This window comes from Suncus etruscus, chromosome 2 (assembly GCF_024139225.1).
Source record: "Suncus etruscus isolate mSunEtr1 chromosome 2, mSunEtr1.pri.cur, whole genome shotgun sequence".
NCBI lineage: Eukaryota > Metazoa > Chordata > Mammalia > Eulipotyphla > Soricidae > Suncus > Suncus etruscus.
The window spans coordinates 98,978,204-99,122,382 of NC_064849.1; the positions used below are offsets into that span (position 1 = coordinate 98,978,204).

A 144,179-nucleotide genomic window follows, 5' to 3' on the forward strand; every position below is an offset into this window, starting at 1 on the left:
TACGTGCAGAGTATAAAGGGTTTTTCTAAGGTCTAATGAAAGCTGTCTAGAAGCCAGAAAAATCAGTTTTGTTCTGATCTTTGGTCTGTAGCAGGGGTTATCAATCTCAATATTATTGTATTTGGGGTTGGATAATTCTTTGTTGTGGTGTCTCTTCTGTGCACTATTGAATGATTAATAATACCCCTGGCACCTCTACTTACCGGATGTCATTGACACCAGTTTCCCTTGTTACACTAGACAGAAATGTTCTCATTAAAGTGCTCAGGGATGAAGGTAGAGATAAAATGCAGCAGGCAGGGTGGTTGTCTTACAAGGGACCAATCCAGGTTCAGTCTCCAGTACTACATATGGTCTTCCAAGCACTCCTAGTCATCTCTCAATGCAGAGCCAGGAGTAAGCCCTGAACAATGCTAGGTAGGGCTTAAAACAAAATAAAAAAAGTTCCTTAGAAAGAAACTGCCCACTAGTCATAGAAAGGCAGGGAAACAACCCAGGTATTCAGGATTTAGACTCACAACTTTATTCATTGCATTCAAACTGAAAAATATTGTACCTTAGAATTTTGCTATTTTACATTTACTTATACCCACTCACATAGTTTGATGAATTTGTTATTGAATAATTAACAATATACTACATGTGTCATATAAGAGTTATACTATCAATCTCTGGAGATCACACCTCCATTTATTTGGGCTCCCTCTGATACTTTAATAATTTTTTTACTTACTCAAGTTGTTATATAATTTTTAGAGAAATTAAAAAAAGAGTTACTATTTAATTTTAGTTTTAAAATTTCTTTAAAGTTATTATAATTCTATCTTGGTAAAGAGCTCACTATCAAGTGACCTAAGACATATTTTAAAAATTCAATAGGTATGCAGTTCTTTAGCCAATCTTAGAGTTTTCAGTGTTTTTATAACTTCAAGTCCAACAATGTATTCAGTACAAAAATGAATATTTAAATTATAAGAAATTTAAAAATCAAAGAAATTTAGATTACAAAGTATTTACTCATTTTTTAATGTTTGGTAAGACAATAAGGCTAATTTCAAAATTATTTATAGTCTATTGATCTTAAAATAAGTTCACTGATGTACCATGGCATAGTACTAACTCTGCTCATTAAGGAATGGGTTCAAAAATTTCCCCTTACATTTATTTATCTTCAAAAGTATGTTCCACTGGGTATCAATCCTCTCATTCCTTAGGGATTCCAAAGAAGTCCCAATCAGATAGGCTGCCAATCTTTGTCACCACAAATAATTAAGCATGTCGTGAAATATTTAAAATATGTAAAGGTTAAAAGATCATAAAAATGAGACCATATGTCCAAACATACCACGTGTGCTTTGGCAAGGGAAATGTACATGTTAAGACAAATCCTAACCAGCCTGCCAGGGAATTAGGTCAAAACACAAAACAAAGAGATTTTCTCATGTAAGTTAGATATTTCCCTAGCACTTACCCTAACAATAGCTAATGAAAGAACTCCTCCCATATATCTGTCTGTTAAAATGATCTTCCTTAGAGTTGAAGAAAGACGTAAATATTTTGAGCAGGGGAGATGAATGCCTTAAACCAAAACCTGACTTCAAACTGAATTATTTAAACATTTTGACATGTGGCAAGATATTGAAACATCTGTGAGTCTCAGCATCTTCATCTATAAAGTGGAAAATTATATCTTTCTTCTGGAATATTTTAAGAATTAAATAAAGTCAAAGTGTTTAGAGTTTTTCCTGACACACTATTAGACTGCTGTTCTTAAGAAGAAAATAAATGAGAATAGCTTCAACTATCCATTTGATGCTGTCAGTATAATAGGCTGTCCTCTATTTAGGTGGCATGAGTAGACTATAAAATTGTCAGTAAAACTAAAGAGAAATTACTTTTAGGTAGCTAATATTTGGTCATATTCATGTCATGATCCTTATCATTTAGAATGGATTGTCCAGGGTTTGTTACTATGTAGTAGTTTATGACTACCATGTCAAATTGTTAAAGTAAAAAATGTTAAAACTAAATCCCTCCTTTTTTTGTAAATGTAAATAAGCCATACATTCAAAATATTTCTCTCAGCACTCACTAGATGTTTATAATAAGAGACTATTTTTTCAGTACATTCAGCCTTTCATTTTAAAACCAAAATATCCTCCCCACTGTGAGCTCTGATCCCACTATTAAGCTAAGAAAGCAAATACAACCAAAACGACCATAAATATAATTGGGATGGCTAAGAAATTATTATAAGGGCACAGTGTTGGTCAGAAAGTACTTTTTGTAATTGAATAGAACATAGTTTTAATAGTTGCAACTAATACCTATTAGTCTTCTTCTTGTTGCTCAGTAAAAGTTAATTCAACACTCAAATTATCCTGTCTCTTTCAAAGATCTTCTATAAATTCTCTGGTCTAGTGGAAATTTTCTTCAGACTACATATCTACATCTAAAGTAAAGTATGTAGAGTTTATGAGAAAATTGACTCTGTCTCTATCAAGCCTTTGAGGATAATGTACATGCATGCAAGTTCTCCATCAGTAATTTTATCTAAACCAGTTGAGGTTCAAATGAGTCACAAGTGATCACACTGCTGGTTTTTTATTGGTAACTTTGCTCAGTAAGGTTACTAACTTGCACTCCTCTCTTCATACACTGGACAACCTAAGGCTGAAACTGCCTTCTCAATGTTCTCCTTGAAGCAGAGATCCGCAACCCGCTGCTCCAGAACTATATGCATTTTTTGAAGCTTTGCCATGGCTCCAAGAGCAGGGCTGGGGGGGAGGGGTGTCGAGGAGAGGTATCACTTAAATATTTTAATTGGCTATTGATTTGCACAAGTACATGTTTTACATTGTTAAGTGACAACGTTCTTTTTTTCTTCAGATCGACAGCTAACTGCAGGATCCTGTATAAAGCATTAAGATAAGAAACAATGTATGAAGTGCTATATTTGTTTTAAATGTCTGGATGGCTTTGAGGTTCCAGGGATTTTTTCCCCTTCAGAAGCAACTCAAAGTGGCTCTTTATGTCTTAAAGGTTGCCGACCCCTACCCTGGAAGATCTTAACTCTTAACACCATTCCTTAGTCATCCCATCCCAAGGACTATCCTTGACCCTTCTGCTTAAAAGCTGAAGAAGGGAAACTTACCCCAACAGAGAGGTTAATTTTTATACATCTATGTAGTAAACAGTGAAATAAAACTTACTCCAGAGTTAATATTTCACTACATCATACTGAACAAGAGAACAATAAAGAGCTGAAAGCCAGTGGTGTGGATAACGGACTTTAGGGATGTTTTAACTGATTGAGTTATGCTGACTGCTTGCAAAGCCTGACTTGTTTGTGGCTCAGTAACTGTTTCATAAGTGTTTGCCAGTGACTCTCCCCACAACCATAAACCCCAAACAGCTGAGGTGTCATAAGTACATCATAACTATCATGTTTACCACAATTTCCTGGATCCAGGCTTAAGAAGGAGACATCTACCCTAAAATGCAAGCAATTTTAAGCCAGTGAGAATACCTGCAAGCTGAAATGGAGCTTGCATGATGTTGCTTGAGGCCACAGCGTTAAGAGAGAAACTATTTAACCCCATCTGTACACAGCAAGGTTAGAACTTTGTAGTGGCCATTAACCTCACTGTTATCCTTGAGCTTAACTGGGTCTTCTTTTTCTCTGTCTCTGTAAATATATCAAATTGTAAGAAGTTTGTTTATTCAGATAGGCCTCTCATAAATCTTCAATATTTGGAGTAAAGACTTGAGAGAAACTTTCCTCTATAAAAGTTATTGAAAAGGAATTCTAAGAAAATAAGACAAATAAATAAGATAAACATGGTTAATATCCAAACTATTTAAGTTATATCTTAAAGCCATACATTTTAAATGCCATAGACTCTTCCAAAAACAATGTAAGTGACAACAGGTAATACTGAGTGCTATTTCTTAAGTCACGTCCATAAACAGTTTCTATGGAGAACTTATTTCTGTTAAACCAATTTTTTCTACCTTTTACCTAAAATTTACCTTTTACTTTCAATTTTTTAAATATTTTTCTATCCAACGTATTTTTTTTTCTTCAGTGTCATGAATTGTTCTCCCTACGTTTTTTCTATATATACCTTATGTTTCAGGTATATTATCATGGTTTATAATCCATTTTGATTTGTCCTTTGTGGAAAGCTTAAATAGCTGTCTGATGCAGTTAGTGCTTCGATACCAGGACAAGTAAGAATAAAGAATGCTGTGGGCTCTCCTAGGAAATCTTCCGCCCATCCCTTGCAAATTAACCTATTAGGTAGCAATATCAGGAATCCTTAGAAAAGGAAGTAGGTGGCATTGGAATCACTCAGTAAAAATCAAAACCACTGAGGAGGTCTCCTGGGGAAGTTGAAAGTACTAAGGAAACATTACTGTTAAAGGAAATACCCCTTGGGGCCAGAGCAGTGGCCAAGTGATAGGGTTTTGCCTTGCATGTACTAACCTAAGACGGATGGCAGTTCAATCCCACAGCATCCCATTTAGTCCCCCACGCCAGGAGCTATTTCTGAGCACATAGCCAGGAGTAACCCCTGAGCATCACCAGGTGTGGCCAAAAAAACCAAAAACAAACAAAAGGAAATACCCAAGGCTCTCTCTTTTTTCACATTGTTCAATCTCTCACCAGAGACAGTTGCCATGGAAGCCTGAAAATAGAAAGCTTTTTAGAATATTCCCTCCTTCCACTTTTTACCCCATTACAGAAAAGAAGAGGAAAAGTACATGTGGAAAAAAGGAACAGTACAATGACCAGCTATTGGTGACTTTAACCAAAACAATTGATTCCTTAACTAGGGTTACACATAGAAAAATTATTCTCTATGCAATATTATGTGGTTGAATTCTTTTATATCAGAGTATTTCATAGAACTCTCCATCTAAGAAATATGTGTTGAGAAATTATCCTCAGCTAGATGAATACACGAGAATGGAAATTTCTGAGTTGCCTGCAAGAGTAAATGGGTTTCTATTAGTTACCATCTACATTCTTATTTGGAAATACAATGAAGAAAATTCAAAATAGTAAGGGGAAACAAGAAGAATACTATGGTTCTTATTTCTACTTCCCAGAAAGATCATTGGAAAATTTGGTTTTTATTAATAATCCTTGAACCCAAGACCAAAGTCTATTCCTTAAAAATTCAAATTAAAAATTAAACAGTAAAGAAAGGGAGCCATCTTCAAGAGCACCATTTGGGAGAAATCAGTCTTCTTATGAACTTTTATATCTATTTTTCTGACTGATATAGTCCAAGATGTTTTGCCAAGACTGATCTACCTGCCAGGCATTCAGCAGGCTGGCAAAAGCCAAGAATTTTCACGTGGTGGAAGAGGTTAAAAAAAAAAAGGGACACACAAATTCTTGTAATTTTCTGCATGCTTCTCTTACCATAGATTCTTAAAAAACAAATTATTGAAAGCTATCACAGCATGGTTTACTTAATAACTAAAGCTGGTTTTTATTTTCTTTTTAACTGACACTGTTATTTCTAGATAAATGTTAATTTCCAATAGAAATGTTACTATTTAAATCTGATTAAAGATTGTTATTTTGGGGAGTCCATTTGTATACCCAAAGCTAAGAACCAATCAAAAAACAGTTAACTATTTCTCAGACACTAGAAAATTATAAAGACAAAATTTGAGAGAAAACACTTTTTTGAGACTATATTAACTAGAAAAGGAATAGTATATATTTTGTGGACTGCATAGTCTGAAAATTTTACAGAAAAAAGTGAAAAAATACCCAAAGCCACATTTATTGTCTTACTAATGTAATGACATTTCTTTGAAGATAAAGCACTTAAAGAACTTACCAGGGTCCTTTAGCTAAAGAAATTATGTACTTTTAACATTGAATTAAAGCAAACATCATCCTAATCCTCTACTTATTAGCCATGTGATCTAGGCTAATTTATTATTCACCACATACCTTTTTCTGGGAAATAGGAATAAAAATTCATATTTTTGTATTGTCACTGAGACTTAAAATGCCAGAATGATTTTTCTAAATGATCTATCGTTTTTATTTAGAAAAATGTGGGCAAAAAAGGAAGCAATATCATTGTCTATAAAAGTAAGGTGGAGGCCTTACCATGTTAAATTATCTAAACAAGTACTTTTATAAAACAATAGTAAAACCACTTCTCTGTCCTCAGAAACTTTAATTTTCTGCAAATAATGCATGAAATTAATATGTGCTAGAAATAAAGTGTGACTCAAGGAGGATCACCATTGAGAGGCCAGGGGTATTTTTTCTTTCATAGTACCCTGAAGAGATTTCAAATGACCTTGGAAATTAAACCCAGTAATTTCCATCTCAAGACTACAGAAACTCCCAGCTCAAGACTACAGAATTTTTTCATTCTGACTTTCTTATATCTGACATTTCTTTTCGCTACCTGTAATTTTTTCTTTTGCCAAATAATGGTCTTGATCATAACCCTAAGTCAACCGTTATGCTTCCAAACTCTATGAATGCCAGCATTTCATTAAACAGAGCTATTCATTTTCAAACTGCTATTCTCTTTTATTCATTCTGGTATGCAAGTGAATTTTAAGTAGTTTGTCAACACATATGTTTCTTTAACTTGATCATATATTTATTTTTATGAATTGCCAACAGTTATATATATATGTGCAACTTATGTTTCATACATAAAATTATACAAAAATACTTTTGATGTAAACATAAAGGTTATAATAGTAAGTTCATCTAAAGAAGAAATGTTAAGTAAAGAGCAGTATTATAGATTTGATGCCAAGGTCATCAGTGAGAACAAGTGAGAACCAGTGTTGTCATCCTAGACCATCCCTCTGGACTCTGATTATTTACCTCTATACTTATCTCTTTTGATGGCTTTTTAACAATGCTGAACATATGGAAAGAAAAATATTGTATCTTTATTACCATGAGATATTTACAAAATAGTTCATGATTAATTATCAGTTATACAATGTCCAGCACCAATCCTTTCCCCAATGCATATTTCTCATACCAATGTCCCAGTTTGCTTCCCACTCTCCCCTATCCTGTCTCTATAGAAGATCTTTTTCCTCTCTCTAATCTCTCTATATATCTTCTCTTTTTTCCCTCTTAAATACTGTTTGCAATATGGTTACTGAAGGGTTATCATTCATATCACTGTACCTCCTTTCAGCACCTTGTTCTTGTCCAGAGTAATCATTCCCAAATATCATTGTATAGTGGTCCCTTCTCTGCCCTAAGTGGCACTCCCCTGTTTTCATGCCAAGATTCTATGTACTACTCCTGGTCCTCATCTCTATTGTCTTTGGATATTATTACCAGACTATATTTTTATATCCCACAAATGAGTAGGATCATTCTATGCCTTTCCCTCTGATTCATTTCACTCGACATAATACTCTATATCCATCCATGTATAAGCAAATTTTGTAATTTTATTTTTCCTAACAGCTGTATAGTACTTCATTGTGTAGATGTACCACAGTTTATTTATCTATTTATGCTTTTGAATACTTGGGTTGTTTCCAGGTTCTGTCGATTATAACTAGTGCTATAATAAACATAGGAGTGAAGATGCCTTATTTGTATCGTGTTTTTGAGTCCCTAAGCTTTACTCCCAGGATGGTATTACTTAGTCATATTTTAGTTTAATTTCTAGTTTTTGAGGAATGTGCTTATAAACAGAGATATTTTTGTGTTAGTAACATGACAATGAGTAAAACCAAACATTGAATTTTGACATATGGCCTAAAATAATTTCAGGATTAGGTTAAAAAGTCGTTTTCCTAATAGTTTGTGAGTTTTATTAGCAACATTATGCCTTTTGTAAGTGAAATTTTGAGAACATCATATATAAAATTGAATTTATCATAAATTTCTCACTCTGCAGATGGAAATTGAGGGTATCATGTTGAGTACAGTCAGAAGATAAACAGCTACAGAATGATCTCTTTTATATGTGTAAAATAATGAAACATCATAGTAGAATAAGGGTCAAAGACAAGAGAACTTAAGAACTTATCTACAGAACTGGGCTTGCAAAGGGCAGATGGTTAGGGTTTAATGGAAGGGATCCCTGAAAAATGGTGGGAATTGAGCACTTTGGTGGAAGGTGTTATGTTACAATATTGTATGTATGAAATTCAGTTATTAACAATATTGTCAATCACAGTAATTTAAATGGAAAAAAAAACAAAATATTTTAAAAATAAAAGAACAAGGACTAGATGCAGTGGTCCTCAAACTTTTTAAACAGTAGGCCAGTTCGATGTCCCTCAGACCATGGAGACCCAACTACAGTAAAAACAAAAAATATGAACAAATATTTATGGACACTGCATAGATCTTATTTGGAAGTGAAGAAACAAAACAGGAACAAATACAATATGGGCCGTAGTTTGAGGATCATTAGTAGAGTGATAGTACAGTGGGAGAGTATATGCCTTGCATGTGGCCAACCCAGGCAGACTATATGGTCCCCAGAGCACCAGCAGAACTAATTTCTCAATGCAGAGCCAGAAGTAACCACTTAGCATTGCTAGTTGTGGCCTCCAAACAAAAAAATTTTTTTAAAAAATGTGCAAATAAAACATATGGTAGATTGATCTAGGAAAAATAGCTTTTATGAAAACTACTTTAGGTTAAAGAGAGAGGAGGAGGCTTAATACAAGTCTCCTTGCTCCTTTGCTTGATTTCACTTAACTATTTGAAAACCTTTCACATTATCAGCCAACTTTGTCTAGTCAGATTGCCCCCTTCTCGTAGCTTCTTTCCACCAGGTGGGTTTCCAGTGACATCCATTCTCCCAGAAAAAGGCATCTTTATTTGGAACACCATGCTTAGTTATTTAGAAAATTCCTTATATTTTATTGGTTTCCTTAATATTTCTTTCTGTTAAAGCTAGAATAAAACCAGATTGTGCTATATTCCACGTACTTAAGTCAATGATCACAATTTTCTGAAAATTTTCCTTTTTACAAATTAAACAGAATTATGCACCAGATATTTTCAGCTTTGCCATAATGTGAGTTTATGTGATCCTACTCTCTTTATTCAAACTGCTTTTGTTTGAGTTTGAGTTTCCTTGTTCATCAATGACAGTTTAATTTATGTGGCCAAAACTATGAACAGTAACTCCTATCTTAAGTATTAACTCCTATTTTGAATATAATACTTCTATTACTGTCACCTATAACTGCTTCTGATTTGCAGGAGTCTCTTGAAACCTATCCATGATCTTTTTTTTTTTTTTTTTTTTTGGTTTTTGGGCCACACCCGGCATTGCTCAGGGGTTATTCCTGGCTGTCTGCTCAGAAATCGCTCCTGGCAGGCACGGGGGACCATATGGGACACCGGGATTCGAACCAACCACCTTAGGTTCTGGATCGGCTGCTTGCAAGGCAAACACCGCTGTGCTATCTCTCCGGGCCCCCATGATCATTTTTAATATGCTGTTTAGTGCAATAACTATCTTACTTTAATTTTATTTTAATGTAACTATTATATTTTTATTTTAATTTGTAAAATTATTTTTATGGCTTCAGATGATCTTAACTTTTACTCTGGTTCATGAAGTCAGCCACATGGTTCTTATAGTTTTTAGCACCTAGTTTGTGAGTGTTGCTAAGTCAATGACAGTATAATCATTTTCAACTTTACTTTGTTAATCATATAAATAGCACCTTCCAAATAATTTTAGATACTTATTGATATAAATTTTATTAAAAATAATATTTTATATCTATGCATACATTTATAACTACTCATTTATTTCAAACAAACTATCTTCTACAATAGAATTTTTAAGATTTAAAGAGAGCACATTCTAAACATGAAAGAATAAGAAACCTAATTTATTTGGTTATAAATCAGAGGTCTTATTGTATTTTAAACTCATCAGTGCACAGGTCCTCTAACACTGCCAAGAGCATCCCTGAGGACCTCTGGATATAGTGTAATGCCCCTTGACCCAAAATCTTTCAAACTATGAGTTTTATCTGTGCTAAACAGATGAATTTTTATGTATCAGAAGATCAATCTGAATTTTTATTCTTCCTTAAATTTTTTTTCAAATCTGTGGATTTTAGCCAATTTCTTTGCCTTCTTTAAACATAGTTTCTTGTGGTTTTATAATATTTATTCAAAATTATTTTTTCATTAGTTCACTATTTTTAATTATTAGTAATAATTTCAGTGTGTAACTAGCACATGGTACAGAATTGATTTACCCATGTTAATGTCTGAGGAGACCATGACCCATTATATTTGTGCGTGGTCAGCCTGGAATTCGTGGCAGGTTTTCTGAATATTTCTGATGAAGGTTTTAAGCACATGTAATTCTGAAAACACATTCCCATTCAGTAAGACTTATCCAGGATGGCCAGGATGGCATAAAGTTTCTAAAAAGTTCCATAAACATTAAGCATATTTATGTCATAGCATTAAGATTGGTCAATTTGAAACTTACTGTATTGTAGTATAAGAGGCATTTTGTTTGCTTATGTTTACTTTCCCAGGAGTAAATGCGTTTTGGTTAACCACAATGGCAAACTTAGTCAAGACACTTATGTCAACAAATTCTACTGCTTAACAAAGTCACATTCTTAGTTTCTAGGACAGCAGACTGGATTCTAAGTAATAACGTGTTTATAAGGCTTGCTGTAAATCTGGGACTATAAACATGTCTACTTTTCTGTTAAACTTGCTGCTGTGCATGAGGTACAATAAACTCTCTTTTCAGTTTTATGGTGGCTAGAATGTTGGCTCGCCAGTCCTGATTGCTGTTGATTCTACTGTTCCCGAAGCCTCCTGCCAATTTCTTGACCCAAGCCAAGCTCCCTTGTGATGTCATAATGCCACTAAGAATTTGCTCATTCGCTGTACCTGCAGGGATGCCCCAGAGTCACATACCTTTCTTATTAGTCACACATTTGTTGGTTGGCTGGTTGGTTGGTTGATTGGAGAATAACATCTTGGGACAAAAAGCATGACCTCTTCTTTCCCTGTTTCAAAGGTATCACATTTTCAGAACTTTCATAATGAGTGTATAGATATAGTAAGATGACTAGTATAGAACTGAGGAGTGGGGCGATGAGTGCCCTGCCTGGTAGTACTTGGGAATTACTCCTGTCTCTATTCTCAGCAATCACTTCTTGCTGGGCTTGGGGAACCATATGGATATCAGGATTAAATCCAGGTCAGCTGACTGTAAGACAAATGCCCTACTGCCATCATACTAGACTCAGACTGGTTTTTAATGTGACTTTAAGATTTAGCATGACTAACTTTGTTGTATTGACAAATTATACAAAATATTTTCTCTGTATTTATAACAATAAATTATTTAAATTTACATATTAAGCAATGCTTGCAATTAGAGCTTCTCATTAAGATTTTAAATACCAAAAGTGTGGAAGAAGGGGGGAAATGGTTACATATTTGAATATTTAAATGCATATTGGCATATATAATTTGAAAAAGTTGATCAATTTTAAGTTAACTTTTCTTCAAATATTGAGCATGTACAAGATCTTACTAAACAAAATTTTAAATTTCCTCAACCAAAAGTGCTTATCAAATAGTATATCAGATGTCCTGTTAGCTAGGCAAAATATAAAAATAAAAAGCAAACCAACAACAAAACCTCAATGAAAATTCCTTCAAATCCACTAGCTTGGAATTCATTCCTAAAAAAATAGTTCGTGTATTTGTTCACTTGTGTTTATGAGATGAATACTACCAAGATAATTATGTTGTTTCACTAGGCATGGTACAAATACAAATGAATAAAAAACACAAGCTAATTTTTCATGTACTATGATAGAATTAGAATTTGTCATTTGCTTTTTCATGGGCCAGAGTTATTCATTGATATTTCATATTTATTAAAGAAGAATGTTTTGGTAGAAGAGTTTCCTCTGTTACCTTCAGGAAGAAACACTATCAGTAAGATTAGTTTTTAGACAAAAATTTAGAGCTGTAGATAATTCTGAATTATTCAATATGCATTTTCCACATAAATATTTGACACTAAATTTGCAACTGATGGGCATTAAGAAAAAAAGAAACTAGATCCAGGACATGGAAGTAAAATAAGTAAAAAAAAATAATACTGCATTATAATGAAGAGATGATATACCCTCTAGAACTTTAGAGGGTGAAAGGACAATGAAACTAACTTTGATCTGATTGGTTTGATTAGATCAACTTACATGTGAACAAAAACCAATATAAAAAAGGAAAAAAGAAACTCCCTTAAAATTTTTTTCAAACATCAGTGATTTTTATAGACATCTTTATTTTGAAGTTTAATTTTCAGTTTTATGTTGAAATATCTAAATATTTTCTGAAAAGACTTAACTAAACACAATTCCTAATTTTCACAACAGTGAATAAACTTCCTTTACAGCACATCAGCATACCCAACAGCATTATTTTATATATGTGCATTAATTTTTATTAATATCTTTATTTAAACATTATAATTACAAATATAATTGTAGTTGTGTTTCAGTCATGTAAAGAACACCCCCTTCACCAATGCAATATTCCTATCATAAATGTCTCAAATCTCCCTCCTCGACACCCCAAACCCACCTGTACTCTAGAAAGGCTAGCTACTTCTCTCTCCATTTATTTTGTTATGCTAATTCTCAATGTAGTTATTTCTCTAGCTGCAGTCATCACTCTGTGGTGAGCTTCATGTTGTGAGCTGGAACTTCCAGCCCTCCTCTCTTTTGTCTATGAGAATTATTGCAAAAAAAGTCTTTTAATTTTCTTAAAACTAATAGATGAGTGAGACTATTCTGCATCTATATCTCTGGCTCATTTCACTCAACATAATAGATTCTATGTACATCTATGTATAGGAAAATTTTATGACTTCATCTCTCCTGATGGCTGCATAATATTCCATTGTGTATATGTACCACTGTTTCTTTAGCCATTCATCTATTGAACGGCATCTTGGTTGTTTCCAGAGTCTGGCTATTGTAAATAGCATTGCAATGAATATAGGTGTGAGGAAGGGATTCTTGTGTATTTTGCCTAGGATATATACCTAGGAGTACTATACTGGATCATATGGGAGCTCAATTTCCAGTTTTTGGAGGAATCTCCATATCACTTTCCATAAAGGTTGGACTAGACGGCATTCTCACCAGCAGTGGATAAGAGTTCGTTTCTCTTCACATCCCTGCCAGCACTGCTTGTTCACATTCTTTGTGATATGTGCCAATCTCTGTAGTATGAGATGGTATCTAATAGTTGTTTTGATTTGCATCTCCCTGATGATTAGTGATGTGGAGCATTTTTTCTTGTGCCTTTTGGTCATTAGTATTTCTTCTTTGACAAAGTGTCTGTTCCTTTCTTCTCCCCATTTTTTAATGGGATTAGATATTTTATTCTAAAGTTCAATCAGGACATTTATATTTTGTATATTAGCCCCTTATCTGATGGGTATTAGGTGAATAGCTTCTCCCATGTAGTGGGTGGCTCTTGTATCCTGGGCACTATTTCTTTTGAGGTGCAGAAGCTTCTCAGCTTAATATATTCACATCTGTTTTTCTATGCTTCCACTTGTTTGAAGAGTGCAGTTTCCTCCTTCAAGTGTGTTTAGTCACAATGTCATGGAGTGCTTTACCTACGTGTTGTTCTATATACCTTATGATTTCAGGTCTGATATCAAGGTTCATTTGGATTTTTACCTTTGTACATGATGTTAGCTGGGGGTCTGAGTTTGCTTTTCTGCAATTGACTGACAAATTGTCCCAACACCACTTGTAGAAGAGGCTTTCCTTGCTCCATTTAGGATTTCTTGCTCCTTTATCAAAAATTAGGTAATTGTATGTCTGAGGAACATTCTTTAAGTACTCAAGACTATTACACTGATCTGAGTGTCTGTCCTTATACCAATACCATGTTGTTGTAATGCTTTGTAATACAGTTTAAAGTTGGGGCAAGTAATGCCTCCCATATTCCATTTTTCCATGGATTGCTTTAGCTATTCGAGAGTGTTTATTGTTCCAAATGAATTTTGGAAGTGTTTGATTCGCTTCTTTGAAGAATGTCATGGGAATCTTTAGAGGAATCACATTAAATCTATACAACGCTTTCAGAAGTATTGCCATTTTAATGATGTTAATCCTGCCAATCCATGAGTAGGGTATGTGTTTCCATTTCTGCATGTCCTTTATTTCTTTGAGCAGGGTTTTATAAATTTCTTTGTAAAAGTCCATCACGTCTTTAGTCAAGTTAACAAAGACACTTGAGTTTGTGTGGCACTAATATTAATGAGGTTGTTTTCTTAATGTCCATTTCTTCGTTATCATTCTTGGTGTATAAAAAGGCCATTGATTTTTATGTGTTAATTTTGTAGCCTGCCACATTGCTATATGAATCTATTGTTTCTAGAAGCTTTTTGGTAGAGTTTTAGGGTTTTCTAATTATAGTATCATGTCATCTGCAAACAAAGAGAGCTTAACTTCTTCCTTTCCTATCTGAATTCCATTGTTATATTTTCTTGATAATCACTATAGCAAGTTTTTCCAGTACTATGTTAAATAGAAGTGATGAGAGAGGACAGCCCTGTCTTGTACCAGAATTTAGAGGAAAGACTTACTTTTTCTCCATTGAGGATAATATTTGCTATTGGATTGAGATAGATAGCCTTAACTATATTGATAAAGGGTCCTTTCATTCCCATCTTGCTAAGAGTTTTTATCAAGATGGGATGTTGGACCTTATCAAATGCTTTCTCTTCATCTATTGATATGATCATGTGATTTTTTATTTTTCTATTTGTTGATGTTGTGTATTAGATTTACTGATGTTAAATCATCCTTGTATTCCAAGGATAAAACCTACTTGATTGTAGTATATGATCTTCTTGATGAGGCATTGAATCCTATTTGCCAGGATTTTGTTGAGGCTCTTTGCATGTGTGTTCATCAGGAATATTGGTCTGTAATTTTGGGGGGGGGCAGCATCTCTGTCTGATTTTGATATCAAGGCGATTTTGGCTTCATAAATGCTATTGGAAGTGTACTAATTTTTTTCAACTTCATCAAAGAGCCTTGTCAAGATTGGTAGTAGTTTTTATTGAAAGATTTGAAAGAATTCATTATTGAATTCATCTGGGCCTGAGCTTTTGTTTTTGAGCAAACATTTGATTACCATTTTAATATCTTCTATAATAGTGATGGGGGTGTCTAGATATGCTACATCCTCCTTATTCCACCATGGAAGGTTATGAGAGTCCAAGAATTTGTCCATTTCTTTCAGATTCTCATGTTTGGTGGCATAGAATTTCTCAACGTAGTCTCTGATTACCCTTTGAATCTCTGCAACATCTGTAGTGATCTCCCACTTTTTATTTTTTTATTTTTTTATTTTTTTTTGATTTTTGGGCCACATGCATTTGATGCTCAGGGGTACTCCTGGCTATGCGCTCAGAAATCGCCCCTGGCTTTGGGGGACCATATGGGATGCTGGGAGATCGAAACGCTATCTGTCCTATGCTAGGGCTTGCAAGGCAGACACCTTACCTCTAGCGCCACCTTCCCGCCCCCCCTTTTTATTTTTAATATGGTTCTTAAGTTTATCTCTTTCTTTGTGAGTTTTGCCAATAGTCTATCAATCTTGTTTATTTTATCAAAGAACCAACTTCTGCTTTCATTGATCTTTTGAATTGTTTTTTTTGGGTTTTCACTTCATTGATTTCTGCACTAAGCTTTGTTATTTCCTTCTGTCTCCTTATTTTTTGGTTCCTTTTGTGATCATTTTCTAATTCTATAAGCTGGGTCATTTAGCTATTCAGGTATGCCCCTTCTTCCTTACTGATGATTGCTTGCAAAGGTTAAATTTTCCTCTCAGTACTGCTTTTGCTGTCCCATAGATTCTGGTAGTTTGTGTCTTTATTGCCATTTGTTTGTAGGAAAGTTTTGATTTCCTCTTTAATGTCATCTTGAACCCCCGGTTGTTCAGTAGTAGACTGTTTAATCCAGGTGTTACAGTTCTTTTTCTATTTTTCTTTGTAGTTCACATCTAATTTCAGAGCCTTTGGTCAGCAAAGATATCCTGCAAAACTTCTGTCCTCTTGATTTTATGGAGCTATGTTTTATGTGCCCACACATGATCTATCCTGGAGAATAACTCATGTACATTGGAGAAGAATGTATATTCAGGTTTCTGTGGATAAAGTGTCATATATATAGATATATATAGATTATAGATATATATACTACCCTTGAAAAGAGAAATGGAAGAAGAGGCCTAGTACTAATGTATTTATACTATCCCTAGTGTATGTATATATATATATATATATATATATATATATATATATATATATATCCCTAGCACATATCCCTAGTATAAATACATATATAAATACATATATACTTGGCCTCTTTCTTCCATTTATCTTTTTAGGGGTATTATATTTTTTCTTTTGTTTTAGTTTTTTGGGTCACAACCGGCCGTGTTCAGTGAATACTCCTAGCTCTATGTTCAGAAATCGCTCCTGGAAGGTGCAGGGGACCACAAGGGGTGCTGGTATTTGAACCACCAACCTTCTGCATGCAAAGTAAACACCTCACCTCCATGCCATCTCTCCTGCCCCAACCTGTGTCTTTTTGTTGGGTTTCAGTCTGATTGACCTATCAAGTTTTGACAGGTATGTGTTGAGGTCTCCCACAATTGTTGTGTTATTATTGATGTCCTCTTTCAAATTTGTCAATAATTGTATGCGATATTTTGCTGGTCTCTCATTGGATGCATATCTATTTAGTAGTGTGATTTCTTTCTGTTATACCTATCCCTTGATCAGTATGAAGTGTCCATCTCTGTCCCACACAACAACTCTGAGTCTAAAGTTTGTGTCGTCTGATATTAATATGGCCACCCTAACTTTTTTAAGATGGTCGTTTGCTTGCATGATTTTCTTCCAGCCTTTGATTTTGTATCTGTTTGTTCTAACTATTCAGGTGTGTTTCTCGTAGGCAGCAGAAGGTTAGGTTCATCTTTTTGATCCATTTAGCCACTCTGTGACTCTTAATTGGTGCATTTAGTCCACTGACATTGAGGGAGATGACTGTCATGGTATTTAATATCATCTTGGTGTATAAGTTTGGTGTGTCTGTTGGTCTATCTTGTCTTAAAGTAGACCTTTCAGTTTTTCCTTTAAGGCTGGTTTTGCATCTGTAAAGTTTCTGAGCTGCTTCTTATCCATAAAACTATGTATCCTTCCTTTAAACCTGAACTTGACTTGGGCTGGGCACAGTATTCTAGGTGAAGCATCCTTTTCATTCAGTCTTGTCATTATCTCCCACCACTGTCTTCTGGCTTTGAGAGTTTCTTGTGACTATCTGCTATAAATCTCATTGATGCTCGTTTGAATGTAATTTCCCTTTTTGATCTTGCTGCTTTCAGTATTCTATCTCTATCTGTGGGATTCGTCATTGTAACTAGGATGTGTTTTGGGGTGTTTTTCTTCTGGTCTCTTTTAGCTGGTACTCACTCTTCAGGCATACAGGATTTGATTGCATGCAGTCTTTAGCTGTGGTAGAGTCTCTGTGATGATGTCTTTGGTGTTGATTCTTCCTGGGTATCTCCTTCCTAGGCCTCTGGGGCTTCAGTGATTTTTTGTTTGTTTGTTTTTTCGACCATACCTGTTTGATATGGGATGCTGGGGGATCAAACCTCGGTCCTTCCTTGGCTAGCACTTGCAAGGCAGACACCTTACCTTTAGCGCCACCTCACCGGCCCTGGCTTCAGTGATTCTTATATTGTTTCTGTTGAGTTTATCAAAGACTTCTATTTTCATCTGTGCACATTCTTTGAGTACTTTTTCCATTGTACGATCGTTTGTCTTAAGGTTCTTTTCCAGTCTCTTCTGCTGTATGGAGTTGTTCTGCATTTTATTTTCCAGTTCACCGATTCTGTCGTCTGCTTCTGTTACCTTGATAAAGAGGCTTTCTATTGAGTTTTTCAGTTCAGCAACCGAGTTTTTCAGATCTGTTATTTTAGTTTGGAGTTAACTGACTTCTATCTGTGTTCTGTTCAGCTAGAGCTATATTTTCTTTGATTTCCATCAGGATCCTCCAAATTTTTATTCTAAATTTCTTATTTGAGAGATTAATCAGATGGTTGTTATTTTATTTTTTGGGTCATCACAGCTATTATCTTTTTTTTTTTTTTTTTTGGTTTTTTGGGCCACACCTGTTTGATGCTCAGGGGTTACTCCTGGCTATGTGCTCAGATATTGCCCCTGGCTTAGGGGGACCATATGGGACAACGGGGAATCGAACCACAGTCCTTCCTTGGCTAGCTCTTGTGAGGCAGACACCTTACTTCTAGCGCCACCTCGCCGGCCCCAGCTATTATCTTTGTTCTCTGTGCATGGTGTTGCCTGTGATTTTTTCCCCATTGTCATGCTTGTAGGGTGGTTTTTATTCTGCATGTTATGATGTGGTTCATTAGATAGAAAGAGCAAAGAGGCCACGAAGCAAAGAGGAATGGCGTTGGTCTTCTGGAGCCTCCAGGAGACAGTTTTAGCTCTTCTCCTCCTGGTTTTCGAGACAGAAGAGAAGAGAAACAGGCAAAGCCAACAGGTCCCCTCAGTCTCTCCCAGTCGCCAATTTCACAGCAGGGGCAGACCCTCCCACCTGCCTTTCTAATGGCATCTTTCAAATCTTTCTCTGGGTATCTTTTTATGGGGACCCAGAAAAATGTTACACTGTGTAGGGCATTTGCCTTGTACGTGGTTGACTTGGTTTTAGTTCCTGGCATCAAATATTGTCCCCTAAGAGTAACCACTGAACATGAGCAATGTGGCTCAAATCTAAAATAGAGGTTTAATTGGTCCTCTAATATTAAAATATTTTATCATAATATTATTTAAGCTGTTGTTACACATAATAAAATTAAAATAAGTGTATAAAATATATTTATTAAATTCATAAAATTCTATGTTAATCTAATATATGTTAGCTTAGTGATATAAAATTGGTTGTAATGTGAAAACTATAAAATTTTTATATAACTATACTGCAATAATGACTGACCCATCTCTGCATTCTCTCATCATTGTTAAATTTAGAAAACATCAGATTTTAAAATGAGGTAGGGATTTTTTATTCTGAAAAAGTTTCAAAATATTTAGCCAAAGATATACTATGAATTTATATTAAAAGCCACAAAACGTTATCAGGGAAGTTAAGAAGAGTTAAGAACAGCACATAGGCAAAACACTCCAGGACATTACAGGCATCTTCAAGGAGGAAACTGCACTCTCCAAGCAAGTGAAAGCAGAGATTAACAGATGGGAATATATTAAACTGAGAAGCTTCTGCACCTCAAAGGAAATAGTGCCCAGGATACAAGAGCCACCCACTGAGTGGGAGAAACTATTCACCCAATCCCATCAGATAAGGGGCTAATCTCCAAAATATACAAGGCACTGACAGAACTTTACAAGAAAAAAACATCTAACCCCATCAAAAAATGGGGAGAAGAAATGAACAGACACTTTGACAAAGAAGAAATACACATGGCCAAAAGACACATGAAAAAATGTTACACATCACTAATCATCAGGGAGATGCAAATCAAAACAACGATGAGATACCACCTCACACCCCAGAGAATGGCACACATCACAAAGAATGAGAATAAACAGTGTTGGCGGGGATGTGGAAAGAAAGGAACTCTTATCCACTGCTGGTGGGAATGCCGTCTAGTTCAACCTTTATGGAAAGCAATATGGAGATTCCTCCAAAAACTGGAAATCGAGCTCCCATACGATCCAGCTATACCACTCCTAGGAATATACCCTAGGAACACAAAAATACAATACAAAAACCCCTTCCTTACACCTATATTCATTGCAGCACAATTTACCATAGCAAGACTCTGGAAACAACCAAGATGCCCTTCAACAGACGAATGGCTAAAGAAACTGTGGTACATATACACAATGGAATATTATGCAGCTGTCAGGAGAGATGAAGTCATGAAATTTTCCTATACATGGATGTACACGGAATCTATTATGTTGAGTGAAATAAGTCAGAGAGAGAGAGAAAAACGCAGAATGGTCTCACTCATCTATGGGTTTTAAGAAAAATGAAAGACACCCTTGTAATAATAATTTTCAGACACATAAGAGAAAAGAGCTGGAAGTTCCAGCTCACCTCAGGAAGCTCACCACAAAGAGTGATGAGTTTAGTTAGGGAAATAACTACATTTTGAACTGTCCTAATAACGAGAATGTATGAAGAAAATGGAGAGCCTGTCTAGAGTACAGGCGGGGGTCGGGTGGGGAGAAGGGAGACTTGGGACATTGGTGATGGGAATGTTGCACTGGTGATGGGTGGTGTTCTTTACATGACTGAAACCCAAACACAATCATGTATGTAATTAAGGTGTTTAAATAAATTAAAAAAAATAAAAAAAGAAGAGTTAAGAAACAATGCATGGGTATATCATATCCATGAATGGGAAGATTTCAAGTTTAAATGCACAGTCTACTCCCCAAATTAATAAAAACAGGACAGTATGCACAAGGGTGGAGAAACCATGTATCTTTTAAGCCAATCAAATTTCCCTTTTAATTTCCCCAATATTTATTGTACCTGTGCAAAACAAAAACAAAAACAAAAAACAAACAAAAAACCTTGCCACACCAGGCCCTCCTTCCTTTGTTCTTTTCTTTTCTTTTTTTTTTTTCTTTCAGTCTCATGGTTATTGTTGGTATTTGTTGCTGTGGTGCTTTTTTGTAGTTGCTGGTTTTGGTCTTTTGATTTTTTTTTTTGCTATGTTTATTTTTTTTTTTTTTGCTGTTTTGGTCTTTTGATTTTTGTTTCTTTTTTGTTATGTTTATTTTGTTGATTCTGGATTTTGTGGGTTTGGGTTTTTTATGTTTTTCTTCTTTTTTCCCTTACTTTTTATTTTTTAATCAAATACTTTCTTATTTAAACATCGTGATTACAAACATAATTGTAGTTGGGTTTTAGTCATAACAAGAACACCACCCTTCAACCATGCAACCTTCACATCACCAATGACCTATCTCTTTCCTCCCCCAACCCCACCCCTGTATTTGAGAGAGGCTGTCTACATATCTCACTCTCAGATATTGTTACGATAGTTCTTAGCGTAGTTATTTTTCTAACTGCATTCACCACTCTTTGTGCTGAGCTTCATGTATTGAGCCAGTCCTTCTGGCCCTCAACTCTGGAAATTACTTCAATGTCTTTACTTTTTCTTAAAATTCATAGATGAGTGAGTCTATCTGTGTGTGTCTGCTTTTCTCCCTCTCACTAATTTCACTCAGCATAATAGATTTTATATACATCCATCTATAGGAAAATTTCATGACCATCTCTTCTAACAGCTGCATCATATTCCATATGTATTTGAACCACAGTTTCTTTAGCCATTCATCTGTTGTTGAAGGGCATCTTAGTTATTTTCAGATTCTGGCTATTGTAAAAAGTGCTGCGATGAATATAGGTGTGAGGAAGGGATTTTTGTATTAGATTTTTGTGTTTCTAGGGTATATCCCTAGGAGTGGTATAGCTGGATCATAGGGGAGTTCAATTTACAGTTTTTTGAGGAATCACCATAAGGTTTTCTATAAGGACTGAATTAGACCATATTACCACCAGCAGTGAAAGAGAGTTCCTTTCTCTCCACATCCCCACCAGCACTGATTATTCTTGTTCTTTTTCATGTATGCCAGTCTCTGTAGTGTGAGATGTCACCTCATAGTTGCTTTGATTTACATCTCTCTAATGATTAGTGATGTGGAGCATTGTTTAATGTGCCTTTGGCCATTTGTATTTCTTCTTTGAGAAATTATCTATTCATTTCTTCTCCCCATTTTTTGATCGGGTTACATGTTTTTTTCTTGTTAAATTCCGTCAGTACTTTGTATATCTTTAGCCCCTTATCTGATGGGTATTGAGGTCTGAGTCCGTTTTTTGCAAGTGGCTGAGCAGTTGTGCCAACACCACTTGCTGAAGAGGCTTTTCTTGCTCCACTTTGCATTTCTTACCCCTTTATCAAAGATTAATTGATTGTATATCTGGGGTGCATTCTCTTAATATTCAAGTCTATTACACTGATCTGAGGATCTGTCTTATTCCAATACCATGCTGTTTTAATGACTATTGCTTTATTATAAAATTTAAAGTTGGGAAAAGTGATGCCTCCAATATTTCTTTTCCCAAGAGTTGCTCTACCTATTCTTGGGTGTTTATTGTTCCAGATGAATTTCAGGAGTGTTTGATCCACATCTTTGAAGAATGTTATGGGTATCCTTAGAGGGATTGCATTAAATTTGTACAATGCCTTTGGGAGTATTGCCATTTAATGATATCAATCTTCCCAATCCATGATCAGGGTATATGTTTCCATTTATGTGTGTCCTCTTGTATTTCTTTTTTTTCTCTTGATTTTTTATAATTAAAAAAAAACCTTCACTAGTGCAATATTCCCATCACCAATATCCCAAGTGTCCCTCCTCCCCACCCCACATTGGCCTGTCCTCTAGACAGGCTTTCTACTTCCCTCCTACCACTTCCTTCTACTTCCTTAAGTTGACTCCAAGATATTTGAGTTTGTGTGGCAGTAATGTAAATGGTATTAAATTTTGATATCCAGTTCTTCTCTATCATTATTGGTGTATAAGTAGGCCATTGATTTTTGTATTCAATTTTGTATCCTGCCACTCTGCTATATGAGTCTATTGTTTCTAGAAGTGTTTTGGTAGAGTCTTTAGGGATTTCTAAGTAGAGTATCATGTCATCTGCAAACAGTAAAAGCTTGACTTCTTCCTTCCCTATCTACATGCCCTTGATATATTTTTCTTGCCTAATTGCTATGGCAAGAACTTTCAGCACTATGATGAATAGTAGTGGTGAGAAAGGGCAGCCTTGTCTTGTACCAGATTTTAGAGGAAAGACTTTTAGTTGATCTCCATTTAGAATAATATTTGCCATTGGCTTGTGGTAGATTGCCTCTACTATATTTAAAAAAATTTTTTACCAAAGTGGATTACAAATCATTCACAGTAATATTTTAGGTACATAGTGACATTAAATAAGGGACTTTCTCACCAACAATGTTGTCCTCCCTCCACCCCTTTTCCCGGAATACATCTCATATCCCCCTCCTTTGCCTCCAGGCTGCTAGTGTAAGTGGTTCCCTCTGTGTCTAGCTTGCTGTAGATTGGGTATCCATTCTGTTGTTGTTGGCTTTGGATTTGGTGTTTAAATCTGATCATGTTTTATTTCTACTCAATGTCCATATGACTTTTTTGTCTTGGAATCCTCCATTATTTCCCCCTCAATTTCTGAGGGAGATGGTTTCAAGATGGTTCAAGTTATGGGGTTCTGTTTGAAGGACAGAAAAAAAGAAAAAGCGGGTCACAACTCAAATAGGCAAAAAATAGGAGGAGTCCTTCTAGAGGCTAAAAATATCCATTTAAGAGAAGAAAGGAAAAAAGGAAGAAAAACATAACAATACAAAAAATAAATAAAACAATCCCCCTAAAAAACACTACATCAGTAAAGACAGCAACCAAACAACAATAATGATCCTGAAATAAAAATGAATCAGAGCATAGAAACATAAACAAAACAATACAAACAAAAAAACAATAACAACTAAAAATTAATTTGTGCATCTTCTTTTTTTGCATAGGTACAGTAAATATTGGGGAGATTAGAAAGGGAATTCCTTTGGCCTAAAGATACATGGTTTCTCTGCTCTTGAAGTATACTATCATGGGCATAACACGGGGCTCCCTACATGTCTTTTACTCTCCCCTAAGTCCTTTTGTGGTGTCTGGAACCTTTCACTCAGTCATGGATACGATCAGGCCTCTGTGACAAGAGATCTTGGTATTTGTACAGGTCTTGGATAAAGCCTAGAATGGAGTCTTTCTTTACAGTTCTAGAAGTTCTGTTCCATCACTGTTGTTTTAGTCAGTCTTCTGTAGTTGGTGGTCTTGGTTTTCGTTTTTGCATCAATCCTAGAACGAAGCTTAGGATGGAGTTTTTCATTATGTTTCCAGAAGTTCTACTCAGTTGTTGTCTCAGTTGTCTCAGTCAGACCTCTGGAATTAAAAATTTTGGTTGCCATGCTCTCTACTTCCAGAGGTCTGTCTGAGACAATTGCAACGGAATGGGTCTTCTGGAAACATAATGAAAGATGCTATTCCAGGCCCCGTCCTAGGATCGGTGCAAAGACCAAGACCACCAACCACAAAAAATGGATTAAAAGGACACGGAGGAAACAGAACTTCTAGAACCACAAAGAAAGACTTCATCATAAATTACACTCCCTGACCTGTGCAGATACCGAGATCTCTAGATACAGAGGTCTGATTTTATCACCCAGGCGGAGCAGAAGTCTTCCATTCACCACAAAAGCACCAAAGGGAGAGTAAATGAACCTGAAAGGAGTCTATAGTTAATCCCATGACAATATACTTCAAGGGTGGAGAAACCCTGGTTTTCTTAGGCCAAGGGAATTCCTTTTCGAATGACCCCAATATTTACTGTGCCTGTGCAGGAGGGGAAAAAAGAGAAAAAAAAAAAAGCAAAAGCACATTTTTTTAATCTAGTTTTTGCCAATTTATTTGTTTTGGTGTGGTTATTGCAGTTGTTGTCTCCGTTCATATTTAGTTTTTTTTTCTTATTTTATTTTCTCCCTTTATGTGCTCTGCCATGTTTTTTATTTTAAGACCATGGCCTTTATGTGGTGCTTATCTTTATTGTTAGAGTTTCACTGGAAGTTTTATTTGACACTTCTTTTTGTACTGTTGTGGTGTTCCACCTTCTTTTTCCCCTTTGTCTTTCAAAACTAGGATGAGAGCTTCCAGAAGGACTCTGCCCATTTTTGGCATATTTGATTTTCCCCCCCAGTTTATTACTTTTCTCTTTTTTTTAAATTTTTATTGTGACCAAAGTGCATTACAAATTTTTCACTGCATCATTTATGGTACATAGTGGCAATGAATGAGGGGCATTCTCACCACCAGTGCTGTCCTCCCTCCACCCCTGTTCCCAGTGTGCATCCCATATCTCCCTCCTCTATGCCCCAGTATGCTAGTGCAACTGGTCTCCACTTCACAGCTTATTGTAGATTGAGCATTTAGCCACCGTCATTGGAGATAAAAAGGATAAGAAAAAGGGGAGAAAAAAATTTGTTGACAACTACCCAAAAAAAGAAAAAGAAAGAAGAGAGAGAGAAAAAAAGAAAAGAAAAATGGAAGAAAAAAGAAAAAATGGACCCAGCAAATAAAAATAAGAATAAAAATAAATATCTAAATAATAACCACAAGAGTGAAAAAGAATGAGAAAAGTGAAAGAAAAAAAGAGAAGGAAAATAAAGTCAAAAACTAAGAAATCTAAACAAAACAAGAAAAGTATGGTTGCTGGAGTGGTAGGGTTTGGCATTCCCCCCACTTTTTTTTTCTTTTTGCATAGGCACAGTAAGCATTGGGGAAGAAAGGGAATTCCCGTGGCCTAAAAGACTCAGGATTTCTCCATCCTTAAAGCATACCATCATGGGATCAACCCCTGGTTCCATATATACTCATTACCCCATCCCAAAGGCTTTGTGTATTCCTAAATATACAAGTAGCATCCTCCACCACTTGTTTTATTCGAATACCTTTTCTTTTTAACTCAGTTTTATTTATTTTTTCTATTTTAATATGTACATTTTTTCTCTATCCTTACCATTTTTGGTGCTGCTTGGTACAAAAAGCCTTGACTGGGATAAAAGCTCAGAACAAAACCAGACGACACAGACTGTGTGTGCAGCCTGTCCTCCTTACCCAGAATAGCACCAGCAACACAGTATTACACCATATGTTTTTGTATGGGCATAGTAAAAAAAGGGGAAACCATAGACACAGAAACAAGATCTTATCTTCTAGGGATAAGAACTCACTTTTTATAGCAGAAGGGTGCCTCCCATCCTGAACATGTGTCATGTGGATACAACCAGTCCCCAGGAGATTGGACAGTGTCAGTCCAATCTGAAACCCCAGATCCCCAACGTAGAAATGATACAGCTCTGGGCAACACCACCAGGAACTAAGCTCCATTGGGAGATTTATAACACTACTCTGGCACCAACTTGTGCAAGTTTTGATACGACAATGAGGAAAGGAAAACTTGACCTAAGACCAAGCTGTCCTATCACATCACCTAACACTAAATGGAAATCAGAAGAGATATCGTTCTTTGAACTGTGAAAAATAAGAGCACCAATAATAGAAAACTGACTTTGACAACTGTGACTGAACAGAACCTACCTTGGAACTAATAAGGAAAACCCTACCCTAGGCTGTAGCCCAGGACACATAAAAAACAACAACAACTACAACAAGATGTCTTATTGCAGAGGTCCAACTTGGACAACAGAGATTGAGCAGAACCTTTGGATCCATAATATTCTAGGCTTCGGCTTAGGGACTGAACGAAAACAGGGAACAAATGTTACATAAGACTGAACATCATAACAATGATGGATAGGAACCTCTAGAACCTAGAGACTCTATCCTAGACCCTGACCTATAACCTGTGCAAAAATCAAGATCGCTAGCTACAGTGGCTTGATTTTCTCACACACAACCAAGAGGAAACTTTCCTGGCATCACAAAAAAATTACTTTTCTCTTCTTCAAACAAAACCACATAACTTGAACTATCTAGTCCCACCTCCCAACTAGAGTGGGAAATAAGGGAGGTACCAAGACCAAGCTGGTGTAGGATCACTAGGTAGTCAGCTAGGCACAGAGAGGACCACTTATTCTGGCAGCCCTGGGGGTGAGGGAGGTGGATATGGGAGGTGGATATTGGAGGGAGGACAATTAGGTGATGGGAATTTCCCTGATTTTATGTTAATATGTACCTAAAATATTATTGTCAATGATATGTAGGCCACTATGATTAAAATAAAAAATATATTTAAAAAACTCTTGGTTGTACAGATCGCAGGCTAAAGCATAGAGTAGGGTTGTTTTTATTGGTCCCAGGCCTGCCCAGTCATTGTTGTCACAGTCAGTCTTCTATAGTTTGTAATCTTGGCTTTTGCAAAGATCAATGGATGACATGTCTTCTGATTTCATCTTATTGTTAGGTGATGACATAAGACAACCTGCTCTTAGATCAAGTTGTTGGCATTTCCTCATTGTCAGGATATCATATCAAAACTGGTGCGTGTTGGTGTCAGAACAGTATTAAGAATGTCCCAGGGACTTTGGTAACTGAAGCTATTGCGGAGAACTGTGTTGGTTCTATGTCTGAGATCTAAGGTTCAAGATTAGACAAGATTAGATTCAAGATTAGATTGCTGTCTAAGCACATGAAGTCTAAGTTGGTAGGACATAACATAAATTCAAAGTGGGAGGTGCCTCTGTATTGTAAAATATATAAGTTCTTATCCCTAGTAGATAAGTTTGTTTTTATACATAAATTTTCCCCCTTTTTAGCATGCCTTTGCAAAAAGAAATGGTGCTATATCATATTGCTGGTGCATTTGGGGGTGAGAGTGTTAGGCACCATCATCTTTGAGCCCTAGCTGTTGTACCAAGAAGAAACAAAATAGGTGAAGTTAAGGAAGAGAAGAAAACAAAAATAAGACAAACACACACATATAAAGGAAAATATAAATAAAAATGAGTTTAAAAAAGTAATTAAGGGAACAAAATAATGCAGAAAACTACCTAACATTTGGAGATAAACAGGTTAAGAGGTATTATTATAGAAGTATTAAACTTAAAAAGGAAATATAGGCTTCCCCATTGTCTTTTGGGATATTCTTGTGTAGGTGGAATCCAGGGCACATTTTCCTCACACACCCTGGTCTTGTTGAGTTGAGACATGCTTTGCGGCAGAAAGGGCTCAAGTAGATTTCTTGCACTGAGGATTTTTTTTGGAGCTGAGTCCGGTATCAAGCAACAGTCCACATTTTGGGGGAGGAGTGAGAAGGAGGTCCACAGAGCATGAGTCAACAGGAGTGTTGGTTGTAGTTTCTTGCCAGGGAAAGTAGATGTGGGGCTGAGTGGATGTCCCTTCGTTTGGGAGCTGAGTAATGGCTTATTGGGGCAGGAGGTCCGTATTGATACCTAATGGGTTAAGAATTGAGGATATGGGGCCGGGCGGTGGCGCTGGAGGTAAGGTGCCTGCCTTGCCTGCGCTAGCCTAGGACGGACCACGGTTCAATCCCCCGGTGTCCCATGTGGTCCCCCAAGAAGCCAGGAGCAACTTCTGAGCGCATAGCCAGGAGTAACCCCTGAGCGTCACAGGGTGTGGCCCAAAAAAACCAAAAAAAAAAAAAAAAAAAGAATTGAGGATAAAGAGCATTAATTAGGCTGGATATTGGATTGGGATTGGCGGGTGAAGGGATAATAGGATTTCTGAAGGGGGAGGAGGGATAGTTTATAGGAGGGGGCTACATACACTATTGGTACTGATTGTTTACAATTTAGGTTTAGCTCTCATAGAGGAGTCCTCTCTCTATGTATTCATGCCCACATAAAGATATATATTAGTGATCTATATGTAAGGTGCTGTTAGAAGTCTGACCTTAATAGGATCTGTCTGAGTTCTTAAGAACTGGTTTAATTAAGATAATTAGCTTAGGTATAGCTTAGGAAACAGAGGAAGGGAGAGCAAAAGATAAGAGAGAGAACAGAAAAATAGGTAAATATAGTAAAAATAAATAAATGAAAAGTTAATAAATCAAATAAAAGAGATTGGATCGGTGCGTCAGAGTTGGGAGGTTTTCTCAGTTTCTAGGCATTTCTTCAGTGAAGGGGTTGGGCCTTGCTAAATGAAGATTTCAGGATTAGATAATGGCTCTAGCAGTTTAGGATACAAATAGGTTTTGTGTCTCAAGTACTAAGCATGTGTTAATGAGGCTTACCTATGTAGGTGGCTACTCACTCTATGTAGTATTATCTGTTGCATCTTATGTATTAAAGTTCTTTTCCTAAAAAGAAACTATCAAATTAGTTTTATTTGACATAGGTTAAATTGATGAGGAGGAGGAAGGAGAAGAGGAAGAAGGGGAGAAGGAAAGAGGTAGAGAAAAGAGAGAGAGGAAGAGAGAGAAATGAAACATTAATTTGCCCAAACACATTCAATGAGAGGGTCCTGTAATATAATTCTGTGGTTCGCAGTTGACTGTTTCAGTGATTTGAATGATCATATGCTTCAGGTACTAATAAAAGACATAATCAAGAGAAAAAGGGTAGAGTTTTTTATCAAGAATTTTCAAGATGAAAACTGAATATGGTATCTGTTATGACTGAACACTGAGGTGTCAAATTAGGGTGGACAACTTTTATTTCCAAGAATCCCTGTGGACAGAGAAGGTGAGAGATTATTTTATACCTAGTATAATTAAGGCACTAAAACATGTTGTTAGGAAATGCTGCCACTGGAGTCTCTGGCTTCCAAACATATTCTTCACCTCTATCTGTGTATAAACTCGCAAGACAGAGGTTGGAAAGCTGTGGCTCACGAGACACATGAGGCTCTTTACACTTTTATTTAAAATTATTTTATTTAAACAACTTTATTACATACATGATTGTGTTTGGGTTTCAGTCATGTAAAGAACAGCACCCATCACCAGTGCAACATTCCCATCACCAATGTTCCAGAGGCTCTTTACACTTTTAATGGGGCTCTTCTGTGTGCCGGGCGGCTGCTCCAGGAGTCAGGGCTCTGCTCCTAGCCACTGTCAGTGTGCACCCTGTGTGCAGCCCTGGCAGCTGACTCCAAGAGCATAAGATAATACCCAGTATCAACTCTAAACAAAGGTGTTCCCCCACCCAAAGTCATCTTTTCTTAAACCTCCTTCTTGATATATAAAGCCCACTGAATATGTACTTTTGTCTCTCTTTCTTGACCTGAAGCCTCCTGGTATTGGAAATTGGTTTTAATAAAGAAAGAGGTGTTCTAACTTTTGGGACTGGAGGCAGAGGTACAAGGTAAAGGGCCATGGACTCCATGATAATCCTTTCCTGGCTAGCTTGGTTTATTATTTCTTTTCTGCTAGCATGCTTCTTCAGACCAGGTTGGGTGGGGGTTAGAAATACAGTGCCTGGAGTGATCTTAAAATACATATTTTATTTTGCACAAGAGTGGGTATCTTCCATGAAGGGATTCTCAACCCAGAGTTTTCTTTTCTGTGGATTTTCATATTCAGAGTACTCATGATTAAAGTTATGAGCTAATGCCCTTAAATACTGTTTTTCATATTGATTATGACTTTCTGCATAATATAAGTGACAATCGGAAATTTTTGCAAGAGTGGAAACATTTCAATATTTCCTTCTCAGACACAGCTATCCCAGAATCAGATTCTTTTTTGAACACATCCATCTTATGTCTCACTGTAAAAACCATTTGTGAAACTCTCCTGTAGAGAAATATTAAGTTCATAGAGAAAATGAACAATGTCTGCTAAATACACAAGCTCAGCTACCCATTCCTTGTCCAACAAGGGCTGTGCAATGTCAGAGTTCTCCTGTCACAGAAACTGCAATACTTCTTCCCTCTTGCCAAAAAGACGAGAGAGCACCCTTCCCCTAAACAGCCACTTCACTTCTTTATGAAGAAAATGTGAGTAGTGGGCATCCATACTCTCACCCAGAGTGGTGAATAGCTTGGATTTGATCACAATTGTGAATTTCACAAATTATCTTTACTGTGTCATCTGTCACAGAGTTTAGTTCAGCAGGGAGTTTTTTTGAATCCAGTCTACCATACAACGAGTGGATACAATGTATGGTGTGCAACTTCTATGTCTTGTGACTACACAAAAACACTGAGCCATGCACAGTGCATCATTTGTACATACATCAACACATCAGATTATTATTCTGAGTGAAATGAGTCAAAAGGAGAGGTGTAAACACAGAATAATCATTTGTGGCATATAAGAATAATAAATGGTAATATGGTAATAATATCTAGAGAAAATAGGGAATTGGGACAGGAGGACCAGTCCATGATAGGAAGCTTGCCATAAAAAGTGGTGAGTTCAGTTAGAATAGAGAAAGGTACATTATGACATTGATAGTTGGAACTTAACACTCTGGACAAGAACTGGACGCTAAAAATGGATAAGTGGCATGCATGATAACATTTAATTAACAATATTGCAAACCACAGTGTTATAAAGAAAATTTTGCAAACCACAGTGTTATAAGGGAAATGAGAGATAGAGAGAAAAAAAGCAAAATACCTGCCCCTGACATAGGAAGAGAAGGGTGAAGGGGAAGGAAAGAAGGGACATTGGAGGTAGGGAAAGTGCACTGGTGAAGGGTGGTGTTCATTCTATGTTTGAAACTGAACTTTGAATAATTTTGTAACAATGTTACAAATATGCTTAAATGAAAAATTTATTTTTAAGATAAATTAATATATATATATTTAAATTTTTTTATTTAAACAACTTTATTACATACATGACTGTGTTTGGGTTTCAGTCATCTAAAGAACAACACCCATCAACAGTGCAACATTCCCATCACCAATGTCCCAAATCTCCCTCCTCCCACCCAACACCCGCCTGTACTCTAGACAGGCTTTCTATTTCCCTTGTACATTCTCATTATTAGGATAGTTCAAAACGTAGTTATTTCTCTAACTAAACTCATCCCTGTTTGCGGTGAGCTTCATGAGGTGAGTTGTAACTTCCAGCTCTTTTCTCTTTTGTGTCTGAAAGTTATTATTGCAAGAATGGCTTTTATTTTTCTTAAAACCCATAGATGAGTGAGACCATTGTGCATCATGCTCTCAGCATAATATTTCCACTCAGCATAATAAATTCCATGTACATCCATGTATAGGAAAATTTCATGACTTCATCTCTCCTGACAGCTGCATAATATTCCATTGTGTATATGTACCACAGTTTCTTTAGCCATTCATCTGTTGATGGGTATCTTGACTGTTTCCAGAGTCTTGCTATGGTAAATAGTGCTGCAATTAATATAGATGTAAGGAAGGGATTTTTGTATTGTATTTTTGTGTTCCTAGGGTATATTCCTAGGAGTGGGATAGCTGGGTCATATGGGAGCTGGATTTCCAGTTTTTGGAGGAATCTTCATACTGCTTTCCATAAAGGTTGAAATAGACAGCATTCCCACCAGCAGTGGATAAGAGTACCTTTGTATCCACATCCCAACCAACACTGCTTTGTTCTCATTCTTTGTGATGTGTGCCAATCTCTGGGGTGTGAGGTGATACCTCATAGTTGTTTTGATTTGCATCTCCCCGATGATTAGTGATGTGGAGCATTTTTTCATATGTCTTTTGGCCATTTGTATTTCTTCTTTGTCAAAGTGTCTGTCCATTTCTTCTCCCCATTTTTTGTTGGGATTAGATGTTTTTTTCTTGTAAAGTTCTGTCAGTGCCTTGTATATTTTGGAGATTAGCCCCATGTCTGATGGGTATTGGGTGAATAGTTTCTCCCAGTCAGTGGGGGCCTCTTGTATCCTGGGCGCTATTTATTTTGAGGTGCAGAAGCTTCTCAGTTTAATATATTCCCATCTGTTAATCTCTGCTTTCACTTGCTTGGGGAGTGCAGTTTCCTCTTTCAAGATGCCTTAAGTCTCAATGTCCTGGATTGTTTTACCTATGTGTTGTTCTATATATCTTATGGTTTAGGATCTGATATTGAGGTCTTTCATCCATTTAGATTTAACCTTCATACATGATGTTAGCTGGGGGTCTAAGTTCAATTTTTTGCAGGTGTCTAGCCAGTTGTGCCAACACCACTTGTTGAAGAGGCTTTCTTTGCTCCATTTAGGATTTCTTGTTCCTTTATCAAAAATTAGGTGATTATATATATGGGGAACATTCTCTGAGTATTCAAGCCTATTCCACTGATCTGAGTGCCTGTCATTATTCCAATACCATGCTGTTTTGATAACTATTGCTTTGTAGTAAAGTTTAAAGTTGGGGAAAGTAATTCCTCCCATATTCTTGTTCCCAATTATTGCTTTAGCTATTCTAGGGTATTTATTATTCCAAACAAATTTCAAAAGTGCCTGATCCACTTCTTTGAAGAATGTCATGGGTATTTTTAGAGGGATCGCATTAAATCTGTACAATGCTTTGGACAGTATTGCCATTTTGATGATGTTAATCCTGCCAATCCATGAGCAGTGTATGTGCTTCCATTACCGCGTGTCCTCTCTTAATTTTGGAGCAGAGTTTTATAGTTTTCTTTGTATAGGTCCTTCACATTTTTAGTCAAGCTCATTCCAAGAAATTTGAGTTTGTGTGGCACTATTGTGAATGGGGTTGTTTGCTTAATGTCCATTTCTTCCGTATTATTATTGGTGTATAGAAAGGCTATTGATTTTTGTGTATTGATTTTTTAGCCTGCCACCTTGCTATATGAGTCTATTGATTCTAGAAACTTTTTTGTAGAGACTTTAGGGTTTTCTAAGTAGAGTATCATTTCATCTGCAAACAGCGAGAGCTTGACTTCTTCCTATCCTATCTTGATTCCCTTGATATCTTTTTCTTGCCTAATTGCTATAGCGAGTACTTCCAGTGCTATGTTGAATAGGAGTGGTGAGAGAGGATAGCCTTGTCTTGTGCCAGAATTTAGAGGAAAGGCTTTCAGTTTTTCTCCATTGAGGATAATATTTGCCACTGGCTTGTGGTAGATGGCCTTAACTATATTAAGAAAGATTCCTTCCATTCTCATCTTGCTGAGAGTTTTGATCAAGAATGGGTGTTGGACCTTATCAAATGCTTTCTTTGCATCTTTGATCAAGAATGGGTGTTGGACCTTATCAAATGCTTTCTCTGCATCTATTGATATGATCATGTGATTTATATTTTTCTTGTTGTTGATGTTGTGTAATATGTTGATAGAATTACGGATGTTAAACCAGCCTTGCATTTCTGGGATGAAACCTACTTGATTGCAGCAGATGATCTTCTTAATGAGGCATTGAATTCTATTTGCCAGGATTTTGTTGAGGATCTTTGCATCTGTATTCATCAGAGATATTGGTTTGTAATTTTCTTTTTTCATAGCATCTCTGTCTGGTTTAGGTATCAAGGTAATATTGGCTTCATAAAAGCTATTTGGAAGTGTTTCTGTTTTTTCAATTTCATGAAAGAGTCTTGCCAGAATCGGCAGTAGTTCCTCTTGAAAGGTTTGAAAGAATTCATTAGTAAATCCATCTGGGCCTGGACTTTTGTTTTTGGGCAGATATTTGATTATTGTCTTAATTTTCTCAATAGTGATGGGTGTGTTTAGATATGCTACATCCTCTTCATTCAACCATGGAAGATTATGAGTCCAAAAAATTTATCCATTTCTTCGAGGTTTTCGTTTTTAATGGCATAGAGTTTCTCAAAGTAGTTTCTGATTACCCTTTGGATCTCTATTGTATCAGTAGTGATCTCTCCTTTTTCATTCTAATATGAGTTATCAAGTTTCTTTCTTTCTTATTTTTGCCAGTGGTCTATCAATCTTGTTTATTTTTTCAAAGAACCAACTTCTGCTTTCGTTTATCTTTTGGATTGTTTTTCGGGTTTCCACTTCATTGATTTCTGCTCTTAGCTTTGTTATTTCCTTCTGTCTCCCTCTTTTTGGGTCCTTTTGTTGAGTACTTTCTAATTCTATGAGCTGCGTCATTAAGCTATTCAGGTATGTCCCTTCTTCTTTCTTGATGTGTGCTTGCAAAGCTATAAATTTTCCTCTCAGTACCACTTTTGCTGTGTCCCATAAGTTCTGATAGTTTGGTTCTCCATTGTCATTTGTTTCTAGGAAGGTTTTGATTTCCTGTTTGATTTCATCTCGGACCCACTGGTTATTCAGTATTAGGCTGTTTAACTTCCAGGTATTATAGTTTTTCTTCTGTGTTCCTTTGTAGTTCACATATAATTTCAGGGCCTTGTGGTCAGTGAAGGTAGCCTGCAAAATTTCTATCCTCTTGATATTATGGAGGTATGTTTTATGTGCTAGCATGTAGTATATCCTGGAGTACGTCCCATGTACATTAGAGAAAAATGTGTATTCGGGCTTCTGGGGGTGCAGTATCCTGTTTATATCTACTAGGCCTCTTTCTTCCATTTCTCTTTTCAGGTCTAGTATATTCTTGTTGGGTTTCAGTCTGGTTGACCTGTCAAGTGATGACAATGCCGTGTTGAGATCTCCCGCAATTATTGTGTTGTAATTGATATTATTTTTCAGATTTGTCAACAATTTTATTAAATATTTTGCTGGCCCCTCATTTGGTGCATATATGTTTAGGATAGTGATTTCTTCCTGCTGTACGTATCCCTTTATTAATACAAAATGCCCATTTTTGTCTCTTACAACTCTCCTAAGTATAAAGTTTGCATCTTCTGATATTAGTATGGCCACTCCAGCTTTTTTATGGGTGTTATTTGCTTGGATGATTTTCCTCCAGCCTTTTATTTTGAGTCTATGTATGTTATGACTATTCACGTACGTTTCTTGTAGGCAGCAGAAGGTTGGATTGAGTTTTCTTTTTTTTATCTATTTAGCCACTCTGTGTCTCTCTTAAGTGCTGCATTTAGTCCATTGACGTTGAGAGAAAGAATTGTTCTGGGAGTTAGTGCCATCTTTATATCGAAGTTTGATGTGTCTGTTGGTCAGTCTTGTCTTAAAGTAGGCCGTTCAGTTTTTCTTTTAAAAATGGTTTTGAGTCTGTAAAGTTTCTGAGCTGTTGTTTGTCTGTGAAATCATGTATTGTTTTTTCAAACCTGAAAGTGAGTTTTGCTGGGTGCAGTATTCCAGGCAAAGCATTTATTTCATTGAGTTATGTCACTATGTCCCAACACTGCCTTCTGGCCTTGAGTGTTTCCGGTGACAGGTCTGCTGTCAATCTCAAGGATGTTCCCTTGAATGTAATTTCTCTTTTCGATCTTGCTGCTTTCAGAATTCTGTCTCTATCTGTGGGATTCTTTACTGTGACTAGGATGTGTCTTGGGGTGTTTTTTCTGTGGTCTCTTTTAGTTGGTACTCTCCGGACATGCAGGATTTGAACGCATGTATTCTTTAGCTCTGGTAGTTTCTCTTTAATGATGTTCTTGACTGTTTATTCTTCCTGGAGATTTTCTTCCTGAGTCTCTGGGACTCCAATGATTCTTAAGTTGTTTCTGTTCAGCTTATCATAAACTTCTATTTTCATCTGTTCTCTTTCTTTGAGTAATTTTTACATTGTTTGATCATTTGTTTTAAGGCTTTTTTTCCAAATCTTCTGCTGTATGGAGTTGTTATTCATCTCATCTTCCAGTGTACTAATTCTATCCTCATCAGCTGTTAACTCATGGGAAAGCTCAACCATGTTTTTCTTCAATTCATCTACTGAGTTTTTCAGACCTGTTATTTGACCTGAAATTTCAGTTTGCAGTTTTCTGATTTCTATCTTCATATTCTCTTGATTCTTATTAGTTTTCTCTTCTATACTTCCTTTGAGTTCTTTGAACATCTTCCATATTGCGACTTTAAACTCCTTATCTGAGAGACTGACTAGTTGTTTGGTCATGTTCAAGCCATCATAGTTGCCATCGTCATTCTCTGTCTGGTGCTGGCCTGCATTGTTTCCCCATTCTCACATTTGTATTGTGCATTTTTCTACGTGTTGTGGTTGTATTCATTGGCTAAATAATGTGCACGGCCGAGAAGTGAAGCGAAGTGGCCGTTCTCCTCTGGCTCCACCCTTTCTGGGCTTGTAAACTCACCTCCAGGGAAGGCTCCAGGGAAGGCGAGCCATCCGCAGATGAACTACACACAGGATGAAATCAGGCCAAAAATGGAGCACAGCACAGAAGACAGGCAGATATGGGTGCTGGCATCTGAGTTCCAGCAGAGTTCCTCAATTTTCTCTCTTTCTCTGAAGCAGGCAGGATCACTGGCAGGAATGCTGATAAAATCCAGTCTCAGGGATCTGGAAACCGCATGGCCCAAGATGGCTTCTGCGCCCTTCTTACTCCCAGCAGAAACCAGAAGGTATCAGTGTGTGTACATCCCGACCCACCTCTGAAACAGGCAGGATCACCAGCAGGAACTCTTATAAAATCCAGTCTCAGGCAGCTGAAAACAGCATGACCCAAGATGGCTTCTGCACCCTTCTGACCTCCGGCAAAAACCAACAGGAATCAGTGTGCATATGACCCGAACCACCTCTGAAGCAGGCAGGATCACCGGCAGGAACACTGTTGAAATTCATTCTCAGGCATCTGGAAACTGCATGGCCCAAGATGGCTTCTGTGCCCTTCTGACTCCCAGCAGAAACCAGCAGGAATCAGTCTAAAAAATTATTTTTAAAATGTTTTAGGCACTCTACCATAATTCCTTTATGATATGATATCATATGCCTTTAACAATGTGCCATTTTTGTTTTTTGTGTATTTTAGTTTGGTTTCTTGCAGCACACACTAAAGTGTCAATAGATTTTTTTTCCTTTCAGTAAAATCACTACTTTTCCCTGGAACACTGTTTTTGCTTTTAATGATTGTTAAAAGGTTTTTCTCTTAACTTTTTCATTTCCATATTATAGGGTTTCAAATTTTCAGCACAGTTTGGTTATCAAGAGGAAACGTTTTGAAATGTTTTGCTTCCTTATTATCAGAAATCAAAGCATTTTTGCTCGAGAAGGGTGTTCACTATCCAGAATTAATAAACAATCAGTGGACTTAAAAAGTTTATTTCATAGTGGATGTTACTTCACATCTAAATCAGCTTAATCATAAACTACAGGGGAAAGGAAACACAATTTTTTCGATATTAAAAATTATTTTGTTTGAAAGTAAATGATCTGTTTTTGCTCAAGATTTTGACAGAGAAACTTTGATTCACTTTTCAAACCTGTTGAAACATCGCCAAGAAAATAATTCTGGTATTGACATTACCTATTTTAAAACAGCACTTTTAAATATGAGGGAAGCTTTTCTCAAGAGGTTTCAGTATTTCAGAAACAGCAAACTGATGTTGGCCTTTGTTAAAAAAACCTCTGGATGCCACTGTAACGGAATTAAAGTTTTCTCCCTTTAAAATTGACATTGGCAGCTTTGAAATGCAATTGCTAGGTATAAAAAACAAAGAACTGTGGAGCTCAAAATTTGAATGTCTTTGTGCTAATTTAGAAAGATTGGAGAAACACAAATGTGAACTTAGTTCACAACAGAAGTGGTCTGCTTTGAAAGACCAGGAGAATGAAGATATGTTGATTTTTAACATCTGGAATAGTATTCCTGACTCATATAATCAACTAAAAAGAGCCAGTGTTTGCTGTTCTTTCCTTGTTTGGGACTACATATTTATGAGAACAATCATTTTCAAGCATGAATCTTATCAAGAGTAAATTGAGAAATTGTCTGATTGAGGAGAATCTAGAATGATGCCTAAAATTAAAAACAACAACATACAAACCTGACTTACTAAAACTATCTAAGAAAATGAAAGGCCAGTATTCACATTAGTGTTTGTGACTTTGTCAGTCATTGTCAAGATGTAATTTTCTCTATATTTAAGGCAAATTTTATGGAATTTAACATTATCGATAAATAATATCGTTCTGAAGTTTTTGTTTTATTAGTTGTGTTATTTGTATCCTCCTGACCTTTGTGGATACTTGCATGCAGAATATTCTCAATAAAAAATTATTGAAACTAAAAACAATGTCCCATTCTATGTATTTTCGGTTTTAAAATGTAGCTCTCAAAATAAATTTCAACTGTGGTTTTGGCGAGATTTGGCTTAGTTGAAAAAAAGGTTGCCCACTACTGTCCTATAATAGGCCTTTGTAGTAATAGGCTGATTACATATCTGTTCACTCTAAATAGTTGTTTCTGTTGTTGCTGGTTTCTTTGTGGTATGAAGTATAGTCGAGGTTTTGTGTTGTTCATCTTCCACTTGTTTTCAGCACTTCTCCCTAGTAAATGCTGATAACTCTAGTGCTTGGAGTTTATACCCTATTAGAGCATTGTATTTGTTCTTGGAGTATTATGTGTATAGAAGGTGTATATTCTAAGTACCTCAGAAAAGTGCTGTCTTTCTGTATATATCCTTTCTTTTCTGGCTTACTTCATTTAACACAATATTTTGTAGATTCATCCATCTTGCTGCAAAATTCATGATTGTGTCATTTCTTTTTTAATATAATTTTTATTTTAATTATAGTGGCTTACATATCATTCACAGTAATATTCCAGGTACATATTTACATTAAATCAAGGGAATTCCCACCACCGAATTGTCTTCCCACATCAACTCCCATCCTGTCTCCCATATCCTCCATTCTCCCCCCAGGGGCTGCTAGAATGTGTGGTCCCTTCTGTGTCTAGTTTATTACTTAGTGGTCTTATAACTGCTTGGTCTTGGTGCCTCCATTACTGCCCCCTTTAATTGGGAGGAGAGACTAGAAAGTTCAAGTTATGTGGTTTTGTTTGAGGAAGAGAAAAGTAATATAATGGGGTAAAAATTAACTATGCCGACTATGAGTAGAGTCATTCTAGAGGCTCTCATCCTTGATTTGAGGGACGAAGGGGAAAAGAAGGTGAAACACCACAACAGTTCAGAAAGAGGAATCAAATAAAATATCCAGTGAGCATTGCAGCAATAAAAATATGCACCACATAGTTGCCATGGTCTTGAGATAGGAAATATAAGAAGGTGCAAAGAGGAAGAGAAAAGAAAATAAAAAGTAAATATATAAATAAAAAATGGACAACTACTTCAATATCTACCCCAAAACAAAGAAATCAACAAAAACTAGATAAAAAATAATAATAAATAAAAAAAGTATTATTTAGTGTTTTTGGTCTCTCCCCCCCTCATAGGCACAGTAAATATTGGGGTCATTCGAAACGAGAATTCCCTTGGCCTAAGAGATACAGGGTTTCTCTACCTTTGGAATATATTGTCATGAGATTGCCTATAGACTCCTTTCACGTTCATTTACTCTCCCTTTGGTGTTTTTGTGCCGTATGGAAGACTTCTGCTCTGATCTGGATGATAAAAACAGACCTCTAAATCTAGAGGTCTCAGTCTGTGCACAGGTCAAGGAGCAGAACTTATGATGAAGACTTTCTTTGTGATTTTGGAAGTTCTGTTTCCTCGGTGTCATTTTAATCTGTCTTCTGTGGTTAGTGGTCTTGGCCCTTACACAGAAACTCGGATGGACCCTGGGATATTGTCTTTTGTTATGTTTCCAGAAGACCCGTTCAGTTGCAATTGCCTCAGTCAGGACTCTAGAATTAGAGGTCATGATTGTTGTGCAGGACATAGACCAAATCCTAGACTAGGGCTTTCTTGTTGGTCTCAGAATATATACTGCCCGATCATGGTTCTATCAGCCGGTCATCTATAGATCATGTTCTTGGCTTTTGCATGGCCCATAGTGTGGTAAGTCTTCTGATTTTGTTTTATCATTAGTTGGTAAGGTAGAATAACCTGTTCTTATGTACATTTGTTCCCAATTTCCTCGTTGTCAGGATATCATATTAGAACTGGCACATGTTGGAGTTCGAGTAGTATTCAGGATGTCCCAGATGGGCTTTGGTTCCTGTAGCTGTTGTGAAGAACTGTGTCGATTCTATGTCTGGGGTTCAGGATTCAAGCCTGGAGGTCGATGTCTAATCTTCTGGTGTCTAAGATGGATCCACATGACATATTTTCAAGGTGGGAGATTCTCCCGTATTGTAAATAAGTATAAGTTCTTATTTCTAGTAGATAAGAGCTTGTTTATATATGTGGGATTTCCCCTTTTTAGTGTGCCTTTGCAGGAAGAAATGGTGTTTCATTATATTGCCGGTGCATTTGGGGGTGAAAAGAACAGAGAAACAAGTCACACACCTAAAAAAACATAAAAATAGAAATAAAAAATATATATTTGCTCACATATGTATAGTGGAAAATGATTTTAAGTAAAATAAAATAAAAATAAAGAGTTAGTGTTATACAGGTCTTACACTTATGATGGAAGTATAGGTTTCCCCATTGGCTTTTGAGAATTTCTTGTGGGGTGTGGGTTCCCAGGCGCCTTTTCATCGCACACCCTGCCCTTCCTGAGATTGATAAAAGATTTGGGGGGGGGTCTTGTGTAAAGTTCTTGCATTGGGAGTTCTTTTAGGGCTAAATATGGTATCCAGTAACAGTCCACGTTAGGATAAGTTGGTAGGGAGGGCCACACAGCATGAGTCAGTAGGGGTGTTGGTTCTCTTTTCCTGCCATGGACGAGGTGTGGGTTTGAGTAGATGTCCCTTCGCTTGGATGCTGGGTACTGGTTCGTTGGGGTAAGAGGTCAGTCTTGATGCCTAATAGATTAAGAACTGAGGGTGAAGAGTTTTAATAAATTGGAAAATCTGGATGGGATTGAGGGGTGAAGTGGTAGTCGGATTTTTGGAAGGGGGATAGGGGAGAGTATTTGGAAGGGGCAGAAAGGAAGAAAGGGGAAAATAAGATTAAATAGGGGGGAAAGGAAGAGGGAGTAGTGAGAAGAGAGGTAAAAAGAGCAGGGGCATGTCATTTTGCTTGAATATATTCGATGAGTAGGCCCCATAGTATAAGTCTGAGGTCACAGTTGCTGCTTCGGTGGTCTGGATGGTCACATGCTTCTGGTCCTAAAAGAAGGTACGCCCTAGAGATAAAGGGTGTGTTAAAAAGTTTTATTGAGACAATATTGTAATGCAACCTGGGTATGGTATCTCGTGTGGCTTAGCTCTGAGATGCCATCTTAGGTTGTCCATCCTTTGTATCCAAGAATGCCTGTGGACAGAAAAGCTGAGAGGTTACTTTAAATATATTAAGCTTAAGGCATTAACACCTATTATTTTGAAATACTTCGGTTGGAGTCAGTGATTACCCATGGTATTCTTTACCTGTAACCTTGTATAAGATCCCTAGGAGATTATTATGAGACTTTGCAGTAACAGGCCTGATTACATACCTATTCGCTCTATGCTGCTCTTTCTGCAGTTGCTGGTTTCTTTATGGTGTAATGTGTGCTCGAGAGTTTATGATGTTCCTCTTTTATGTGTTTTGGGCACTTCTGCCCAGTATAGGTGTGGTGTTACAGTGTTTGGAGTTTCTACCCTGTTAAGTCCTGTTATTTGATCTTTGAATATTAGTTGTATATATGGTGTTGTTTCTAGGTGCTTCAGAATAGTGCTATCATTCTGTTTTATCTTTCACCTTCTGGCTTACTTCATTTAACATAATATGTTCTAGGTTCATCCATGTTGCTGCAAAGTCTGTGATTGTATCATTTCTGACTGCCATGTAATATTCCATTGTGTATAGATACCACATATTAATGATCCACTCATCTGTTGTTAGGCATCGAGGTTGGTTCCAAGACTTGGCTATTATACTGAATGCTGCGATAAATAGTGGGGTGCATACATATTTTGGGATGAATGCCCTTCTGGCTTGGGGGGTAGATACCCAGAAGAGCAATTTCTGGGTCAAATGGCAGCTCAATTCTGAGTTTCTTGTGCACTCTCCAGACTGTTCTCCATAGGGGTTGGACTAGGGGGCATTCCCACCAGCAGTGTATGAGAGTGCCTTTCATACCACAACTTCGCCAACAGAGATTGTTTCCATTATTTTCGATGTGAGCCATCCTCACTGGTGTAAGGTGGTACCTCATTGTTGTCTTGATTTGGATTTCCTTAATGATGAGTGAAGGTGAATATGTTTTCATGTGTTTGTTGTCCATCTTTTGATCCTCTTCTATGAAATGTCTTTTCCTTTCATCTCCCCATTTTTCTATGGCTTTATTTGGTTTTGTGGAGCTCATCTTGCTGAGTGTTTTGTATATTCTGGATATCGGACATGTTGAGTGCAAAGATTTTTTTCCCATTCAGTTAACTGTCTTCTTGTGTTGAGTATGGTTTCTTTTGCCATACAGAAGCTTTTTAGTTTGGTGTAGTCCCATTTGTTTATGTTTGATGCTAAAGTTCTTGCCATTGGCATTCTATCATCAAAGACTTTTTTGATATATAGGTCTTTGAGTGTTCTGCCTATTTTTCTCAATAAACTTTATGGTTTCAGGTCTGATTTCGAGGTCTTTGATCCATTTTGAGTTCACTTTTGTATATGGGGTGAGGTATGGGTCAATTTTCACTTTCTTTGTTATTTTTCTGTCTGGTGGATCTGTCCAGTGGTGATAGTGGAGTATTAAGATCCCCTACTACTATCATATTTCCCTTCATGTGTTTCTCCAGGTGTGTGAGTAATTGCCTCACATATTTTTCTGAGTCTACATTAGGTGCACAAATATTGACCAGGGTTAGTACTTCTTGATCTATTGTTCCCCTGATCAGTATGTAGTGACCTTCCTTGTCTCTGATCACTTTCTTGAGGTTGAATGCAATTTGGTCTGATATTAGGATTGCAGTCCCTGCTCTTTTTTGTTTTCCATTGGCCTGTATAATTGATTTCCATCCTTTTATTCTAAGTCTGTGCCTGTCCTGCATTAGTAGATGTGTTTCTTGCAAGCAGCAGAAGTCCGGTTTATGTTTTCTAATATATGTATTTTAATGGGAGAGTTTAGACCATTAACATTTAGGGAGATTATTGACAGAGAGGGCTGTTGTGTAGTTGTGTTGTGTAGGGTTTTTGTTGCTGTTACAATTGGGGATTTAGATTGTTTAATTCATCTCTGAGTAGGTCATTTAAAATTGGTTTTGTTTGCGCAAATATTGCTAGATCGTTTTTATTTGAGAATGTTTTTAGTCTTCCTTCCCATATGAATGAGAGTTTTGCTGGGTATTGGACCCTAGGTTGGAAATTTCTTTCATTCAGTCGTTTAAATATGTCATTCCACTGTCTTCTTGCTTGAATTGTTTCAAATGGGAGATCTGGTTTAATTCTTATGTTCCTTCCCTTGTACTTCAGGTTTTTTCTCCCTTATGGCTTTTAAGAGTTCATCTTTCTCTTTGTTTTTTGCCATTTGGATTACTATATGTCTTGGTGTTGGCTTATTAGGGTCTATTTTATTAAGGACTCTTTTTACTTTCTGGAATTGCATCAAGGTCTCTTTCCAAAGGGTTGGAAAATTTTTTATTATTTCCCTGACCACTTGTTCTTCCACTTTCCCTGTTTCCTCCCCTTCTGGTATACCTACAATTCTTAGATTATTTCTTTTATTTTTGTTTATTAAGTACTGGACTTTCTCTTCCAGTGCTTTGCCTTTATTTCCTTGTTGGTTTCCTGGACAGTTTTTGATTGCAGTTTTTCTTCGAGTTGTTCTATACACTTTTCCAACTGTGGGATTCTGCTTGTATAGCTTTTTACATTATTTATTATTTTCTTAAATTCCATTTGTATGGTATTTCTCATATTCTGTAGCAGTTCTTCTCTTAGTTGGTTGATTTTTTTCATCTATGGTTTTCTTGTACTCACTGGCTAGTGCTTCTTTCATTTCATTTAGCATGATTTGCATTTCTTTTTTTATGACTGTTTTCAGATCTTCATCTCTTGGATCTGCTCGTTTTGGTGGACTTGGAAACTTGTTTGTGTTTCCTTCCATATCTCCAGATGTTAGGGTCTTCCTTGGTTTACCCATATTTCTTTGCAATTCTTGGTGTTGCCTTTTGATTAGAGCACGCTTTTGCCACCTGTCTTGTTTAATATAGGTATTTCTGCCTTGTTTGGTATTTTGCTACCAATTTTATGGGCTCTTAATTATTTAAGAAATTTGGGTGTTAGGTCTGAGCTGGCTAGATCTATGTGTTGTGTTAGGCTATAATCGCGCAAACATGACAGCAGTCGGCGTGGGTGGGCAGGGCTTCCCTACCTGGAGCATGTGGGGAAAACCAGGCAGGAGGGGGCTGGCAACATTCACCGATTGTGTTATTTCTAACTGCCATGTAGTATTCCATTGTGTATAAATACCACATCTTCATGATCCAATCATCTTTTGTTGGACATCAAGGTTGGTTTCAAATCTTGGCTATTGTGCTGAGTATTGTAATAAATAGTAGAGTACATACATATTTTGGTATCAATATTCTGCCTTCTTTGGGATAGATTGCCAGGAGTGCAATTGCTGGGTCATATGCAGCTCAATTCTGAGTTTTCTAAGCATCATCCATACTGTTTTCCATAGGGGTCGGACCAGGCAACATTCCGACCAGCAGTGGATGAGAGTTCCTTTTTTAGCACATCTACGTCAACAGAGATTGCTCCAGTTATTTTTGATGTGTGTCATCCTCACTTGTGTAAGGCGGTACCTCATTGTTTTTTTTATTTGAATTTTCCTAATGATGAATGATGGTAAACATGTTTTCATGTGTCTCATGGCCATTTGTCGGTCTTCCTTGAAAAAGTGTCTATTAATTTCCATTCCCCATTTTTATGGATTTATTAAGTTTTATGGAGATCATATTTCTGAGTGCTTTGAATATCCTAGATATCAGTATTTTATCAGATGTGTAGAGTATGAAAATCTTTTTCCATTCTGTTAGCTGTCTTCTAGTTTCATACATTGTTTCTCTTGCCATGCAAAAACTCTTTAGTTTGATATAATCCCATTTATTCAGGTTTGATGCTATTACTCTTGCCATTGGCATTCCATCATCAAAGACTTTTTTGAGGTATATGTGTTGGAGCATTCTTTCTATATTTTCCTCGATGAATTTTATAGATTTGGATCTGATTTCAAGGTCTTTAATTCATTTTGAGATGATTTTTGTGTAGGATGTGATGGATCAATCAATCCTTAGTTTCTTACAGGTTTTTATCCAGTTGTTCCAACACCATTTGTTGAAGATACTGTCTTTGTTCTATTTCAGGTTCTTGGATCCTTTGTCAAATATTAGTTGATCATTTATTTGAGGGTACATCTCTGGATATTCTGTTCTAAGCCACTGATCTGATACTCTGTAAATATAGAGAATCATCCAGTACCATGCTGTCTTGATGACCTATGGCTTTATAATAAAGCTTCAGGTTAGGTAAAGAAATGCTACCCAGTTTCTTGTTTTCAGTATGGATTTGGCTAGCCTAGGTCTTTTGTAGTTCCAGATGAACTCTATAATTGATTGTTTAAGTTCCTTGAAAATGATGTCTGAATTTGAATAGGGATTGCATTGAATCTATATAGTAATTTAGGTAAGACAGACATTTTGATTATGTTGATTCTTCCTACCATTGATCAGGGGACTTTCTTCCATTTCCTTAGGTCTATCTTCAATTTCTTTCTGAAGCAATTTGAAGTTTTCATGGTATAGGTTTTTCACTTGTCTTGTCAGGTTGATTACCAGGTACTTGATACTTTTAGATACTATTAAAAATGGGATCAACTCCTTAATGTCTTTCTCCTCTGCTTCATTATTTGTATAGAGGAATGATATTGTCTTTTGTGTATTGATTTTGTATCCAGCCACTTTGCTGTATTGGCTTATTGTTTCTAGGAGTTTTGCTGTGGGCTCTTTAGTGTTTTCTATTTATATCATATCATCTGCAAATATGGATAGTTTGAATACTTCTTTGTTTATTTGGATTCCTTGGATTCCCTTATCTTGTCTGATTGCTATTGCTAGTACTTCTAAAACTATGTTGAATAAGAGTGGAGAAAGTGGACAGCTTTGTCTTGTTCCTGATCTTAATGGGAAATTTTTCAGTTTTTCATAATTAAGGATAATGTTAGCAGTGGGATTTTTATAGATAGCTGTAACTATCTTAAAGAAAGTACCTTCCAACCCCTATTTTGCTGAGTGTTTTCAGCATGAATGGGTGTTGGATTTTGTCAAATGCCTTGTCTGCATCGATTGATATGATCATGTGGTTTTTGTCTTTCTTCATATTGATTTGATGTATAATGTTGATTGATTTGCATATGTTGAACCATCCTTGCATCTGTGGTATGAAACCCAGTTGGTCATAGTGTATAATCTTTTTGATGTACTGTTGAATTCGGTTTGCTAAGATTTTGTTGAGGATTTTTGCATCTATGTTCATTAGTGAGATTGTTCTGTAGTTTTCTTTCTTGGTGGGGTCCTTGCCATCTTTGGAAATGAGTGTGATGTTAGCCTTATAAAAGGAGTTAGAAACAATTCCTGTTTTTCAATATTTTGAAAGAGCCTGAAAATCAGTGGTTCTAAGTCTTTTCAGAATGTTTGATAGAATTCACCTGTAAAGACATCTAGACCTGGACTTTTGTTATTGGGGAGTATCTTGATACTTATTCAATTTCCTCAGATGTGATTGTCCTGTTTAGGTTTTCTACATCCTCCTTTTCCATTCTCAGAAGATGATATTTTTCCAGAAATCTGTCACTTTTTCTGGGTTCTCTAACCTAACTGAGTATGGTTCTTAATAAATTCTCACGATGTGTTGGGTTTCTTGGGGTTCTGTTGTAATCTCTCCCCTTTTATTTGTGATCCTGTTTATTTGGGTGTTTTTTTTTTCTCTTTTTTGGCAAGTCTTGCCAGCAGTTTATCTATCTTGTTTATTCTTTCAAAAAAACAACTCCTGGTCTCATTGATACTTTTTGTATTGTTTTCCTAGTTTCTATGTTGTTTATTTCTGCTCTGGTTTTTATTATTTCTTGTCTATGGTTGTGTTTGGGTTTCTTTGTTGCTGTTTTTCCAGCTTCTTAAGATGTCCCTATAAACTGTTGATTTTATCATTTTCCTCTTTCCTGACATAGGCCTGTATTGCTGAGTTTCCCCCTACTTACTGCTTTTGCTGTGTCCCAAAGATTTTTGACAGTTTGTCTCTTCATTATCATTTGTCTCAAGGAATCTTTTTATTTCTTCTTTGAGTTCCTCTTTGATCTAGCTGTTGTTGAGTAGCATGAAAATAGCTGGCATTTGGGAATCAGTTTGAAATGCTTTGCATAAAGGAGAGCTGCTCCAGGTATTGGATTTTCTCCACAGTTTCTTTTTATAGTCGATCATGATCTCTGTTGCAATATGATCTGATAGGGTGCTTCTGATAATCCTTATGTTTGTGACTTTGTGTAAGTTAGATTTATATCCTAAGGTATGGTCTATTCTAGAGAAGTTTTTATGTGCACTTGAGAAGAATGCATATTCTGCTTTCTTGGGGTGGAGAGCCCTGTATAAGTCTACTATGCCTATTTCCTCTAGTTTCTCATTTAAAGCTCTTATATGTTTTCTAGTTTTCTGCTGAGTGGATCTGTCTAGTAGTGTTAGGGGAGTATTAAAATCCCCCATTACTATCACATTTCCCTCCTTATGTTTCTCTATGTTTGTGAGCAAATGCCTTATATATTTTGCTGGCTCTACAGTTGGTGCATAGATATTGATCAGAGTTAGTATTTCTTGATCTAAGGTTCCCCTGATTAGTAAGTAGTGACCCTCTTGGTCTCTGAGCACTTTCTTGAAGTTGAATGCAATTTGATCTGATATGAGAATGGCTGTCCCAGCTTTTTTTGTTTTTCATTGGCTTGAATCGTTGATTTCCATCGTTTCATTCTAAGCCTGTGTCTATCCTTCTCTATTAGGTTTGTTTCTTGCATGCAGCAGAAATCTGGTTTTTGTTTTCTGATCCAACCCTCTATACCTTTTAATGGAGGGATTTAGCCCATTGACATTTAAGGAGATTATTGGCAAAGTGGGTTGTTGGGCTATTGTACTGAGTAGAGTGGTTGTTGTTAAAATCAGGGATTTGGATTGTGTAATTCTCTTTAAGTAGTTCACTTAGAGTTGGCTTGGTTAGTGCAAATAGCGTGAGATCTTTCTTGTCTAAAAATGTTTTTAGTCCTCCCTTTCATATGAGAGTTTTGCCAGGTAGTGGACTCTAAGTTGGAGGTTTCTTTCATTCAGTAGTTTTAATATGTTATTCCACTGTCTTCTTGCTTGAATTGTTTCAAATAGGAGATATGGTTTTATTTTTATGTTCTTTTCTTTGTACCTGAGGGGTTTTTCTGCCTTATTGATTTAAGGAATTCATCTTTCCCTTTGTTTTCTTGCCATTTGAATTACTATATGTCTTGGTGTTGGTTTATTCAGATCTATTTTATTAGGAGCTCTTTGTGCCTCTTGGATTTGAACTGGAACCTCTTTTTCAGAGGGTGGGAAAGTTTTCTGCTATTATTTCCCTCACCACTTGTTCTTTTCCTTTCCTTGTTTCCTCCCCTTCTGGTACTTCTACAATCCATATATTATTTCTTTTGTCTTTGTTTAACTACCTGACATTTTCTTTCAATGCCTTACCTCTTATTTCCTTATTGGCTACTTAGTTATTTTTGTTTTGTAGTTTTCTTCCAGTTTTTCTATGCAATTCTCCAACTGTGTAGTTCTTCTATTCTGGCTTGCTAAGACGTTTCTAATTTCCTTTAATTCCATTTGTATGGATTCTCTCATCTGCTTTAAAAGTTCATCTTTAAGATGGTTGACTTGTTCATCTATGGATTTCTTGAACTCATTGGCAACTGATTTTTTGATTTTTAATACCATGGCTTTCAATGACACATTTATGTTTTCATCTATTTGGGTTCATGCGTTTTGGTGGACTTGGAAACTTGTTAGGATTTCTTTTCATATCTTTGGCTGATAATGTCTTCCTTGGTTTCCCAATATTTCTTTGTTTTTGGTAGTTCAAAATGTTCTGCTTTTGTTTTCAGCCTTCCTCTGTCAGCTGTGGAGTGTGGCTTGGTCCCTACTTTGGAGTGTGGCCTTAGGTGGGGATAGTGAGGGAGGTTGCTGAAATTTGGCCCTGCCCTCAGTACGCCACATTGCTGATAAGTGTGAGATGGTGCAGTTCCCAAGCTCTGATAATGGCAACCTCTGATAGCCTCGCCTTGAATCTACCCCTGGTAGTTGTGAGAAGAACAAGTCACCACCCAACCAGTTCCCCAGGCAGTGCTAATGGCCACAGGCAGCCTTCCCTGAGCTCTACCCTTGGTACCTGAGAGAAAAGCAGGTCACCACCCATCTGGGTCCCCAGGAGACTGGCAGCCTTCCCTGTGATCAAGCCCCAGTACCTGTGAGAAAGGCAGATCACCACCTATCTGTCCCCAGCCATGCACCACAGCCTCCCAAGTTCAAGCCCCAGTACCTGCAGGAGAGCCAGGTTGGCGCCCATCCATCCTCAGGCCTGCTAATGGCAACCGCAGCCTCCCCTGCAATCAAGCCCTGGTTCCTGTGGTAGAGGCAGGTCAGCGCCCAACCTTCCCTAGGCATGCACGGCAGACTCCCAAGTTCCAGCCCCAGTACCTGCAGGAAAGTCAGGTCAGTGCTTGTCCATCCCCAGGTGTTCACCACAGCCTCCCACGTTCAAGCCCAAGTACCTGCCTGCCTCTACTATATTGAGAAAAGTTACTTTCATTCCCACCTTGATGAGAATTTTTGACAATAATGGGTGTTGGACCTTATCAAATGTTTTCTCTACATCTGTTGATATGATCACATGGTTTTTATTATTCTTTTTGTTAATATGGTGTATTATGTTGATTGATTTACAGATGTTAAACCATCCTTGCCTCCTGAGATGAAACCTACTTGGTGGTGGTGAATGACCTTCTTGATGAGACATTGGATCCTGTTTGGCAAAATTTTGTTGAGGATCTTTGCATCTATGTTCCTCAGGATATCAAATTTTGGCCACCTACTTACAAGGAAAGCACCGTAACCACTATACTATCAACTTGTCCCTCAGCTGACAATTTTTAAGACAAATATTTAAGATTTCTGCTAATAAGGTACAGTGTGATTCTTTATATTGAGCTTTCTGTTATTGTACCTTTGGAGAATAATATAACTACAATGATATGAGACCTAAAATGTGAGATTCTTTTTATCAACATGATCTTGTTTTTCTTTTTTTTAGACAAAAACACACTTATTATTTTTTATCTTTCTCCCTTCGTATATCTGTATTTGAACTTTTTGATTACAAATATGACTGTAGTTGGGTTTCATTCATATAAAGAATCTCACCTCCCTACCCCCCGCCAGTATTTGAGACAGACTTCTATTTCTCCCATTCATTCACATTGTTATGATAGTTGTCAGTGTAGTTATTTCTCTAACTGCACTCATCACTCTTTGTTGTGAGCTTCATATAGTGAGCTGGGCCTTCCAGCCCTCATCTCTATTGTCTCTGAGAATTATTACAAAAATGTCTTTTATTTTTTCTTAAAACCCATTGATGAGTGATACTACTATTCTGTGTCTATATCTCTCCCTCTGACTTATTTCACTCAGCATAATAGATACCATGTACATCCATGTATATGAAAATTTTATGACTTCATCTCTCCTGGTGGCTGCATAATATTCCATTGTGTATATGTACAACAGTTTCTTTTTTATTAATATTTTTATTTAAACATCCTGATTACAATTATGATTATAGTTCAGTTTCAGTCATGTAAAGACCTTCCCCCTTCACCAGTGCAACATTCACATCATCAGTGTCCCGAATCTCCCTTCTCCCCACCCTACCCTCGTTTGTATTTGAGATAGGCTTTCTACTTCCCTCATTCATTCACTTTGTTATGATAGTTCTCAATGTAGTTATTTCTCTAACTGCACTCATCACTCTGTGGTGAGCTTCATATCATGAGCTGGACCTTCCAGCCCTCCTCTCTTTTGTCTCTGAGAATTATGCAAAAATGTCTTTTATTTTTCTTGAAACTCATAGATGAGTGAGTCTATTCTGTGTCTATCTCTCTCCCTTGACTAATTTCACTCAGCAGTATGGTCTTCCAGGGACCCCGACCAGCGGGTAAAGCTGGAGACCATGTCAGTAATTCACGGTTCTCGAAGAAGAATCCGGCCTGGAATAGAAGAGGGGCTGGGAAAATGAGACTCGAGACGAGGGTCTGATCAGGAGTCCGTTTAATGAAGAAAAAATTAGACCTTTTATAGACAATGCAAAACAGAGAGAGAGTAGGGGCGGGGAACAGTAGGAATTGCTGCAATTTTCCACGGGAACATCTTGATTTTACAAGGTTAATAAGATTATCATCAGTCAAGAGATTTACATTATTTTTGAGCAACAAAGTACAAAATCTAATCTCAGCTTGGGCCTTTTGACCCCTGTCTTTACAAGGACATCTTGGAGCCTAGTAACTCCCTAGCTCTAGGCTATTTCTATTTCTTTGGATCCAAGGGCAAGGAAGGCCACATGCAGCTTGTAAAAAGCACTTTGGCCAAGATTTTCAGAAACTTCATCTTGATTAGTGAGAGGGCTTTTTAATTATTCCAAACAGTCTCCAACACAGCAGAATAGATTTTATCCATGTATAGGAAAATTTCATGACTTCATTTCTCCAGACGACTGCATAACAATCCATTGTGTATATGTACCACAGTTTCTTTAGCCATTCACCTGTTGAAGGGCATCTTGGTTGTTTCCAGAGTCTGGCTACTGTAAATAGGACTGCAATGAAAGATATTTTTCAAATTGTATTTTTGTGTTTCTAGGGTTTATCCCTAGGAGAAGTATAGCTGGATAATGTGGGAGCTCAATTTCCATTTTGGGGAGGGAAATCTCCACATTGTTTTCCATAAGGCCTTGACTAGATGGCATTCCCATCAGCAGTGAATTGGAGTTTCTCTTCAGTTCCCACCAGCACCAATTGTTCTTGTTCTTTATGATATTAGCCAGACTCTGTGGTGTGAAATCGTACCTCATAGTTGATTTGATTTGCATCTCCCCAATGATTAGTGATGTGCAGCATTTTTTCCATGTCCTTTTAGCCTTTGTGTTTCTTCTTTGAGAAATTATCTGTTTATTTACTCTTTATTTCTTAATGAGATTAGATGTTTTTTTCTTATTAAGTTCTTCAGTACCTTGTATATTTTCTATATTAGACCCTTATCTTATGGGTATTGGGTGAATCGTTTCTCCCATTATGTGGGTGGCTTTTGTATTTTAGGCACTATTTCTTTTGATGTGCAGAAGCTTCTCAGCTTAATATAGTCCCATTTGTTTATCTCTGCTTCTACTTGTTTGGAGAGTGCTGTTTCCTCCTTAAAGATGCCTCTAGTCTCAAAGTCAGAGTGTCATACCTACATGTTGTTCTATATACCTTATAGTTTCAGGTTTGATGTCAAGGTCTTTAATCCATTTGGAGTTGACTGGTGTGCATGTTAATAGATGGAGATCTGAGTTTGCTTTTTTCCAAGTGGCTGACCAGTTGTCCCAACACCACTTGTTGAAGAGGCTTTCCTTGCTCCATTTTGCATTTCTCGATTCTTTATCAAAGATTAATTGATTGTATGCTGAGGGGCATTCTCTGAATACTCAACTCTGATCTGAGGGTCTGTCTTCCAATACTATGCTGTTTTAATGGCTATTGCTTTGTAATACAATTTAAATTGGGAAAGTGTTTTTCCTAATTATTCCTCTAGCTATTTGAGGGTGTTTATTGTTTCAAATTAATTTTAAAAATGCTTGTTCAACTTTTTAAAATAATTTTATGGGTGTTCTTAGATGGATTGCATTAAATTTGTACAATGATTTGGGGAGTATTGCCATTTTAATGATTCTAATCCTCCCAGTCCATGAGCAGAGTATGTGTATCATTTTTCTGTGTCCTCTTTTATTTCTTGAAGCATAGTTTTGTAGTTTTCTTTGCATATGTCCTTTACCTCTTTTGTTAAGTTGACTCCAAGGTATTTGAGTTTGTGTGATACTAATGTAAATGGGGTTGTTTCTGTAATGTCCATTTCTTCTCTATCTTTATTGGTATATAAGAAGGCCATTGATTTTTTTGCATGTTAAGTTTGTAGCCTGCCATTTTGCTATATGAATCCATTGTTTCTAGAACTTTTTGTTAGAGTTTTAGGGTTTTCTAAATATAGTATCCTGTCATCTGCAAACAGCGAGGGCTTTATTTCTTCCTACCCTATCTGGATGCCCTTGATATCTTTTTCTTGTCTAATCACTATAGCAAAAACTTCCAGCACTATATTGAACAGTAGTGTTGATAGAGGCCAGCCTTTTTTGTAACTGATTTTAGGGGAAAGCCTTTTAGTTTATATCTGTTGAGAATATTTACATTGGCTGTGGTAAATGGTCTTGACTATATTGAGAAAAGTTCCTTTCATTTCCATCTTGATGAGAGTTTTTTCATGAATGGGTGTTGGACCTTGTCAAAGGCTTTCTCTGTATCTATTAAAATGATCTTGTGATTTTTATTATTCTTTTTGTTGATAATGGTGTATTATGTTGATTGATTTACATATGTTAAACCATTTTTGCATTCCTGGGATGAATCTTACTTGGTCTCAGTATATGACCTTTTTGATGAGGCATTGGATCCTATTTGCCAGATTTTTGTTGAGAATCTTTGCATCTGTTTTCATCAGGGATATTGGTCTGTAGTTTTCTTTTATTGTAGCATCTCTGTCTTGTTTTGGTATCAAGGTGATGTTAACTTCATAAAAATTTATTTGGGAGTGTTCTTGATTTTTCAATTTTATGAAAGAGCCTGAAATGGAATGGCAGTAATTTCTCTTGAAAGGTTTGAAAGAATTCGTTAGTGAATCTATCTGAACCTGGGCTTTTGTTTTTGGGGAGACTTTTGACTACTGTTTAATTTCATCACGAGTGATGGGTCTGTTTAGATATACTAGATCATCCAGATTTAACAGTGGAATATTGTAGGAGCCCCAGAATTTATCCATTTCTTTCAGGTTCTCATATTTTGTGGCATAGAATTTCTCAAAGTAGTCTCTGATTACCCTTTGAATCTCTTTGGAATCTGTAGTGATCTCCCCTTTTCATTTCTAATCTGGTTCATTAAGTTTCTCTCTCTCCATTTCTTTGTGAGTTTTGCTAGTGGTTTATCAATCTTGTTTATTTTTTTAAAGAACCAGTTTTTGCTTTCATTGATCTTTCAAATTGTTTTGTTGATTTCCACATCATTGATTTCTGCTCTAAGTTTTGTTATTTCCTTCTGCCTACCTATTTTTGGTTCGTTTTGTTGATCATTTTCTAATTTTAAAAGCTGGTTCATTAAGCTTTTTATATAGACTCCTTCCTTTCTGATATGTGCTTGAAAAGCTATAAATTTTCCTCTTAGTACTGCTTTTACTGTGTCCCACAAATTCTGATAATTTGTTTCTTCATTGTCATTTGTTTCCAGGAATGTTTGAATTCCTTTTTGATTTTATTTCTGAGCCACTGGTTTTTTAGTAGTGATCTGTTTAATTTTCAGGTGTTAACATTTTTCTTCTGTGTCCCTTTGTGGTTCACTTCTATTTTCAGTGCTTTGTGATTTGAGCAGGTAGTTTGTACAATTTCTATCTTCTTGACTCTATGGAAATATGTTTTATGACCAGCATGTGGTCTATCCTGAAGAATGACCCATGGTCATTGGAGAAGTTAGTGTATCCAGCTTTCTTGGGATATATATACTAGTCCACTTTATTCCACTTCTCTTTGCAGAGCTTTTATATTCTTGTTGGATTTTAACCTGGTTGACTTATCAAAGGGTGACAGGGCAGATTTGAGCTCTCCCACTATTATTATATTGCTCTTGATATCTTTATTTAGATTTTCAACAATTGTATTAAATATGTTGCTGATTTTTCAGTGGTGCATATGTGTTTAGAAGTGTGATTTATTTCTGTTGAACATAATCTTTGATTATTATGAAATGACTATCTTTGTCCCTTACAAATTTTCTGAGTCTGAAGTTTGCATCATCTGATCTTAATTTGCAACTCCAGCGTTTCTTAAGGGAATTGTTTGCTTGGATAATTTTCTTCTAGTCTTTAATTTTGAGTCTCTGTTTGTTCTGACTATTCAGATGTATTTCTTGTAGGCAGCACAATGTCAGATTCATCTTTTTGATCCATTTGCCACTGTGCCTCTTAACCAGTGCATTTAGACCATTGACATTGAGAGAGATACTTGTCATGGGATTTAGCATCATGAGATTTGGTGTAGAAGTTTGTTGTGTCTGTTGGTCTTTCTTGTCTTAAAGTAGACCTTTCAGTTTTTCTTTTAAGGCTGATTTTTGAGTCTGTAAAGTTTCTGAGCTATTCTTTATCCGTGAAGCTATATAAACTTTCTTCAAACCTAAAAGTGAGTCTCACTGGGTGTAGTATTCTAGTTGAAACAATTATTTGGTTGAGTTTTATCATTATGTCCCATTACTGAATTCTGGCCTTGAGGGTTTCTTGTTACAGGTATGCTATAAATCTTAAGATGCTCCTTTAAACATAATTTCTCTTTTCGATCTTGATGCTTTCAGTATTCTATCCTTATCTGTGGGATTTGTCATTATGACTAGGATGTGTCTTGGGATGCTTTTCTTTGGGTCTCTTTTAGCTGGTATTCTTCAGGCATGCAGGATTTGATTGCATTCAGTCTGTAGCTCTGGGAGTTTCTCTTCAATGATGTCCTTGACTGTTCATTCTTCCTGGGGATTTTCTTCCTGGGTCTCTGGGACTCCAATTATTCTTATATTGTTTCTATTGAGTTTATCAAACTCTTCTATTTTCATCTGTTCACATTCTTTGAGTACTTTTTACATTGTTGATCATTTGCTTTAAGTCTCTTTTTTAATCTCTTCTACTGTATGGTGTTGTTATGCATTTTATCTTCCAGATCACTGATTCTGTCCTCAGCTTCTGCTGGAGAGACTTTCTATTGAGGTTTTAATTTCATCTACCAAGTTTTTCAGTTCTGTTATTTTAGTCTGGAGTTTTCTGATTTCTGTCTTTGTGGTCTTTTCAGCCCAATCAATGCTTTCTTTGAGTTCTCAGAACATCATCCACATTTCTACTCTTAGCTCCTTATCTGAGAGGCTAATTAGGTGGTTGACATTTTTTGAATCTTTGGAGCTGCCATCTTCGTTTTCAATATTTGATGTTGGCATGCATTGTATCCCCATTGTCACATTTGCTCCATGGTTTTTTCTAGTTTTTTATGGTGGAGTACATTTGCTAGAACTAGCGCATGGCAGAGAAGCCAAGCTAAGCAGCCCGCTCTTCTGGCCCCACCCTGCTTGGATGTGTCCAAGTCACTTCAGTCTCTGAGTTTCCTACAGGGAGGCACTTTCTGAGGGCAGCGCTTGGTGTCCAGTGATGGAGCTGCAGTGGACTCAAACTCACCCTGCTTGGGGGTGTCCAAGCCACTTCAGTCCCAACATAATCTTTGATCTTCCTTGATAGAATGTAATGATTTGCCCTCCAAAATGTGATAGTCTCTGTATCAATACAATCTTTAATTTTCCTTGAAATATTATGTTGTAATGAAGCACCCTAAAAAGTACTGCTGAAGGAGGCTTTAAATTGTTGAGAGAAGTATTTTTATTTATTGGCATGCATTCTAGACAATAATGTGCTACACTTTCTCATCAACAAAAGAGAGGAGAATGTTAACAGTTGCATATTTTATATAGTAACTCAACTGCTCTCCAAGGAACATTTATCTACTTCCAAATTTCTGTATTAATTTATATATACCCCATACCCAAATTTCTGCTCCTTTCAGCAAAGTGGTATAGAATAACCCAATTAAAATTATTTAATTAAAGGGCCATGGGTTATAACATAATTGATAGTTGGGTTTTAGGCATACAATAGTTCAACATCAATCCCACCACTAGTGTCAACTCCCATCAACAGTGCTCCTATACTATGTCATCCCTCACCCCTCTATCAACATACTCCATGCTCTGTCTGCTACTTTGGAAGGCATATTAAAGTTCTATGGTTCCAGCTTAGATCTCATGTTTTCAGTATTGTTGAGACTGTATGCTGTATATATAGCTATACCACTCTCCCAACTCCCGAGCATAACTGATGCCCAGACTGCTGTTCTCTCATTACTTCCCTTTATCATCTTTTTTTTTTCTTTTTTGACTATTTCTTTGTACTCCTCCCTATGCTCTGGATTCAAGGGTGATCTTGACATCCCTCTTTACTACATTTTCTCATCCACTTATTCTACATGCCTGTCTTCTTTGTCTTTCGTTGTCTTTTTCTTTCTTCTGGTTTCCTTTACTCAACATGATATATTCGAGTTCAAAACAGGTCGCATCAGACTGCATGGTTTCATCATTCCTTGCAGCTGCATAATATTTCATTATGTATATATAACACATCTTCATAATCTATTCATCTGTTGTTGGTCAACTAAGTTGGTTCCATCTTAGCTATTCTACTCATTGCAGCACTGAATGATAGTCTACACATGTCCTTTTGAATGAGTGTTTTGTTTTTTTTTTTAATAATAATTTTTATTTTGATCATAGTGGCTTACATATAGTTGACAATAATATTTTAGGTATATATTTACATAAAATCAGGGGGGATTCCCATCACCAATTTGTCCTCCCTACACCTCCGTTTTTGTCCTACCTCCCATATCCTCTTCCCTCACCCCCAGGGCTGCTAGAATATGAGTGTTTTTAAGTCTTAGGAATAGATACCCCAAAGTAGAACTGCTAGGTTATATGACAGCTTAATTCTACCTTTACTGAGGATTCTCCATACTATTTTCCATAGGGAATGAACCAGACATCATTCCCATCAGCAGTAGATGAGAGTTCATTTTTTAATATATCTCCTCCACCACAGACTGTTCCTACTATTTTTGATGTGCCATTCTCATCATTGTAAGATATCTTACTGTTGTATTGCTTGGATTTCCATAATGATAAGTGGTGCTGAGCACTTTTTCATGTGCCTATTGGTTATTTCTTCTGGGAGGTATCTATTAATTTCCTATCCCCATTTTTTGATAGAACTTTTGAACTTTTTGTTTATCTTTGTGAATACTTCATATTCCCTGGATATTAAATCTATTTATTTTGTCAGGCAGAAACTCTTTAATTTTATGTAGTCCCATTTGTTTATTTTTAATTTTTTGGCCTTTGCCAATGAGAATAACTCACTTTTTAGCCTTAATTTGTTTACTGAAAATCTAAGTATGCCCTTTTAACTAGAGTATATAGCCATATCTCATCTCTTCTGAATGTTACTAAATAGTTGCTATTTGACTTCACTGTTTTACAAATTTACTCTAAGAGGTTTTTAGGAATTTACCTCCACCTTAAATGTCTCCAGACTGCCTGTTTTGTTTTGTTTGTTTGTTCTATTTTGTTTTCTCTTCCCTCATGTCAATGTTATTTGTCACTGTGGGTTTCCTAAATTGTTCTTGATTTATAAAAGCCTTTTTTTGCTTCTAATTTGTTGACCTCCAGTATACTTGAGCTGAAAATCAGACACTCGTATTATTAAAATTATATATAACATGATATATATATGTATATGCCTTTCAGTTGTTTTATCAATATCTAGAGATGAGAGATGACTAAAATTATTATTGCAATAGGTTTCTTAGGAAAATAAAATATAGGTTTATGCTAGTCTCATCACACGTCCTATGATAGTATCTTAATTACCATTCACTCCCTCTATATATTCTCTTGGCAAAAAAAAGTCTATGAAGTATGAATTGGAAGCCACATTAAAGTCAAATGAAACAGATCAAATTTTTAAGTATTATTGCCAAGGATGGCTGTTAAATTACAAATATTCCCTGGAAGTGATATTGCATTGGGCAATTATCTGTCAGGATCTGCCTACTAGTCTCTCCAATTAAGCATTACACAAAATCTGGCAAGAGACAAAACTGGAAAATCCTTTTTGTTTGTTTGTTTGGGGGCCAAACCCAGTGGTGCCCAGAGTTTATTCCTGGTTCTGAGCTTAGAGATTACTCATAGTGAGTTCCAGGGGCCACATAGAGTGCTGATTATCAAAATCAGGTTGACCATGTCAAGTCAAACCCTACCAGCTATATTAGCAATAGGGCCCCAAGACTGCTAAAGTCTGACTGAGAAGAGGCATGGTGCTTGACAGTATTATTATAGTCCTACTACCTGAAAACAAAAAGTTGGAGGAGAAATAATACAGAAATCTGGAAATAAAGGATGTGGTATAAATTCCATTGGAAAAAAAGAGAAAATAATGCATCATGTCACTTTATTTCCCTCCTTATTTAACTTATGAGAGCTCTAGATATGCTTCATGATTGATTCAGGGTCCCTTTCAAAAGTTACATGAAGAAAAAGTCATGTCTAATCCTTATATATTTTGAGTGTGAAAAACATCTCCCACAGTATTTTCCTGTGTCGTCATAAGCCTGTTTAACTCATCCAAATATAATTTTAAAACAAAAATACTTCAAAATAGATCCCTTAAGGGAGCTGAGTACCTTATTGAAAGACTGCTGAGGAAAAGCACTGCTTTCTATTATATATGAAGTATATTTTTATACTTGTTTAAGTAAATAGAAAAAGAAATGCTGAGCTGAGACTGACCAGATACTCACCAAATGTTTATTCTTCCTAGGCACTCTACTAAATTACATTTGCCAGGCCTTCTTAAATTTTAAACTATAAAACTAATTCTTACTCATAGAAAAGTGCAGAAATGAAGAATATAACTTTTCCATATTTCTTTTCTCTTTTCACCATCTGCTGGCTGAATTATACCAAGGCAATCTAAGGAAGACACAAGATTAAAACAATATGACACAGTATTATGGGAGGAGTGCCCACTACTGATTGGTTTTATTTCGGAAGATAAAAAAGCATGCATCATATTTAGGTGAAACAAATTTCCTCAGTAATGGGTTCTTGAGCCAAAGTGACAAAATCACAAAAGTGGTAGAGCCTTCTTAATATGTTCTGTCAAATGTATCTCTAGTGTGTTGATTTACTCAAATTCCAGGGTTCTATAGACTAACTAGAGTTCCTATTATATGATGTCAATTCTATAGAGGGTGTGTAACATAGGAACAATATGAGTTTAAGAATTAAGCTTCAAGGAGTTGGTGTTATAGTACAGCAACTAGGGCATTTGTTTTGCATATTGCCACCCCAGATTCCATCCCTGAAATTCCCTATTGATTCCTGAGCTATGCCAGAAGTGATCCCTGAGAGTAGAACCAGAGGTAAGCTCTTAGACTACACACAAGTGAGCAAAAAAATAGAATTAAACTTCAAGTTGAAAATCATAACCAGCACATTTATTTTTACCTTGAGTATATATACTTATATATATTTATATATAGCATATCGTTTGTACCTTTGCATCTCTAACATAGGGAAAATATTAATATCAACCTTAAAAATGAAGATTTACTAAGTTATATATGCTAGGTTCTTAGGATAGTGCATGGCACATATACTATTCAAGTGTTTTATGATTTTTTTTCAGTTTTGCTTCCTTGTTTCTATTTTGACCAAAGTGAATTACAAATCTTTCACAGTAATATTTTAGGTACATAGTGACATTGAATCAGGGGTATTCCCACCATCAGTGTTGTCCTCCCTACACCCCATTCCTAGCATGCATCCCATATTCTCTTCCCTTGCCTCCCTGGCTGCTAGAATAAGTGGTCCCCTCTGTGTCTAGCTGTAGATTGGGTGTCGATTCTGGTGTCATTGGCTTTGATTTGGTGTTTACGTCTGATCATCTTTTTTATTCATTTATTTATTTTTTGTTTTTTTTGGGGGGGGTCACACCCAGCAGTGCTCAGGAGTCACTCCTGGATCCAGGCTCATAAATCGCTCCTGGCAGGCTGGGGATTTGAACCACCGACCTTCTTCACACAAGGCAAATGCCTTATCTCCATGCTATCTCTCCGGCCCCATCTTTTTTATTTCTACTCAATGTTCATACGCCTATTTGGTCTTAGTACCATCCATTATTTCCCCCTCAATTTATGAGGCAGAACAAGATGATTCAAGTTATGTGGTACATAACTACATAGGGTAGCCACATATATAGGTAAGCCTCATTACCACCTTGCTTAGTACTTGAGACACAAATGTGTATCCTAAACTGCTCCAGCCATTATCTAACCCTGAAACCTTTATTTAGCAAGGATCAACCCCAACCCCATAACTGATGAATTGCCTAGAAACTGGGAAAACATTGATGCACAGACCCAATCTCTTATATTTGACCTGCTTAATTTTTAACTTATTTTTACTATATTTACTTTTTTCTTTTTTCCTTTCTCTTATTTTTTGCTCTCCCTTCCTCTGTTTCCTAAACTATACCTAAGCTAATTACTTATCTTAATTCAACCAGTCCTTAAGAGCTCAGACACATCCTATTAGGGTCAAACCTCTAACAACACCATAAGAATAGATCACTAATATATGTCTTTATGTGGGCATGAGTACATAGACAGAGGACTCCTCTCTGAGAGCCAAACCTAAATTGTAAGCAATCCATGCCTATAGTGTATATAGCCCCTCCCATATACTATCCCTCCTTTACCCCCTTCAGAAATTCTATTATCCCTTCACCCCTCAATCCCAATCCGATGTCATTCCTTATTAATGCCCTTGACCCTCAGTTCTTAACTCATTAGGTATCGAGGCCGACCTCCTTCCCCAATAAGCCATCACCCAGCTCACATCTCATCCTCTGGCAAGAAACTACAACCAATACTCCTGCTTACTCATGCTCTCTGGCCCTCCTACTCACCACCACTCACAAATGTAAACTGTTGCCTGATACTGGATTCTTCTCCAGAAGGACCCCCAATGCAAGAACACTACCTGAGCCCTTTCTGCTGCAAATATCTTTTCAAACTCAACAAGAACAGGATGTGAGATGAAAATGTGCCCTGGATTTCACCCCCCATAAGAATATCTCAAAAGATAATGGGTAAATCTATTTTTCCTTTATATGTTTAATACCTCTATAATACTACCTCTTAACCTGTTTATCTCCAAATGTAAGGTAGTCTCCTGCATCACTTTTTCCCTTAATTATTATAATTTATTTTTCTTTATTTCTTCCTTTTTATATGTGTGTGAGTGTGTGTCTGTCTGTGTGTGTGTGTATTTTTTGTCTTGTTTTTGTTTTCTCCTATTCCTTAACTTCACCTGTTTTGGTTCTGCTTGGAACAAAGCCTACAAGAAAAAGTCTTCCCTGGGATAAAAGCTGAGGTCAAAACCAGGGCACAGAGATGATGAAGACTGGCACTCTCACTCCCAAATGCACTAGCAATATAATATAGCACCATTTCTTTTTGCAAAGGCATACTAAAAAGGAGGAAATTTTATATTTTATGCTTTTATTAAATAGTGATATGGAAATTAAAATGGACTATATATGACCTTAATTTTATGTCCATAAAATTAAATTAGTAAATCCTCTAATTTATAAAAAGGAAATAATATTATAGTACTTTAATTAAATACCGACTTTCAATTAGTATCTATTTCCTCCTAGTATAATACTCTCCATTGACTCAAGACTTGATCCTAGGACTTGCTTTTAAGAAGTCAGCAAATGTGACAAAAGCAAAGACTTCATAAATGATTGTATATTGTGAATAGACCTCTTAAAATTCTAGCTTTACCACTAAGAGAGTTGGACTAGCCTATAGAAAAGGCCATGTGAAAGAGAACTTAGGCACTTGTGTGTTACCTTTACTGGGAAGAACTGATATCATTACATTATAGAGGGACTCTAGATTTCCTCATATACATATGGTATATATTATGTTAAATTTATTTCTAAATGCTACCTTTGGAAAGTAGTCATAAGTTATATGTACTTGAGATTTTAGTTTCCTAATTTTATTCCAAATTCATAGGAAAACAATAAGTTTTATATATTAACCTTATATCTGGCAATCTTGTTATAATTACTTATAGCTCCAAAAGTTTAAAGTTTACTTTTAATAGTCATCGGTGAGAAAACAGCTTTACTTTTACTCCTAATGAATCTTTCTGCATCTTTTTCTTATCTTTTTGCCTTAGTTAGGATTTCTAGTATAATGGTGAAAAGGACTGGTAAGAGGAGAGTAGATATTCTTGAACCTAATCTTTGTAATTTCGAAGAAAGTTTCACTTTTCTATTATTAAATATGATGCCTGAAGTAGAATTTAATAGTTTTTCATTATCAAATTGACAAAGAGTTTCCTTTACCTATCTGGATTCTGAGATACTGAATATTGATCTGTGTACTGTTCACCTGTGATGTTGTGATTTACATATTATAGATTCATTTCCTTGATCACATATCCCAAAATTCTTGGAATTTTCTAAGAAATAATAGAAAAGGGAGAAGTTTTAGGATAATTGATTGTTTCTTATCCAATGGGTATATTTTTATTCACATGTTCCTACCAGATACAAGTGAGTTTATGTCACTTAAAAAGTGAGGGACAAGAGGGAGACCCCAACATAGCCCTGTCAACCAGGTAGGTCTTGATAGGTCAACTTGATAGGTCAACCAGACTGAAATCCAATTAAAATATACTAGCCATGAAAAGATAAATGAGAGAAAGAGACCTAGTAGAAATATATAGGACATTCCATCTCCAGAAACCTGGATACACATTCTTCTCCAATGTACATGGGTCATTCTCCAGGATAGACCACATGTGGGCACATAAAACATACCTCCATAAAATCAAGAGGATAAAAATTTGCAGACTAACATCACTGACCACAGGTTCTGAAATTAGATGTGGACTACAAAAGGACACAAAAGAAGAAGTTAACACCTGGAAATTAAACAGCCTGCTACAGAACAAGCAGTGGGTCAGAGATGATATCAAAAAGGAAATCAAAACTTTCCTGGAAACAAATGATAATAAAGACACAAACTATAAGAATCTATGGGACACAGCAAAAGCAGCACTGAGAGAAAAATTTATGCCTTTGCAAGCATAGGGGGATATAGCCCAGTGGTAGAGCATTTGACTGCAAGCACATATCAGGAAGCAAGAAGGAACATACCTCAATAGCCTAATGACACAGCTCATAAAATTAGAAAATGATCAAAAAAGGAACCAAAAATAGGGAGACAGAAGTAAATAAAGTTGAGAGCAGAAATCAATAAAGTGGAAACTCAGAAAACAATCTGAATGATCAAAGAAAGCAGAAGTTGGTTCTTTGAAAAAATAAACAAGATTGATAGACAGACCATTGGCAAAAACTCACAAAGAGAGAGAGAGAGAGAAAGAGAGAGAGAGAATTTATAACCCATATTAGAAATGAAAAGGGGGAGAACACTACAGACATTGCAGAGATTCAAAGAGTAATCAGAGACTACTTTGAGAAATTCTGTGCCAACAATTATGAGAATTTGAAAGAGATGGATAAATTCTTGGACTTCTATAACCTTCCACAGTTGAATAAGGAAGATGTAGCATATCTAAACACCCCCATCACCATTGAGGAAATTAAAACAGTATTCAAATGTCTGCCCAAAAACAAAAGCCCAGGCCCAGATGGATTTACTAATAAATTCTCTCAAATCTTTCAAGAGGAACTACTACCAATTCTGGTCAGGCTCTTTCATGAAATTGAAAAAAATGGGTACACTTCCAAATAACTTTTATGAAGTCAACATCACCTTAATACCAAAACCAGACAGAGATGCTGCCAAAAAAATTACAGACCATATCGCTGATGACACAGATGCAAATATCCTCAACAAAATCCTGGCAAATAGGATCCAAAGCCTCATCAATAGATCATTCACTACGATCAAGTAGGTTTCATCCCAGGAATGCAAGAATGGTTTAACAACTATAAATCTATCAACATGAAACACAACATCAAAAACAAGAAAAATAAAAATCACATGATCAGATCAATAGATGCAGAGAAAGCATTTGATAAGGCCCAACACCCATCTTGACAAAAAAAAAAAAAAAAAAAAAAAAAAAAAAAAAAAAACCTCTCAGCAAGATGGCAATTAAAGGAACATTTCTTGGTATAGTTAAGGCCATCTACCACAAGCCAATGGCAAATATCTTCAATGGAGAAAAGCTAAAAGCCTTTCCTCAAAATTCTGTTACAAGACAGGGCTGTCCTTTCTCTCCACTGCTATTCAACATAGTACTGGAAGTACTTGCTATAGAGATTAATAGGAAAGAAAGAAGTCAAGCACTCACTGTTTGCAGATGACATGATACTCTACTTAGTATATCCTAAAGACTCTACCAAAAAGCTTCTAGTAACAATAGATTCATATAGCAATGTGGTAGGCTACAAAAATAACACACAAAAATCAATGGCCTTTTTATACACCAATAATAATAGGGAAGAAACAGACATTAAGAAAACAGCCCCACTCACAGTAGTGCCACACAAACTCAAATATCTTAGAGTAAACTTGACTACATGTGTGAAGGACCTATACAAAGAAAACTGCAAAACACTGCTTCAAGAAATAAGAGAAGACACAAAGAAATGGAAACACATACCCTGATCATAGATTGGCAAGATTAACATCATTAAAATGGCAATAATCCAGAAAGCATTGAACAGATTTAATGTGATTCCTCTAAAGATACCCATGACATTCTTCAAAGAAGTGGATCAAACACTTCTGAAATTCATTTGGAACAATAAACACCCTTGAATAATTAAAACACTCCTTGCGAAAAGAAATATGGGAGGCATTGCTTTCCCCAACTTTAAACTGTACTAAAAAGCAATAGTTATCAAAATAGCATGGTATTGGAATAAAGACAAACCCTCGGATCACTGGAATAGGCTTGAGTACTCAGAGAATGTTTCCCAGACATAAAAATCACCTAATTTTTGATAAAGGAGCAAGAAATCCTAAATGGAGCAAGGAAAGCCTTTTGAACAGATGGTGTTGGCACAACTGGTTAGCCACTTGCAAAAAAGGGAACTCAAACCCCAGCTAACACCATATACAAAGGTGAAATTCAAATGGATTAAAGACCTTAATATCAGACCTGAAACCCTAAGGTATATAGAACAATGTATAGGTAAAACACTCCATGGCATTGAGCCTAAAGGCCCTCTCCAAACAAGTGTAAACAGAGAAAAACAGATGGGAATATATTAAGCTGAGAAGCTTATGCACCTCAAGGGAAATAATGTCCAGGATAAAAGAGCCACCCATTGAGTGGAGAAACTATTCACCCATTACCCATCAGATAAGGGGCTAATATCCAAAATATACAATGCACTGACAGAACTTTACAGAAGAAAAAAAAATCGTCTAATCCTATCAAAAAATGAGGAGAATAGGGCCCGGAGAGATAGCACAGCGGTGTTTGCCTTGCAAGCAGCCGATCCAGGACATAAGGTGGTTGGTTCGGATCCCGGTATCCCATATGGTCCCCCGTACCTGCCAGGAGCTATTTCTGAGCAGACAGCCAGGAGTGACCCCTGAGCACCGCCGGGTGTGGCCCAAAAACAAAAAAAAAATGAGGAAAATAAAGGAACAGACACTTTGATAAAGAAGAAATACAAATAGCCAAAAGGCACATGAAAAAATGCTCCACATCTTCATCAGGGAGATGCAAAGCAAAACTACTATGAGGTACCATTTCACACCACAGAGAATGGCACACATCATAAAGAATGAGAACAAGCAATGTTGGCCGGGATGTGGAGAGAAATGAACTCTCATTCACTTCTGGTGGGAATGCTATCTAGTCCAATCTTTATGGAAAGTGATATGAAGATTCCTCCAAAATCTGGAAATTGAGCTCCCATATAATCCAGCTATACCACTCCTAGGGCTGTACCCTAGGAACACAAACATACAATACAAAAATTCCTATCTCACACCTATATTTATTGCTGCACTATTCACAATAGCCAGACTCTGGAAACAACCAAGATGCCCTTCAACAGATGAATGGCTAAAGAACTGTGCTATATATACACAATGGAATATTATGCAGCCACCAGAAGAGATGGTCATAAAATTTTCCTATACATGGGTGTACATGGAATCTATGTATTATGCTGAGTGAAATAAGTCAGAGGGAGAGAGAAAGATACAGAATAGTCTCACTCATCTATGGGTTTAAAATAAAAAGACATTTTTGCAATAATTCTCAGAGACAAAGAGAGGACTGGAAGGTCCAGCTCATGACATGAAGCTCACTACAAGGAGTGCTGAGTTCAGTTAGAGAAATAACTACACTGAGAACTATCATAACAATGTGAATAAATGAGGGAAGTGGAAAGCCTTGTGGGGTGGGATGGGGAGGAGGGAGATTTGGGACATTGGTGGTGGGAATATTGCACTGGTGAAGGGGGGTGTTCTTTACATGACTGAAACCCAACTACAATCATATTTGTAATCAAGGTGTTTAAATAATGATATTAATATAAAAATAAATAAATGGATGCTCAGATACTCTCAAAACAAAGCTCATGTGACAAATTCAGAGCACCTTTTCTGCATACATCCATTTCAAAAAAAAGTGAGAAACATTGTAAGTGTAAACTTATCTATAAAAAGGATTAAAAAGGTGTCAAGAATATTTTTATTAAAGCCACATATTGGTAAAAAATTAAATTATATCTTATAAAGGCATGGTATCTAGAATATATAAAATGCTTCAATGTCAACAATAAGAGAGCAATCCAGTTTACAATGAATAGTGAGTGATAGCACATCACATAGAATGCTTGCCTTGTACACAGCGGAACTGTGTTTAATTTCTGCTATCCCATATGGTCCCCAGAGCTCACCAGGAGTAATTCCTGAGTGTAGAGCCAGAATTAATCCTTGAGTATGGGGGAATATGTCCCAAACAATAGATGATAGATGATAGATAGATGATTGATAGATAGATAGATGGATGGATAGATAGATGATAGATAGATAGATAGATAGATAGATAGATAGATAGATAGATAGATAGATAGATAGATAGATAGATAGATAGATAGATAGATAGATAGATAGATAGATAGATAGAGCATGGATGATGGATGATCAATGGATAGATAGATAAATGGATGGACGGTAAATCTGACTGGGAAACCTCAATAAAATATATGTGGCAAGTAAGCATATGAAAAATTGCTCAACATCACTTGACCAACTAGAGAATCGCAACTGAAAACAGTGAGATGACATTACACACCAAAATAGTGTGCAATTTCAAACAGTAAAAATACCAAGTGGTGCTATTGCAGCAGTCATCATTACCATGAATTCTTACCAGGATTTCATTAACAGTGGGAATATAAAATGATAAGCCTCTTTGGAAGACACTTTAGCAGTTTCTTAAAAGTCTCATTGTGTGAACCAAAACGTTCACACTCCTTGATATTTACCCAAACTTTTGTTAACTCAAAACTTTCGCATGAATGTTTACAGTAACTATAATTTCCAAAACTTGGAAGTAGCTAACTGTACTTTAGTAGGGGATTAGAATATAAAATGATATATTCAATGACATTTTATTCAGAGCTTAAACAAAAAGGAACCTTTGATCCACGAAGAAAACATTGAAGAAACAAATGGATATAAGAGAAAAACATCAATCTGAAAAGGCTGCACATACTGAAACCAATCCTATGTCATTTTAGAAAAGACAAAGCTATAGAGACAGTAAAGGCTCAGTAGTTAGTTGTTAAGGGTTAGAAGCAAAATTACTGTCCATATTATTATATTGGCATATACATTATTAGACTTGTACAAATCTACAAGATGCACACCACGATTAAAATACTTGGTTTGGGGTATTAATAATAAATCATTACACGTTCATCTATTATAAAAAAACTGTCACTTTAATGTGGGACTTGGATTTTGTATGTGGATGGAGGGTGTATATGGGAAATTTATATTCTGCTTAGCATTTGTTCTAAAAATTAGTTTATGGTTTAGGTAAAAGATGAATAAAATGAGTGAATGCTTTGGACACAAAAAACATAAATTTTGGGGCTGGCGAGGTGGCGCTAGAGGTAAAGTGTCTGCCTTGCCAGCCCTAGCCAAGGAAAGATCGCGGTTCAATCCCCCAGCGTCCCATATGGTCCCCCAAGCCAGGGACAATTTCTGAGCACTTAGCCAGGAGTAACCCCTGAGCATCAAATGGGTGTGGCCCGAAAAACTAAAAACCAAAAAAAAAAAAAACCCCATAAATTTTATTCTTGCACCATATGGTCTCTCTGTCAAGTATCATTGGGAGTGACCTCCAAGCAATGAGCTGGCCATAATCTTGAAGCACCACTGGGTGTGACACTGCGAAAAAATTTAGTCTAAATTATCAATGACAGGTTTACTCTTTGAATCCATCTTCTCTCTTAAACACACAATTCACTTTTTAATATTTATTTCTTTGTTTCTTCTCTGGATCAGCCTGTGTTTTTCTCTTGAACACACACTTCTCCCTTTGTTTCTTCTTCCCTTCTCTCTCTCTCTCCACACTTCTATATAAATTTCAATTTAAAAATATACCTTGCTTCATTAAAAATGAATAAACTAGGGCCCAGAGAGATAGTGCAGCGGTGTTTGCCTTGCAAGGAGCCGATCCAGGACCAAAGGTTGGTTGGTTCGAATCCCGGTGTCCCATATGGTCTCCCGTGCCTGCCAGGAGCTATTTCTGAGCAGACAGCCAGGAGTAACCCCTGAGCATCGCTGGGTGTGGCCCAAAAACCAAAAAAAAAAAATGAATAAACCAATAACATGGGTCAAATAGTATGTCTGTTTTTTATTAGACTGACCCAAATTTGATCTTTGGCACTACATGGTCCTCCAGGAGTCATCAAAAGTGACCCAGAACACAGAACTCACAGTGATTCAAACTCCCTCACCCAATTTTGAAAGACAGGACAAGATACAATAATAATAAACCGAATAGCTACTCCAGTTTTCCTTCTCTGTACAGCCCCCACCATGACCCTTCTTGCCCAGCATATGAAATTTATTTATAACATATAATAACATAAAATTTTATATATAAACTCTACAACACAAAAAATTTAATTACTAAAATGACATAGGATTCAACATTGGACCCAAGCCATAGCACAGTGACAGGGCAACGGGGCCAGGACAGATTGTGGTTCGATTCCCGGCATCCCATATGATCTCCTGACCCTGCCAGAAGTGATTTCTTAAGAGTAGAGTCAGGAGTTATCCTTGAGCACTGCTGGGTGTGAACCCCCTAAAAAAAGATTCAATACACAAGTCAAAAATTCAAAAGACTTCAGGGTCAAGACAGGTTATTGAATGAGTTAAGCAGGGAAATATATAGAAGAGTGTAACACTTGCAGAAAGGTAGGGTCTAAGGAAAAACATTGTTAACTGAACTATGCAGGCTTTTCCTAAATACAAATTCATATTTAAAAATCAAGCTAAAAATATTTTAAAGGAAAGTTTAGACTTCATTGCATAGTTAATTGCATATTTATTTTCCCAAATAAAGGCTTTAAGTACTTTTCTGTCCAAAAGGAATTTTAGTAAACAGAGTCCAGCTGCGGAAAATTTAGAAACTCTGGACAAAATATATATTTTTCTTAGATATTCTGATTATTTGATTCTGCTTCTGTTCCTCAATTGAAATTACAATGCAAAATAAAGATCATCAGAAAAAATCAAGAAGCAATATAAATTTCATGCCTATTAAAAAGTCTTAACTAGATATAATCTCTGTTCTCAACTAAGTTCTTTATAGATATGGCCCCTAGTCAATTAAACAACAAATAGTTCTTAGGTTATTTATTTTTTTCTCTTTCCCATAGCAGAGATAATCTGGATGGGTCCTGGAAACAACCTTTTGAGAGTCTGAAGTGTGACTGCATCAAACTAAAGGATAGTACAGTGTTAGGGCATTTGCCTTGCAGGAAGTCAACCTAAGAAGGACTCCAGTTCAATTTGTGAGCATGCCAGGAGCAATTTCTGAGCACAGTACCAGGACTAATCCTGGAGCACCATCAAGTGTGGTCCCAAAACCAAAACTAAAAATAAACAAAGGATTGCAAAGGTAAATGTCCTTGAAATAAAATTATTCAAATAATTAAAAAAAGTATAAAATATATATATATATATATAACAGATAGTATAGAAATTAAGTCAATTGGGGCCAGAGCAATGGTGCAGTGGTAGGGCATTTCACTTGCACGAGGCTGACCCAGGACAGGCCTCTGTTCGATCTCTGGAATCCTATATGGTCCCCCAAGCCAGAAGCAATTTCTGAGTGCATAGCCAGGAGTAACCCCTGAGCATCACCAGGTGTGGTTCAAAAACCAAAAACCAAAAAAAAAGGAAAAAAAGAAATTAAGCCAATTGCTTGAATACAATCAACCCAGTTGCTCCTCACTCCAAGCTTTTATAATATAAGGGAGAAACTAAATTTCAGTTTAATCTTATGAAAAATGTACATTTTCTTATTTAAATTTATAGGTCATGCACATCCCCATCTCCTGCATTTTACATATATTCTTCAGGGTTGAAATCTATGGGTAAAAGAAGTATTTCACTTACAACTTCTCTAAGTACAATAGTAATTGAGGCTCTATGAAATCCGTGTTTCTTTTATTTTTTTTTTATTTCTGAATGCTGAAAGGAATTCTTAGGAAAACACTCTACTGCACATTTTCACATTGGCTTATCTGATTTTCTTATCTTGTCTCATGGGTTGGAACTCTTTAAATGTTAGCCACGAATATTAATATTCATCTTTTTATTCACAATGTGAATAAAAAAAACCTTTTTCTAATTTATATTTTCTCCTAATTCTAGAAAAAGCAAAGTCTCACATACTTAACTAGGTTCTTCATAAATGAACAATTCTATAACCTGTCTGTATACATATATCCTCACCACACACATTATTTTCTTTGAAAAGGAGTGAAAAGCACTTCCCATTCAAATCAAGCTTCTAAAGAACGTGTATAAATACTGTTACTCTGTAGTCAGTTTACAAGTTCTCATAGATGCTTAAATTCCACTGTGAGATGTATGTTGGCTCTGTGAATCTTTGCTGCCCTATCTCTTCTCAATTACTAGGAGAGAGAAATCTCTTTGTATTCAAGCTATACCATCTCCAAAATAGTACAGTATCATGCCCAGAAATTTCTGGTGACTAAGTACTGCCAAGTAAAATTTTGTAGGTAAACACTTAGAAATATTCCCCTGATGGCTTTCCTCATCTTTACCTGTTGACGGTATCTGTCAGTGCCTCCCTCCCAGTAGAGCCATGTTGACCCTACAAACCAGAGATTTCTATTTGCCAAAAACCAGAACCTGGCAAATATTCAATCATAAATAATCTGAAATCATTTACCTGCCTAAACCAATCTTCCTTTTGATATGCCCACTCAGGTGTTGCCCAGCGGATGACATCTCAAACACTGTACTTTGTTTCTCTAAAATGATTAAAGTCTGACATGATAGCCTAGAGCCATCTTTTATTTTGTTTGATTGTGAGAACATTGCATATAAAATTTAATAAGGAGACTAAATGAATTCATGGAAGCTAAAGTTAACTAGATTCCATTTGCTTCTGATCCAATACTTCCAGCTAATGACTAATTCTTAGTAATGTTGCTGTGCTAAACTACAGACATGCACATTTATAAAAGCAAAGCCTAATTTAGTTTTCTGTTCAAGCAGGATTATGCCTGGTCTTGCTCTATTTAAATGCTCACACACATATATTCAAATATATGTTATATATAAGATACATATATATACATATATCAAAGAGTGCAGTTTTTATTTTTCGTGATCCTGTGCTAACAGCTTAGTAAAACAATGCCAAATTAACAAAGTTAAATTGTTAAATTCTTTTTTAATTTTTTGTTTGTTTTTTTTTCACACCCAGCAATGCTCTGGGATTACTCCTGGCTCTGTACTCAGAAATAACTCTTGGTAATATTCAGAGACCATGTGGGATGCAGAGGATCAAATCCTGGCTGGCTGCATACCAGGCAATACCCTACCCACTGTATTATCTCTCTAGCCCATAAACTATCAAATACTTGTTAACACATTTGATGCCAGTGCCAGCCATCCATCTTATGGCACTTCCTGCTCCTTATATAATTATATATTTTTATAATATTATACTTCAAAGTAGAGTAGAAAAATCAAACCAGCCTGAATTATTTTATCCCTCTCTCTCTGGAATCTAATTTTATTTTCTCCTAAAAGAAGAATCCACACTTTTAACCTGTGTTATGAATGGAATGACTTTGTCCAATTGCATTAGATTATCTGTATCCCTTCTGGCTGGATTGTGCCTTGGGATTTCCAGAGAATAGAGTCTGGCTTCAGGGAAAGAGGCCAAGAGAAATGAAGAATTCCAAAGATGAGGCAGTCTTCGGACAAGACCAATGAAAGCAGCCCCCTCATGGCTCCTTACACCTCATTTCCTATATACTTTCTACCCTGATCTCTCCCTTTCTCACCCCCTATTTTTTTCCTATCTACTACATTGGACCTTGTTCTCCATAGTGTTTAACCCATCTGGAATATTGCCTATTTTTTGCTATAGCTGACTCCTTTCTTGAAAATGAAAGTTCTACAAAGTTCCTGTCTCTATAACCTGGACTTAGACTATTCCTGACATAAATGATTTAACATTTGTAAAATGATTAACTTATAAAAAATTTAAAAAATTTCTGGAGTTTTTCATGCAAAGAGGAATCTTCAGGATTGCATCTGTGTAAGGAAAGAAGAGTGCTAAGAGAATCTGAGTGGAGCACAAAGACGAGTGGAATTACATCCCTGCTTCACCAGTAAGTTAGTTGACTCTGTGTCTCCTTGCACCATAGATGTGACAGAGCTTTTATATCAGACCTGATTTTAATACTTTGTTGACTTTTTTCCCTATAATTACTGTAAATTGTAAGTCACATGCTAGCAACATTGGATTAAAAAATGTGTAGACACCACATTTAAATGACTAGATCCTTTCATATCCAAGTATATAAGATATATAAGCATATAGAATAAAACTGTAGCATATGCTGTTAGACTTTAGGCAATTCTAAAGTCTAGTATTGAAGTTTTATTCATTTTCTAGCAAAAGAAAGATATAAGAAACATGTTGGTCCAGCTAAGTTTCTCTAGGAGTTCTATGACTCAACAAGTAATAGACCTTACCAGCTTGACTATTATCAATAATTTTAATGCCTAAAATTCTAATAACATTTTACTATCATTTGTGTCATAGTTTCTATATATTCTGTCATAACACACTAGGATTTTATACTATATCATAGAAATCTATACATCCCACTTAGGACACTCCCAAGTAAGAGTTTTCTAAGTAGTAGCATAGAAAGACAAAGTCTTAAGTAAATCAACCTAATTTAAAAAAGAATTGCCAAGACACACTGAAGAAAATATTTGGGGGGGGTGTTTTTGGGCTACACACAAAAGCAATCCTTATTCAAGACTTATCCTTGTTCATAGATTACTCTTGGCTCTGTGCTTATGGATCACTCCTGATGGTGCTAAGGGACCACCTGGGTGCCACGGATCAAACCCTGGTCTTCCATATGCAAGGCAAGTACCCTGCCCATTGAACTACCACTCCAGCCCGATGTAGACAATTTTGATGTCTGTTTCTATTAATCTAAATACATCTTTCATGACCTTTGTTTTTCTCAGGAACTAATAGAATGAGGACATAGGAAAAGTTCAGAATTGTTGGTTGAGGGGATTAATCTATTGCAAAATTTCATTTGGACTCTTTCTCATTAGATGGTAGTCAACATCAGTGCTTTAGAGTAATTATTTCTCAAAGTTGCCCATTTTTCTCCTTTTAAGACAACAATAGAGAAAAAGAGTATTTTTAAGCAGAGTTTCTGTGGTAGCTTCTATTCCACCTAAGAATTTTTGCATGCCTCCCACAGCCACATCAAGACAAGTGGAGATATTCATCTGCAACTTAGGAAGGAGATCACATACACATTGGGAAGTTAAGCAACATATCAAGTCACTTTGCTGTGAGCTAACTTTGAATTAAAAAGCAAAATCAAGAGCGCACCATCCAGTATCTGTCCCCACTGGTTGTCCTGTTGCTTTAACTTCTGCAGTTTACTGGGATGAGCACTGACAAGCCAGCATGGAATCAAGGTGTCTTGATTCCCAAACCAGTATTAAAGTCTAACTGCTAAGAACCTACAAAAATTGATTTTTCTCTTTGTGGTCTATCAAGGGCTGATGGTACTCAAAGTAATTTTTTTGAAAAGGGAAGTTAGTTCCTCAAATAGGTTGGGAGACCTTGTTTAGAAGAGTCAGGACTTTAGATTAGGGAATATGAAGAATATATAACTAAGTTTCATTAAATAAAAATGTGCTATGAACAAAACCTGTTATACTAGAGAGAAAGCAAATTTCTACTGCATACAAGATATGGTAATTCTAATCCAGTTTTCAAAATACTCAGCCAGAATCCTGGCCTTTGTAAGATAGTGCACAGATAGATAAAACTTCAGATTTTACTTTAATCCTTGCCCCCTTCCTGTGGTCTAAATGGGCTTTATATTAAATGCAAATGATATTTCTATCTCTTCATTCTTAAGACAGAAATTTGCATTTAATTTGGAACATTTAGAGGAAATTAAATGAAATGCTTTGTTTACTATTTTTAGTGTTTTTTTTTCTTCTTTCCAGGAATAAAGATTTTTGCTTACAGATTTGTAGACCAAATACCATAAGTCCCCAGGCAAAGCTCCTTACTAAATGAAGCAAATGTATTTGTGCTTCACTTAGAAAGTAGACTTCTTCAAATAGTCTCCCTCATCTATGAATTTTAAGAAAAATAAAAGACATTTTTTACAATAATTCCCAGAGACAAAAGAGAGGAGGGCTGGAAGGTCCAGTTCACAACACGAAGCTCACCAAAAAGAGAGATGAGTACAGATAGAGAAATAACTATACTGAGGGCTATCATAACAATGTGAATGAATGAGGGAAGAGTGCAGGTAGGGGTGGGGCGAAGAGAAGGCAGCTTTGGGACATTGGTGATGGGAATGTTGCATTGATGAAGAGGGGTGTTTTTTGCATGACTGAAACCCAACTACAATCGTACTTGTAATCAAGGTGTTTAAATAAAGATATTAATTTAAAAAAAGAAAAAGAAAGTAGACTGCTTTAAAGGTTTCCTGTGTGCAATAGATTTAGTTTTTTCTTTTTGTTGCTCTATTTTTTACATTTTTATTGGAAACCATTGTCTTCTTTGAAGCTATTTTTAAGTTGCAGAGCTACTAAACCATGTGAAATAGATTTATGTGAGCATAAAAATTAGCTTAAACCAAACTCCAAATCAGGAGGTTTACACACAAACAGTAAATAAACTTTAAAAAACATGACAAGAGTCCTACTTTGATAAGAAAGTCACCTGTATGCATTTATCAACAACTCTAAAACCACTGAAACTATAAAAATGACAAAACAGCTACCAAACCTAAATTCTGCTCATATTTTTAAGGGATGCATGCAATTTATAATCCACAGGCTTAGAAAGACATTTGAAAGCAAAAGAAAATGCTATGTTAGTACACTGGAACAGTTATGACACTGACAATGAGTCAGTGTGCTAGCACACACAAAAAAAATCAAACAGCTCAAAAACCAAGTTCTATTTTCAAGCAAGAAAACTATCTTAATATAGTGCTACCAGAGAGCAAGATGACTGACAGTTACAAGGCCAAAGAAGTGAAGAACCAGGAAGAGAAAGTTTTGGCTCTGGAACTATTTTGAGCATAAAGATGTAGAGCTGGGAGAGACAGTGCTATCATCAAATTCAACCAAATAAGGGTCTAGAAAGGAATATTATGCAGCCATCAGGAGATATAAAGTCATGAAATTTTCCTATACATGGATGTACTTGAAATCTATCATGCTGAGTGAAATAAGTCAGAGGGAGAGAAAGAGATGCAGAATAGTCTCACTCATCTATGGGTTTTAAGAAAAATAAAAGTCATTTTTGCAGCAATCCTCAGAGAGAGGAGGGCTGTGACTTCCAGCTCACTTCATGAAGCTCACCACAAAGAGTGGTGAGTGCAGTTATAGAAATAACTATTTCTATAACTAGATATTTAATTTTCTGCAGCTTTACTAAGTTATGGTTTATATTTATGTGCTTTTCCCCATTTTCATCAATAAACCATGAATTATAATACTATTAATTATGACTTCATGCATACATAGTTCCACACCATATACTAGTATACCATATACCAGTATACTAGAGTATCTGCTTTCCTCTGCATTGTCCTAAAAATCCTTCATAACAGTCTCCATAAGCTTGATTCTATAGAAAAACTGTTCTAATCTGATATGTTTGGCTCTTTGTTGTCTCCTTTATATATCTTTATATATATATATATGTATACATATATATATTCCACACAAGAGATTATTTTTTGATAGTGGAAATTTTCATAACTTCACACATATAGATGAAGTTCTGAAATTCCACTAAATTTTAAATCAGTGATAAGTTGACATTATTTCAAGTTATTGTAAAAAATATTTTTGAAGTGTTTATTTTCAGAAAAAGTTCAATTTCTTTTATAGATAATGATATTTTAAATAATATTATGTATAACTGAATTCTAATAAATTTTACATAAATAGATAAATCCTATAAATAACCCATTTTACAAGATGAGAATTTTAAGCCTTTAAAAATATAAATGTGTGCTTTATCCTAAAAGATAATGTTGGTTTTCTTATAATATTTTGTATATATACACTAATATGTAAAAGGAAAAATGTCTGTACATGTAAAAAATATCATCAAAAATATTTTTAAAACACCAGAATGAACATATAGTGAATAGTCAAACTTATAGTGAATAGTCAAAATAAATAAAATATTAGTTTATTATTTAAATAATAATTTTAATATAAATAATGAATACGTAAATTATGATGATTAGTTGTATTAACTAATGATAATAACTAGCAAGCTAGGAATAAAATGACCTCCTTTAATCTAGTAGGGGAAACCTTAACATTTATTTGAATGCCATTGCATAATTGTGAAAAGTTAAGAAATTTGTCTTGACTTTTAAAGAGCCTTTTTAATGTTTCTTGCAAAACAGGTTTCAGGACCATGAACTATTTTAGATATTGTTTGTTCATGAAGCTTTGCATTATTCCTTAAGATATGAATAATAATCTAGCTAAAACAGTTGGTGAACTGTTCATTTCCTTTGGATTTTTGTGTTTTTAACATTATCCCAATATTGTCTTCTGGCCTATAGAGACTCTCTTGGTAGATATCCTGTGTGTCTTCTGAGAACTCCTTTGTGTGAGAGTTCCTTCTTTGATCTTCCTGCTTTCACTAGTCTGTCTTTGGTTTTTGTCATTCTGATTACAATGGATCTTGGCCCTTTGCCACTTGGGTCTGTTTTTACTGGGATTCAGACATTTTGGATCTGGGTTCATGCACTCTTCAACTCTGGGAAATATTTATCTATGAGTTCTTTGACTAGTGGTCCTTTATCATATTTGCCTTCCGATTCAGAGTTTCCATTGATTCTTTTATTGTTCCTCTTGAACTTATACCATAGCTCTCTGGTGTTCTGCTTACTTCATTTTAGACATTTTTCCATCTTTTGTTATTTTCTAGCAGTTTCATGTGTCTCACTTTGGAGCTCACCAATGTTCCTCAACTACTGTTACTCTACTGCTATCTTTTGAGGTTATGTTGTTGCTGATGATAATGATTTAAATTTCAGGTTTTCTATTGAGTTCATTTTATGTAATGTATCATAGCTACCATTTTGTTATTTCTGCTCTGAGGATAGCCTGTGCTTTTTACTGACAATCTGGACTTTTCATATAAGTGGATTATATAACAAGTGATATTTTGTCACTGAGTTTCATTATTGAATGTTCTTAGGGTTGTGCTTTCAATGCTTACACTATGGAAGGTGTTAGGTCTTGATTTTTGCACCTATCCTCGTATGGAGCCTCGGATAAAGTTTTTCATTATGTTTCCAGAAGTTCTGCTCAGTTGCAGTTGTCTCAGCTAGACCTCTGGGATTAGAGATCTTGGTTGTTGTACAGGTTGTAGAGTCCCAACGCCTAGACTAGGGTCGTTTTTATTGCTCCCAGAATAAGTTCTGCCCAGTCATGGTTGTCACAGTCAGTCTTCTGTAGTTAGCGATCTTGGCTTTTGCACAGATCAAAGGATGACATGTCTTCTGATTTCATCTTATTGTTAGGTAGTGAGGTAAGACAACCTGCTCTTAGACCTAGTTGTTGACATTTCCTTATTGTCAGGATGTCATATCAAAACTGGCACATATTAGTGTCTGAGCAGTATCAAGAATGTCCCAGAGGGAGTTTGGTTCCAGGTGCTGTTGCAGAGAACCATGTTAGATCTATGTCTGAGTAGGGTTTGAGGTTGGATGGTCTCTGTCTATTCACATGGAGTCTAAGTTAGGACCACATGACATATGTTCAAGTTGGGAGGAGCCCCTGTATTGTAAAATGTATGAGTTTTCATCCCTAATAGATAGGAGCTTGTTTCTATATGTAAAAATTTCCCCGTTTTTAGTGTGCCTTGCAAAAAGAAATGGTGCTTTATTATATTGTGGGTGCATTTGGGGGTGAAAGTGTCAGGATCCATCATCTCTGTGCCCTGGTTTTAACCTGTGCTTTTATCCCAAGCAGGAATTTTTCTTGTAGGTAGAAACACATGGAAAACTTCTTGATGTTTTCCACAGTGTATATGAAAATTCCACTTTCAGTGCATCCTTATCAGCATTTGCTTTGCCTCTCTTAAAAGTTGTAATCATCCTAGAGAAGGTTAAAAGATACTTATTGTAGTTTTGATTTTCATTTTCCTGAGGGCTAACAATATCAAGTAATATTACATGTGCACATTGCCCATTTATATATCTTTTTTAGATTAATGTTAGTCAATTCCATTTTAATTAATTTGTGTTACCATTGAGAAGTTCCTTTATTATGTATATGTGTGCTATTTTTTGTTTTTTTTTTTGTTTTTTTATTTTGGGGTCACACCTGGCACCACTCAGGGGTTTCTCCTGGCTCTGCACTCAGAAATTTCTCTTGGCAGGCTCCGGAAACCATATGGATTGACAGGAATCAAACCCTGTTGTGTCCCGAGACAGACAAATGCAAGGCAAATTCTCTATGACTGTGCTATCACTCTGGCCCAATTATGTATATATTTTAACATATAGTTGCCCCACATACATATACAATTCATATTATGTTCTTAAATTTATAATGTACAATTTTATTTTATAAATAGTGCAGTATAACAACCATTTATAGTTTTCTATTAATTAGCTACCAGAAGCAATCTAGAGATTATTTGAAGTACATAGAATATCATAAGTTACATGAAAATATATAACAAATCACCACTAATAAGGGGGTTGAATATTTATCAATGTTTATATTATTGGATCCTGGAGCCAATTCTCTGTGGATATTGAGGGACAACAAATGTATGATAAATAATTCCTTATATCCCGTTAACTTTTAACCTCCTCTGCCATGTCTTTTGAATGCAGAAGGTTCTGATACTAATGATGAGGTACTTTTTACATTTGTGATTTTGTATCATTTAAGAAATCATTTCCTAATTCAAGGTTATAGATATTTACTCAAAAGCTTACTTTAAGGGTTCTATGCTTTTAAAACTTACATTTAGATCTAATATCTATTTTATATAGTTAACTTTAAAAAAAATTTTGGGACTTCCCATTCCTGTTCTGTTCTCAGGGACCACCTCCTCACTGGGCTCAGAAGACCAAATGGAGTTCACAGATCAGACAGGAGTCAATGCATATAAGGATATAAGGCAAGCACCATGGCCACTGTACTCTCTCTCTCTCTCTCTCTCTCTCTCTCTCTCTCTCTCTCTCTCTCTCTCTCTCTCTCTCTCTCTCTCTCCTCTAGAATTAATTTGTATGCATATTGTGAGAGTGGATTCCATTCATTCATGTACTTACTGATGTCCAATTGCCTCAATACCATTCCTTTCTTTGTAGGCTTGTTTTTGTTTTTTGGGCTACACCAGTCATAGTTAAGGCTTCTTCCTGGCTCTTTGTTCAGGGATCTTTCCTGGTGCTAAGGGATCTTTCTCAGAAGATTATGCGGGGTCCTGTGAATCAAATCTGAGTCTGCCACATGCAAGCAAAAGAGCCCTGCCTGCTGTACTCTCTTCTAGCACCTATCACAAGATCGTTAATGAAAGCCTGCTTTCCCATTGTTAGTTTGGTAATATGTCTATCCTTACGTCAAGACCACACTGCTTAAATTATTATAGCTTTGTTGTACATTTTAAATTTATAAATGAGTCTTAATATTTTTCCCATTAGTGGCTCATTTGTTACCTTTAAGTTACTATCTGGATTTTGAGAACACTTTACCAATTTCTACACATACAAAAAAGTATATTTGTCTGTTTTCATTTTAAAATTGCATAAATTTTATAGTTTCACACTTCTTCAAATATATGTTACTAACATCAGAGGACCAATATCTCTTCACCATCATCCTTGGACTTCCTATACCCACTTAACCCCTTCTTTTTCTGATAACCTCAGTTTTACAACCAGAATTCATAGATTGTTTTTGTTTGGGTTTGTTTGTTCCATTGCTTTTATTCTGAGTGAAATTATCCAATACTTGTCTTTATCCTTTTGACTTATTTTGCTTAGCGTGACCCCTTGAAATCTCATCATGTTGTCACAAAAAGTACTATTTATCTTATATTATATAGATGAGTAACATTTTATTGTGTGTATATACCACATTATCTTTGTCCTCTCTGCTGTTGGTCCCTAGTAGATTCCAGTGCATGGCTTTAAGCCTCAGAGTGTACACATCTTTTTGAAGTCATATTTTTGTATTCCTCAGGCAGACAGCTAGGATAAGACTTCCTGGATCTTACTACAAATTTAATATTTTTAGAAATAGCCATACTATTTTCCATAAAGGTTGGGCGTATTTACTTTCTCACCAGCAGTATATGAGAGATCATATTCCTTCAATACTTGTTTTGTTTTGTTTTAATATATGTCTTTATATAATATATATGGATGACATCTCAGTATAGTTTAATTTCACTTATAAGTGGCAATGTACATTTTTTCACATCCCAGTTGTCTGTTTTTTGGTGAGATATCAACCAGTTTTTGCACATGTTTTGATAGGGTGTTTATTTTTGTGTTCTTGATTTTTATTTTTTTTCTATTTTTTGAAATGGATCTTTGTTTATGATATATTAATATTTTCTTCATTTAGTAAAAATAGTTTTTGTTTTAATATTATTTTAATGTGAACATTTATAATTTTCATCCCATTTGTTAATTGTTGTTTCTTTTCTGTTCAGTTTGGAGTCATTTCCCCACAGATATCACTGAAGCCAGTATTATGCATTGTGTTGCCTAGGTTTTTATTTAAGTGTTACATGGTTTCGGATATAACATCCAAATATATATATATTTTTAATCTTTATTTAAACACTGATTAAAAATATAATTGTAATTGTATGATTGCAGTCATGTAAAGAACACCCCCCTTCACCAGCAACATTCCCACCACCAATGTCCAAAATCTCCCTCCTCCCCACCCCACCCACACCTGTACTCAAGGCAGGCTTTCTATTTCCCTCATTCATTCACATTGTTAGAATAGTTCTCAAAGTAGTTATTTCTTTAACAGCACTCATCACTCTTTGTGGTGAGCTTCATGTCATGAGCTGCATCTTTCAGCCCTCATCTCTTTTGTCTCTGAAAATTATTGCAAGAATGTTTTTCATTTTTTTTAAACCCATAGATGAGTGAGACCATTCTGCATCTTTCTCTGACTTATTTCACTCAGCATAATAGATTCCAGGTACATCCATATATAGGAAAATTTTATGACTTCATCTCTCCTGATGGCTGCATAATATTCCATTGTGTATATGTACCACTGTTTCTTTAGCAATCCATCTGTTGAAGGGCATCTTGGTTGTTTCCAAAGTCTAACTATGCTAAATAGTGCTGCAATGAATATAGGTGTAAGGAAGGGATTTTTGTATTGTATTTTTGTGTTTTAGGGTATATTCCTAGGAGTGGTATAGCTGGATCATATGGGAGCTCAATTTCCAGTTTTTGGAGGAATCTAAATATCACTTTCAATAAAGGTTGGACTAAATGGCATTCCCACCAGCAGTAAAAGATAATTCCTTTTTCTCCACATCCCCTCCAGCATTGCTTGTTTTTCCTCTTTGTGATGTGTGCCAGTCTCAGTGGCATGCAATGGTACCTCATAGTTGTTTTGATTAGCATCTCCCTGATGAATAGTGATGTGCCTTTTGGCCATTTGCATTTCTTCTTTTACAAAGTGTCTGTTCATTTCTTCTCCCCATTTTTTGAGGGGTTAGATGTTTTTTTCTTAAGTTTTGTCAGTACCTTGTATATTTTGGATATTAGTCCTTTACCTGATGGGTATTGGATGAATAATTTCTCCCACTCGTGGGTGGCTTTTGTATTCTGGACACTATCTCCTTTGAGGTGCAGAAGCTTCTCAGCTTAATATAGTCCCATCTGTTTATCTCTGTTTCCACTTGTTTGGAGAGTGCTGTTTCCTCCTTAAAGATTCCTTTAGTCTGAATGTCATGAAGTGTTTTACCTACATGTTGTTCTATATACCTTATGATTTCAAATCTGATACCAAGGTCTTTAATCCATTTGGATTTTACCCTTGTACATGGTGTTAGCTGGGGGTCTGAGTTCGCTTTTTTGCACATCACTTGTTAAAGAGGCTTTCCTTGCTCCATTTAGAATTTCTTGCTATTTATTAAAAAAAATTACTGTCCTCTTGCGTGAAACTCTTGGGAGTGGGGCAAAAGAGGCTCCAGCAGAGCACGGCCGCTCCGCTTCGCTACGTGGCCGTGCGTTCTTTCTAAGAAAAGAACACCATCGCAACAAGAAGAAAAAATCACATTAAGAACTGAGCTATAACACAGAAGCAAGCATTCCTCCTCGGACTGTCTTCTCCGTTGAATGCTTGGGCCTCAGATTTGATCCAGTGTAAGGCTTCACCCACGGAGGACTCCCCTCCCCTAGAGACAAGTCAGCCCATCCAGAAAGGGCGGAGCCAGAGAAGTGTGCTGCCCACATCATATAGCCAATGAATACCACCACAACACGTAGAAAAACCCAAAATACAAGTGTGACAATGGGGAAACAACGCAGGCCAGCATCAGACATAGAGAATGAAGAGGACAATTCTGATGACCAGATAATGGCCAACCAAATAATCAACCTCTCAGATTAGGACTTTAGACTAGCAATATGGAATATGTTCAAAGAACTCAAAGAAACCATGAATCGAGTTGAACAGAACACTAATAAGAACCAAGAAAATATGAAGACAGAAATCACAAAACTCCAAACTGAAATAACATATCAATTAACAGGCCTGAAAAAGTCAGTAAATGAAGTGAATGACAAAATGGATAAGCTCTGGGACAGGGTATCAGAAGCTGAGAATAGACTTGGTGCTGTGGAAGATGAGATACATAACAATTCCATACAGCAGGAGAGATTGGACAAAAAACTTAAAGCAAATGAGCAGACAATGGAAAAATTAGTCAAAGAATGGGAACAGACGAAAATAGAAGTCTATGATAAGATCAACAGAAACAACTTAAGAATCATTGGAGTCCCAGAGACCCAGGAAGAAAATTCCCAGAAAGAATCAATGGTCAAGAACATCATTAAAGAGAAACTTCCAGAGCTAAAGAATATAGGTGATCAAATCCTACATGCTCGAAGAGTACCAACCAAAAGAGACCCCAGGAAAAACACCCCAAGACACATCCTAGTCACAATGACAAATCCCACAGATAGAGACAGAATTCTGAAAACAGCAAGATCAAAAGGGGAAATTACATTCAAGCAAGCTTCCCTGAGATTTACAGCAGACCTGTCACCAGAAACACTCAATGCCAGAAGGCAGTGGTGGGATATTGTGACAAGACTGAATGAAATGAATGCTTCACCCAGAATACTATACCCAGCAAAACTCACTTTCCGGTTTGACGGAAGAATACATGGTTTCACAGACAAAAAACAGCTCAGAAACTTCACAGACACAAAACCAGTCTTAAGAGAAAAACTGAAAGACCTAATCTAAGATAAGACTACCCAAAAGACACACCAAATTTTGAAATAAAGATGGCGTTAAATCCCAGGACAATTCTTTCTCTCAACGTCAATGGACTAAATGCACCAGTTAAGAGACACAGAGTGGCTAAATGGATCAAAAAACTCAATCCAACCTTCTGCTGCCTACAGGAAACGCACCTGAATAGTCAGAACAAACATAGACTCAAAATAAAAGGCTGGAGAAAAATTATCCAAGCAAACAACACCGAAAAAAAAGCTGGAGTGGCCATACTAATATCAGATAATGCAAACTTTATACTCAGGAAGGTTGTAAGGGACAAAGATGGACATTTTATATTAATCAAGGGGTATGTAGAGCAGGAAGAAATAACTCTCCTAAACATATATGCACCGAATGAGGGGCCAGCAAAATATTTAATACAACTGTTGACAAATCTGAAAAATAATATCAATAACAACACAATAATTGTGGGGGACTTTAACACGGCTTTGTCAACACTGAATAGGTCAACCAGACTGAAACAAAACAAGAATATACTAGACCTGAGGAGAGAAATGGAAGAAAGAGGCTTAGTGGATATATATAGGACACTCCACCCCCAGAAACCTGGATACACATTCTTCTCCAATGTACATGGGATATTCTCCAGGATAGACTACATGCTGGCACATAAAACATACCTCCATAAGATCAAGAGGATAGAAATTTTGCAGACTGCCTTGCTGACCACAAGGCTCTGAAATTATTTGTGAATTCCAAAGGGACTCAGAAGAAAAACCTTAACACCTGGAAGTTAAACAGCCTCATACTCAATAACCAGTGGGTCCGAGATGAAATCAAGGAGGAAATCAAAAGGTTCCTGGAAACAAATGACAATAAAGACACAAACTATCAGAACTTATGGGGCACAGCAAAATCAGTACTGAGAGGAAAATTTATAGCTTTGCAAGCACACATCAGGAAGGAAGAAGGAGCTTACCTGAGTAGCCTAATGACACAGCTAATAGAACTAGAAAATGCTCAACAAAAGGACCCAAAAATAGGAAGACAGAAGGAAATAACAAAGCTGAGAGCAGAAATCAACGAAGTGGAAACCCAAAAAACAATCCGAAAGATCAACGAAAGCAGAAGTTGGTTCTTTGAAAAAATAAACAAGATTGATAGACCACTGGCAAACCTAACAAAGAAAGAGAGAGAGAGAAACTTGATAACTCGTATTAGGAATGAAAAAGGAGAGATCACTACTGACATGAGAGAGATTCAAAGGGTAATCAGAAACTACTTTGAAAAACTCTACGCCACTAAAAATGAGAACCTGGAAGAAATGGATAAATTCTTGGACTCTTATAATCTTCCACGGTTGAAGGAAGAGGATGTAGCATATCTAAACACCCCCATCACCACTGATGAAATTAGAATGGTAATCAAAGGTCTGCCAAAAAACAAAAGCCCAGGCCCAGATGGATTCACTAATGAATTCTTTCAAACTTTCCAAGAGGAACTACTGCCAATCCTGGCAAGACTCTTTCATGAAATTGAACAAACGGAAACACTTCCAAATAGCTTTTATGAAGCCAACATCACCTTGATACCTAAACCAGACAGAGATGCTACAAAAAAAGAAAATTACAGACCAATATCACTGATGAATGCAGATGCAAAGATCCTCAACAAAATCCTGGCAAATAGGATTCAATGCCTCATTAAGAAGATCATCCACTATGATCAAGTAGGTTTCATCCCAGGAATGCAAGGCTGGTTTAACATCCGTAAATCTATCAACATCATACACAACATCAATAACAAGAAAAATAAAAACCACATGATCATATCAATAGATGCAGAGAAAGCATTTGATAAGGTCCAACACCCATTCTTGATCAAAACTCTCAGCAAGTTGGGAATGGAAGGATCCTTTCTCAATCTAGTTGAAGCCATCTACCACAAGCCAACGGCAAATATTATCCTCAACGGAGAAAAACTAAAAGCCTTCCCTCTAAATTCTGGTACAAGACAAGGCTGTCCTCTCTCACCACTCCTATTCAACATAGCACTGGAAGTACTTGCTATAGCGATTAGGCAAGAAAAAGATATCAAGGGAATCCAGATAGGAAAGGAAGAAGTCAAGCTCTCACTGTTTGCAGATGACATGATACTCTACTTAGAAAACCCTAAAGACTCTACCAAAAAGCTTCTAGAAACAATAGACTCATATAGCAAGGTGGCAGGCTACAAAATTAACACACAAAAATCAATGGCCTTTCTATACACCAACAGTAATAAGGAAGAAATGGACATTAAGAAAACAACCCCATTCACAATAGTGCCACACAAACTCAAATATCTTGGAATCAACTTGACTAAATATGTAAAGGACCTATACAGAGAAAACTATAAAACTCTGCTCCAAGAAATAAGAGAGGACACGCGGAAATGGAAATGCATACCCTGCTCGTGGATTGGCAGGATTAACATCATCAAAATGGCAATACTCCCCAAGGCATTATACAGATTTAATGCTATCCCTCTAAAGATACCCATGACATTCTTCAAAGAAGTGGATCAGACACTTTTGAAATTCATTTGGAACAATAAACACCCTCGAATAGCCAAAGCAATCATTGGGAAAAAGAATATGGGAGGAATTACTTTCCCCAACTTTAAACTGTACTACAAAGCAATAGTTATCAAAACAGCATGGTATTGAAATAAGGACAGGCCCTCCGATCAGTGGAATAGGCTTGAATACTCAGAAAATGTTCCCCGGACATACAATCACCTAATTTTTGATAAAGGAGCAAGAAATCCTAAATGGAGCAAAGAAAGCCTCTTCAACAAGTGGTGTTGGCACAATTGGATAGCTGCTTGCAAAAAATTGAACTTAGACCCCCAGCTATCATCATGTACGAAGGTAAAATCCAAATGGATTAAAGACCTCGATATCAGCCCCAAAACCATAAGATATATAGAACAGCACATAGGCAAGACACTCCAGGACATTACAGGCATCTTCAATGAGGATACTGCACTCTCCAAGCAAGTGAAAGCAGAGATTAACAGATGGGAATATATTAAGCTGAGAAGCTTCTGCACCTCAAAGGAAATAGTGCCCAGGATACAAGAGCCCCCCACTGAGTGGGAGAAACTATTCACCCAATACCCATCATATAAGGGGCTAATCTCCAAAATATACAAGGCACTGACAGAACTTTACAAGAAAAAAACATCTAATCCCATCAAAAAATGGGGAGAAGAAATGAACAGACACTTTGACAAAAAAGAAATACAAATGGCTAAAAGACACATGAAAAAGTGCTCCACATCACTAATCATCAGGGAGATGCAAATCAAAACAACGATGAGATACCACCTCACACCACAGAGAATGGCACACATCACAAAGAATGAGAATAAACAGTGTTGGCGGGGATGTGGAGAGAAAGGAACTCTCATCCACTGCTGGTGGGAATGCCGTCTAGTTCAACCTTTATGGAAAGCGATATGGAGATTCCTCCAAAAACTGGAAATCGAGCTCCCATATGATCCAGCTATACCTCTCCTAGGAATATACCCTAAGAACACAAATATACAGTACAAAAACCCCTTCCTTACACCCATATTCATTGCAGCACTATTTACCATAGCAAGACTCTGGAAACAACCAAGATGCCCTTCAACAGATGAATGGCTAAAGAAACTGTGGTACATATACACAATGGAATATTATGCAGCTGTCAGGAGAGATGAAGTCATGAAATTTTCCTATACATGGATGTACACGGAATCTATTATGCTGAGTGAAATAAGTCAGAGAGAGAGAGAAAAACGCAGAATGGTCTCACTCATCTATGGGTTTTAAGAAAAATGAAAGACATTCTTGCAATAATATATTTCAGACACAAAAGAGAAAAGAGCTGGAAGTTCCAGCTCACCTCAGGAAGCTCACCACAAAGAGTGATGAGTTTAGTTAGAGAAATAACTACATTCTGAACTTTCCTAATAATGAGAATGTATGAGGGAAATGGAGAGCCTGTTTAGAGTACAGGCAGGGGTTAGGTGGGGAGAAGGGAGACTTGGGACATTGGTGGTGGGAATGTGGCACTGGTGATGGGTGGTGTTCTTTACATGACTGAAACCCAAACACAATCATGTATGTAATCAAGGTGTTTAAATAAAAAAAAAGTAACTTGAACTTATTAGGCACCTTAACTTATAATATGTCAAAAGTTCTTTGTTAAATTTCCTTTTATTGTATATTTAATTAACCATTTAATATATTTTGTTTACAAAGAATCATTCTTTTACTTTTTGGTTTTTTCCACCCTCTGAGCAGGAAAATGTCAAATACTGTAAAAGAATTTCAATAAAAAATGAACTTATTTAAAAAAAATTAGGTGATTTTATGTCTGGGAATATTATCTGAGTACTCAAGCCTATTCCACTGATCTGAGGGTCTGTCTTTATTCCAATACCATGCTGTTTTGATAACTATTGCTTTTTAATACAGCTTAAAATTGGGAAAAGTAATGCCTCCCATAATCCTTTCCCTAAGGATTGCTTTAGCTATTCGAGGGTGTTTATTATTCCAAATAATAATAATTCCAAATAATATATTATAATATATATAATAATTATTCCAAATAATAATAATTCCAAATAAATTTTAAAAGTGTTTGATCCACTTATTTAAATAATGTCATGGGGTATCTTTAGAAGAATCACGTTAAATCTGTACAATGCTTTTGGGAGTATTGCCATTTTAATAATGATGATCCTGCCAATCCATGAGCTGGCATGTGTTTCCATTTCCATTGTCCTCTCTTATTTCTTGGAGCAGGATTTTATAGTTTTCTTTGTATAGATCCTTCACATCTTTAGTCAGGTTGACTCAAATATATTTGAGTTTGTGTGGCACTAATGTGAATGGGGTTGTTTTCTTAATGTTCATTTTTTCCCTATCATTATTGGTGTATAAAAAGGCTATTGATTTTTATGTGTTAATTTTGTAGCCTGCACCTTGCTATATGATGCTATTGTTTCTAGAAGCTTTTTGGTAGAGTCTTTAGGGTTTACTAAGTAGAGTATCATGTCATCTGCAAACAGTGAGAGTTTGACTTCTTCCTTTCCTATCTGGATTCCCTTGATATCTTTTTCTTGCCTGATCGCTATAGCAAGGACTTCCAGTGCTATGTTGAATAGGAGTGGTGAGAGAGGACAGCCTTGCCTTGTGCCAGAATTAAAAGGGAAGGCTTCTAGTTTTTCTCCAGTGAGGATAATATTTGACACTGGCTTGTGGTAGATGGCCTTAACTATATTGAGAAAGGTTCCTTTCATTCCCATCTTGCTGAGAGTTTTCATCAAGAATGGGTGTTGAACCTTATCAAATGCTTTCTCTGTGTCTACTGATATGACCATTGATTTTTATTTTTCTTGTTGTTGATGTTGTGTATTATGTTGATAGATTTATGGATGTTAAACCATCCTTGTATTCCTGGGATGAAACTTACTTGATCATTTTGAATGATCTTCTTGATGAGGAGTTGGATTCTGTTTGCCTGGATTTTGTTGAGGACCTTTGCGTCTGTGTTCATCAGGGACATAGGTCTGTAAGTTTCTTTTTTGAAAGCATCTCTATCTGGTTTTGGTATTAAGGTGATGTTGACTTCATAAAAGCTATTTGGAAGTGTACCTGTTTTTTTAATTTCATAGAAGAGCCTGACCAAGATTGGTAGTAGTTCCTCGTGAAAGATTTGAAAGAATTCATCCATAAATCCTGAGCTTTTTGGGGGGCAAACTTTTGATTACAGTTTTAATTTCCTCAATAGTCTTGGGGGTGTTTAGATATGCTACATCTTGTATATTCAACTGTGGAAGGTTATATGAGTTCAAGAATGTATCCATTTCTTCCAGGTATTCATACTTAGTGGCATAGTTTCTCAAAGTAGTTTCAGAATATCCTTTGAATGTCTGCAGTATCTGTAGTGATCTCACTCTTTTCATTTCTAATACAGGTTATCTATTTTCTCTCCCTCTCTTTCTTTGTGAGTTTTGCCAATAGTCTATCAATCTTATTTATTTTTTCAAAGAACCAACTTCTTTCGTTGATATTTCATATTGTTTTTTGTGTTTCCACTTCATTGATTTCTGCTCTCAGCTTTGTTATTTCCTTCTGTCTCCCTGTTTTTGGTTTCTTTTTTTTTTGATCATTTTTTAATTCTATAAGCTGTGTCATTAAGCTATTCATGTATGCTCCTTCTTCCTTCCTGATGTGTTCTTGCAAAGCTATAAATTTTCCTCTCGGTATCACTTTTGCTGTATCCCTTAGTTTTTGATAGTTTGTGTTTTCATTGTCATTTGTTTCCAGGAAATTTTTGAATTCCTCTTTGATTTCATCTCAGACCCACTGGCTGTTCAGTAGCATGCTGTTTAATTTCCAATTGTTAAATATTTCTTCTGTGTCCCTGTGTAGTTCACATCTAACTTCAGAGCCTTGTGGTCAGCAAAGGTAGCCTGCAAAATTTCTATCCTCTTGATTTTATGGAGGTATGTTTTATGTGCCAGCATGTGGTCTATCCTGAAGAATGACTCATGTACGTTGGAGAAGAATGTGTATCCAGGTTTCTGAGGATGGAGTGTTATATATGTGTTTTATATATACATATATATATATATATATATATATATATATATATATATTCTTAGGCCTCTTTCTTTCATTTTTCTTTTTAGGTCTAGTATATTTTTGTTGGGTTTAAATCTGGTTGACCTATCAAGTGTTGACAGGGCTGTGTTGAGGTCGCCTCAAGTATTGTGTTATTATTGATATCCTTTTTCATGTTTTGTCAACAATTGTATTAAATACTTTGCTGGTCCTTCATTGGGTGCATATATGCTTAGGAGAGTGATTTCTTCCTGCTGTACATATCCCTTGATTAGTATAAAATGTCCATCTTTGTCCCTTACAACTTTTCTGAGTATAAAGTTTGTGGCATCTGATATTAGTATGGCCACTCTGGCTTTTTTAAGGGTGTTGTTTGCTTGGATGTTTTTTCTCCAGCCTTTGATTTTGAGTCTATGTTTGTTCTGACTATTCAGGTGTGTTTCTTGTAGGCAGCAGAAGGTTAAGTTCAGTTTTTTGATCCACTTCTCCACTCTGTGTCTCTTAACTGGTGCGTTTAGTCCATTGACATTGAGAGAGATCATTTTCATGAGATTTAGTGCCATCTTTGAGTAGAAGTTTGGTGTGTTTGTTGTCTTAAATTAGACCTTTCCATTTTTCTTTTAAGTGTCGTTTTGAGTCTGTAAAGTTTCTTAGCTGTTGTTTATCTGTGAAGCTATGTATACTTCCTTCAAACCTGAAAGTGAGTTTTGCTGTGTGCAGTATTCTTGGTGAAGCATTTATTTCATTGAGTTTTGTCACTATATCCCACCACTGCCTTCTGGCCTTGAATGTTTCTGGTGACAGGTCTGCTGTAAATTTCAAGGATGCTCTCTTGAATGTAATTTCCCTTTTTGATCATGCTGCTTTCAAAATTCTGTCTCTATCTGTGGGATTCATCATTGTGACTAGGATGTGTCTTGGGATGTTTTTCCTGGGGTCTCTTTTAGCTGATACTCTTCGCACATGCAGGATTTGGTCACATGTATTCTTTAGCTCTAGTAGTTTCTCTGTGATGATGTTCTTGACTGTTGATGTTTCCTGGATATTTTCTTCTTGGGTCTCTGGGACTCCAATGATTCTTAAGTTGTTTCTGTTGAGCTTATCAAAAACTTCTGTTGTCAGAGTCTGAGATGTGGGTGTGAAGTGGGGCAGCAGAAGGCTCCTCTTGCTGCTACATTGTTACTACTAAAATAGGTTAAAAAAAACTTTTGTCTAACCTTTATTTTCAACTTTGAGCAGATGCATAGATCCTTCTATCTATGATGGAAGCTGGTCAGTGTCCTAGAGATCTTTGTGACCTCAATGCCCAGGAAATTTCCCTGTATAGGTCACACCCAACAAAACTGATATCCCCTTCTGCTGAATCAAACTAAAAAGTTGGATATGTAGTCTGAGACACTAGCATTGGAGACTTGTTGCTGATGGGAGCAAGGTTCTTGCAATGCTATGTCCGCCAAAATTTCTGGTCTAAAAATTTCTCTAAAATTCTGCAATTTCTTCTTGATCTAGTGAGCAATAGAAGTTCTAATATGCCTCTATTAGTAGTCTGCCAACTCAATCGGCTTTCAGTCACCAAAAGAAAAGGTATTTAGTTGACCATTAGTTCTACAACTAACATTGTCCCATTCCTGAATCAGTCATCTGAGCACTTTATCTCTGCCTAGGGAAATCTAATGTTTTGTTCTCTAGCTGACTTGGACAAGAACTGTTTTCAGAATCATTTCTTATAATTGCTTCCTTTACTCATTTCAAATGACCCTTTCCATAGTATTATATCATTTTCTCACACAAATATACTGGTTAATATTTTTCTGAAGAATTAGATATGACCTCCAGATATTCAATGCCTTTATCTTTCTACTTGTTTCTCTCTGAAATTCTGTAATCCTGAATTTGCCCTAAGAATAGTAACTGCTTCATTTTCTCTAGACTTTCACTTCTGTCTTTCCAACTTAGATGACCATTAAGTTCTGCTAGTATTTTCTCTCTCTATTCTGTAGTCTTTAAACTCATTTCAAGCAGTAATTTAGAGACACCTTGTTTCCTTTTCTTAAAAATCATAAGCCAGGGACGAGAGAGATAGCATAGAGGTAGGGTGTTTGCCTTCCATGCAGAAGGAAAGTGGTTTGAATCCCGGCATCCCATATGGTCCCTGTGCCTGCCAAGGGTGATTTCTGAGGGCAGAGCCAAGAGTAACTCCTGAACATTGCCAGGTGTGACCCAAAAACCAATACCAAAAAAAAAAAATCATAAGCCAGTGTTTAAAACTATTATGTCATATATGTATCCATGTTTAGTTGTTTCAAATGGAAAGAGTAAAGTAAGTATCTTTTATTCCATTTTTATAGTAAGAGAGAGGGAATCTGAATATCTTCAAAAGATTCTACTTATGTCTTTATCACAATAAGAATATGCATATGTGTAAAAAACTACATGAATCCAGGGAAAACACTACCTGAAATGAGCAAGGAGAACCATCTCCAAAAACTTTCCAGAAATTACTCAAAAAAAAGCATAAAATTATATAGATAATAGATGATAGAATTAAAATTTGTTTTAATTTCTTGGGTCTAATATTCATGTATACTTTCCTTTTACAATATGGTTTGTGGAAATTTTCTCCTAAGGAACGTAGATGAGTTTTACATATGCTACAATGCAACAAGTGCACATTTATCCTTGGTGAGAAGGAAAGATTCACAAGCCTGGCTAACTCTTTTATAATATTTAGGTCTCTATATTTAAAAATAAACATTTCATCTGTGTCATTGGTGTGTTTCCTTTATATCCTGGTAAGTCTTTTCTTCCAGAGTTCTTTTTTCATGATGGCACACATTCTGAATTTTCCAAAGGTTCCCATGTTAACATGTGGAATTATTTTGAGGACAGACATCTCTCTCCACCTCCTCTTCTCTTAGAACAAACAGTTCTAAATTATCTGTCACTCTGCAAAATCTCACAAATTTCAACAAATGAAAACATATTTAATTTATGGAAAAAAGCCACTCAAATATTTTCTCTTTGCATTTTTTCCTCATAAATTTCCCCCCAACAGTTTAGCAGATATGAGGCACTGTTAGTCTTCTGCTCAAAAAAAAAAATCAAACAAAACAAAATCACTTTTTACAAGCAATAAAATTTAGTTCTGCAGCTAATCTTTAGGCCTCTGATTGACACATTTTTTAAATGGTTTAGAAAACAAACAACTATATAAACATATTCAAGCCTGGTGGAGCTGACTTCCTTTTTTAAGGAGGTATTATAGATTACCTTTTCCACAGCCCCCAGTCTCCAGAATGTTATTCTCCTTCTCTTTCTGACAACTTATCCAAAACATTCTTCATAGCAAGAATACGTGTGGTCTTTTATTTAAAATACCTATTAAAAACACTGAATTAAAAAAGAACCCGATCTACAAATATATTGCATTAATCAATCCAAGTCTTATGGAAAGCAAAGTACAAATTTCCCATTTAAGTTTCTCTAAGATACAAGAAGAAAGTGCTTCCTGGAGCAGGATTTTTAGCCGACACGGGTGGGCAGCTGGCAGGCCTCCGCATGTGCCAGCGGCCTTTTGGCCCGGCCTAGGGTAGGGGGGCCCGGACCTGGGTCATCCGACCCCCCTCTCCCCCATTCCTCCGGATCTCCAGGTGGGTTCCTGGAAGGAGCTGATGGGGCACCCTGGGTTTTCCCCACTCCCAGGCCAGGTCCGGAGACTGGCCTAGAGTGGGGCTTAAATCCCTGTCCTTCGGGCTTGGGAAGGTCTCTCTCCCTTCCTGGAGCAGGATTTTTAGCCGGCACGGGTGGGCAGCTGGCAGGCCTCCGCATGTGCCAGTGGACTTTTGGCCCGGCCTAGGGTAGGGGGGCCCGGACCTGGGTCACCCGACCCCCCTCTCCCCCATTCCTCCGGATCTCCAGGTGGGTTCCTGGAAGGAGCTGATGGGGCACCCTGGGTTTTCCCCCACTCCCAGGCCGGGTCCGGAGACTGGCCTAGGGTGGGGCATAGGGGGTGGAGTTTGATCTGATGGGTGGCAGATAGCTGCTCAGATATACTCAGGCTGTCACTGGCAATTTCATACCAGTCTACATTTTGCAAACCGCGCGGGGGCGCGCGAACATATGCTCCTCCCAACCATCAGTACCCCAGATTTACCCTTCTTAACTTCAGTAACACACAGTTCTATTCTCTGACCAAAGACATACAGTAGATCTAACAAATCCCAGAACTATTTAGAAGGACACAAATTGAACACATATTGAACACATATATCTTTTGAATATTTTATGGGTATTTTCTTTAACTGATGTAACTCTATATATTCTTCTACCATGATGTTTCTATCCACTTTTCATCTTGTCTTTTCTTTGTAAGCTGTTCAGTAAGGATTGTTGTTGGAACTGTCCCTCAGTTTGATGCCTATGATTGAACTATGTCATAGAAATTGCTGGTCTTGTTCCTATTGCCTCCAGATGCACCAATAACGCTTCATGGCATTGATCCTTGTTTGCATAGACACATTAAAATGGGAAAACACCATACATACAGATAAGTTCTTACCTAATAAATCTCAGTACAATGTACCTTACACCCTCTACATTGATATAATGACCTGGCACAGGCCTCAGAAGAGTGGGCATCCTCCATTCACGCCGGAACCAGGCAAGCTATCTATGAAACATCCAAGGTCTTTTATAGCAACAGCTGGAAGCAGTCCTCTACCAGGAAAGACACTACCAAGGGTCTGACATCGACCTCCTAAAAAGAGACTTCCATTTACACTGAGAAGACTTGACAACAACAATGACCTGCTCTACAGGACATGGTTCTCTCTAGTGCCCCTTAAGTGTGAGGTGAAACGAGAGGATGCTCTGCACCATCCTGACTGCAATATGGGATATGCAGACTCCAGGATCTTTAATACAGAAGCATGATACCAACAACAGAGACTATGTGAGGAATGGAGGTGTATTGCCACTACAGACGATGGCTTGAATTGGACAAACTAGTTTGCCTGGAGCCTAGAGTCAGTCCTGTGCCAGGAAACTTCAGGGGTAGGGTCTCTTTGTATTTAGACCATAATTTGTCTTTCCATGTCCCTTATGTTTTGGTGGGCCTATGCAAACAAATGCCACTTTAATACCGTTTTTTTACTGTTCCCTTGACTCCAATCCTTAAGAAAAACAACCCACTAAAACTTTTGAGGTTAACTTAAACTAGTAAGCATGTGCATGGAACTAGAGAAATGTACTTTGCCCTCAATGTTTAAGGAGTTACATAAGTCTAATGTCTTTAGATTATATTGTGTGCTGCTAAGAAATAGTATGTACTACAACTGGGGATTTGATGGACAAAGTAATTGTATTATACATGGGTTCAGTTTTGTTTTTCTTAATGTTCTTTGGCTGAAAGTTCAAGGCTGGGATATCATCGATGGGACTACCGAGAATTCTGTTTATGGGTGATTGGGCTTCCACTGTAACTTTACCCTGTCCTCTTTCTTTGCATCTTTGTTGTCATAATTAAAATAAAAAAATTAGAAAAAAAAGAAGAAAGTGTTAAGAACTTTCTAATTACTGTTCCAAAATATAAAATGACCTTCCTTAAATTTTACATACATGTAGACAGGTCTTATTCCTACTCAAAAATACCAGTCTCATTACCAGAATGTCCCTATTTAAAAGTACTGGAATTGAATCTTTGAATTTCTGCAATAGAAAATTATAATCCAGTAAAGACTTTTGAATTTAATCTATGACACAGAAATCACTATATTGATGGTAAGTTCTATCTTTGCTAAAGAAGAGAATCCTTGCAGAATACTGAGAAATCTTTTATGCTCATCTTAAAGGAAAAATGTTTCTTTTAACCTACCTGACTATTCACATCATAACAGAAAACCTGGACATAACTTGAGATCACATATACTCACTAGTAGTTAAAATATCCTACTACTAAAAGTTCACTTGTCCTTCTTACTCCCAGCTTTTAAAAATAACTATGTTTTAAAAACCTTATACACCTTACACATAAGCTCATACTCAGTGGTAATAAAACAGATTCTTTTCCTCTAAGATCAGAAAAAAAGACAAGAATGTTTGTTCACATCATTCCTGTACAATGTCATTATAGAAGTCATATCTGTCACAAAAAAATGAGGAAGAACAAGAAGGGGAATGATAAAAAGTAAGAGGAAGAAGAGGGTGGAAGAAGAAAAAGAAGAAAAAAGTTATCCAGAAGTTAATGGAAAAAAAGAAAATTGTTTTTGTTCCAGGTGATATAGTTATTTATATAAAATATCAAAAAAAATGAAGAAAAAACACCTGAAGTCAGTAAACTATTAGAGTCAAATTATAGATCAAGTTAATATATAAATGTCAATTGCTTTTAATAGATTTTAAAATGAAAAACAGTGCTATTTAACTTCATACTTCCAAAGCTAAATGTTTTGGTATAAATCTAATAAAATTATTATAATATTTATATAATCAAAAGTAGAAATCCAATTAAGGTAATTAAAGAAAATTTAAGTATATGAAGTAGTCCATCTTCATGAATGACTATTACATTTCCTCCCAAGTTTATATGTAGATTCACTGCAATCCAAATCAATCTAAAAATGTCACCTTGCACTCATGAATAAACAAGTTCTAAAGCTTTTATATAGAGGCATTATTCCTAGCAAGGGGATATAGTGCTGATCTTACATGTGGCTATGGCTCGTTCAATACCACATATGGTCCCCAAGTACTGCCAAGAGTGATCTCTGAGCCAGGAATAATCCCTGAGCATTGCAAGGTATGTTTTAAATTCCCCCTAAAATAAAATGTAAATATAAAGACAAATGTTGACTTTAAGACAACTCTGAATAATAACAAAGTCAGAGAACTTATACAACAAACTTTGAGTTATTTGGTTCCAACAGTGAGGAACTGATAAAAAAAAATGTCAGCTAGATCAGAGACCATAAGAGACCATAATGAGGTCCTCGCATACATAGTCAATTGACCTTTAATTAAGAAGGAAAAATAAATTCAATGGTAAAAGAATAGCGTTAACAAATCCTAAGAACAATCTGAATTTAAAAAAAAATAAATTTGTATATTCATTTGAACTTTCAAAAAATTAACTTTCAAAAATTAACTCAAAGTGGATGTCTTGTCAATCCTTGCAGAAATTTGGAAATAATCATATTTTAAGTGCTCTATGACTCATCTTGTGAGCCTAATACTTTTGCAAAGAGAAAATTCCTTGTGAAATAGAAATAATTCATCCTTATGTATTAGGTTTTTTATTCACTGTACTTTTTCCAAAATGGAGTACCTTTTGGGAGGAATGACTAAACAGTCTTAAATATTTACTTGAAGATCATTGCATGAAATGAAACATTCCTGAACATATCCAAGGAAACCTTGTTTGAATGGGTGATAACCTAATAGTCATAGCAGTTTGGAAAGTATTTTCATGTGATTATCTCAGTGCCCACAGATTGAGGCTAAGATATTGTATTATAATCAGTACTTGAAGCAAAACCAAAAACAGATCTGATCATAAATCAACTTTTCTCCCTGCTTCTTTTCATACCAGCTTGATGTATTAGTAGATAATGGTTCTTTCAACTGGTTAAGCAAGTTAAGGCAGGAACTATAATTTCCTGATCTCTTATTAAGATTGAGTTCTCTGGTAAATCTCAATTCAACAATTTAATTATTTTTTTTCAATTCTTTCTTGGGGTGGGGCACATGTAGTGGTGCTCAGGACTTTACTCCTTTGCTCAAGGATAATTCCTTGAGCTTGGGTAGTACTGGGATTGAACCTGAGTCTGCCTGGTGGGAAGCAAGGACTGTGCCATCGAACTCGCCAGCCCCCATCAATTCAATTCTTTCTTTTATTTATTTTTTTGTCAATTCAGTTCTTAAATGCCCACCCCAGTATAGAATCACATACTTTAGCTCAAGATAAAAAAAAAATTGTACTTTAAGCAGTTAACCCTCTTGCAACTAAGATGCCTTTTGTGGGAAACTGGGACATGGTACTAATTCTGTTCTCCAGCCTTTCACTCACCTCCTTTCACCCACTCTAAAATCTTTCACTATGTATAAGAGCATTTACCTAATACTAGTGTCCTTTAGACAGATTCTCAATACCAATACTTTTTTCTAATTTTCTGGATTCCTACTAGATTCTCCCATGGGTAGTATCATAGAAATTCTCACAAACTCTGAAGATCTGTCTGCTAAGTTGTCAGCAACTCTCAGTTCTGAAACTTGGCACCCAGAATCCTTTGCTTTGCCAGTAAGTCTATTGAACAAAATCTCATTTAATCTACCAGGGGTCTCAAACTTGCAGCCCGTTGGCCATCTGTGGCCCTCCGTACAACATTTTGTGGCCCTGCCCTAGAGGAATCTTTTTTTGTTTTGTTTTGTTTTGTTTTAGTTGTTTGGGTCACACCCCCCAATGTTCAAGGCTTACTACTGACTTTGCACTCAAGGATCACCCCGACTTTGCCTCCTGCAGCCCCCAGGTAAATTGAGTTTGAGACCCCTGATTCTCCCAAATGATCACCACCAGGACCAAGATAATTTCTCTAGCTATCTACCTATCTAGTCCCTCAAAAGGATTTTCACCTTCAGTACAGCCTGCATTTCCTCTTTTCAGTCAAGCATGGCCCCCCCAAAATTCAGAAATTTCACAAATTTAAGAACAAAGTTTCACTAAAAAATACCCTCATAGTGACCAAGGTACTCTTTCATAAAGTTGGCTTCCTCAAAATAGGAGAGAGAGGGGGGGGGGAGAGGAGAGAGAGAAAGGAGAGAGATATGCGAGAGAGAGGGGGAGAGGAGAGAGAGGGGGGAGAGAGAGAGAAAGGAGAGAGATGCGAGAGAGAGGGGGAGAGGAGAGAGAGAGGGGGGAGGAGAGAGAGAGGGGAGAGGAGAGAGAGGAGAGAGAGAGGAGAAAGAGAAGAGAGAGAGGAGAGAGAAGAGACAGGAGAGAGAGGAGAGAGAGGGGGAGAGAGAAGGGGAAGAGAGGAGAGAGGGGGGAGAGAGGAGAGAGAGAGGGAAGAAAATGCAGGGGAGAGAACTGGGGGAAATTGGTGGTGGGAAATGTGCTCTGGTGAAGGGAGTTTACATTTTAAACTGAATTGTGAGCAGCTTTGTAACTATCACATGGTGACTTACTTGATTAAATAATTAATTTTTTTTAAATTAGCTTCCTTTATTTTCTCTACACTTCCACTTGATATATGAAACCATAAAAGTAAATCAGGATCTTTATCTTCCAGGACTTGTAGCAACCCATAGTTTTCTACCAATGGAATTCAGAGCATGTTAGCCTGAGCTCAGTGAACCTTGTGTGCTGTTCTATTCTTTTCCTGAATGTGAAGGTTTTTTTTCCTTAAAAAATTTCCCCCTCTCCAATTGTAAATCATGAGCTTTAGTTGTAATAGATGTAACATCGCTTCATCCAAATGCACACCCTTTAGTCCTGTCAGAATCTTACTATAAACTTACTCCTTACTTTGGTCATTATAAACTGTCCAACCTAGAAACCTTAAAAATCTAGAAATCCAGAAAACACATTCCATTTAATTTTTTCCCCAAATGCTGAAATCCAAGGTCCCACTCAGAAAAGGGTAGACTCCTCAGGTAGGAAGGACCTCCATAGAAATGTGAGACTCAGAAGGTGGCCAACTGGGCCAGAGATTAAGTTCTTAGAAGGCCATCTTCAGGGCAAGATCTTTGCTGAGACAAAAATCAAGAATCATTCTGGGTTCTCTTTTTCCAGGGCCAGAGACTATGTTGCTAATCTGTCTCAGCCCCTACCACACAGCATAGGGTTTGACTGAGCCACACTAACCCCAGCCATACCCTCCAAGCCACCCAAATCCTGCGATATCTGGACAGTCCTGCTATACCACCCTATTGGCCAGCAATGCCCACACCATCTTAGCCTCACCCTGAGACCAACCCTAGTCCCCAGGAATGCATAAAAGCTTTTCCACACCAGGGCTTCCTGTTTTGTTATCCCCTTTGGGAAGAAGGTTTGGGTTGGGGAAAAGACAGGCTGGAGGAGAGGCTGCTCCTAGTAAAACCTAACTTCTAAGATACAGCTGCTCTCACCATAGCCACCTGGACCACAGCTGAAAGTAACAAATTCCCAAAGTGACCAAGGTAAAAAAAAAACAAAAACAAAAACAAAGCACTGAGGAAGGTGCAGATCACTGCTGAGCAGCTCCTAAGAAAAGCTAAAGAAATAGAACTTGAACTTCCATCTCCACTTCAACAACAACAACAACTTACAGATGAAGAACTAAAGGATTACAAATTACGGCAAAGTAGGGTCTGGAGAGATAGCTTAATGGCAGGGCATTTGTCTTGTGCACAGTCAATCCAGGACAGCCGGTGGTTCGAATCCCGGCATCCCATATGGTGCCTGCCAGGAGCGATTTCTGAGTGCAAAGCCAAGAGTAGCCCCAGAGCGCGTAGGGTGTGACTCAAAAATAAAAACAAAACAAAACAAAAAATTCCCAAATTACTGGAAAGTAAACTTTTGAAGATAACATAAGGAGGGAAAAAAAACAGGACTGTGATTAGTAATTGGATAAAATACGCAATGGATAAAATACGTAATTGGATAAAATAGGAAGAGAGTCTGAGGGAGATTCCATATACATAGAATGTGCTTTAGATGTGGACTATCGAGATATTACACTCTGGCTGAAATATGGATAAATTCCAGGTCAATCCTGCCCGAAATATCTGGGACCTAGCTAGAACTACCCGGCCCTGAGTCAACTAGTTTTGGTACAAATATGCATACATGGAGGAGATGCTGGAGAACATTGCAGGCGCCGGGCAAATATTTGAGTGATGGATGGAGTGGCAGCCTGGCGAGCAGGCCTGGCACTCATATATCAACTTGGAGCTGAGGTATAAAGAGGTGGATCATGCTCTCCCCATTTACGAGTACTTTGTTCTTATGCAACAAAATGTTAAAAAATGGATCAAGTATGCTTGCTTTCAAGAAAAACATGGTTCTTTTGATCATGTGTGAAAAGTCTATGAAAGGGCTGTTGAGTTATTTGGAGATGAACATATGGATGAACAACTTTATATAGCCTTTGCCAAATTTGAAGAAAATCAGAAATAATTTGAAATGGTACTGAGTAATGTACAAATATGTTCTGGATAGAATTTCAAAACTAAGGGCCCAGTGACTCTCTAAAAACTACATCATTTTTTAAAATGTATTTTAAAAAGTATTTGCTAAATCTTTGTAAACAGAAATTAAAAATGACCTTGTATTTTGCCAGGAGTCTTTCTTTTTTATTTTTTTATTGTGGTCAAAGTGAATTACAAATTTTTCACAGTAATATTTAAGCCACATAGTGATAATGAATAAGGGGTATTCTCACCACCAGTGTTGTCCTTCCTCCACCCCTGTTGTTAGCATGCATCCCACTTCTCTCATCTTTACCCCCCATAATGCTAGTACAACTACTTCCACCCTTGTACAGCTTTTTGTATATTGTCTATAGATTCTGTTGTCGTTGACTTTGAATTTGGTATTCAAATCTGAACATTTTCTATTTCCTCCAAATGAACATACAACTGTCTGGTTTGGTGCCATCCATTTTTTTCTCCCTCCAATTATGAGGCTGATCAAGGTGATTCCAGTAATGTGGCTCTATTGGAGGTATAAGAAAAGATATGGGAGGAGTTCCTCTTGGTGTTGTAAATATTCATTTGGGGGGGGGGGCCGGAGAGATAGCACAGCGGTGTTTGCCTTGCAAGCAGCAGATCCAGGACCCAAGGTGTTTGGTTCGAATCTCGGCATCCCATATGGTCCCTTGTGCCTTCCAGGAGCTATTTCTGAGCAGATAAGCCAGAAGTAACCCCTGAGCACCACCGGGTGTGGCCCCCCCAAAAAAAATCCATTTGGAAGAAGAAAGGGGAAAAAAAGAAAAAAGAAGTAAGAGGTAACAAAACAAGACAAAAAAGCCAATAAGGGAGTAACAACAAAAGTACAAAAAGAATTTAAAAAAATAAACCAAAAATCAAAACCATCAGCTATGAAGAAACAAACAAAAACAGAAATAAGAACCAAAAAAAAACCCAGACCAGCAACTTTTTAAAAAGGTTTGTGTTTCTTTTAATATTTTTTGCATAGGAACAATAAATATTGGGAAAATTAGAACGGGAAATCCCTTGGCCTAAGAGATACAGGGTTTCTCTGCCCTTGAAGCATACTACCATGAGAACAACTACACGCTCCATACTCACTCATTTACACACCCCAAGGTCTTTTTATGGTGTCAGAAAACTTTCCACTCAAATGTGGGTGATGACATTCTGCTTCTTAAATGGGCTATGCCAGTATGCTTTCACCCTCTGGGACTGTAAAAATTGAGCAGATAAATTTGAATATTACAAGCCACTGAAAACACTCCAACATGATTATATGTTCAAAGTACTCTTGCAACCTGGACTTATATTTTGGCAGATGCTGGTGACCAGAATTCTTAAGAAACTTATTCTCTTTATTGATTAAAATTTCTAAACAGGGCATTACTAAGTTTTTGTGTCAAAAAAAATGATCTTGATAAACGTTTGCCAAAGAAGTTCAATAAATATTTTTTCCTCAGTCAAAAATAAAACCCACCATTTTTAGAAGCTTGGTGATCTGTGGAACATTGAAAACATCACTGTAAGCACAAATTTCAGTATGAAGGAGATTTCTTTAAAACATTGGCCCCAAAATGGAACCCTATAAGAAATTCAGAACAGTTTAGAAGAGATAGGAGTGATCTTGCCTCCAAATTCTGTTTGCCAAAGCTCTATGTATTTGAAGTGCATAGGACTGAAAAATCAACAGGCAATATTCATAGCTCTAGTTTCTTTGAACCTATGGGGACATGATTTACATAAGCAATGAATGGGGAGTAGAATATCCCTCCAGAATGTTAATTCAGATATTTTGTCTTTTTAGTTGGGGCCACTGGATTAGAGCACCCAGAACCTATTCCCATTGAATGGAAATCCAATGTTACAATCTGGATTCCCTAGTGGCCCATCCACAGCACAAAATTAGAGGCATCTAAAAACTTAATTGACAAAGAATTGACACATGGACACACTGAACCTCTTTTTCTAACTAGAATTCACCAGTATTTGTTAAGAAGCCATCAGGTAGCTGGAGACTTTTAACTAATTTAAGTAGCCATTCCAAAAGACTGGTGTTTGATAGTAATTGACTTAAAAGGTTGTTTTTAAAACTTTCATATTCACCCAAAAGACAGAAAGTGCTTTACCTTTCTTTTTTCCTTCTGCCAATAATAGGGTCCCCATGCAGTGATTTCAATGGATGATTTTGCCTCCAAGGCATGGCAAGCACAGTACATTATGCACTCTAAAAAGAACTATGAAGAATACAAAGTATTTTCAGTTTTGAACCATTATGGTAAAATGGAAAAAGGGTCATTGTATAGCCTATTGTAAAAATACAGCAAGAAAATGTTGGTTTAAATTTGATGATCAAAAAGTTTTAGAAATAGCTAACTCATCTAAAATCTTCAGCAGCTTATATTCTTTTTTATACTACAAAGAGACCTGCTGTAATGAATACAACTGTTTAAATTCTTGGATATCTAACTGAATGTTGTTTAGAGATGTCTATGATGATGTTCTAACATTTTACAGGGTGAGAACTCCATCTTATAGCGCTGGTTATTAGAATGTTTCAGTGTCTTAATTTCTATTCTTCTAGTATGTTTATAATAATCTATTAATTGTGTTAACAGTGATCCATGGAGATATAGTTTGGATGCCCTAAATTCACATTATAGTGATATTTTATTGAACTCCTAATATAGTGCTCAATATGATGTCTTAACCATTTTAAATTTTAAATTATTTTAAAACATGCATTTTTTATTTGATTTTTACCTGTCTAGATTTTCTAGATCTAGGTTTTTACCTGTTGAATTTTACATGTCTAGATCTTCTCTCTCTCCACAGAGATCCTTGGAAAAGGCATCTGAATGCCATAAACTCTTTTTACAGTGCTCATTGTCATATCACTTAGTATTATAGCCTTAAATATTATGATTGTTTTAAGAATATTCTATGCATATTCTAAACCATGAATCCTTTTCTCACCAAAGTTTTCCGCCAATGTTAATTACTCCAAGGAACTAACTAAGTTTAACACCTGACATGGTGACTTTATATTTTGAAGCGCTTTGACCCATTCTAACTGGGTAAATTTTTCCTATGAATCGATCTTTTTGTCCATGTATGTGTAAAAGTGTGTCTGGTGGCCACGTTTGTGTTTGTTTTATGTCTGTCATATTATACATAATTTCTGTCTATATTATATTTAGCCTTTCTTGTATATGGCCATTTCTTTCTCCCCGGAAAAATATGATACCACCGCTGCTCCACCTATGCAGCAGCCATGCTGATGCTTATGGTGTCTCTCCAGTGTAAGTTTAAAGGGTCTTTATAAAGCAGCCCAGCTAGACTTGCTGCAGACAGCCCACTGCATGTAGAGTGAGACTTGTAAGGCACTTTTGGTGTGTGAACTGCTCGTGGTCTTCTCCAGTAGCTCATCAAGCTGTATGTCATTGCTTTGGCTATTGCTAGTGCTGTTGGAGTCAATCAACTTTTTGAAGGGAGAGAGTCATCCTCAAAGAAGAAGGCAGGCACACAGTTATTGCTGATGTGTTCTTGGTAATCACTTACTACCACTTCATTTCACCATAGGCGGTTGCTCATAATTGGTTTCTACTTTTGAGAGATCCTCCTTTCTAGGACATTTCCTAATCTGTGACTGCTGCAAGCTGTTTTGTCAGATTCCAAAGGCTGCATTTCTGACTGAAGTTGTGATCTATAGTTTATCCTTTCCTCGGACTATCTTAAAAGACTTAGGGGATATATGGACCCTCTTTGAATACTTATGTGTATCTCTTCAACATGTATATTCTCTATGGTGTAATTCATTATGTAGTTACAGTTTTTCTCCTTCTCTTTAGATTTGCTAGTAGAAATTATTAGAAATTATATATAGTACTTTTGATGTTTTTGTTCTTTTGATAGAACCAGTCTAGGGATTGCTTGGTTTACTGTCTTCCCCTTAGGCCCCAATAGTATCCTATGGTAACATTCTTTTTCATGGGCACATTAAAATCAGAAAATATTGGATACTAAGGGGAGTTATTATCCATTAGGGATGAAACTCAGCAATTTCTTGCTACAAGGGTCCTTCCATCCTGAACATTTTGCATAATAATTTAACTAGACTTTATTCACTTTAACATTGGCCGATTACCCCTGAACCTTGGATCTAGCACAGTTCTCTGCACCTACATGAGGAATTGACCTTCTACCAATACAGAGCCTAGATACACACAAACTGGCCACAACTTGGGCTCTGCTCTCAACATTAAGAAAAGTTCTGGGGACCGGCGAGGTGGTGCTAGAGGTAAGGTATCTGCCTTGCAAGCGCTAGCCAAGGAAAGATTGTGACCGCAGTTTGATCCCCTGGTGTCCCATATGGTCCCCCCAAGCCAGGGGCAATTTCTGGGCTCTTAGCAAGGAGTAACCCCTGAGCATCAAATGGGTGTGGCCCCCCCCCCAAAAAAAAGAAAAAAGAAAAGTTCTGGAGGGACCGGAGTGATAACACAGCAATAGGGAGTTTGCCTTGCATGTTGATGACCTGGAACAGCCCTGTGTTTGATCCCTAGTATCTCATATGATTCCCCAAGCCTGCCAGGAGTAATCTCTGAGTGAAGAGCCAGGAGTAACCACTGAGCGCTGCCAGTGTGGTCAAAAATAAAAGAAAAAGAAAAGTTCTGGAGATCAGAGTCTTTCCCAACCTTGAACAGGGATGGGACAGACTCCTTCTCACCAGGACACTCCTACAGAGGATGAGAGGTTCAAGGTCAACTTACAACTCTTCATTTTGACATGACCTTCACATCTTTATATTGGTCAAGGCTAGGTAACCCTGATGTAATAGGGAGATCATAAAGGTAGAATGACTAGGTAAATTGGAGATCATTTTAGGAATAAATGTAACTGTCTTGGTACATACTTGCCCCAGATTGGGCTAACACACTAACATACTATGGCTTAGAAATCAGCAATGACTTGCTTTGAAGGCAGATTTATCTTGCCACATAACGATGAGATGAAACCAAGAGATAAAGCAAGACATCCTGACTTTGGGTATTTGCTAACACCAATATCTCCAATTTATTAAAACCTGACAGTGAAAACTGTGATTGAGGAGAATTTTTCCTAGGATCCTGAAGAAAGACCTTCAAGACATTGGGGTTAGGCAAATTAGTGTGCCTGGAGCTTGCAGATGGTCTTAGGGCAGGATGCTTCATGGGTAAGGATATCCTGGTTTGGGCCAAAAGTTTTTTTCTTTCTATTTTCTCAACTTTTTCTGCCCTATGCAAAATATTGTCAATTTTATATTTAGAGGCATATGCCATTTTCTTAGAACTATGGGATGTGAATTATTTTGTTTTTCTACTATAAAGTCAATTAGGGGGAGATGTTGGATTTTTGGTCCTACTCTAATCAGTATTCTACTCCACTGTAGGGTGTGATCTGATGATGGGATTACTAGATACCTCCCTATTTGGAATTCCTTCTCCATCTGAGGGTGTGGTCTAGTTCTTACTAATAAAAGCCTGGGTTTCAGGAAGGAAAGCACTCATTCTTCAGTCTACCTCCAATAAGCTGCTTTCCTTTGTAAGAGCAGAAGGTTTGTGTGGTGGGATAAATGGCTTAGTGTTGGAATTCCTGGACCCATTCTTGCACCCTTTCACTGTGTGGATTAATTTCTGCATTGACATTTGCTTTCAGATCCATGTCTCTTCAGGTCCTAGTTTTGGAGCTTGGAGCTACACTTTTACTACCCCAAAATTATGGTGCTTGGTTTGATTATTTGTGATTGTTGAAAAGTAATGCAGAAGTAGAAACTGTCCACAAAGTCTATGAAAAATGACTGCTAATGTCCCACCTATTCAGGAAAAAGACATTGGAAGGGCTACATCTATTTTTGGGTCAACTTCATGCATTGGTGATGGGAATGTTGCAATGGTGAAGGGGGATATTCTTTACATGACTGAAACCCAACTACAATAGTATTTGTAATCAAGGTGTTTAAATAAAGATATTAATTTAAATCAATTTTAATTAATCAATTTAAATTAACTTATTAATTTAAATAAAGATATTAATTTAAAAAAACAACTTCCCAAGAGGACAAGATAGATGTATCAAGCCTCTTTGGAACTAATTCCACACAAAAAGTTTATATTTGCCAAAATGTGGTTATTATATGCACAATTTGAAATTAGACAGAAAAATGTGCCTTTTGCCAGAAGAGCTTTGGGATCATCAATATGCAAATGTCCAAATACCAAGTTTTAAAGATTGCATATAATTGGAGATACAGCTTTGAGAATTTGACTGATGCCAAAAGCTTTGTGAAAAGGAGTTTGGACCTGAAAACTCTACCTCATGAATTAAATATGCGGTATTAGAGACAATCCTTGGTGACACTGAGAGAGCCTGGGCAATTTACAAGTTAGCTCTCAGTCAGCCATGCTTAGATATACTTGAGGTTCTTTGGAAATACTATATTTATCTTGAAATTGAGCAAGAAGACACTAAATGATCACAATCTTTACTGGCAATTGCTTCAGCAGACACAATATGTCAAGGTATGAATCAGTTTTACTCAATTTGAGTTGTCTTCAGTTTGGCTAAATGTAGACAAATGAAAAATCCAAGAGAAACTAGTGCTGCTGGTATCATGGAGGAGCTCAGAAGATAAGTTTGAAACAGGAGCAATAAAGAGAGAGTAGACATAGAGAGTGTCAAGAAGAGGAAGAAAGTTCAGGCTGATTATGAATCTAATGCAGCTTGGAAAGAACATTATAATTACAACTTTCCAGAAGATGCTGCCAACTAACCCAACCTTAAGCTGCTGGCCATGGCCAAACTTTGGCAGAAACAGCGATAGAGAGAGAGGACTCTGAGCAAGATCCAGATAAAGACATTGCTAAAAGTAAATCCTAATTTTTTGTTCAGATTTAGAATTTTTTTATTTTTATAAATGTTTTGAAACTCAGAAATTCTGTACAGTTTTGTATATATTATTAATAAAAATGGATTGAAATTTTTGGCAACTACTTTTCATATTACTTTCAAAATGCTTTGGGGTCTGTTTTAGTGTATGGGAAATAAAGAAAATTTGGTAGAAATTAAATTAAGTTAAATTAAAAGTTCTTCCACACCAGGAAGCAAAACAGTGTCTGTCTAAGGCTTGGAGGTTACTGCATTATCAGCACTCAACTGATCAGTGCAGACATTTCCCTGAACTTGGCACTGACCCCATCTATAACCAAGCTTTGGCCAAGAGCACCAGTGGCCAAGCAGGTCAAGAAGAACTGTGGGACCACTCTTTTCTTGAGTCTACCTCTCAGTCCCCACCTGATTCAGCACTGGCCACACAAGTGTGAGCCAGAAAGGCTCTGCAGTGAAGTACTTCGCAAGGCAAAAAACACCTGAAAAATCAGAATTTGGGAAGATATTGATCCTCAGCAGGTATCCTGTGCTTGGGATCAGAACAGGATGGAGGCCAGCATGACAGCCAAGCACAAGATAAAGTTGTACAAGATCTGCTTGCATGAAATTCATGCAAAGGGGATTGGACTTGGAAACCTAGAAATAACTAGAAGAAGAAAAGAAAATCATTAGTGAAGAGCACTAATACCTAGATTTTCCAAAGCTGAAGGGAAAGAGTTGCATAATTGAAGAGAAAATTTTCTTGTTCTGTGAGGATCTTCTTTATAGAAGAATGTCATTCACAGGATTTAATCTCGAGGTTGAGAAACTATTGCGTCAGATGGACTCTATTAAAGATGAAACCATGAAACTTGATGTGTCTGATGAAGAAATTGTTAAAAGATATGAGACCTTAGTTGGGAAAATTGGGGGAAAACTGGCCAAAAAGAGAGACTATGCCAATTATGAGGAAAATGAAAATGGAGACATAAAACCAATGAAAATTAAGAAAATGTTCTTAAAGCTTCAAGATTAAAGCAGTGCCTTATATTAGGGCTCAGGGATGCCTTATGAAAATGATCTCCTTTTGGAGAGAACTTACTCCCATAGTTTCTGTTACAGATAGTAATATTATGTGTATTTGTAAAGAAATAGGCAATATTGGAAACATGCTGTTTCTATGGGTTAAATGTCATAATCCTTGATCTAACTGTTTTCACAGAAAAGGGACTTTTTTGGAAGCTTCCATTTTCTAGGGTGCAATTGCTTCTTTAAGATTTGTGACTTTGGTGTAATTCACATTGGTCACAATAAAAAAAGATTTGTGACTTTGGGTTACTTTTTGTTAATTCAGTGCTCTGTCTTTGACCTGGAATGGACTTACCAGATCAGGGTATAAATTGCCCCCTATTTAAATGTAATTTTATGGATTATTTGAAGCCAATTTATTTCTGCACTTGAAAATCAGTCTTGAGAATTTATTCATGGAAACTCACCTAAGCATGAGCCTAAAGGCTTTTCATGTCCCAAGTCATAGTCAGTCAATTTATATCATTGGGCTTTGAGTTTAGGCAGTTATGAAAACCAAAAAGTTTTTAGTAAAAATCTTTTTCATAAAAAGAAAAAAATAAGAGGAGGAAAGTTCTTAACATTCTGGGACCAGAACAGTAGCAGAGGGAAGGGCTCTTGCACTGGACTTGGCCAACCCCAGTTTGATCCCTCGCATATTCCTGAGATATTACATTATAATGTTGTGTAAGTTTAAAGTGGGTAAGTGTTGTCTTGATACATTTATGTATTATAATAGGGTTGCTTCAATAATATCAGTTAATACCATTGTCTCACTAAGTTCTTTCCTTTTATATAAAGAGGTAATGACTAACTGGTTTGCAAGAGCAGAAATGTTTATACAGAGGTAGAATTACACATAACATTCATCTACCATATCTCTCACCACTGTCCCTTGAACAATTTCTTTTTTAAAATAATTTTTATCATGACCAAAGAGAATTACGAGTCTTTTACAGTAATATTTAAAGTACATACCGTATTTTCCAGCATATAAGATAACCAGACGTATAAGATGACCCCCTAATTTTACAGTTAAAACATAGGTTTAGGCCTATATTTGCTGTATAAGACAGAATGTTCCTGTGCTGCAACTGTATCTTCCACAGTGAGCCAATCACAACAAGCAAAGGTCCAAAGGTTATACTGTAATAGATGTCCTCTCTGACTCTGGCCAATCTGAGCAGGCTTTTTACAGTGTAGATTTGGATCCAGAATATTGTCTAATTTGCATGCATAAAAAGCCTGCTTGGATTGGCTGAGTCAGAGAGGTGGTCCGAGCAGCCTGGCAGTGATTGGTGCAGAATCGAGTTGGAAAATTCATTTTGTGGCAATATTCAGACAATTTTCATTCAGCAGCATATTGAAACATTTTTTAGGATATACTCGGTGTATAAGATGACCCCCGATTTTCGGTTGACTTTTTTTGTTTCAAAAGTCATCTTATATGCCGGAAAATACGGTAGTGATATGAATCAGAGGCATTCCCACCACCAGTGTTGTGCTCCCTCAACAACTGTTCCCAGCATGCATCCCATGTCCACCTCTTTGGCCCACACACACACCCCTAGACTGCTAGTATAACTGGTCCCCTCTGTGTATAGCTTGTTGTAGATTGGGTATCGATTCAGTTGTCATTGACTTTGGGTTTGGTGTTTAAGACTGATGATTTTTTATTTCTACTCAATGTTCATATGACTGTTTGGTCCTAGTACCATCCAGTTTTTCCCTTCGATTTATAAGGCAGAATAAGATGATTTCAAGTTATGTGGTTATGTTTGAGAAAAATTAAAAAGAAAGAAAAGAAACTGGGAGGAGTCAGTCTAGATGTTATAAAATATCAATTTAAAAGAAGAACGAATAAAGAAAGAAGAAAAACATACCAAAAAAAAGAGGAAAAAACAAAAACAAAAATTAAACAGAAAACCAAAACCAGCTACTACAAAAAAAGCACCACAGCAACAAAGACAACCAAACAATAACCAGGACAACAAGAGAAAAAGAAAGAAAAAGAAAAAGGGAAGAAGGGCTGGTGTGGCAAGGTTTTTGCTTTTTTTTTTTTTTTTTTTTTTGCATAGGCACAGTAAATATTGGAGAGATTAGAAAGAGAATTCCGTTGTCCTAACAGATATAGGGTTTCTCCACCCTTGAAGCATACTGTCATGGGAATAACTACAGGCGCCGTTCACACTCATTTTCACATCTCAAGGTCTTTTAGTGGTGCCATAAAATTTTCTGCTCAGTTGTGGATGATAATGTCAGGCCTCTATAACTAGAGATCTTAGTATTTGCACAGGTCATAGGAGGAAGCCTAGGACAGAGTCTTCCTTTACAGTTCTAGAAGTTCTTTATTTTTTATTTAATATCTTTAGTTAAACACCTTGATTAAAATACGATTTGTATTTGGATTTCAGTTGGATTTCAGTCATGTAAAGAACAACCCCCTTCACCAGTGCAACATTCCCATCACCAATGTCCCAACTCTCCCTCCTCCCTACCCACACCCACCCCCACTCGAGGCAGGCTTTATACTTCTCTCATTCATTCACATTGTTATGATAGTTCTCAATGTAGTTGTTTCTCTAACAGCATTCATCACTCTTTTTGGTGAGCTTCATGTTGTGAGTTGGACATGCCAGCCCTCCTCTCTTTTGTCTCTGGAAATTATTGTAAAAATTTCTTTTATTTTTCTTAAAACCCATAGATGAGTGAGACTATTCTACTTCTATCTCTCTCCCTCTGACTTATTTCACTCAGCATAATAGATTCCACGTACATCCATGTATAGGAAAACTTCACGACTTCATCTCTCCTGATGGCTGCATAATATTCCATTGTGTATATGTACCACAGTTTCTTTAGCCATTCGTCTGTTGAAGGGCATCTCGGTTGTTTCCAGAGACTGGCTATTGTAAATAGTGCAGCAATGAATATAGGTGTGAGGAAGGGATTTTTGTGTTGTATTTTTGTGTTCCTAGGGCATATCCCTAGGAGTGGTATAGCTTGATTATATGGGAGCTCAATTTCCAGTTTATGGAGGACTCTCCATATCGCTTTCCATGAAGGTTGAACTAGATGGCAATCCCACCAGCAGTGAAATAGAGTTCCTTTTTTTCCACATCCCCACCAGCACTGTTTGTTCTCATTCTTTGTGATGTGTGCCAATCTCTGTGGTGTGAGATGGTACCTCATAGTTGTTTTGATTTGCATCTCTGATGATTAGTGATGTGGAGCATTTTTTTCATTTGCCTTTTGGCCATTTGTATTTCTTCTTTCTCATAGTGTCTGTTCGTTTCTTCTCCCCATTTTTTGATAGGATTAGATTTTTTTTCTTGTAAAGTTCTGTCAGTACCTTGTATATTTTGGATATTAGTCCTTTATCTGATGGGTACTGGGTGAATAGTTTCTCCCACTCAGTGGGTGTTTCATCCTTGTTGTTGTAATCAGTCTTCTGTAATTTGTTGTCTTTGATCAATTTCTAAATATTTTTACTTTTTTTAAATTTTTGGCTTGAGGGCCATGACGAGCAGTACTCAGGTCTTATGTCTCTGCTCTCAGGGATCACTCCTGGAAGAACTTGGAGAAACACAGAGTATTGGTGGATGGAACCCAAGTCTACCCATGCAAAGCAAGTGCTCTACCTGCTATACTATCTTTCCAATCCCTAATACCTGCATTTTAAAACTATGCATTTCCCCAGGCAGTAACTGAGCTGTATTCTACACTAAGTGTTGACTTGTTCATTATCTACCAGTTGTAAATATTTTTCTGATTTGCATTGCAGTCTCTTTATTGACCCACAAGATAGACTTATTTTCAAATGTAAGAGGAGCCCAGTTTTTCCAGTATAATGTAAATGAGAAAGAAATTATTTGGCTTCTATGTTTTGACAGATACTTTTAGTATTTGTCAAGGTGACTGGAACAAAGGAGTTAATAAATACATTTATTGACTGCATGAATGACCTAGTTAATTGATTTACTCATGTGAAAAGGCAGAGGATTTAAATAAGGTCCAGATCATAAAATATTATGTGACATACTAAGGAGTTTAAGGTTGTCTTCTGACAAAGCTGAAGATCCAATGAAGTGTTTCATCAAGGTAATAACATGATCTTATTTGTGTTCTAGACATACTAGTTTGACCGTGGTGAATAGAATAATCAGAGTAATATATTAAAATGAGTATTATTTGTGTGCCAGTTATTAATTATGTTATTGAGAGCTGATTGATAGCAAGCATGGATAGTACTAGCTAAGATCTAATAAACATATGGCCCTACTCAACTCCAATCTGATGAAAGATGTTTGAACACTATTTTGACCAATCCAGGTATTAAGTGTTCACAAGAGTAAAGTGTACTATATTAAGGAAATAGTTTTTAAAGCAAAATATATGAAAAAGAATAATTTATCTTATCTTTTCTAATTAAGATACTTTTCTACTAAAATGAAATGAGAAATTGAGCAATCTGTGACCTTTTTTCTGCTCTAAATACTGTTCTGTCCTTGGCTAGGATATATTTCATAGTTATTACATTTACTCTCTCTAATTTGGCTGCCTCTTTATCCTACAGTTGCTCTTCATACTTTGCATCATGCTCAGCCTTCAGCTTTCTTGCATTTCCTTGAATCCTTTCTATTGGCTTCTCCCTGGTAGCTCTTAATTCCAAATGGTAGCCAAGAAGATATAAATAGATCCTTAAATATGACAAAATGAGTTCCTATAGTAGAGAAATGAATGGTTATGTCTGTTCTGTAAATGAAGTCTTGTCACCAAAACCAAAAGAACTCATGACAACTTTCTAGTGTTTCACCAGCTAAATCCTTCCAAGATGGCAGGATTACCAGAATATAAAGACTGAAATAATGGCTGAATCCTTAAAGATGCCAGCAGCTTAAAGGTATTCATACAAATCATCAGCCAAATTTTAAATAATGAGATGTCCAGATAAGTATGTTCCACCCTAAATATTAAAAAATACTTGTTCTAAAAATATCACCTTTTTATCTCACAGTTACATGTTCCATCTTGTTCCACAATAATTGAATCACATTCATTTTTCTTAATTTCTAAACAACTTTATATATAATAACTGGCATGTGACTGATACATGAGTGTGGAAGTGTGGAATTACATATTCATGACATTCAGTATTCGGGGAAAGATATCCAGGAGTGTGTCCACAATTTTAAGATTCTGTAAAAGTTGACTATATTGTCATCAATATCAGATTTCAGTTGTTTTTTAAAGCCCTCGCATAAGTGCTAGAACCAAGAAATACAAAGATAAATAACAAATAAAAATATTTATAATCACCATGCGTTCACAGTATAATGGTAATTATATACTAAACACATAGTTCTTTTTATATATATAATACTGTTTCTGGTGGTTTCCCACCAACATTATTTCAACACCAAAATCATTACCAGTGTACCCAATTCCCTCTTCCAACTGATTCTAATATGTCTCCCTCTCACAATTCCACCAACTCAATAGTGTGGTAAACACATAGTTCTTAAAATAGATGCATCTTTAAATAAAATATCTAGATAGAAATATGGATACAGAAATGCAACTAACAGTTTTCCTCCAGGGGAAAAAAGATAATTCCCAAATAATGTTTTGTAAGAACTACTTTATCTGTGTTTTGAAGTCTAAACAAAAATTCAACAGAAGGTCTATTAACTAATCTATGATAATTTTAGATCTTTTCCTAAATTTTAAATACCAACCTGGAGATGGGACATGTACCAATTATCATGCCCAGAAGTTATGTATGACCTCTTTCCCAAATTCTGAACAGTTTCTGCTATACTTGAACTTTATTCCTCATGCTATTTTTGTGATGAAGAATGACAGGATAAAAATCTATAATTCATTGCTGGAGGGCTAGTTTTACTGGATCTGCTTGGCCAAATTCCCACTGATGTCTCAATAAGCCCAAAGAATTCTGGGCCTCAGGAGTCAATGTCCTGTGAAGAACAGTTGTGAAAAACTCTAATTTCATATCATAATTAAACTTTGTGGAATGCAAACTGTGAATTGTTCAGAAAATTAGCTTGCTTGTAAAGTAAAAAAAAAACTCATCAATTTCTATAATCTCTATTACCTATTTAACTTCCTGCCTCAAACTAAAGAGATGGTAGGGGACAGAAAGCACAGTGGGTAGGGCTATTTGCCTTGCTGTGGCCAATGAGGATTCAATTCCCAGCATCCCGCATGGTCCCTGAAATTTCCAGAAGTAATTTCTTAGTGCAAATCCAGGAGTAACCCCTAAGCACCACTGGGTGTGGCCCCAAAACAAAACAAAACAAAAAAACTAATAAGAAGATACATAAATTTGGGTTTAAGAAACAGTTAGAAAACACAGTAAGACTGGAGCGGTGGTGCAAGTGGTTGAGCATTTGCCTTGCACACTCAAACCTAGGACGGACCGCGGTTCAATCCCCAGCATCCCATATGGTCTCCCAAGCTAGGAGCAATTTCTGAGCACATAGCCAGGAGTAACCCCTTAGTATCACTGAGTGTGGCCCACAAACAAACAAAACGAATAGAAAACACAGTGAGTTGTTTCTATTTTCCTAATTCTTATGGAAAATAAAATACTTAATGATTTAATTTTTATATGAAATCTGATCTGAGCCTAAAGCTAGAGTATTTCTATACCACTAGTGCTACATCCATCATTGAGAATCACTTTTTTTTTTTTGCAATTAGAATTGAACGTAGAAAAGATAAATGAAAGCCATCACATGATTTAACTGCTAACTGAAAATGAGTGACATAGTGTCCACAGACTCAGCATAGATATTTCAGAGACTGGTAAATTTCAGAGATTGGTAAATGTGCATGTTTATCATTTTAGGGGAAATATGGATTCCCTGTTTTCCACTTATAAAATGAAACAAAAATAAATAGCCCCACTCTGCTACCATGCTTCAGAAGAATATTATGATTGTCAATACTTTCCATGTAGTCCAGTCCAGGCTAATACCTCTGTGGCCTTCTTAGAAAGGACAGATTCCCCTTTATGCATGAACTATAGCAGCCCGAGACTACCCCTGACACCTACAACACAAAGGATACAGCTCTGCTACTGAAATCATAAAATATGAGCAGCTAAATCCTCTCAAGTAAGATTATACTACAGGGATAAAATCTCCGGTTGTTCCTTCTGAAATGGGGTGAAGTCAAGCCTTTCTGCACCTATTCCAAGACTAGAAATACCGCAGTCCCTGTCCACTATCACCATTTTCATTGCAGAAAAACAGCCAGGCTCTACCACCATGCTCCAATAGAAAAAAAAATGGCCGCTGATACTTTTCAAGTAGTCACATCCAGGCTGATACCTCTGTGGACTTCTCAGGAAGGGGGTGGGGTGGTAGATTTCTCTTTTTATATAAACTACAGCAGCCCAGAACCACACCCTACACTCTCAGATACAAAGGTCCAGCTCCAAGTCTTAACCTTATTAAATTTCCAAGTCATCTAAGTTGTTTTAGATCTATAAATCCTAGACCACATGACTATAAGCAGCCATGAGACACTTTAATATTTTGTAATATAGTATCACAGGAAATCTTATGGGAAAACTACATAGTAATCTACCGATCTCCGTGAGCCTAAACAGTAGCACAGAAGGCTCAACTAGCATCAAACCACAGCTTAGTAAATCCTTAGACACTGACTTTAGTAATACTATGGAGTGACATAACAATAAGTTTAAATTGATCTGTGTTGATATAAAATTTGATGATTCCAGTTTCCTTTATCCTTAAATTTGTTTGTGCCTACAAGAAGTGAGGCTTTAATGGTGGGTGACTGGATACTGGTAAAGGTCATCTGTTGGTGGGATTGATGTTCAAACATTTAATGGCTCAAATGACTATATTATGAACAACTTGGTAAATCACAATGTTACACTGTTTTTAAAAGGTAACAAAAATAAGGGGCCTAAGTGGTGGCACAAGGGTAAAGCATCTGCCTTGCCCACACTGGCCTAGGGCAAACTGCAGTTCAATCCCAAGGCATCCCATATGGTCCAGGAGAGATTTCTGAGCGCATAGCCAGAAGTAACCCCTGAGAGGCACCAGGTGTAGCCCAAATACCTAAAAAAAAAAAAAAAAAAGGGGGGGGGTAACAAAAATAAGTATCATTGCCCAGAAAATGTTTTTCCAAGAAATCCCCACCTGCTGTTTGAGGAAACAGCATTTTTATATAATACCTTTATTTAAACATCTTGACTACAAATATAATTGTGATTAGGTTTCAGTCATGTAAAGAACACCCCCCTTCACCAGTGCAACATTCTCACCACCAATGTCCCAAATCTCCCTCCATCCCACCCCACCCCCACCTGTACTCTAGACAGGCTTTCCAGTTCCCTCATTTATTCACATGATTATGGTAGTTCTCTGTGTAGTTATTTCTATAACTGCACTCACCACTCTTTGTGGTGAGCTTCATGAAGTGAGCTGGAAGTTCCAGTCCTCTCTCTTAGTCTCTGAGGATTGTTGCAAAAATGACTTTTATATTTCTTAAAACTCATAGATGAGTGAGACTATTCTGCATCTCTCTCTCCCTCTGTCTTATTTCACTCAGCATGATAGATTCCATGTACATCCATGTATAGGAAAATTTCATGACTTCATCTCTCCTGATGGCTGCATAATATTCCATTGTGTATATGTACCACAGTTTGTTTAGCCATTCATATGTTGAAGGGCATCTTGGTTGTTTCCAGAGCCTGGCTATTGTGAATAGTGCTGCAATAAATAAATGTGAGGAAGGGATTTTTGTATTGTATTCTTGTGTTCCTAGGGTATATCCCTAGGAGTGGAATAGCTGGGTCGAATGAAAGCTCAATTTCCAGTTTTTGGAGGAATCTCCATATCGCTTTCCAAAGAGGTTGGACTAGACGGCATTCCACCAGCAGTGGATAAGAGTTCCTTTCTCTCCACATCCCCGCCAGCACTGTTTGTTCTCATTCTTTGTGATGTGTGCCAATCTCTGTGGTGTGAGATGGTATCTCATCATTGTTTTGATTTGCATCTCCCTGATGATCAGTGATGAGGAGCATTTTTTTTCATGTGTCTTTTGGCCATTTGTATTTCTTTTTTTATCAAAGTGTCTGTTCTCCCCATTTTTTGATGGGGTTAGATGTTTTTTTTTTCTTGTAAAGTTCTGTCAGTGCCCTGTATATTTTGGATATTAGCCCTTTTCGATGAATATTGGGTGAATAGTTTCTCCCACATGGTGGGTGGCTCTTGTCTCCTGGGCACTATTTCTTCTGAAGTGCAGAAGCTTCTCAGCTTAATGTATTCCCATCTATTTATCTCTGCTTCCACTTGTTTGGAAAGTGCAGTTTCCTCCTTGAAGATGCCTTTAGTCTCAATGTCATGGAGTGTTTTACCTACGTGTTGTTCTATATACCTTATGGTATCAGGTATGATATCAAGGTCTTTAATCCATTTGAATTTTACCTTCGTACTTGATGTTAACTGGAGGTCTATGTTCACTTTTTTGCAAGTGGCTAACCAGTTTTGCCAGCACCACTTGTTGAAGAGGTTTTCCCTGCTCCACTTAGGATTTCTTGCTCCTTTGTCAAAGATTAGGTGATAGTATGTCTGGTGAACATTGTCTGAGAACTCAAGTCTGATCTGAGGGTCTGTCTTTAATCCAATACCATGCTGTTTTGATAACTATTGCTTTGTAGTACAGGAGTGAGGAAACAGCATTTATTTTGTTTTTTTTTTATTTGTTTTTCTTTTTTGTTTGTTTTTTGGACCACACCCGTTTGATGCTCAGGGGTTACTCCTGGCTAAGTGCTCAGAAATTGCCCTTGGCTTGGGGGGACCATATGGGACGCCGGGGGATCGAACTGCGGTTGCGATCTTTCCTTGGCTAGCGCTTGCAAGGCAGACACCTTACCTCTAGTGCCACCTCGCCGGCCCCAGGAAACAGCATTTTTAACCTCTGACACAGCATAATCATTTAGAGTTGATTCAGAGTGATGATTTAACTTTCAGTTGTCCTGGTTTGTTGTTTTGCTACTTTCCACATTCCTGTATGGAGATTTTTGCTTTTTTTATTTTTAAATTGTTATCTCTATTTTGGCATTTACCTGCTACTACGAAATATTTACTTGCACAACCTGGTCTTTCTCTGATCCCCACCTTCTGACAGCCAATTCTCCCTGGTAATTTAAAGTCTGTTATCAAAGTACATTAACTTGGAGCTAGAGAGAGTACAGTGTTCAAGAAATAGGGGAATGACTCACTGATACTCAGCCAAATAATTTTGTAAGTCAATGCTTAGGATGAGAATGTGTTTCTGCTTAGACTCCATGTTGCCAGGAACCATCGGGACTGTTCCCAGTTTACTTCAGGACCACAAAGGCTACACCAGGCTTATGCTTGGTGTCTCAGGTTACATTCAGCATTTCTTGAGGAGAAATGCAATGCTGGGAATCAAACTAGGGCCAGGCACACTGTCTCTATCTTTCTAGCTTTTTAAAAATATCTTAATTTAGGCACCATGATTAGAAACCTTTGTAGTAGGGTTTCAGTCATAAAAAGTACACCCCCCGTCCCCAGTGCAATCTTTCCACCACCAATGTTCCCCATCTCCCTCTTCTACCCCCTACCTGTCTTCGAGACAGGCATTCTATTTCTCTCACTAATTATCATTGTCATGATAGTTGTTGTTATAGGTATTCCTCTAACTACACACACAAATCTTTGTGGTAAGCTTTATATCAAGTAAATTTCTTTCCAGAGATGCAAGGATGGTTTAACATATATAAATCAGTCAGCATAATACACTATATCAAAAAAAAAAGAAAAAAGAAAAACCATCTGATCATATCAATAGATGCAGAAAAAGCATTTTATAAGGTTCACACCCATTTATGATTATAAACTCTCAACAAGATGGGAATGGAAGGAACTTTTCTCAATATAGTCAAAGCCATTAACCACAGCCAATGGCAAGTATTATACTCAATGGAGACAAACTAAAAGCCTTTTCTCTAAAATCAGAATGATAAGATATAAGACTAGGTACAAGACAAGGCTGCCCCCTCTCACCGCTCTTATTCAACATAGTACTGGAAGAACTTGTTATAGCAGTTAGGCAAGAAAAACATATCAAGGGCATCTAAGTAGGAAAAGAAGTCAAGCTCTCACTGTTTGCAGATGGCATGATACTATATTTAGAAACTTTAATGACTCTACCAAAAAGCCTCTAAAAAGAATAGATTCATATAGCAAAGTGGCAGGTTACAAAATTCACATGCAAAAATCAATGGTATAAGGCATTCAGATAGGAAAGGAAGAAGTCAAGCTCTCACTGTTTGCACATGATATGATACTACATTTGGAAAACCCTAAAGACTCTACCAAAAAGTTTCTAGAAATAATATATTAAGATAGCAATGTGGCAGGCAACAAAATTAACACACAAAAATTAATGAACATTTTATATACCAATAATGATAAGGAAGAAATGGATATTAAGAAAACAACCCCGTTCACATTAGTGTCACATAAACTCAAATATCTTAAAGTCAACTTGACTGAAGATGTGAGGACCTATAGAAAGAAAACTATAAAACCCTATTTCTAGAAATAAGAGAGGACACACAGAAATGGAAATGGTACCCTGCTCATGGATTGGCAAAATTAACATCATTAAAATGGCAATACTCCACAAAGCACTGTACAGATTTAATGTGATCCCTCTAAAGATACCTACAGCATTCTTCAAAGAAGTGGATCGAACACTTCTGAAATTCATTTGGAACAATGAACACCCTTGAATAGCTAAAGCAATCCTTGGGAAAAGGAACATAGGAGGCATCACTTTTCCCAATTTTAAACTGTTTTACAAAGCAATAGTTATCGAAGCAGCCTGGTATTGAAATAAAGACAGAGCAGTGGAATAGGCTTGAGTACTCAGAGAATGTTCCCCAGGCATACAATCACTTAATTTTTGATAAAGAGGCAAGCAATCCTAAATGGAGCAAAGAAAGCCTCTTCAATAAGAGGTGTTGGCACAACTGGTTAGCCACTTGAAAATAAGCAAACTCAGACCCCCAGCTAACACCATGTTTGAAGGTAAAATCCAAATAGATTAAAGATCTGGATATCACACCTGATACCATGAGGTATATAGAACAACACATAGGTAAAACACTCCATGGCACTGAGACTAAAGGCATCTTCAAGGAGGAAACAGCACTCTCCAAACAAGTGGAAGCAGAGATAAACAGATGGGAATATATTAAGCTGAGAAGCTTCTGCTCCTAGAAGGAAATAGGGTCAGGATATAAGAGCCACTCACTGAATGAGAGAAAGTATTCACCCAATAACCATCAGATAAGGGCCTAATATCCAAAATATAAAAGGCACTGACAGAACTTTAGAAGAAATATACATCTAACCCATTCAGAAAATGGAGAGAAGAAATGAACAGACACTTTGTCAAAGAAGATATACAAATGGCCAAAAGACACATGAAAAAATGCTTCACATCACTAATCATGGAGATGCTAATCAAAACAACTGTGAGGTACTATCTCACACCATAGAGATTGGCGCACATCACAAAGAATGAGAACAAGCACTGCTGGTGGGGATGTGGAGAGAAAGGAACTCTCATTCACTGCTGATGGGGATGTCGTCTAGTCCAACCTTTATGGAAAACCATATAGAGTTTCCTCAAACATATGAAAATTGAGCTCCCATATGATCCACCTATACCATTCCTAGGGAGAAACCCTAGGAAGACAAAAATACAATTCAAAAATCCCTTCCTCACACCTATATTCATTTCAGCACTATTTAAAATAGCCAGACTCTGGAAAAAATCAAGATGCCCTTCAATAATTGAATGGCTAAAGAAATTGTAATACATATACACAGTGGAATATTATGCAGTCGTCAAGAGAGATTAAGTCATGAAATTTTCCTATACATGGATGTACAGGGAATCTATTATGCTGAGTGAAATAAGTCAGAGGGAGAGAGATAGACACAGAATAGTCTCACTAATCTCTGAGTTCTAAGAAAAATAAAAGACATTTTGCAATAATTCTCAGAGACGATAGAGATGAGGGCTGGAAGGTCCAGCTCATGACATGAAGCTCACCACAAAAAGTGGTGAGTGCAGTTAGAGAAATAACTACACTGACAACTATCATAACAATGTGAATGAACGAGGGAAGTAGAAAGCCTGTTTCAAATACAGGCAGGAGGGTAGGGAGGTGGGAGATTTAGGACATTGGTGATGGGCATGTTGCACTGGTAAAGGTGAGTGTTCTTTATTTGACTGAAACCCAACTTCAAACATATTTGTAATTAAGGTGTGTAATAAATACACTAAAATCAATGGTCTTCTTATTCACAAATAATGATAAAGAAATGGACCGTCAGCAATACCATTCACAATAGTGTCACAGAAATTCATATACCTTGGAGTCAATTTAACTAAAGAAGTGAAGGACCTATACAAAGAAAACTGCAAAACCCTGCTTCAATAAATAGAACAACTAAAAGAAAATTGGGACACATACCCTGTTCATGCATTGGAAGGATTAATATCATTAAAATAGCAATACTCCCCAAAGCACCTAAGACAGGGGTCCTCAAACTTTTTATTGGAGGTCTGACTATAGTAAAAACAAAATTTATGAACGAATTCTTATGCACACTGCATATATCTTATTTTTCAATAAAGAAACAAAACAAATACAAATACAATATGTGGCCTGTGGGCCATAGTTTGAGGACCACTGACCTAAGAGAATTGAGATGAAAACAATGAGAATAAAATAGTTTTTCATGATGTATTTTGTTTTATACTTTATTTTTATTCATGAAGTACTTTCAAGGAAAGAGATCCAGAATTGCTATAAAATGAGACTGGAAGACCTCTGGAGGTCTCAACAAAATGTTCTCTCCTTGTCTATAATGTCAATTTGATACTCTTATAATAAACACTTTTATAAGCCCTCTGAGAAAATTCCCAATACTACAAAATAGACAGGTCTTCTGAAACACAATACCAAGACAGGTGATAAGCAGTTGTTTGGTGCTGCAACTCTTATTTGCTTCTCCCTAATGTTATCTCTGTGGACTCTTCCAACATCAAGTATCAACTTGAGGACTTTCACAGAGCAAACTGACAAGTACTAGAACTAAGTGTTATGTGGCAAAATTTGTTTTTCCAGTTTGGTCACCTGGGATTTGTTTTGCTCACACTCTGCAAATCTTTGTTATCTAGATTCCTAACTGTTTATTTTCCCAGTGCAAGCAGTATTTGGCTTTAGTTTTCCATTATCTTCATAAGCAACACCTCCATTTATAATGACAACAAAGTACATCTACCTAATCCTCTTGAGCTACTTTATCAAACTGAACAGATTTCTGCTAGATCCCTTACTCAGAGCTTCTTCGCAACCCAAAGAAAACACATTGTGATTTTCTTTTCAAAATATCAACACCTTACACATCAAAAAATGGTTTTCTCTCCATGTAAATTCAATATAACATCACCTCCTGGAAGAATATGTATTTCTCTTCTTGATGGGTTGGAAACTGGATGGAAAATCACTGGCTGCCATACTGCTAAACTTGACACTCTGCCTCCATTTCTGTCAGTGTGAACTGTAACCAAAAAACAGCAAAAAATTATTTTTCATAACTTGAATAAAAATGTCACTATGAATATTCAACCATATAAAATAGTTCTGTAGTTTTCAAATAGATGTTTGTATAAAAGCCTGTGGCAGCACTTTCCATTTTGAGATACTCTATCAAAGAAATAGTAAAGAAAATCATTGTAAGTCCTATCAGTATAATTTGCAGTGTTGAAGAAGCCAGGTAAAAGTTTCCATAGATATTGTGGATTTCTTATGATGAAGTCCTTTTTTCCCATTTAACTATATTTAGAGATCAGATCTTTAAGGAAATAATTACAGTTAAATAAATTCCTAGGGCACAGCACTAAACCAGTGGGTCTAGTGTTCCTGGAAGGAAGGAGAGACACTAGGTACACAGCCACACAGAGGGAAGGTCACATGAGGACAAAGTTACAGATGCACTGTGAAAGTTAGGATATGGTGAGGCCTTAGGACAGGGGTCTTCAAACTTTTTAAAGTGGGGGCCGGATTACAGTCCCTTAGAGAGCTGGTGGGACGGACTATATAAGCTACTAATTTCTACTCACACTGCACATATCTTATATAAATAAAATGAAGACCATTTATAAATAAACAGATCACGCACCAGTATTTCAATGGGAACTGTGGGCCTGCTTTTGGCTAATGAGATGGTCAATGTCCGGTTCCATATTTGTCACTGCAAGCTGTAACAAGTGATGCAAGTGGGCATCAGTTAATCTTTATCTGGTTGGAGATTTCAGATGTTTCATTCTTGAAAAAGTATGTTCACAGGCATAAGTGCTACCAAAGATGGTTACCATTTTGAGTGCATAGCTCCTGATATTTGGATATGTCTCAGAGGGGAGAGATACATAGAAATTCAAAAGGTTACTTGACTTAAATGTGTCTTTCAGAGTCACAATTCTGCAGTTCAGCCAGTTCCATTTGGTAAATTGTAAGGACATTTTCAATCTCAACAGAAAATGGGTTACAAAAAAGCTGTATGTCCTGTTCATGGAGATGAAGCTCTTTGAATCTAAATTGAAACTCCTTTTGCAACAATTCTAGTAAAGGCAGACATATTTCCTTTGGGAATGCAACCAATGGTTTGTCCACTGACAGGTTTTGAGTTGTTGGGAGATGACTGAAGTTTTCCTCCTGTACTTGTTTGATGAGAAGGCCCAATTTTACTTCAAATGCTTTCACATGCGATGCCAAATCACAGATGAGCTTCCTCTTGCCTTAAAGTTGCAGATTGAAACTGTTGAGTAGCTCTGTTATATCTGTCAGAAAGGCAAGGTGCCATTTCTATTCTGCATCATTGAGCTCTGGTACTTCTTGGTTTTTTGAAAGTAGAAAAGCTGTAATCTGCGGAAGTCATAGAAACGTTTCAAAACTCTCCCTCTACTCAGCCAACGGACTTCTGTGTGGTACAGAACATCTTCATGGGCAACATTTACCTCAGGTAGAAATCCCTGAAATTGTCTGTGGTTTAGTGCATGAGTTCTAATGTAATTAACACAAGATACCACAATTTTCATAACAGAGTCCCACTTCAGTGATTTACAACACAGCACTTGTTGGTGGATGAGGCAGTGTATGGCAATTGGATGAGGATGGTTATGTTTGTTCATCTCTTGTGTAATGTGAGCAATTAGTCTTCTCTTAGACCCCACCATGCTAGGAGCACCATCAGTTGTTACACTGACTAGTTTAACCCAGTCCAGCTCCAAACCATTCACAGTTTGGCAAACCTTTCCAAATATATTCAATCCTGTGGTTGTACCTTTGATACTTTGTAGTGCAGCAAGCTCTTCTGTGACTTCAAAATACTCATTTGTCCCATGCATGTAAATGAGAAGTTGGGCAGAATCACGAACATCATTGCTGTCATTGAGTGCCAAGGAAAAATAGCAAAGTTTCTTTGCAGAGTTTTGCAAATGGTGCAGCAAATTTTCTCCCATTTCTTCAATCCTTCGTGTCATTGTAACTCCTGAAAGGCTCACTGTACTAAATAAATCGGCCTTCTCTGGACACATCTCTTTGGCAACAGAAATAAGGCATTCTTTAACAAATTCTCCCTCCACAAATGGTTTGCCATTTCGTGCTATTAGCTTGGCAACTTGATAACTTGCCAGCAGTGAGGAAGTATTTTAACTGCTTCTGCTTCACAAAAGTATTTTGCTGAGTCGTCAGTGTATGTTTCAGTTGTAATATTTTATCTTTTCTCACTTCTCCAACCAAACAATCATATTTATCTTTATGTTGAGTTTGATAGTGGCATTACAAATTGTATTCTTTGAACACAGCAACTATATTCTGGCATATCAGACACACAGCTTTTTCTTTGTACCGCATAAAAAAGTAATTGTAAGTCCACTGTTCTTTGAATATCCTACACTCGCCATCAATTTTTCTTTTTCTTGACATCATTGTTTCCTAAGGATTCCAAACTGATATTAGTGAAATACAAATATGTGTGTGTGTGTATATATATATATATATATATATATATATATATATATATATATATATACACACACACAGTGTATGAACCCCCATTAGTCCCTGATGTGAACACTTACCCCTTGCAGGCTTTTCTAAGTAGACCAGCTCAGTCCCTGATTGTTCAGTTATATCTCCCTATATAATGCCCAAATTGATATGTTCGGAATCAGCATGTGAACACTGAAAAGGAATTGCAAAATACATATAAAATTTCCAATGTAACCCCTTTAAAGTGCTTCAGCATCGAACCCCTAATTTTCCACATGGGGATTCAGCATCTAACCCCTAACCTCCCAACCACCGCTCATCCCCTAACTTTGATTTCAGCACTGAACGCCTCACCACCCCCAAAGGGGAATTTTCATATGAGTCACCCACAGCCCAATCGGGCAGAACCCCCCCATCTGGCAAAAATTTATTTCTATGGCACTTTTGACTGACCTTTGGCAGTGGAGGGAGTGGAGGAAAACCTCACTGACAGGCAGGCACAGCACACAGACACCATGTTGCCTGGGGGTGGAGCAGGTGCCTTTTTACATCATATAGTCACCCACATGTGGTACTCCTTGCCACGTGGCATCCAGTGCCCTCCAGTGACGTCATCAGCAATGCAGGCGCCAAGCGCCAGGCTCAAGGGCACATCAGTGTCCCTCTCAACACCGCCCTCACACCCACCCTCCCAGCACACAACATGCCGTGGGCGGAGGCGGGTGACGTCATCCCTGAGAAACCATGACACTGAGTGTATATGCTGGCAGGTATCTTGGCAACCAAACAGTGCTCACTGCTGGCAGGCCGGATCAGAGTCCTCTGCAGGCTGCATGTGGCCCGCGGGCCATAGTTTGAAGACCCCTGCCTATTTACCCCTTGATCTTGGACTTTAGTGAGGCCTTAGGAGAACCTAGTTACTCCTTGATCTTGGACTTTAGTTTCAGAATTGAGTAAATACATTTTTTATATAATGTCCTTGGCCTGTGGTGGTCTCTGACAATATTAGTACAATAGAGAAATATCTTCATGGAGAAGGTCAATTCTTCAAACTTTCAATCTAATTTATCTCTAGTGGGTTTTGTTCCTTTAACTTGGTTATTTTGGGGAAAAAATTAGTCTTTCTATAAAACATTAATATCATAACTATTTTTTCTTTAATAGTTTAAATTTAAGAAATCACCTGGTTGATGTTTTGTGCATTCAACATCAACTGTAAAAGGAACCTGGTAGAATGTTTAGTATCTGTGGGACATCATAGTGGTAAGAAGGGTATGGGGTAAAAATAGAAAGGAGAGACTAAAACATAAAAAATTATCAGGAAGTTATGCAGTAGACTCTGAGAAAGGAATGGTGGGTATTCTACGTGCAATTCTATATGAAAATGATCAGAATTGAGGGTAGGTTGGATGATAAACAAAAAAAAAAAATACAAGCTTATGACATTGCAAAGTTCCCAGTTTAGAAGATTTTAAGAATAGTAACTTTAGTGTGAAAACTCAAGAAGAAGGCACAGTAAAGGGGTTTTATGAATAAATGAAAAATAGTTGTTTATCTCTATAAATATGTCCAAATGCTACTTGGAAACATGGGATAGAAGCTTAGAACAAGGCCAGAAATAAGTTACTGACTCATATTTCTAAGAAAATGTAAATAGTTTCTAAGTAGCACAAGATAGAACATTAGAAAAGGTTCCAGACACAAAGCTGAACATCTGTTCAGCATGTTCAGGCATGGAAAAGCGAATAAGTAGGCAGTTATCTGGAATAAAGGTCTAAGAAAATGTGATGTACATTTATTATGAAAACCTTTCTGTAGGCTTACCATGGCAGAAACATGCATGCTTTTTGACCTGAATAAACAGGTCCAGAAACTAGGGAAACAATACTGTGCTCAGAATCAACAACAGAATATAACCTGCTGTCAGTCATAAAATAGAGTTTGTTTCTTCCTGATTCTTGACCTCTAAAAAGAGCTACTGATAGTTCTTTCTTCAACTTGTAGGGAGCAAACTCTGGTTAAGAGAAAATTGCCGCAGCTGGAGAGGTGGTGCAACAGTAGGGCTTGCATGGCTGACCTAGGACGAACTACTGTTTGTTTCCCTGGCATCCCATATGGTCCCCCAAGCCAGGAGAGATTTCTGAGGACATATCCAGGAGTAACCCCTGAGAGTCACCAGGTGTGGCCCCCCCCCAAAAAAAAACAAGAGAGAGAGAGAGAAAGAGAGAGAACTGCCTCTTCTCTAAGTACCTCCTCTTACTTCTCTTGTCTCTTAAAATTGTTATTTCAAAGAGCAATGGGTTTGGAAAATTCCTTTAGCAAATCCTGAGATTATCCATTTAATAGGCAAAGAGAAAGACCTCAAATAATAATGATTAATAATATACTAATTATAATATTATACCTAATTATAATATTAATTATATAATTAATTAAATAGTAAAATAAATGAACAATCTAATAAAATTAATTAAATATATAAATATGTAATTAATTATAATATAATATTATTATTTGAATATTTTATTATTCTCTGACAACCAAAGAACAATACCGTACTAATTGATCTAGCTTTATGTGCAACCCTACACATGTCTGCTTTATTCTCTTACCTATTCTCTTCAATTACTAGTTCACTGTTCTCTGTCTATTCTCTAGTTTCCCACTCTATCACCTTTCTCATTATTCTAAGTGATGACATTTTAAAGATGATAGAACCAGTACTCATCAACTTACCATATGAGCAAATGCTTCTATAAATGGTACACTAGTCACATATACCACTAAGAACTTTGTTTTGTTTTCTAGTTTTCTTTTATTTCTGTACCTTTTATTTTATGAAACAAGGTAGCCAGCCAGACGAGGTTTATGTATTTTTGACAATGAAAAAACGATGTGTTATTTAGTAATTATACAAATACCACACATTTTATAAGTTGGTTTCTTCAAGACAAAATAAGAGCTACTATATAATAGTCATGAATATTAAAAATCCACTTGGTCCAGCATTAATCTATTACTATTCTTGAGACCCTATGAATCCAGGTTCATTGTTATATTTTCATTAACATGAAGGCATAGACTTTGGATGGAGCATTAAGTTATTCTTTTTTGTTATGTTATTATTATGGTTATTGAAAATTTGGATCTCTCAACTATATGTAATTATATTTTCAATGGAAAGAAAATAACACCAGTTAAGACACTAGACATTTAAGAAGTCCTTACAAGCTCTACATTGCAGAGAAAATAAAATATTTCCTGGAAAAAAAGGAACCCTCATTCACTTTTGGTGAGAATGTCAACTGGCTCAACCTCTTTGAAAAATGATATATAAACTTGTTTAAAAAAAAAAAGAAGTGAATTCTCATACAATACTGCAATTCTGCTTCTCAGTATCTACTCCAAGAACTTAAAATAATTTTTCAAAAGCTACTTTTATGTCCCTATGTTTATTTCAGCACTATTCACAATGGATGATACATGAAAACAAACCAAGTAATCAAGAGTAGATGATTGAATAAAAATATTATGCTATGAGGGGATGCCTAGATCAACCTTGGCCCCTAGGAATAAAGGATAAGAAAATAAACCAAGTGAAGAGATAGATGAGAAGCAATGGGGCAAGAGGTAGTGGGTTTGGGGTACATCAGTGTTAACCAACTATAGGGCTAAATATACAAACCACAGTGTCAACAATAGTGAGAGTAGGAGACCCAAACATTAACAACCAAACTTGTAAAACTGTGGGCCATGTTTTATAGACAAACCATGTACTGTCATGGAGGAAGGGCAGGAGAAGGAACCTGGAAACGCAAGTAGAGAGAAGTTAACACTGGCTTCTGGAACATGGTCTATCTAAATCCCAACTATGAATTACTTAATAAAGCACAACTAGGCTGTATTTCTGAGATCAAGTCAAGATATAATCATAAAGCAGGAATATTTGTCTTCTCTGGAACACCATGTGGCTGGAGGAAACAGAGCAATGCAAAGATACTATTATTTTTTAATCTAATTAATCTGAGTTTTGTATCATACCCATCAACACTTTGAGCTTATTCTCAGTGCTCAGCTAAGATCACTCCTGGTAGGCTTATAGGACAGGCCTCATTCAAAGTGTTCTACCTGCTGTACTATCTGGCCCCCCAAAAGGATGCTATTTTGAAGGGTAATATTATTGTTATGTTTAATGTTATCTATGTTTTACTTCAAAAATTCACATTTTATTTTCCCCAGTGGTATCTCTTACACAAAGATAAACACAAAGTCATTTTGACTTGCCCCAACAGTTTCTCAGTGTGCTGTTCTGATGCTATCCTCATCACCAGCTGACATGTTCAAGTTGCACACTTGGATATAGTGGCAGGGTAGGGAAGAGAATTTCAATTATTGCATATTCTGTTTACTAAAGTTTAATTGGCCTATAATGTTACTTTTTTATATTTTATTTAAACACCTGATTACATACATGATTGTGTTTGGGTTTTAGTCATGTAAAGAACACCACCCATCACCAGTGCAACATTCCCATCACCAATGTCCCAAATCTCCCTCCTTCCACCCAACCCCCACCTGTACTCTAGACAGGCTTTCCATTTTCCTCATACATTCTCATTATTAGGACAGTTCAAAATGTAGTTATTTCTCTAACTAAACTCATCACTCTTTGTGGTGAGCTTCCTGGGGTGAGCTGTAACTTCCAGCTCTTTTCTCTTTTGTGTCTAAAAATTATTATTGCAAGAATGTCTTTCATTTTTCTTAAAACCCATAGATGAGTGAGACCATTCTGCATTTCTCTCTCTCTCTCTCTCTTTGACTTATTTCACTCAGCATAATAGATTCCGTGTACATCCATGTATAGGAAAATTTCATGACTTCATCTCTCTTGACAGCTGCATAATATTCCATTGTGTATATGTATCACAGTTTCTTTAGCCATTCGTCTGTTGAAGGGCATCTTGGTTGTTTCCAGAGTCTTGCTATGGTAAATAGTGCTGCAATGAATATAGGTGTAAGGAAGGGGTTTTTGTATTGTATTTTTGTGTTCCTAGGGTATATTCCTAGGAGTGGTATAGCTGGATTGTATGGGAGCTCGATTTCCAGTTTTTGGAGGAATCTCCATATCACTTTCCATAAAGATTGAACTAGATGGCATTCCCACCAGCAGTGGATAAGAGTTCCTTTCTCTCCACATCCCCACCAACACTGTTTATTCTCATTCTTTGTGATGTGTGTCATTCTCTGTGGTGTGAGGTGGTACCTCATAATTGTTTTAATTTGTATCTCCTTGATGATTAGTGATGTGGAGCATAGGCAAAACACTCCAGGACACTGAGAGTACAGGCCTATAATGTTACATTAGTTTCAAGTGCATAACCTTATATATAGCAAAATAATCACCACACTAAATCTAGTTAACATCTATTCCCCTTTAAAAATTTCTATCTTGTGTTGAGGACTTTTTTAATTAATTATTTTATTTAAACACTATGTTTACAAAGTTGTTCATGATTGAGTTTTAGTCATACACATCAGTGTACATTTCCTGCCACCACTGTCTCCAGTTGTTCTTCCACCATCCTCCCTGCCTGCCTCTGGGCCAGACATTTACCTCTCTCTCTCTCTCTCTCTCTCTCTCTCTCTCTCTCTCTCTCTCTCTCTCTCTCTCTCTCTCTCTCTCTCTCTCTCTCTCCTCTGTATCTATCTGCCTATGTCTTTTGTCCTTTTAGATTGTGGTTTTCACTATTGATAATAAAGAAGGACCATACATACATATCACTTTATTTTCTTTCAGCATCAAGCTTTTGTCCAGAGTTATCATTTCTTTTTTTTCTCTTTATTTGGATATCTTGATTACATAAATGATTGTGATAAGGTTTCAGTCCTATAAAGATCACCCCTCTTCACCAGTGCAACATTCCCGCCACCAAAGTCCCAAATCTACCTCCATCCCACCCCACCACCACCTGTACTCCAGACAGGCTTTCCAGTTCCCTCATTCATTCACTTGATTATGGTAGTTCTCAGTGTAGTTATTTCTATAACTGTGCTCACCACTCTTGTGGTGAGCTTCATGGAGTGAGCTGGTGTTCCAGCTCTCCTCTAATTGTCTCTGAGGATTGTTACAAAAATGACTTTTATTTTTCTTAAGACCCATAGATGAGTGAGACTATTCTGCGTCTCTCTCTCTCCCTCTGACTTATTTCACTGAGCATGATAGATTCCATGTACATCCATGTATAGGAAAATTTCATGACTTCATCTCTCCTGACGGCTGCATAATATTCCATTGTGTATATGTACCACAATTTCTTTAGCCATTCGTCTGTTGAAGGGCATCTTGGTTGTTTCCAGAGCCTGGCTATTGTGAATAGTGCTGCAATAAATATAGGTGTGAGGAAGGGGTTTTCATTTCTAATTATCATTGTCATAGTGGTTCCTTTTCTGTTCTAACTGCACTCTTCCTGCTCTTTATGGCAAGCTTCCTACCATAGACTGGTCTCCCTGGCCCTTGTCTATTGATTCCGGATATTATTACCACACTATCATTTTTATGTCCCATAAATTAGTGAGATTATTCTATATCTATCCCTCTCCCTCTGATTCATTTAACTCATAATAATATGATGAGGACTTTTAAGATCTACTTTTTTTGGCAACTTTTAACTTTTAACATGTTAATAACAGTGTTATTAACTAGAGTTGCCATACTGTTCCTTTTAAAAATGTAACATGAACTACCTTTAAAAGCAACAGTGATGTCACTGGAACTTACTGGAATTTCCAAAATATAGACATATTAATCCTTTTTTATAAGATAATAAATTTTTCTTAGCATAGTGGATACTGCCAGTGCTCTACTTACCATTTCTGTATGACTCTTTACTCACCTTATATGCTCTTGATTCTCATAATTCAAATTACTGATGTTTTTTGTTTTATTTCTGGGCCACACATTGCAGGGCTCATGCTCTGTGCTCAGAAATTGCTCCTAGCAGGCCCAGATCAGACTGGAAGGACTATATGGGATGCCAGGAATAGAACCAGGGTCCATCCTGGGTTGGCCACGTGCAAGGCAAATGTCCTACCGCTGTGCTATCACTTCGGCCCCACGATACTGATTTTCTTTAGAGACCAATTGAAGTGTTCCTGAAACCTTTCCCATATAGGCAGGGAGCCAGACTTCTCTCAGACATGACAAAATCTTAAGAAAAGCTCAAAGTGAAAGCAAAGAATTTTGCAAATGAGAATCACTCATCTATCTAATACAAATGGCTTTCAATCACTGTTCAAAGATACTATTATGCCGTATAATCAATCAGTTAGATTGCTTTCTTTATATTCTGTGAACACATGTCAGTAGTTCATATAGAAAATTCCTTTATTAACATAATACTGTGCTTATATTTAATTTTTTCAAAAGATATATAAACATCTTAGAAACATAGTTACCAATATATTTGATATCTTTTGTTGATAACTCATTCTGTTATTAATTCTACATTATAGTATTTAGCGTTCATTCTTATGAAGAATTCTAGAATATGGTTAATTTTTACAGTATCCTGCCATTATTTTAAATTTTCAGTCAAGTGCTGTGGTTTATAATATTATTAAATAAACTTTCAGATATACAGTATTTCAACACAACTTCCACACCCAGTGTCAACTTCTCTCCACCAATGTCCTCAAGTTCCCACCCATCTCTCAGTCTGTCTCCTTAACAAGTTCATTTTAAATTTTGGTTGTTGTAGCTTGTAGCTTAGGTCTCATGCTTATAGAGTTGCTGAATTTGTGATTTATATATATATATATACATATATATGTATATATATATGCTACACCTCTACAGAACTCAAAGCTCCTATCTCTGCCCCCATTATTTTTCATCTGTTTCATCTTACTCCTCTTTTTAATTTATTTCTTTTGTAAACTTCTCATTTCTATGATCTAGAATTAAGGATAACCTAGGTATCCCCATTGACACTTTGGATTTCCTTGTCCAGTTATTCCACATACCACAGTTAACAAAATCATCTAGTATTTGTCCTCTTCCTTCTGACTTACTTCACAAAATACAATATCTCTAATTCTTTCCAAGTTGGATGATAATTTCATCATTATTTGCACCACATAGGAGTCCATTGTGTGTGCACATGTGTGTCCATTTTGTGTGCAAGTATGTATATTATATATATCACACTTTCATTGTCCACTCATTGTCATTGGACACCTAAATTGATTCCATATCCTATTGTACCAAGTGCTACAATGAGAAATGGTGTGCACATGTTCTTTTGAATGTATGTTTTGTGTCTTGGGGGAAGATACCAAAGAGTAGAATTGCTGAGTCAAATGTAAGCTTTACTCTTATTATTATGAGAAATTTCCTCAGTGTTTTCCATTGAGGTTGAACCAGGTAACATTCTCACCAGTAGCCAATGAGATTTCCTATTTCACCACAATCCTACCAATACATATTGTTTCCAGTTTTTTAAAAGATATTCCATTCTCACTGGTATAAGATAGTATAATTAATTTGGATTTCCTTATAATAACCCTTTATCATATGTATTCAGTGTCAATATTTTCTCCCATTCAGTTGAATGTCTTAGTTTTAGCTTATGTTTCTTTTGACAAGCAGAAACATTTTAATTTGATGTAGTCCCATTTGTTTGTTTTTATATCTATTGCCTTTGCCAATGGAATCATATCATCAAAAACACCTTGAGGTTCAAGTGCTGGAATGTTCTGTTCAAGTTCTTTGAACCACTTTGAATTTACTTTTTTGTAAGGTAGGAAATATGGTCATAATTTTATTCTTTTGGCATGTCATTTTCCAGTGTTCCCAGAACCATTAACTGAAGAAGCTATCTTTTTGTTTTCTTTGTTTTTCTTTTGGGACTACACCTAGCTGTGGTCAGGGACTACTCCTGCGTCTGCACTCAGAAATTATTCCTGGCAGGCTCAAGGGACCACACGGGATTCCATATGGGATGAATGCAGGCCTGCAGGTCAGTCATATGCAAAACAAACACCCTTACCTGTTGTGCTATTGCTCTAGCCCCACTATCTTTACTATTCTTTATACATCTAGATATATCAAAAATTAGTTTACCACAAATCTGGAAAATTGTCTTTGAGTACTCTTTTTAGATTTTTTGGGGGGCCACACCAGGCTGTGCTAGGGGTTACTCCTGGCTATCTGCTCAAAAATAACTCCTGGCAGGCACGGGGGACCATATGAGATGTTGGGATTCGAACCAATCATTTGAGGTCCTAGATGGGCTGCTTGCAAGGCAAACGCCTGCTTTGCTATCTCTCAGGCTCCAAGTGCTCAATTCTAAATCACTGGTCATAAAGGCATTAGTCCAGTACTTGTAGGAATTAAACTGTAAACAGAACCTAGAAGTAGGGCAAATTCTGACTTTATTTGAAAGCTTTCATTAGTAGGAGTGTACATGTCTAACACGTATGAAGCTTTGGGTTCAAACCCTTTGGCTGCTAATAAACAAAAAACTTATTAGAAAATAGGAGGTTGAAATAAAAATTTTTAATCTTTATTTAAACACCATGATTACAAACATGATTGTAGTTGTATGATTTCAGTCATGTAAAGAACACCCCCCCTTCACCAGTACAACATTCCCACCACCAATCTCCCAAATATTCCTCCTCCCCACCCCACCCACACCTGTACTCAAGACAGGCTTACTTTTTTTTAAATTTGTTTTTCTATTTTTAATTTTTTATTTAAACAACTTTATTACATACATGATTGTCACCAGTGCAACATTCCCATCACCAATGTCCCAAATCTCCCTCCTCCCCACCCAACCCCCACCTGTACTCTAGACAGGCTTTCTATTTACCTCATACATTCTCATTATTAGGATAGTTTAAAACGTAGTTATTTCTCTAACTAAACTCATCCCTGTTTGTGGTGAGCTTCATGAGGTGAGCTGAAACTTCCAGCCTCTCTTTTGTGACCGAAAATTATTATTGCAAGAATATCTTTCATTTTTCTTAAAACCCATAGATGAGAGAAACCATTCTGCATCTTTCTCTCTCTCTCTGACTTATTTCACTTAGCATAATAGATTCATGTACATCCATGTATAGGAAAATTTCATGACTTCATCTCTCCTGACAGCTGCATAATATTCCATTGTGTATATGCACCACAGTTTCTTTAGCCTTTCATCTGTTGAAGGGTATCTTGACTGTTTCCAGAGTCTTGCTATGGTAAAAAGTGCTGCAATGAATATAGGTGTAAGGAAGGGATTTTTGTATTGTATTTTTGTGTTCCTAGGGTATATTCCTAGGAGTGGTATAGCTGGATCATATGGGAGCTCGATTTCCAGTTTTTGGAGGAATCTCCATATCGCTTTCCATAGAGGTTGGACTAGACGGCATTCCCACCAGCAGTGGATAAGAGTTCCTTTCTCTCCACATCCCCGCCAACACTGCTTGTTCTCATTCTTTGTGATGTGTGCCAATCTCTGGGGTGTGAGGTGGTACCTCATAGTTGTTTTGATTTGCATCTCCCTGATGATTAGTGATGTGGAGCATTTTTTTCGTGTGCCTTTTGGCCATTTGTATTTCTTCTTTGTCAAAGTGTCTGTCCATTTCTTCTCCCCATTTTTTGATGGGATTAGATGTTTTTTCCTGTAAATTTCTTTCAGTGCCTTGTATATTTTGGAGATTAGCCTCTTGTCTGATGGGTATTGGGTGAATAAAGACAGGCCCTCAGATCAGTGGAATAGGCTTGAATACTTAGAGAATGTTCCCCAGACATACAATCACCTAATTTTTGATAAAGGAGCAAGAAATCCTAAATGGAGTAAAGAAAGCCTCTATAATAAGTGGTGTTCGCACAACTGGCTAGTCACTTGCAAAGAATTGAACTTAGACACCCAGCTAACATCATGTATGAAGGTTAAATCAAATGGATGAAAGACCTCAATATCAGATCCGAAACCATAAGATATATAGAACAACATGTAGGTAAAACACTCCAGGACATTGAGACTAAAGGCATCTTCAAAGAGGAAACTGCACTCTCTAAGCAACTGAAAGCAGAGATTAACAGATGGGAATATATTAAACTGAGAAACTTCTGCACCTCAAAAGAAATAGCGCCCAGGATACAAAAGACAGGCTTTCTACTTCCCTCATTCATTCACATTGTTAGGATAGTTCTCAATGTAGTTATTTCCCTAATAGCACTCATCACTCTTTGTGGTAAAATTCATGTCGTGAGCTGGACCCTCCAGCCCTCATCTCTTCTGTCTCTGAAAATTATTGCAAGAATGTCTTTCATTTTTCTTAAAACCCATAGATGAGTGAGACTGTTCAGCGTCTTTCTCCCTCTTCACTCAGCATAATAGATTCCATGTACATCCATGTATAGGAAAATTTCATGACTTCATCACTCCTGATGGCTACATAATATTCCATTGTGTATATGTACCACAGTTTCTTTAGCCATTCGTCTGTTGAAGGGCATCTTGGTTGTTTCCAGAGTCTTGCTATGGTAAATAGTGCTGCAATGAATATAGGTGTAAGAAGGGGGTTTTTGTACTGTATTTTTGTGTTCCTAGGATATATTCCTAGGAGTGGTATAGCTGGATTATATGGGAGCTCAATTTTCAGTTTTTGAAGGAATCTCCATATCGCTTTCTATAAAGGTTGGACTAGACAGCATTCTCACCAGCAGTGAAAAAGAGTTCCTTTCTCTCTACATCCCCACCAGCAGTGCTTGTTTTCCTTCTTTGTGATGTGTGCCAATCTCAGTGGATTGATATGATACCTCATAGTTGTTTTGATTAGCATCTCCCTGACGAATAGTGATGTGGAGCATCTTTTTATGTACCTTTTAACCATTTGAATTTTTTCTTTGATGAAGTGTCTGTTCATTTCTTTTCCCCATTTTCTGATGGGATTAGATGTTTTTTTCTTGTAAAGTTTTATCAGTGCCTTGTATATTTTGAATATTAGTTTTTTATCTGTTGGGTATTGGGTAAATAATTTCTCCTACTCAGTGGGAGGCTTTTGTATTCTCAGCACTCTCTCTTTGAGAAGCTTCTCAGCTTAATATGTCCTATCTGTTTATCTCTGCTTCCACTTGTTTGGAGAGTGCTGTTTCCTCCTTAAAGATGCCTTTAGTCTCAATGTCATGGAGTGTTTTACCGACGTGTTGTTCTACATACCTTATGGTATCAGGTCTGATATCAAGGTCTTTAATCCATTTGGATTTTACCTTCATACATGATGTTAACTGGGGGTCTATGTTTGCTTTTTTGCAAGTGGCTAACCAGTTCTTCCAGCACCACCTGTTGAAGAGGCTTTCCCTGCTCCACTTAGAATTTCTTGCACCTTTGTCAAAAATTAGGTAATTGTATGTCTGGGGGACAATGTCTGAGAACTCAAGTTTATTCCACTGATCTGAGGTCCTGTCTTTATTCCAATACCATGCTGTTTTGATAACTATTGCTTTGTAGTACAGTTTAAAGTTGGGGAAAGTAATGCCTCCCATTTTCCTTTTCCCTAGGAGTGCTTTAGCTATTCGAGGGTGTTTATTGTTCTAGATGAACTTCATAAGTGTTTGATCCACTTCTTTGAAGAATGTCATGGGTATTTTTAGGGGGATCACATTAAATCTGTATAATGCTTTAGGAAGTATTGCCATTTTAATGATGTTAATCCTGCCAATCCATGAACAGGGTATGTGTTTCCATTTCTGTGTATCCACTCTTATTTCTTGGAGCAGGGCTCTGAGGAGACCTTCAGGTATTCAGAAACACATGTAGACAGGCATAGGAGAAGTTTCCCTTGAAGTCCTCAGAGTGAACAAAGGCACAGCAGGGCAGAGCCTCCGCAGGCCAGAGAGCTCAGTTTATTGGACGGTGACCCCCACAGCCAGAATTTACTCACTGGGCAGCTTCAAAATGCAGGTTTTTGGGGGTGCGCTCCCTAGGCCTCTGAGGAGACCTTCAGGTATTCAAAAACACAGGCAGACAGGCACAGGAGAAGTTTCCCTTGAAGTCCTCAGAGTGCCCCCCCCTTTTCATTTCTAATACAGGTTATCAAGTTTCTCTTTCTTTGTGAGTTTTGCCAATGGTCTATCTAATCTTGTTTATTTTTTTCAAAGAATCAACTTCTATTTTATTGATCTTTTTTATTGTTTTTTGAGTTTTCACTTTATTGATTTCTGCTTTAAGCTTTGTTATTTCCTTCTGTCTCCCTATTTTTGGTTCCTTTTGTTGATCATTTTCTAATTTTATAAACTGTGTCATTAGGCTATTCAGGTTTGCCCCTTCTTCCTTCCTGATGTGTGCTTGAGAAGCTATAAATTTTTCTTTCAGTATCACATTTGCTGTGTCTCATACATTCTGATAGTTTGTGTCTTCATTGTCATTTTTTTCCAGAAAAGGTTTGATTTCCTCTTGGACCCACTGGTTGTTCAGTAGTAGGCTGTTTAACTTCCAGATGTTAAAGTTTTTCCTCCTGTATCTCTTTGTAGTTCACATCTAATTTCAGAGCCCTGTGATCAGCAAAGATAGTCTGCAAAAATTCTATCCTCTTAATTTTATGGAGGTATGTTTTATGTGATAGCATGTGATCTATCCTGAAAAAAATGACCTGTGTACATTGGAGAGGAAAGTGTATCCATACATACATACTAGGCCTCTGTCTTCTATTTCTCTTTTCAGGGCTAGTATATTCTTGTTGGGTTTCAGTCTAGTTGACTTATCATGTGGTGACATGGCCTTGTTGAGGTTTCCCACAATTATTGTGCTATTATTGATACCCTCTTTCAAATTTGTCAATAATTGTAGTAGATATTTTGCTGGTCTTTCATTGGGTGCATATATGTTTAATAGTTTTATTTATTCCTGTTGAACATATCCCTTGATTAGTACAAAGTGTCCATCTTAGTCCTTTACAACTTTTCTGAGTCTAAAGTTTGTGTCATCAGATATTTATATGGCCACCCAGCTTTTTTAAGGGTGTTATTTGCTTAGATGATTTTCCTCCAGCCTTTGATTTTGAGTCTATGTTTTTTCTGACTATTCAGGTGTGTTTCTTGTAGGCAGCAGAAGGTTGGATTCATCTTTTAGCCACTCTGTGTCTCTTAACTGGTGCATTTAGTCCATTGACATTGAGGGAGATGATTGTCATAGGATTTAATGTCATCTTTGTGTATAAGTTTGGTGTGTCTGTTGGCCTGTCTTGTCTTAAAGTATACCTTTCAACTTTTCTTTTAAGGCTGGTTTTGCAATAGCTGCTTTTCTATCATATGTTTTACTGTTATTTAATTAACCATGCTTTATGTTAAAATTTGTTTGTTTCTTTTCCTTGCCCCCATATCTTTATTATTTTGGAAAAATATACTTGTACAATTGTGGCTAAAACAGATACATTTTAGTCTAATTCCAAATGTCCTTTTCCTCAAGAACAAAGATAGAGTACATTTCACCATGCTCTTGGCCAGTAAATATGTCTGTTAACTAAGTGCTCTCTATGGAACATAGATATAAATGACTTTCTGTTTTCAGGCCAATCTCCGGAACTCCTCCATATCATTCCCCTATAGATTCTTTTCACACCAGCCAATGAATAGAAAGAATGTCAAAGACTGTGAAGAAATGGAAGCTATATAACATAAAAAGTCTCTACTTCCAGTGACTCTGTGAAAGGCCTGCAAACCAAAATATCTGTTGCTTTCTCTAAGTGAAATAATAAATTTAAATTATATTTGGCCATGATATTTTAAAGGGTTTACTTTTGGAGCTGTATAAGCTAAAATCACCCTAACTAATATATTGACATTATTATTATTTTTTTTTAATTTTTAATAACCGATATGGGCAACAAGAATAATAGCTCTAGCATATATGTTTCTGGTGTACAAAGTTACTGCACCTCTAACATACTTTTATGAGCGTACATGGATATATTTTTAATCTTCTTTTGTTCATGCTTTGTAGGCAAAGCCAGAGTTGGAAGATCTATTACAATTTTATAGATGCTGCAATGATTTGCCACAAAACTAATTTACCACCATCTCATTAGATTGAAATCAAGCTAATTGCAGTAGCTTTATTCCTTTCTGGAGGCTCTAGAAGTTAACTTGTTTTCTTGTCTACATGCCGCAGCACCGCTCAGCAATCGGAGGGCAGCACTTGGGTCCTCCTCGAAAGACAAGTGGGCAAGGGGTCAGTCTAACAAAAGGCTCGAAGTCTTGGGTGCTGAAAAGTGGCTAAGAGCTTTGACTTGAGCCTCTGCTAC

The 144,179-nt window shown here is 36.7% G+C and overlaps 2 pseudogenes; both read left to right on the forward strand.

Moving 5' to 3' along the window:
- The first annotated feature begins 49,813 nt into the window (after positions 1 to 49,813).
- LOC126001819 (crooked neck-like protein 1) lies at positions 49,814 to 110,662 on the forward strand (annotated as a pseudogene).
- Positions 110,663 to 111,229: 567 nt separating this feature from the next.
- Positions 111,230 to 111,686, forward strand: LOC126000232 (M-phase phosphoprotein 6-like; annotated as a pseudogene).
- Positions 111,687 to 144,179: the final 32,493 nt, after the last annotated feature.